We start from the raw sequence: 110,736 nt of genomic DNA, 5'->3' as shown, positions 1-110,736 counted from the left end.
TAGTAGCATGTATTTTTTATGACTATTCTTCTTCACTCACCACACTGAACACTGGGGAACTTTGATTTCTGCTTGTTTACCCCATTGAGGGTGACTTGATTTCTGCTTGTTTACCCCATTGAGGGAAACTTTTGAGTCCAGTTTGTTCACTCAGTTGAGAGTAATGTTGAATTCAACTTGTTCACCCCTTGATTTCAGCTTTTTTGCCCCATTAAGGGTGACTTTTGATATCAGCTTGTTCACCCCACTGAGGGGGACTTAAAATTTCATCTTGTTCACCCCATTGAAGGACTTTTTGAGTTCAGCATGTTCATCCAATTGAGGGGGACTTTTTACAGCTTGTTCACCCCATTGAGGGGGGCTTTTGAGTTCACCTTGTTCACCCCATTGAGGGAGACTAGGAGTTCAGCTTGTCCCCCCATTGAGGGGGACTTTTTGCCTCAGCGTTTTCACCCCAATGAGGGGGACATTGATTTCAGCTTGTTCACACCTTTGAGTGGACACACAGGGGGAACTTAAATTTCAGCTTGTCCACCTCATTGAGTGGACACAGGGGGGACTAAGATTTTAGGGTTTTCAATGCCGTTAAGTTGACACAGGCTGGGCTTCAATTTCAGCTTGTCAATGATATTCAGTGAACATTCTATTCCTTCTGTATATTTTAAAGACTTGCAGGTTCAAATTATTGATAACAGTAGATGATTATCTGTATTCAATATTTCTACAAAAAATGGATAAACTATGTATTGATGGACTGCCTACTATGAACAGGTTGAAAAATCAAAATCCACCTGGCCTGTTGTGTATCTTTTACCCAGAAGTCAGTGCTCCTCTACTGACATAAAATGATGTTGATTCGGTCATTACCTGAAAATCTACTGTTAAAAAACGTTCAAATAGTTCAATACACAAGGATTTTATGCCCCCACCGTATGGGAGGGGGCATTAAGTTTTACCCTTGTCCGTCTGTAGGTCTCAAAGTTGGTTTCCGTTCTCTAAGTTTAGTTTAAATGTTATGAAACTTATACACAATGCTTATTACCACTAAATACAGATCAGGTTTGAATTTTGGTGGCATCACTTTTACTGTTCTAGAGTTATGGACAGCCCTAATTCTTTGTTATATATATATATATATAATAAAAACTATAAAACAAATTCCCATACGTTTCGGCCATTACGGCCTTCTTCATTGGAATAAATTACATATATATATACAACTCGTCTTGTATATACATTATGTACACAGCCATGTATCACCATCATTGATGGCGATCCGATGGATACATCTGTTGTAGGGTTGTCACTGACTCAGACGTACTTATATATATAACATTTTTTTTAACAAATGTAGTATGGTTGAAAGGTGTTGTCAATATTTTTCAAAGAAAATAGATCTTAAAAATGCAATTTATTTCCATACGTGTCCTAAAAAAAGAACTAAGGAGTTGTGAGTCTGAACGTGTCTGTGCTCTCGGTCATAAAACTTTACACTTTCTTGGAGTACAAAATTTGTGTCAGGAGTCTTTGACTCCAATCTTCATTGACCAGGATTGACAGTTTTCCTGTCAAAGGGTTGGTGGTTCCAGCTTCCTCCATCAATTATAACATCCCACCATATTATAACCAAGTGTGGTCAGAGTAGCATTAAAACTAATATTCAATGGATTACTTTATTTTAGATATACTATTCTGTTATCTGACAGTCTGTTGATAGTCATGCTTGTTACAGGACAACATTGGGGGATCTAGAAGTCATCTGCACCAAAATTACCAGTCATTTGTTGGCCTCTAGAAAGTGACCACTGTTAGCCTCTAGAAGTCATCTGCACTTAAGTGATCACTGAGTTGTTAGCCTCTAGAAGTCATCTGCACCTAAGTGATCACTGTGAGTTGTTAGCCTCTAGAAAACCAAGTTTTTATCAATCCATGAGAGTTGATACCCACGAAAGTGAATGAATCCACAGTATTACTCTTCAACTTGCATTTATTACGAAAAGGATTAAAAACAAAATAACAGTTGAATTTTAAACATGGAATGTGACATTTTATATCATTACATCCACTGATTTATTCAATAATTATTCAAAAACCATGTTATACTATATATTTCATAAAAACTATATTTTGAAAAATATTGTGATATCATTTCTGGTTGGATGTGAATCAACTTGGTACCACTAGAAGAAGAATTGTCATAGTTTTATTTTTTGTGTGCAGTGCTCCTTTTCTTATGGATAGTTTTGTAAGAAAATTTGCATTTGTATTTTGGGCGCACTACGTTTGCGCGCATTTGGGGATTAAAAAGTTTTACGCGCAGCTTTTGATTACAATTGCGCGCATTCATTTTACAGGTAAACTCAGGTAAAAATATAAATAAAAATTAAATTAAATTATAAATGACTATACCTTTTTTAGCTCACCTGGCCCGAAGGGCCAAGTGAGCTTTTCTCATCACTTTGCGTCCGGCGTCTGTCGTCGTCCGTCGTCGTCGTCGTCCGTCGTCGTCGTCGTCCGTCGTCGTCCTGCGTTAACTTTTACAAAAATCTTCTCCTCTGAAACTACCAGGCCAAATTAAACCAAACTTGGCCACAATCATCATTGGGGTATCTAGTTTAAAAATTGTGTCCGGTGACCCGGTCAACCAACCAAGATGGCCGCCATGGCTAAAAATAGAACATAGGGGTAAAATGCAGTTTTTGGCTTATAACTCAAAAACAAAAGCATTTAGAGCAATTCTGACATGGGGTAAAATTGTTTATCAGGTCAAGATCTATCTGCCCTGAAAATTTCAGATGAATCGAACAACCTGTTGTTGGGTTGCTACCCCTAAATTGGTAATTTTAAGGAAATTTTGCTGTTTTTGGTTATTATCTTGAAAAATATTATAGATAGAGATAAACTGTAAACAGCAATAATGTTCAGCAAAATAAGATTTACAAATAAGTCAACATTACCGAAATGGTCAAATGACCCCTTTAGGAGTTATTGCCCTTTATAGTCAATTTTTAACCATTTTTTGTAAATCTTAATTATCTTTTACAAAAATCTTCTCCTCTGAAACTACTGCGCCATATTAAACCAAACTTGGCCACAATCATCATTGGGGTATCTAGTTTAAAAATTGTGTCTGGTGACCCGGTCAACCTACCAAGATGGCCGCCATGGCTAAAAATAGAACATAGGGGTAAAATGCATTTTTTGGCTTATAACTCAAAAACCAAAGCATTTAGAGCAATTCTGACATGGGGTAAAATTGTTTATCAGGTCAAGATCTATCTGCCCAGAAAATTTCAGATGAATCGAACAACCTGTTGTTGGGTTGCTACCCCTAAATTGGTAATTTTAAGGAAATTTTGCTGTTTTTGGTTATTATCTTGAAAAATATTATAGATAGAGATAAACTGTAAACAGCAATAATGTTCAGCAAAATAAGATTTACAAATAAGTCAGCATTACCGAAATGGTCAAATGACCCCTTTAGGAGTTATTGCCCTTTATAGTCAATTTTTAACCATTTTTCGTAAATCTTAGTTACCTTTTACAAAAATCTTCTCCTCTGAAACTACTGCGCCATATTAAACCAAACTTGGCCACAATCATCATTGGGGTATCTAGTTTAAAAATTGTGTCTGTTGACCTGGTCAACCTACCAAGATGGCTGCCATGGCTAAAAATAGAACATGGGATAAAATGCAGTTTTTGGCTTATAACTCAAAAACAAAAGCATTAAGAGAAAAACTGGCATGGGTTAAATTGTTTATCAGGTCAAGATCTATCTGCCCTGAAAATTTCAGACGAATCGATAGTCAATTTTTAACAATTTTCATAAAATTTGTAAATTTTTACTAACACTTTTAACTGAAACTACTGGGCCAATCATTATAGATGGGGATATATGTACGCAGCAAGAATGTTCAGTAAAGTTAGATCTACAAACATATCACCATCACCAAAACACAATTTTGTCACGAATCCATCTGTGTCCTTTGTTGAATATTCACATATACAAATGTACCAAGGTGAGCGACACAGGCTCTTTAGAGCCTCTAGTTTATTTTCATGATAAATGTGACTTTGAATTATTAATTTTGAAAATATTTGTTAATTTAAATAATATGTTGTTCATATAGAATTCTGAAACTAAGAATAAAGTGATCATTATAATCCTCGTTATAGCTTAAGGCATACATGTAACTTCATTCAGAAGAAGAAACACTTATTGAAAAAGACCAGAAGAGTTTGACCATGGCTTTCTACTGAAAAAGGAACAAGGAATACCCAAACTCTACCAAAGTCAAGAGATGACGTTCACAACACCATGGATGTCTTAGAATTGAAAATAAACAAAAAGGAATCATATGTTCATATTTCTAGGATTTAGTGCGTGTGCATGTGCATAATAAAACGGAGTTATACTGCTCGAAATCACACTTCCACCTCTTCGTTGGTGAACAGAGGACTTAGACTTACGAAAGGGGTACTTATACTTGTAAATAATTAAACAAATTAATAAATAGATAAGTATTATTACATGTATTTTACCTGAGTTTACCTGTCAAAAAAATGCGCGCAAATGTAATCAAAAGCTGTGCGCAAACATAATGATTTTTGTGGGCAAATGTATTTGGTAATGTGCGCAAACGTAATGCACCGTGTATTTCAACCAAATAAATCTTTTCATCTTATACAGATTATTAGTATCAGGAGAAAAAAAAGCAACTGAAGAAAAAACTATAATCAAACAAATTTCAGACAATTAAATGTGTCTCATTGCATGGTTTATTAAAATCGAACCACAAATGCTTTCCAATTAATTATTTGAAAAATGTGATATCATATGAATTATATATTTATTCATATAATTTTTCGTGCATAAATGACAGTGCATCATAAGCCTCTAAAGGCTGGTTGGTATAAATATGCATGTTAATTGACTGCTTATGTTTAAAATTGTAATATATTGTATTTCATGTATATGTACCAAGTTGTACTTTAAAATAAAAATATCCCTCTATCTATATAGCAAAATATTGTGACTGACAATTAATTATTATGATTCAGAATATTTATAAAAAAAGATTTTGACAGATTTTCACAGATTGTTGTTACTTTTACCTTGATTAACGTACATTACCTAAAAGTGAGGTATACTAGCAGTTCATATTGTATTTCCCGTGTTCACATGTCTATGACAATTAATCAAGAAAATAATGATAAAATTAGCACCATAAAATATCCGGTTGTATATAATGTAGTGAAAACTGTTGCTATGGTAATTATGCTTTTATAATAATACAAAATATTGAACAGGTTCTGAATAGGATATTGATGAAAATTAAGATATTGACGAAAAATAATTGCAGTCAATTAATGTCAACGTAGAAGAAACAATGCTTTCTCTCTGTTTTTCAGAAATGGTAGGAAATTACAGATTAGGATAAGGACATTGTACACAGATGTTGTGAAATCAGGTAAGTTGATATTAATTAAAATCTAGTGTTGTGCATATTAGTATAAGTATTGTATTTTTGTAATTTTTATTTGGGAAAAAAAGATTTTGTATCAAAAATAACTTCTTAGCTAATGTCAAATAAAAACAGTCCAAATTGTTGAGATGTTATTGAGACATATCTCCTGAAAGGCTTTGTAAATTTTTTATAGGAGAAAATCTCTACTTTTTAAATATGAAAGACAGTTGACAAATGGAAATAAAAAGGTACAACCTTTAGAAGCAAATTTCTACATTTTGTTAAGTTTAGAAAATAGAAAAGGTTTGGTATCAACAAATATTTTTTTCTCTGATAATTTATATATTACTCCAGAATTGAGATCTTGATTCTTTGAGATATTTTGTGTTGTTTTGTTTATCTCCTTATTCTCTGTAAACTTAAAGAGCTTTACAGAGGAGAGATCTCATACCATTTCTCTTTTTTGATGCCTCACCTACGATAGAAGAGGGGCATTATGTTTCCAGGTCTGTGCATTCTTTCGTCCATACGTCCATCTGTCCTGCTTCAGGTTAAAGTTTTTGGTCAAGGTAGTTTTTGATGAAGTTGAAGTCCAATGTATATATACATAGATATAGGAAGATGTGGTGTGAGTGCCAATGAGACAACTCTCCATCCAAATAACAATTTAAAAATTAAACCATTATAGGTTAAAGTACGGCCTTCAACACGCTCACACCGAACAACAAGCTATAAAGGGCCCCAAAATTACTAGTGTAAAACCATTCAAACGGGAAAACCAACGGTCTAATCTATATAAACAAAACGAGAAACGAGAAACACGTATATATTACATAAACAAACGACAACTACTGTACATCAGATTCCTGACTTAGGACAGGTGCAAACATTTGCAGCGGGATTAAACGTTTTAATGGGCCCAAACCTTCTCCCTTTTTAGCTCACCTGGCCCGAAGGGCCTAGTGAGCTTTTCTCATCACTTGGCGTCCGTCGTCTGTCGTCGTCCGTCGTCGTCGTCGTCCTGCGTTAACTTTTACAAAAATCTTCTCCTCTGAAACTACTGGGCCAAATTTAACCAAACTTGGCCACAATCATCATTGAGGTATCTAGTTTGAAAATTGTGTCCGGTGACCTTGCCAACCAACCAAGATGGCCGCCATGGCTAAAAATGGAACATAGGGGTAAAATGCAGTTTTTGGCTTATAACTCAAAAAGCAAAGCATTTAGAGCAAATCTGACATGGGGTAAAATTGTTTATCAGGTTAAGATCTATCTGCCTTGAAATTTTCAGATGAATCTGACATTCCGTTGTTAGGTTGCTGCCCCTGAATCAGTAATTTTATGGAAATTTTGCTGTTTTTGGTTATTATCTTGAATATTATTATAGATAGAGAAAAACTGTACACAGCAATAATGTTCAGCAAAGTAAGATCTACAAATAAGTCAACATGACCAAAATGGTCAGTTGACCACTGTAGGAGTTATTGCCCTTTATAGTCAATTTTTAACCATTTTACGTAAATCTTAGTTATCTTTTAGAAAAATCTTCTCCTCTGAAACTACTGGGCCAAATTAATTGAAACTTGGCCACAATCATCTTTGGGGTATCTAGTATAAAAATTGTGTCCGGTAACTTGGCCAACCAACCAAGATGGCGGCCATGGCTAAAAATAGAACATGGGAGTAAAATGCAGTTTTTGGCTTATAACCCAAAAAACAAAGCATTAAGAGCAAATCTGACAGAGTTGAAATTGTTGATCAGGTCAAGATCTATCTGCCCAGGAATTTTCAGATGAATTGGATCATCGGTTGTTAGGTTGCTGCCCCTAAATTGGTAATTTTGAGGAAATTTTGCTGTTTTTTTGTTATTATCTTGAATATTATTATAGATAGAGATAAACTGTAAACAGCAATAATGTACAGTAAAGTAAGAACTAAAAATGAGTCAACATGACCAAAATAATCAATTGACCCCCTGAGGAGTTATTGCCCTTCATAGTCATTTTTTAACAATTTTCACAAAATTTGTAGATTTTCACTAACATTTTCCACAGAAACTACTGTTATAGATAGAGATAATTGTAAGCAGCAAAAATGTTTAGTAAAGTAAGATCTTCAAACACATCACCATCACCAAAACACAATTTTGTCATGAATTCATTTGTGTACAATGTTTAATATTAACATAGACCAAGGTGAGCGACACAGGCTCTTTAGAGCCTCTAGTTCTGAAACAATAGCATGACATCACAACATAGAAAAACATACAATAAAATATCAATTGGCAGACTTAACTCAATCAAAAAACGTATGATTACACAATGAACGAATAAATTAGATCTGCGATATCTTAATACAAATGCACAGTTAATTAAATATTAGAGACAAACATTCATGACCAAAAGGCTAACAAACAAATTCAAACACACTGAGAAATATTTAACCAATCAATGTTCACTTTAGAAAAAAAACGTTTTTTTTATAATCTTGAAGTTTATACAAATGTTGTAAGAATAAGTGAAAAATTGAAGATATTACAAATAATCATAGCTGGTATACAGACAAGATCCATATAAATAAAAAATGACAAAAAAGCATTATAAACAGTATCAACAGGTCGAATTAACAAGAAAATACGATTTGAGAGTACTCGCAGTTACTGACAGCTAGTTAAAAGCCAAAACCAATTAATAGTAAAAAATCATGCATCAGAGATTAAAATCGACTAAAACACATCACAGGGATTTAGTATTCTAACGTCATTAATAGTCAAAGAAGACATGACTTGTGCAATGCCAAAAATAAATGTATCGACAGGTAGTAGTATAGTGAAGAGCGACTTCTATAGAAATAAAAGTTAACGTGGCTGTGTCCCCTATACATCTTGCCTCAAAAGATAATGAAATTTAGTTATGTTTTAATTTGCTAATGACAAAATCAATATTAGTGCCAATGTGAACTATATTCAGAGATCTAATTACAATATTGGTACGATAACCCTTACTTATAAGTTTGTTTAAAGGTTCGATGAGTTTACAAGGATCACATAGTGATTTCCTTGCTTTAAGTACAATATTACCATAAAATTTAGGATGAGAAATACCATTTTTAATAAGCTTTCTACAGGTATAGCCAAATTTACTAATCAAATCTTTGTATCTATGAAAGAATTTAGTAAAAGTTTTAAGTAATTTATGGTATCGAAATCCCTGACACAACAATTTACCAGTGATGCATTGATTACGTTCGTTAAAATCTATGACATCAGAACACACACGGGCAAACCGAACGAGTTGCGATATATAAACACCGTATGATGGAGCCAAAGGCACAATGCCGTCTAAAAAAGGAAAATTAACAATAGGAAATGAAAAATCGTCTCTTTTGTCGTACTAGGATATGATCTTTCTAATTTTAATGCCAAAATAGAGTTTTTACCCCAATTTTACGGTCCACTGAATATAGAAAAATGATAGTGGGAGTGGGGCATCCATGTACTATGGACACATTCTTGTTTATTAGATGCATTTACTGGAGTTTTGTTTTAACAATAAAAAGCAGATAATTAGTGCTATTAATGTCATATTCTTTACAATGAAAGATAGAAAATCATTTATCATTTGGGGCCTTTAAAGCAGACTGTGTGGTATGGGCTTTGTACTTGTTGAAAGCCAAACAGTGACCTATAGTTGTTAACTTCTGTTTTTTTCTCTGCTTTGGAGTCTCATTGGCAATCATACCACATGGTCTTATTTTAATATTTACATAATAAATTGATTTTATATCATAGATAAATACTAAAATTCTAAAGGCATTGAATACTACAATGGTACATAGTTAAATGATGAAAAGGCAGTGTACACTTGTCATGTTGCAAATCGTGACATGATTTTGAAAAAATACATTATTACGGTTATTTGTATTTATTCATTATCAATTTATAATGAGAGAGAACTTTTGCATGCAAAATATTTGACTTCACAAGTCAATAACATCCGGTCAAAACGGAAACCTGAATAAACCAGCCCCCAGTCCAAACAAGGCTAAATGTGAGGTTTGCTAATTAGTTTGTTTGAAAATTTCATCATCTGCTCTGTAACTTGGAACACATATATTACAACAAGATACATGGAGCAAATTTGTGATGTTATGTCAATTTTCAGATTTCATTTTTTTAACTTGAAGTTTTAAAAATTTAATCTTTTCAAACTTGTAAAAATAAGAATATTATAAGAGAGATCTAAAAAACATATTTCATTTTGTTTTTATCAGAATTGGCAGACTTGACTCTAAAATTGTAAACCAAATTTGTTATCTTGACAAAATTTTGAATGGTGATTCCTTGATTTTAGATTTTCCTTTGAATATATGAGGCAAAATATTTCAAATTTTTTATAGGAAAATGGTAAAAGAAGCTTCTCTACTGAGGTTATTTATTTGTGACAATTACAATGCAGGAGTAAGTCTCTGTTGAACATTATTGGATTTTTATTAATGCATTTATAATTGTTTGTAAAATGGGATTAATTAATAGAAGATTTCTATTATTTATGATATAATACAGCCCTGGAGATATTAGTTCATGAACAAAATCATGAATTTCATATCTGAAAGGTTTGTCAATAAATTTTTCATATAATATTTATAATGTCGCTGATTAGGATTTCATGTTGAAATATGTCCCTTAATTTGAATAAATTAATTTACCGCACGTAGAAATAATATCCACAAGTTTAAAAAAACAATTAGAATTTAAAGATATTTGCTTTTATAATTTAAAACTAAAACTTTTTTGCATATTTTACAATCAAAAACAAAAAGTGCTCTTATTAAATTTGCTTACATTTATAATATAAATTTATGAATTGTTCCCTATTGGAATTTTGAAAACAAGGATACATTTATAATGACAATAATGAAATGTTGAAACCAGTTTCAACTAAGGTAAACCTAATGTAAATTTACAGTTTCACCTTAACAATTTTGAAATCTATCTTCTCAATTTTTGTCGAGCCTGCAACTTTTGTTGCAGAAAGCTCGACATAGGGATAGTGATCCAGCGGCGGCTACGGCGGCGGCGGCGACAGCATTAGCTAACTTCTTAAAAGGTTTATATTTTAGAAGTAGAAAGACCTGGATGCTTCATACTTTGTATATAGATGCCTCATGTTACGAAGTTTCCGTCAGTCACATGTCCAATGTCCTTGACCTCATTTTCATGGTTCAGTGACCATTTGAAAAAAAAGTTCAGAATTTTTGTAATGTTGAATTCTCTCTTATTATAAGTAATAGGATAACTATATTTGGTATGTGCGTACCTTGCAAGGTCCTCATGCCCGTCAGACAGTTTTCACTTGACCTCGACCTCATTTCATGGATCAGTGAACAAGGTTAAGTTTTAGTGGTCAAGTCCATATCTCAGATACTATAAGCAATAGGGCTAGTATATTTGGTGTATGGAAGGACTGGAAGGTGTACATGTCCAACTGGCAGGTGTCATCTGACCTTGACCTCATTTTCATGGTTCAGTGGTTATAGTTAAGTTTTTGTGTTTTGGTCTGTTTTTCTCATACTTTATGCAATAGGTCTACTATATTTGTTGTATGGAATGATTGTAAGGTGTACATGTCTAGCGGGCAGATGTCATCTGACCTTGACCTCATTTTCATGGTTCAGTGGTCAAAGTTAAGTTTTTAAGTTTTGGTCTTTTTATCTAATATTATATTCCAAAGGTCAACTATATTTGGTGTATGGAAATATATTATGATCCATATGTCAGTCCCGCAGGTTTGTTTGACCATGACCTCAATTGCACGGTTCATTGCACAGTATTAAGTTTTTGTGTTTTGGTCTATTTTTCTTAAACTATAAGTAATAGGTCAACTATATTTGTTGTATGGAAGCTTTGTTAGCTGTACATGTCTGCCTGGCATGGTTCATCTGACCTTGGCCTCATTTTCATGGTTCATTGGTCTTTGTTTAGCTATCTTGGTTAATGTTAAGTTTATGTGACAGTTATAATAAAGCTTTATACTATAGGACTATCAACATAATATCAATGATTAGTAATGAAGGCGAGACATTTCAGTGTGTGCACTCTTGTATTAAAAAGCTATAGATAAAATTCATTATTACAAAACCAAATTGTTACTGTTCTGTAATGATGTATCTGTGTCTCAATGTTTTTGTGCTTATAAGTATGCATTGTGATATATCTTTGTCTCATTGGTTTTCGTGCTTTTAAGAATGCATTGTGATATATCATTGTCTCATTGGTTTTCGTGCTTTTAAGTATGCATTGTGATATATCTTGGTCTCAATGGTTTTCGTGCTTTTAAGTATGCATTGTGATATACCTTGTTCCCAATGGTTTTCGTGCTTTTAAGTATGCATTGTGATATATCTTGGTCTCAATGGTTTTTGTGCTTTTAAGTATGCATTGTGATATATCTTGGTCTCAATGGTTTTTGTGCTTTTAAGTATGCATTGTGATATATCTTGGTCTCAATGGTTTTCATGCCTTTAAGTATGCATTGTGATATATCTTGGTCTCAATGGTTTTCATGCCTTTAAGTATGCATTGTGATATATCTTGGTCTCAATGCCAATGGTTTTCGTGCTTTTTTAAGTATTCATTGATATATATCTTTGTCTCAATGGTTTTTCTGCCTTCAAGTATGCATTGTGATATATCTTGGTCTCAATGGTTTTCGTGCTTTTAAGTATGCATTGTGATATATCTTGGTCTCAATGGTTTTCATGCTTTTAAGTATGCATTGTGATATATCTTGGTCTCAATGGTTTTCGTGCTATTAAGTATGCATTGTGATATATCTTGGTCTCAATGTTCCCCGTGCTATTAAGTATGCATTGTGATATATCTTGGTCTGAAGGGTTTTTGTCGAGCCTGCAACTTTTGTTGCAGAAAGCTCGACATAGGGATAGTGATCCGGCGGCGGCGGCGACGTTAGCTGACTTTTTAAAAGCTTTAGATTTTAGAAGGTGGAAGACCTGGATGCTTCATACTTTGTATATAGATGCCTCATGTTACGAAGTTTCCGTCAGTCACATGTCAAATGTCCTTGACCTCATTTTCATGGTTCAGTGACCACTTGAAAAAAGTTAAGATTTTTTGTAATGTTGAATTCTCTCTTATTATAAGTAAAAGGATAATTATATTTGGTATGTGTGTACCTTGCAAGGTCCTCATGCCTGTCAGACAGTTTTCACTTGACCTCAACCTCATTTCATGGATCAGTGAACAAGGTTTAGTTTTGGTGGTCAAGTCCATATCTCAGATACTATAAGCAATAGGACTAGTATATTGGGTGTATGGAAGGACTGGAAGGTGTACATGTCCAACGGGCAGGTGTCATCCGACCTTGACCTCATTTTCATGGTTCAGTGGTTATAGTTTAGTTTTTGTGTTTTGGCCTGTTTTTCTCATACTTTATGCAATAGATCTACTATATTTGTTGTATGGAATGATTGTAAGGTGTACAAGTCTAGCGGGCAGATGTCAACTGACCTTGACCTCATTTTCTTGGTTGAGTGGTCAAAGTTAAGTTTTTGAGTTTTGGTCTTTCTATCTAATACTATATGTCATAGGTCAACTATATTTGGTGTATGGAAATATTTTATGATCTTTATGTCAGTTGCGCAGGTTTTATTTGACCTCGACCTCATTTTCACGGTTCATTGCTCAGTGTTAAGTTTTTGTGTTTTGGTCTATTTTTCTTAAACTATAAGTAATAGGTTAACTATATTTGTTGTATGGAAGCAGTGTTAGCTGTACATGTCTGTCTGGCATGGTTCATCTGACCTTGACCTCATTTTCATGGTTCATTGGTCTTTGTTTAGTTATTTTGGTTAATAAGTTTATGTGACAGTTTTTAATAAAGCTTTATACTTAGGACTATCAGCATAATATCAATGATTAGTAAAGAAGGCGAGACATTTCAGCGTGTGCACTCTTGTTGTGCTTTTAAGTATGCATTGTGATATATCTTGGTCTCAATGGTTTTTGTGCCTTTAAGTATGCATTGTGATATATCTTGGTCTCAATGGTTTTCTTGCTTTTAAGTATGCATTGATATATATCTTTGTCTCAATGGTTTTTCTGCCTTCAAGTATGCATTGTGATATATCTTGGTCTCAATGGTTTTCGTGCTTTAAAGTATGCATTGTGATATATCTTGGTCTCGATGGTTTTCGTGTTATTAAGTATGCATTGTGATATATCTTGGTTTTAAATGGTTTTTGTGCCTTTAAGTATAAGAGTTATATAAAACACATGTTGTGTTAGGCTCTGATCCTGTCCATAACGTTATTATTAAGTATGGTATTAGTTTTCTGTTTTGCTTTTTCCAATCATATTGTGTTGTAAAATGATGCCCTTTATGGGTTTTTGATTAGATTACTAAAATTCTTATCCTATCTTATCTTGTCTGTGCATTGTGATATATCTTGGTCTCAATGGTTTTCGTGCTTTTAAGTATGTATGCATTGATATATATCTTTGTCTCAATGGTTTTTCTGCCTTCAAGTATGCATTGTGATATATCTTTGTCTCAAATTTTTCATGCTTTTAAGTATGCATTGTGATATATCTTGGTCTCAATGGTTTTCTTGTTATTAAGTATGCATTGTTATATAGCATCGTCTCTTGGTTTTTTGTGCTATTAAGAAGCATTTTGTTTTGTCCTTGTCTTTTAGGTTCTCATGTTATTAAGTATGCATTGTGATATATCCTGGTCTCATGGGTTCTCATGTTATTAAGTATGCATTGTGATATATCCTGGTCTCATGGGTTCTCATGTTATTAAGTATGCATTGTGATATATCCTTGTCTCATCGGTTTTCTTGCTATTTTAAGTATGCATTGTGACTTCAAATTTTCCATTGAAAAAGCATGCATAGTACAAATTTATAGGACATACGAAAACAATATGATCTAACCATAATTGCCACTGGACATGAAATAAACAACAATTAACTTTACTTGACTTTAGCATACTTTATTGCAAAAAGGGGAAACCCTGACTGGTAAAAACCAATCCAGTAGATTACAGCTGAAAGAAAAATTGGTTAACACATGTTTGCATGTTTTGGTTGTAATCTTTACTTTGTATTTGTGCTTGCTGCACTATAAGTCACTTTATCCTCTATTGATGCTTTTACCTTTAAATGTGACACGGTATGTATGACACACATTTCACATCATTCATCAATATGTGTTATACTGATCTTGTCTTTGATTGACTTTGATTGACCTTAAAATTATGTGCTAATTGACCTTATGACGTTGAAGATTTAATCACTTTTCAGCTGTGACGTCAACTTTTTTCTGTTTTGATGGAGCTTTGATTTACATCTAAACCTTTTTTACCATTTAAGGTCACACAAGTCACAGTATGTTTTTCAGAGGGGCAGTTATATTTTCTAAGGCAATGGGTTTGGGTGACCTGCTACAAATACATGATTGCTTAATGTTTGTTTTTTTATAGTTTTTTTTTCAGTTTAGTCTCAGAGTTCACATCAATTTTCAAATTTTTATGCTTAAATTCAGAAGCAATTATAGTGAAAAATTATTGATAGTTTTTTTTTCACAAGAGAAGGATGTAAATAATGGGTCTTCTTTAGATAATGTAATGTACCATTCAATAAATTGAAAAGATGATGAGAAAAATTGATTAATTAATAATTATTCCATTAACGGTATTCAAAATAACCTGACATTGCATGCTAGGTTTGATCTTATAAACATAATCTGTAAGTTCGATCAAATTCCATCACCAGTTTAGTAGTGGATATTTTAGGTATTATAAAAGAGGGTCTCAATTGGGGGTCCTTCATTCCTGTAATCTTTGTTAGTTCAACCATTCTTCTCTATCATTTATAAGTTTTGCCAATTATTATATTTTTTTTTTACATTTTAGCACCAAAATATTCTTTTTATATTTTTGCCAATTTTTTTCACTTTTTTAGCCATTTATGTCACACTTTTGTCCCATTATTCTCTTTTCTGTAAACCCAATCCATATGCTCATAAAAGCAAAAGAGCAGAAATAGATGATATAATATCTTGAGTAGGAGATCAAAGTGCTAGGAAGAACTTTTAGATGTCAAATGGTCATCTTGAACAACAGAAAAAAAAATAAAAAAAGGAGTATAAAAATCTTTTTTTAACTTCAATTTGTTTTCTTATAAAAACTTAAGAGTTAAAAAAACCCACCAATTACAGCTAGCTGCAAGCTTGTTTGCCATTGAAGGATATTAAAGGTTTTGTTGTGGTCCACAACAGTTAACCTCTGTCTTGATTATTAGGTGATTCTGCTCAATATTGAGATCAGTCATTGTAATTCTGAAATTTAAAAATGGTGCATTCTGAGAGGTGTAATAGTTGCTGTTCTAGACATAAATTTTCAAGATGTTTACAAAGTGAACTGGTGTCTCATTTGCAATTATACCACATCTTCTTATTTCATTAGACACAAAAACAAAGGTTTATGAATTCAGCATGAATGACCAACATTACTAGCCATACCGAATTCTCATTTACTATAATTAGTTTGTCAATTTAGGAGATAACTGTATTGTATTTTAAGCTCCAACGGCATCAATTGGGGATTTGATGGTCGCAAATTAAGTTTACTGGCCACGTGTTAGCGGAGACAGTAAACGGGTATTTACGACCATCAAATCCCCAATTGATGCCGTGGGAGTTTAAAATACAATATTGTTATCTCCATTCTCTAATGAAACTGACAGAAAACAACGTTAAAACATGTAATTAAAATCTGTCATATGCCATCTGCGCTTGCGCGTACGTCCCATAGCATTAATTGTCCAATGATGCCATGTAAAAAAGTGACGTTATCCAATCAAAATGAACGTTACAAACTTTGTTGCATTAGAATAACGTTTGAACAGTTCTTACTTATTTTATTGTGTTATGTCTGTTGGGGCCTCTGTGGCCTATTAGTCTATGTAATTTTTCTAGTCTACTGGATCAATAGCCTGTTAGCACTCAAGTTGTAAGTTTGAGTCTTGCACATGGCAAGTGTGTTCAACTCCAATCTTGGTTGACTGTTTAACGTTATAAGTTAAATTAAAATATGTGAAAGGATATTTGTTTCCTACGACTTCAAGGTCATTTTATCTAGCTGCATTTATCTGTCACAATATAGAAGTGATTTTTATGCCCCATTTATGGGCATTATGTTTTCTGGTTTGTATGTCCGTTTGTCCATCCATTCATTCGTTTATCCCTCCATCTGTCCTGCTTCAGGTTAAAGTTTGGGGTTAAAGATTTTGATGAAGTTGAAGTCCAATCAACTTGAAACTTAGTACACATGCTTTCAATTTTAATGCCAAATTACAGTTTTTACTCCAATTTCACGGTCTACTGAACATTGAAAATAATAGTGTGGATGGGGCATTCGTGAACTTTTGTTCCTCTAGCTTCACCTTTCCAAAATTATTGGAATAAATGCCATAATTAAAAAAAATCTGATTTTTTTTCATTTCTGGTCTTTAATATTATCACGAAGCGATCTAAGAATCTGAAAGTAAGTATCAGGGTTTTGGAAGAGAACTGAGAAATGAATTTTACAACTGTTATTTGGCATTAAAATTAGAAAGATCACATAGGGAACATGTGTACTAAGTTTCAAGTTGATTGGACTTCAACTTTATCAACTAGAAACCACTTTTCTAAGGTTTCCCCAGCATTAAGATTTTATAATACAAATTTACAAATTAGATTGATAATTTCCTTTTCTTGTTGATTAATCAATTTTTAATTAAATCAACATCTAACCTTTGGGATACATTTTCAAAGTTAATGTCTCTTTTTTTCTAGGATTTACATAGTGTCATACGTAATTGAACAGGTCTATGTAGTTTGATTTAATCACACAATAACGCCCAAGTCTTTCTTTACAATCTTCATAAAATCTCAATAGTTCTAACCGGTTTGTTTAGGTTACAAAATTATTCAATTGAAAGAATCAATTTCAATCAATTTTAATAATGTTTCCAGTAAAAATGTTCAAATTACCGTACAAAGGATGTGATAATTATCGTACAGAGTCTGGTAAACAACAGACTAATTAGATATACAATAAGCATCACAAACTTAGATACAATATATACAGTGGGGACTCAGGAGAGAAGTATCATAGAACAAAAATAGACGTAAATGTGGAATTTAATACTAACTTAAGGTAGGATATTAATTTCTAATGTATATATCTTTGATTAAATATAATCAGTGGTAGCCAAATGAAATATTTTGAGGAGGGGAGGTGTGAGCTAAAATACATTACTAAGATGGAAAGAACAAATTTCCTATGGTGCTGTATCATAGAACAATAATAGACTTAAATTCGGAAATTAGTACAAATTTAAGGTAAGACAAATGTATTCAGTGGTAGACTTAATGTATTCAGTGGTAGACTAAATGTATTCAGTGGTAGACAAAATGTATTCAGCGGTAGACCAAATGTATTCAGCGGTAGACTAAATGTATTCAGCGGTAGACCAAATGTATTCAGCGGTAGACTAAATGTATTCAGTGGTAGACCAAATGTATTCAGTGGTAGACCAAATGTATTCAGCGGTAGACCAAATGTATTCAGTGGTAGACAAAATGTATTCAGCGGTAGACCAAATGTATTCAGAGGTAGGCTAAATGTATTCAGTGGTAGACCAAATGTATTCAGTGGTAGACAAAATGTATTCAGCGGTAGACCAAATGTATTCAGCGGTAGACTAATTGTATTCAGTGGTAGACTAAATGTATTCAGTGGTAGTCTAAATGTATTCAGCGGTAGACTAAATGTACTTTTTGAGGAGTAGAAAAGGAAGCTAGAAAATAATTCCTAAGATGGAAAGAAAAAGAGAGAGTAAGAAACAGTTACATGGCCAAAAAGTGAGAGAGATGTTTCAGATGTAATATATAATGATAAGGTATTGTTAAATCAGTATCAATAAAAAAATAATTTGATAAATGAAATGAAAAAAAAACTTTCTGAAATCACTCACTTGCGTCTTAGGCAAAAGTAGTTGAAACTTACTATGACCAAGATATAATGGACTTAAATTTTAAATTTTAATATTATGTTTTTTTTATCCTTAGCACTATAACCGAGCATATGGGATCCGCAGGCCTCACATTGTTTGATTTAGTCTTTATAATGAAAAAAAACACTTAATAAAGGTACCAATGTAAATAACATTTGTTCCATGATAAACTTTTCTCTTTATTCCCTTTGTATAATTAAGTGTTGAGACAATATTGAATTCAATATATTTCAAAATGAAATCCATATTTAAGGAATGGTTTGGATTAAAGAATTGATCTAATAGAGTGCAATGTTGGTGTTATAGAAAAAAAATATGATATTACATAAGTTCATAATAATTGGATTTCAATATCCTTTTAATATAGGATTAAAAGGGAATGAAAAGGGGGAAAGAAAAAGAGACAATTATTTCTTGAAGCACTATGAAAAAGCTGTGGATCAGAGGAAAAACACTTTTATTGTATCTTTTTTTAACAGATTTGCCACTTTATTTCAAGCCAATAACAATCAATATCTCAATCAATCAATATCTCAATCAATCAATCAATCAATCAATTGATCAATCAATCAATCAATATATCTATCAATCAATCTATCAATCAATCAATCAATCAGTCAAATGATAATTTATTGGCTATTAACCATCTATACAATGTGTCATCACCACAATCAGGGTTCTATATAATGTGTCATATATCTCAATCATAGTTATTTACTATGTGCCATATATCTCAATCATAGTTCTATATAATGTGTCATATATCTCAATCATAGTTCTATACTATGTGTCATATATCTCAAGCATAGTTCTATAAAATGTGTCATATATCTCAATCATGGTTCTATTCTATGTGCCATATATCTCAATCATGGTTCTATATAATGTGTCATATATCTCAAGCATGGTTCTATACAATCTGTCATCACCACAATCATGGTTCTATACAATTTTTCATCACCTAAATCATGGTTCTATATAATGTGTCATATATCTCAATCATGGTTCTATACTATGTGTCATTTATCTCAAGCATGGTTCTATATAATGTGTCATATATCTCAATCATGATTCTATACTATGTGTCATCACTTCAATCATGGTTGTTGGCATGACATGGGTTATGTTCTTCTCATATATTTCATGATGGTATAATACTAAACCCGTAACAGGAGAGATTGTGCCTGATATTCATATGATGAAGACATAATCTTTCAATCAGTTTAATTGAGGTCTGGTGCTAACATCTCAGTAACTGCTAGTAGTCTGTTGTCATTTTGTTAATTTTCTTTTGTTTCATATTCTGACATCCGACTTCTCTTAAACTGAGTTTTACTGTGCGTATTGTTGTGCATTTGTTTTTCTACATTGGCTACAGCTAGGTATGAGGGGAGGGTTGAGATTTCAAAAACATGTTTAACCCCGCCGCAATTTTGCACCTGTCCCAAGTCAGGAGCCTCTGGCCTTTGTAAGGCTTGTAGGATTTTTAATTTTAGTTTCTTGTGTATAATTCGGAGTTTAGTATGACGTCCATTATCACTGAACTAGTATACATATTTGTTTAGGGACCAGCTGAAAGACACCTCCAGGTGCTTGAGTTTCTCGCTACATTGAAGACCCATTGGTGGCCTTCGGCTGTTGTCTGCTCTATGATCGGGGTTGTTGTCGCTTTGACACATTCCCCATTTCCATTCTCAATTTTATTCTATACAATGTGTCATTTACCTCAATCATGGTTCTATACAATGTGCCATTGTGTTGCCTTATAGCCTCTAGCTGTCACTGGCAACAAAGAAGGATCACTTAGGTCATCTTGTGTCTTTGTGTTGCCTTAGAGCATCTAGCTGTCACTAGCAACAAAGAGGGATCTGATCACTTGTGCCATCTTTTGTCTTTGTCCAACTGTCAATGGCAACAAAGAGGGATCACTTATGTCATCTTGTGTCTTTGTCCAACTGTCACTTGCAACAAAGAGGGATCCGATCACTTATGCCATCTTGTGTCTTTGTCCAACTGTCTCTAGCAAGAAAGAGGGATCACTTATGTCATCTTGTGTCTTTGTCCAACTGTCACTTGCAACAAAGAGGGATCTGATCACTTATGCCATCTTGTGTCTTTGTCCAACTGTCACTTGCAACAAAGAGGAATCTGATCACTTATGCCATCTTGTGTCTTTGTCCAACTGTCACTGGCAACAAAGAAGGATCACTTATGTCATCTTGTGACTTTGTCCAACTGTCACTTGCAACAAAGAGGAATCTGATCACTTATGCCATTTTGTGTCTTTGTCCAACTGTCACTGGCAACAAAGAGGGATCTGATCACTTATGCCATCTTGTGTCTTTGTCCAACTGTCACTGGCAACAAAGAGGGATCACTTATGATATCTTGTGACTTTGTCCAACTGTCACTGGCAGCAAAAAGGGACTGATGTCATCTTGTGCCTTTGTCCAACTGTCACTGGCAACAAAGAGGGATCACTTATGCCATCTTGTGACTTTGTCCAACTGTCACTGGCAACAAAAAGGGATCACTTATGTCATCTTGTGTCTTTGTTCACAAACCCATATTTTAGACTGTAACTCCTTGATATAAGAGGACAGAATTAAACTTAACTTGTACACATTCTTCTACAGGACATGTGTGCATCTGCTTATCAGCTATTTTATTTTATTAGCTGACTAATTTATGGGGTTTTGGAACTTTTCCTTGACAAAAACATGGACTGAATTATATCAGTTTCTGAATCTGCAACTCCTTGAAAATTGATGTACATATATAGGCTAAATAATTGAGGTGAACTTTATACTATGTTTGACTGTTTGTTCATTTTAAAGATAAATTTATATATATACAGTTCTAGTCATGGCCTTTTTTATTTTTAGAAAAAATATTGATCTTTAAATAGAGATTTCTGTCTGCATCAATATTGCAATAGAGTTTTACATGCATGCATCGTTTTGTCAAAGTACAAACTTTCCAGTGTCTATTTTGTGATTTAAATTTCCAGGAATCTGTCATGGATAGCAGACATATTGCATTTTATAACATTTTAATTAAGCGTCATGTGGAAATGAGATGTAATGATCCATGTATGATGACGTGATAATTCATATAGATTAAATATGATTGAAAAATTGATTTGATAAGAGAATGAATAAGCTTGAGATTTAGTCTGTCATATGTATGTCTCACTTCTGTCATCTAGTACATCGAGCCATTATGTGCCAGTATGAACTCCTGTTATCTAGTACATCGAGCCAGTATGTGCCAGTATGAACTCCTGTTTAATATCTAGTACATCGAGCCAGTATGAGCTCCTGTTATCTAGTACAAGAAACCAGTATGAGATGCTGTTATCTAGTACAGAGAGCCAGTATGAGCATCTGTTATCTATTACATCAAGCCAGTATGAGAGCCTATTATCTAGTACATGGAGCCAGTATGAGCTTGTGTTATCTTGACATAGTGCCAGTATAAGATCCTGTTATCTAGTACATAGAGCCAGTATGAACTTGTGTTATTCAAAACATAGAGCCAGTATGAGCTTGTGTTATCCAAAACATAGAGCCAGTATGAGCACATGTTATCTAGTACTTGTGAGTCAGTATGAGCTTGTGTTATCCACAACATAGAGCCAGTATGAGCACATGTTATCTAGTACTTGTGAGTCAGTATGAGCTCCTGTTATCTAGTACATAGAGCCAGTATGATCACTTGTTATCACAAGAAGTCTGTTAGTTGTCATCATCTGTTAAAATATTCTAAAGAAAATGACAGTTTGCATCTTTTGAAGCTAACTTCTTATTTTTATTGTCCTTGATTGAACCTTTATCTAGAACTTGCCCATTGATATTCTGACATTATCAGAATAAAAAGCGAAATTAAAGTAGCACATATTCTCAAAGACTGTTAACAAGCACATATTCTCAATGACTGTAAACTAGCACACAGTTTTAATGACTATGAACTAGCACACATTCTTAATGACTATAACCTAGCACACATTCTTAATGACTGTAAACTAGCACACATTCTTAATGACTATAAACTAGCACACATTCTTAATGACTGTAACCTAGCACACATTCTTAATGACTGTAAACTAGCACACATTCTTAATGACTGTAAACTAGCACACATTCTTAATGACTGTAAACTAGCACACATTCTTAATGACTATAAACTAGCACACATTCTTAATGACTGTAACCTAGCACACATTCTTAATGACTGTAACCTAGCACACATTCTTAATGACTATAAACTAGCACACATTCTTAATGACTGTAACCTAGCACACATTCTTAATGACTGTAAACTAGCACACATTCTTAATGACTGTAACCTAGCACACATTCTTAATGACTGTAAACTAGCACACATTCTTAATGACTATAAACTAGCGCACATTCTTAATGACTAAACTAGCACAAAATCTCAATAACTGTAAACGAGCATTTATAACCAATGTGTGTACAGAAGATGCAATATACTTTCAAACAGCTTTGTAAGTTTGTAACACATTCATGCTTTTTCTCAGACCAGGCAAATGTACAAATACGGCTGTATGGACAAGACCCAATTTGAAACTCCAAAATTACATATCTTTCATTTTGTTAATCTGATTTGAATGTCATACAGAATTTACCATTTCTGTTCTGACATTATCGGAATGACATTTAAGTAAATTACTAAATTTTATCATCGGTATAAAGACATCATTCGTAAATATAGCGCAACATGCAGACTTCTTATACGTTCAGGTATTTCACATCCAATTTTTTATGGAAATATTCTTTATAAAGCACAAAGGTGTCAGTATTCACCTCAGAAACTTACAAAACCTTTGAATAGACTTATTAAGAAGGGATATAATTACGATATTGTTGTCAAGTCATTAAAGATTGCATATTTTGGCGTTAATATTGAGTCCTGATAAGGTCTTTGCGTCGGAACTAAACACATTTATTCTAAAAACAGTTGTTGGCATGACACGGGTTATGTTCTTCTCATATATGTTATGATGGTATGATACTAAACCCCTAACGGGAAGGATTGTGCCTGATGTTCATATGATGAAATCATAATCTTTCAGTCAGTTTAATTGAAGTCTGGAGCTGGCATGTCAGTTAACTGCTAGTAGTCTGTTGTTATTTATGTATTATTGTCATTTTGTTTATTTTCTTTGGTTACATCTTCTGACATCAGACTCGGACTTCTCTTGAACTGAATTTTAATGTGCGTATTGTTATGCGTTTAGTTTCATACATTGGTTAGAGGTATAGGGGGAGGGTTGAGATCTCATAAACATGTTTAACCCCGCCGCATTTTTGCGCCTGTCCCAAGTCAGGAGCCTCTGGCCTTTGTTAGTCTTGTATTATTTTAATTTTAGTTTCTTGTGTACAATTTGGAATTTAGTATGGCGTTCATTATCACTGAACTAGTATATATTTGTTTAGGGGCCAGCTGAAGGACGCCTCCGGGTGCGGGAATATCTCGCTACATTGAAGACCTGTTGGTGACCTGCTGTTGTTTTTTTGTTTTTTTTTATGTACAAATAGGGCTGTATGGATAAGACCTCATGAATAACCCCCTTTATGAATTGACATTCTATAATTTCTATCATTTCATTGAAAATTCATATTACCTCCATAAATATACAAGTTGGTGATATAGTAATTAAATGTATATGGCACATATCTACTGATGATGTCTTAATGAGACAAAACTGATTATATGCAATTTACAACTGAACAAACCAGTATATATAACACCAGAAATATTATTTTCAGGACAAACACAGTGTGATAACCAAAATCAGCAGATAATATAAACAGAGAGGTCTTTCTTGCTGTAATGTAACATATACATTATTTGGAAAATATGTGAAATGTCTATCATCTGATGTTTTCTCAAGGTAAGACCTAAATTCAGATTTGTAAATTGTATAAAAGGTCTATCATCTGATGTTTTCTCAAGGTAAGACCTAAATTCAGATTTGTAAATTGTATGAAATGTCTATCATCTGATGTTTTCTCAAGGTAAGACCTAAATTCAGATTTGTAAATTGTATAAAAGGTCTATCATCTGATGTTTTCTCAAGGTAAGACCTAAATTCAGATTTGTAAATTGTATAAAAGGTCTATCATCTGATGTTTTCTCAAGGTAAGACCTAAGTTCAGATTTGTAAATTGTATAAAAGGTCTATCATCTGATGTTTTCTCAAGGTAAGACCTAAGTTCAGATTTGTAAGTTGTATAAAAGGTCTATCATCTAATGAATTCTCATGGTAAGACCTAAGTTCAGATTTGTAAGTTGTATAAAAGGTCTATCATCTAATGAATTCTCAAGGTAAGACCTAAATTCAGATTTGTAAATTGTATAAAAGGTCTATCATCTAATGTTTTCTCAAGGTAAGACCTAAGTTCAGATTTGTAAATTGTATAAAAGGTCTATCATCTGATGTATTCTCAAGGTAAGACCTAAGTTCAGATTTGTTAATTCTATAAAATGTCTATCATCTGATGTTTTCTCAAGGTAAGACCTAAGTTCAGATTTGTAAATTGTATAAAAGGTCTATCATCTGATGTTTTCTCAAGGTAAGATCTAAATTCAGATTTGTAAATTGTATGAAATGTCTATCATCTGATGTTTTCTCAAGGTAAGACCTAAATTCAGATTTGTAAATTGTATAAAAGGTCTATCATCTGATGTTTTCTCAAGGTAAGACCTAAATTCAGATTTGTAAATTGTATAAAAGGTCTATCATCTGATGTTTTCTCAAGGTAAGACCTAAATTCAGATTTGAAATTGTATAAAAGGTCTATCATCTGATGTTTTCTCAAGGTAAGACCTAAGTTCAGATTTGTAAATTGTATAAAAGGTCTATCATCTGATGTTTTCTCAAGGTAAGACCTAAATTCAGATTTGAAATTGTATAAAAGGTCTATCATCTGATGTTTTCTCAAGGTAAGACCTAAGTTCAGATTTGTAAATTGTATAAAAGGTCTATCATCTGATGTTTTCTCAATGTAAGACATAAATTCAGATTTGTAAATTGTATAAAAGGTCTATCATCTGATGTTTTCTCAAGGTAAGACCTAAGTTCAGATTTGTAAATTGTATAAAAGGTCCATCATCTGATTTTTATACGACCGCAAAAATTGAATTTTTTTTCGTCGTATATTGGTATCACATTGGCATCGTTATCTGCGTTGTCGTACCCGTCATCGTCCGAAGACATTTGGTTTTCGCACTATAACTTTAGTATAAGTAAATAGAAATCTATGAAATTTAAACACAAGGTTTATGACCACAAAAGGAAGGTTGGGATTGATTTTGGGAGTTGAGGTCCCAACAGTTTAGGAATAAGGGGCCAAAAAAGGCCCAAATAAGCATTTTCTTGGTTTTCGCACTATAACTTTAGTATAAGTAAATAGAAATCAATGAAATTTAAACACAAGGTATATGACCACAAAAGGAAGGTTGGGATTGATTTTGGGAGTTGAGGTCCCATCAGTTAAGGAATAAGGGGCCAAAAAGGGGCCAAATAAGCATTTTTCTTGGTTTTTGCACCATAACTTTAGTATAAGTAAATAGAAATCTATGAAATTTAAACACAAGGTTTATGACCATAAAAGGAAGGTTGGGATTGATTTTGGGAGTTTTGGTCCCAACAGTTTAGGAATAAGGGGCCCAAAGGGTCAAAAATTTAACTTTGTTTGATTCATCAAACATTGAATAATTGGGGTTCTTTGATATGCCGAATCTAACTGTGTATGTAGATTCTTAATTTTTGGTCCTGTTTTCAAATTGGTCTACATTAAGGTCCAAAGGGTCCAAAATTAAACTTAGCTTGATTTTAACAAAAATTGAATCTTTGGGGTTCTTTGATATGCTGAATCTAAAAATGTACTTAGATTTTTGATTATTGGCCCAGTTTTCAAGTTGGTCCAAATCTGGGTCCAAAATTAAACTTTGTTTGATTTCATCAAAAATTGAATATTTGGGGTTCTTTGATATGCCAAATCTAACTGTGTATGAAGATTCTTAATTTTTGGTCCCGTTTTCAAATTGGTCTACATTAAGGTCCAAAGGGTCCAAAATTAAACTAAGTTTGATTTTAACAAAACTTGAATTCTTGGGCTTCTTTGATATGCTGAATCTAAACATGTACTTAGATTTTTTATTATGGGCCCAGTTTTCAAGTTGGTCCAAATCAGGATCCAAAATTATTATATTAAGTATTGTGCAATAGCAAGAAATTTTCAATTGCACAGTATTCAGCAATAGCAAGAAATTTTCAATTGCACAGTATTGTGCAATAGCAAGAAATTTTCAATTGCACAGTATTGCGCAATAGCAAGAAATCTTCAATTGCACAGTATTGTGCAATAGCAAGTATTTTCAATTGCACAGTATTTCGCAATAGCAAGAAATATCTAATTGCACAATATTGCACAAAAGCAAGAACTTTTCAATTGGAGTTATCTTTCTTTGTCTAGAATAGTAGTTGAATCAACTTAAATCATTGTTTCATACAATATACAATGTATATTTACTTTTACTACCAACTGATAAATTAAAACAATCTTTACCATTCAGTGATAACAAGCACTTATTTTACATTTTAATATTTTATGATGTATTTAAATGAGTAGTTATTGTTGCAAACTCCATTAGAAATTTGAATTGAGATCAGTTTTGGAATAAGGGAAAGGGGGATGTGAAAAAAAAATTAGGGGGGGTTCAATTTTTCTCATTTCAGATTTTAAACAAAAAAGCATGAAAATTGAGCACGTGTTTAACATGTAAATTCAGATAATAGTTTATTTTAAGGACATCCATGCGTATTGTGGTCACCGGATTTTTACGAGATGGGTTACACTGAGGTCACCTTGCATACGGAAAATATGTCGGGGGAATTGCTTGCTGGAAGGAAGCAATTCAAATAAAGTAAACTTCTTCTAAATATGAATAAATTAAAGAATTTTCTTCAGAAAAAGGTATATGTACTGATATGAATGTTTTATGCAATCCCCCTGAGGCCTTATCACCTGTTGATCTAAAGCTTTGTTTTTCTTTTGGATTAAGTGTATTATTGATAGCATGCTTATATGCCTTATTTAATAATAATTGTTATGAATTATTACCTAATTTACAAGAAACATCTGAAGAAAAGGATAATGTTTATGACTTTTCTTCAACAAAGGGTATAAAAATATGTTCACATAATGTCAACAGACTTGAACACAAGCTGGATGAAATCAAATACAATTTAATGTTTTCTGAAAATCCTCCTGACATATACTGTTGTTGTGAAACATTTTTGGACATTAACACCCAGGATAATTTTATACAAATTCCTGGGTTCATTTTAAACAGAAAAGATAGACTATTACGAGGTGGAGGTGGTTTGGTTGCTTATTTTTCAGAAAAAGTAACATTTAATAGAAAAGCTGAATTTGAAATAAGTGACATTGAAACAATGTGGTTTGAAATAAAACCAGTTCACAAAAAATCATTTTTATTATGTTCAGTATACAGACCTCCTAATTCACTAATTAATTGGATTGATGAATTTGAAAAAGAAATTACAACTGCTATTAATCATAATTCAGATATTATTTTAGTTGGTGATTTTAATATAGATTTTTTAAAACCTAATAAACAACCACAAAAATGGCTAAGTTTATTAGAAACCTACAACCTCAACCAGATAATTCAAGAGGCAACAAGAGTTACACCTGATTCTAGTACACTAATTGATCATGTTTATGTCACCAATAAAGATTTGATACTAGAATCACATGTTGCTAAATTTTCAATAAGTGATCATTATCCAGTTTGTTTAACTAGAAAAGAAAAAAATTCCACTTATATCAAAAAAGATATTCATACTACCATTTCTTACAGAAATTTTAAAAATTTCAATGAGGCTAATTTTCTAAGTGACTTAGCTATTGCACCTTTTGATAAAATTGAACATGAAAGTCACCCAAATACATGTATTCAGATGTGGTATGACATATTTAATGCAGTTCTAGATAAGCATGCACCAATTGTTACTAAACGAGTAAAAAGAGACAGACAACCTGAATGGTTCAATAATGAAATTGCATATGCCAGAAAAATGAGAGAAAAATACCATAAATTAGAAATGTGGTCAGAGTTCAAATTTTGGCGAAACAGGACAAAGCACATAATCGATGAATCAAAAAGAAATTTTTATTCAAAGATGGTAAAAGATTCAAAAGCATCTAAAGATTTGTGGAAATGTATTCACAGTCTTAACCCATCCCAACAAGAAAAGCCATATGAACTTTTAAATGAAGATGGTATTAAAACTAATAATGTCAGGGACATTTGTAATGTTTTTAATAAGTTTTTTACATCTTGTGTTGAAAACCTGAGGACTGACAGATGTATGAGCAAAAATAATGATTATGCAAAATTAAATAATTTTGTACAAAAGAAATTTACTAAGTCAGAACAAGTAAAATTTTCAATTCCACCAGTCACAATAAATGGTCTATTTAATGAGATGATCAAACTTGACATTAATAAATCCACCGGATCTGATAACATAGGACCAAAAATTATAAAATTGAGTGCTCCTTTCATAACTTCATCTTTAACTTACATTTTTAATAGAATAATAGATACAAGTACATTTCCCTGTGTTTTAAAGAATGCAAGAGTAACCCCTGTTTTTAAAGCTGGTGAAAAATTCATGGCAACAAATTATAGACCAATTTCTGTACTTCCAGTTTTATCAAAACTTTTAGAAAAGCATGTTTCAAAACATTTGTTTGACTATCTTAAAAGATTAGATCTTTTACACCCAGCACAGTCTGGGTTTCGACAAGAACACTCTTGCCAAACTGCCCTTATCAATGTCATAGATAAATGGATACAGGATATGAATGATGGTAATATCAACTTAGCAGTCCTGTTGGATTTTAAGAAAGCTTTTGATGTAGTAGATCATGATATCCTCTGTAAAAAACTTGAAATTTATGGATTTGATAATACTGCTGTTTCTTTTTTTCAATCGTATTTGAATGAAAGAACTCAACAAGTACAAATTGGTAATGCTCATTCTGAAAAACTTCATATCAAGTATGGTGTTCCCCAAGGCTCCATATTAGGCCCCCTTCTGTTTATATTATACATCAACGACCTTCCTATTTATATGAAAAATTGTTGCACTGATTTATATGCCGATGATTCAACCTTACATCTTTCTGGTAATTGTTATCAAACTCTTCAGTCAAAGGTACAAGAAGATTTACATGGTGTAGAGGCATGGTGCAATGATAACAATATGTTCATCAATAAAAATAAAACAAAATATATGATTATTGGAACGAAGCAAAGAGCAATGCCACATTACAATGAGAGTTGTTTAACTATTAACAATCAAGTGATACAATCTTCCACATGCGAAAGTCTTTTAGGCATTAAAATTGACCCTTCCCTCACATGGACAACCCAAATTGACTTGATCTGCTCAAAAATATCATCTAGACTATATCTACTATTAAAGATTAAAAAATTTCTAAATCTAGACTGCAGAAAATTATTCTATAATGGTTATATCTTGCCACTTATTGATTATTGTTGTATAGTGTGGAGTAGTTGTAGCAGTGAGGGTTTAAAAAGGATATTAAAATTACAAAAGAGGGCTGCTAGATTAATACTAGAAACAGACCCATTCGCTCCTTCTGCACCCTTATTCAAACACTTAAACTGGATGACAGTTGAACAGAGAATAAAATATCATAAGTTAGTGATGACATTTAAGTGTATTAATAATGATGCCCCATCATATCTTACTAACAAGTTTCATTATGTTTCAGACAGAAATCCGTACCCCTTGAGAAATGCTGTTCAAGGAAACCTCATACTCCCTAAACCAAAAACAGAATTATTCAAAAAATCTTTTATGTATTCTGGACCATTCTTGTGGAATAATTTGCCAATACCGTTAAGAAATATTACAAATATTAATTCTTTCAAATACAAAATAACAGATCATTTATTGAAATCAACCTAGCTGTATAAATAATATAAAAAACTGATCATGTCATCATGTTTATTTTTTTCATCACATTTTATCAAGTTGTATTGAACATTATTATCACACTTGACTTTTTATGCTAATGTATGTATGCAATGTACTAGTATATGTTTGTGTTTTGTTTGATTTTTCATTACGAGGGCCTCAGGGAAGATTAGTTATATAGCTAACTGTGTAACCCTCTTAAAATAAAGTATTGTTGTTGTTGTTGTTGTTGTTACATAAGTTTTATAATGAAAACTATCCATTGAGTTATCAAAAACATATGCATTATTTTTTTTTATTTGAGGTTTCTTATGACTTTAAAAAAATGTCATTTATGGGTAATCACTGCAAAAATTAGTCTCCTATTGATTTTAGTAAAATTTTACTTATTTGTAGATTTTGTGTTGCTTTTTAAAGTGTCTATCTATCTATTATTAGCTCACCTGACCTGAAAGGTCAAGTGAGCTTTTCTCATCACTTGGCGTCCGGCGTCTGTAAACTTTTACAAAAATCTACTCCTCTGAAACTACTGGGCCAAATTTAACCAAACTTGGCCACAATCATCGTTGGTGTATCTAGTTTAAAAAATGTGTGCGATGACCCGACCAACCAACCAAGATGGCCGCCATTTCTAAAAATAGAACATAGGGGTAAAATGTAGATTTTGGCTTATATCTCTGAAACCAAAGCATTTAGAGCAAATCTGATATGGAGTAAAATTGTTTATTAGGTCAAGATCTATCTGCCCTGAAATTTTCAGACAAATCGGACAACCTGTTGTTGGGTTGCTGCCCCCTGAATTAGTAATTTCAAGGAGATTTTGCAGTTTTTATACGACCGGAAAAATTAAAAAAAAATTTGGTCGTATATCTGGTATCACGTCGTCGGCGTCGTCCAAAGACGGATTGTTTCCGGATAATAAATTTTGAATAAATAAAAAGAAATCCATAAAATTTTAACACTATGTTTATAACCACAAAAGGAAGCTTGGGATTGATTTTGGTCCCAAAGGTTTAGAAATTGGGGGCCCAAAGGGGACAAAAACAGCATTTATCTAGTTTCAGGACAAAAAGTTGTGTATTAGTATTTCAATTGCTCTGATATTGTACCACAATGTTTAATACCATAAGGAAAAGGTTGGGAATTATTTAAAGGGGTTATTGGGCAAACAGTCTAGGAATTAAGGGCCAAAAAGGGGCCAAAAACACGCATTTTTCTAGTTCAAGACAATTAATTATGTGTAACTGTATGGATCTCTTGTACCACAAGTTTCCATATAACACAGGGAAGGCTGGGAATCAGTTTGGGGTTAATTTTTCAGAATATGTAGGAATAATAAGGGCAAAAAAAGGGCCAAAAAAGAAGCATTTTTCTAGTTTACAGACAATAACTTGTGTTTAAGTGTATGGATCTCTATAATTTTTAACAAGAAGGTTTAATACCACTAAAGGAAGGTTGGGATTGATTTTGGGGGTTATGGTCCCAATAGTTTTGGAATTTTAGGGACCAAAAAGGGGCCCCAAAATAATCATTTTGTAGTTTTCAAACAATAACTTATGTTTAAGTGTATGAATCTCTCTGAAATTAAATCACAAGTTTCCATACCATTAAGGTTAGTATTGAGATTGGGGGGTTATGGCTCAAAATGTTTCGGAATTAGGGGCAAAAAAGGGGGAAAAATAGGTATTTCTGGTCAATGGACAATTAAGACAATTTAAAAGCATTGTAAGGGATGTAATTCTAAAACATTTAACATACAATGATGGGTATGTTTGGATTTACCTCCCTTCACTACTTGTATATTATGTATAAAGAAATGTCATGTTTTGGACTTATTGCAAAAAAAAGGGGAAGTGGTAGTTGTTTTCAATTTTTTTTCTTCAAATTTCTCAAATTCTAAATTTTTGAAAAGTTAAAAGAAGAAATCTTTAATTGCCAAATATTGCGCAATAGATTTGTCAGATCTTGACATTTGTTTTGTGTCAGAAAGTCATATTTTGTCAAAAATTTGATTGCAATCCAAATTCAGAGCTGTATCAAGCTTGAATGCTGTGTCCATACTTGCCCCAACTGTTCAGGGTTCGACTTTTGCGGTCGTATAAAGCTGCGCCCTGCGGAGCACCTGGTTGGTTGTTATCTTGAATATTGCTATAGATAGAGATAAACTGTAAACAGCAATAATGTTCAGCAAAGTAAGATCTACAAATAAGTCACCATGACCAAAATTGGCATGTGACCCCTTAAAGAGTTATTGCCCTTTATAGTCAATTTTTAACCATTTTTCTAAAATTTTAGTAATCTTCTAAAAAATCTTCTTCTCTGAAACTACTGGTCCAAATTTAACCAAACTTGGCCACAATCTTCATTGGGGTATCTAGTTTAAAAAATGTGTCCGATGACCTGGCCAACCAACCAAGATAGCCGCTATGGCTAAAAATAGTACATAGGGTTGAAACGTAGATTTTGGCTTATATCTCTGAAACCAAAGCATTTAGAGCAAATATGACATGGGTAAAATTGTTAATCAGGTCAAGATCTATCTGCCCTGAAATTTTCAGATAAATCGGACAACCTGTTGTTGGGTTGCTGCCCCTGAAATTAGTAATTTTAAGAAAATTTTGCAGTTTTTGGTTATTATCTTGAATATTATTATAGTTAGAGATAAACTAAAAACAGCAATAATGTTCAGCAAAGTAAGAAATAAGTCAACTTGACCAAAATTGTCAAATGACCCCTTAAGGAGTTATTGCCCTTTATAGTCAATTTTTAACCATTTTTTTTAACTAAACTAGGCCACAATCATCATTGGGGTATCTAGTGTAAAAAATGTGTCCGATGACCCGGCCAACCAACCAAGATGGCCGCCATGGCTAAAAATAGTACATAGGGGTGAAACGTAGATTTTGGGTTATATCTCTGAAACCAAAGCATTTAGTGCAAATCTGACATGGGTAAAATTGTTTATCAGGTCAAGATCTATCTGCCCTGAAATTTAAAGACAAATCGTACAACCTGTTGTTGGGTTGCTGCCCCGAATTAGTAATTTTAAGGAAATTTTTGGTTATTATCTTGAATATATTTATAGATAGAGATAAACTGTAAACTGCAGTAATGTTCAGCAATGTAAGATCTACAAATAAGTCAACATGACCAAGACAATAACAATCAAAAATTTCGGCTATGTTTGACTAATTTGTAAATCTATGGGCCAGGTGAGCTAAAAATTGTAAGGGTACAAAAAATGTATTAAATCAACATTTTCCTGGTGAAAAAAACTTGCGTCCGGTGAATTTACTTTCATGTTCCACTTGAATTCTCAACTTTTCGTGATAAAACTAAATGTCCACAATGCATGAAAAATAACTAGCACATATATGGTTTAGGATATAGATCAGGTATGTGATAAGTGAACAACAGCAAAATGAGATACAGGAAAACTAATAAATTACGTAACTTTTTCATAGCAGTTTCAGTAACAGCCAAACAAAGAGAATTTTCTGGTTGAATTATGTCACTTTGATATGTCAAACAAAAATCCAATTAGGATAAAATCACAAAAAATATTTCCCAGTGATGTAACATATAATTTCAATTATCATCAATTCTCCTGATTTGTTCTCCTGGTTTTAGATGATTGAAAATATAAAACATCTGAATAAGATAATTCAATTTAAAAAATCTGAATAAGATAATTCAATTTAAAAAATCTGAATAAAATGATGTAATATATAAAAAAAAAACAATTGAAATATTTCATAAATTATAAAAATCTAAATAAAATGATTTCAATATAAAAAATCTTCTGAGTATTTGTTTTCTAGTACCAGTATATTGTTTTTCATACTTACAAATCACCTAAAAATGGATATACTAAACCTTTGACCAGTTAAAGTATCAGCAATACAAGATGTTGGTCCACATAGTCTCCATACAAGACAAACATTCTTGTTGCATTGTGTAAATTTTATGTTAAAATGCCAGATGAGCAATATATTTTTCTTGGAGCCTCTTGTTTTATCCTTGAGTACAAGTATAATTACAGGTCAGATAAGGTTGATTGTGAATGAAATTTTTCAATTTTACTTTGCATTTTCAGATTGAGATATCATGGCTCTACTACCCTGAACATGGGCTGTAACTCTGCTAAACATGTCAAAGTAGTTGAAGATACTAAATCAGATAAAGGTAAGACTAGTAACAGTACCTTATATCAAATGAAGATTTAATTTGAATATAAATGTTGTATTAGTTACCATTACAGAGTAATGACTGTTGGTTTGACCTCAAAATAGATATAAGAAGATGTGGTGTGAGTGCCAATGAGACAACTCTCCATCCAAATAACAATTTAAAAAGAAAACCATTATAGGTTAAAATACGGCCTTCAACACGGTCCCTTTAATCAAGTTTGGTCTGTCTGTCATACATTTAATGTCACCATGATAATAAGCATGCAAAATTTTGTTAGATCTTTTTTGAATTTCAATAATACCATATCAGTTCATGTCAGTATAACATTGTAGACAGTATAGAACTTTAGAAATAAAACAGTTTCTAAATGATTAGTTCACTTTTGAATTCCCTTCTTGTTTATTCAGTAGAAACTCCTTCATCTCAGGTTACACAAAGCTGATGATTCTTGTCCCTCTAAAACCCTTTTTGTCGAGCCTTTGACTTTAGTCGAAAAAGCGAGACTAAGTGATCCTACATTCCGTCGGTGTCGTCGTCGTCAGCAGCGTCCACAAATATTCACTCTGTGGTTAAAGTTTTTGAAATTTTAATAACTTTCTTAAACCATACTGGATTTCTACCAAACTTGGACAGAAGCTTGTTTATGATCATAAGATAGTATCCAGAAGTAAATTTTGTAAAAACAAAATTCCTTTTTTTTGGTATTTTACTTATAAATGGACTTAGTTTTTCTGCGGGGAAACATTACATTCACTCTGTGGTTAAAGTTTTTAAAATTTTATAACTTTCACAAACTATCCTGAGTTTGTACTAATCTTGGAGAGAAGCTTGTTTATGATCATAAGATAGTATCCAGAACTAAATTTTGTAAAACGATAAATCCATTTTTTCTGTTTTTTACTTTAAATGGACTTAGATTTTCTGCCAGGAAACAACACATTCACTCCATGGTTAAATTTTTAAAATTTTAATAACTTTCTTATACTATTTTTAATTTGTACCAAACTTAGACAGAAGCTTGTTTATGATCAAAAGCTAGTATCTAGAAGGAAATTATGTTAATATTTTGTACCTGTGTATCTGTATTTTACTTATAAATGGACTTAGTTTTTCTTCCAGTTAACATTACATACTGTCTGCAGTTTAAGTTTTTAAATGATTTATAAGATTCATTAACTATCCTGAATTTTTACCAGACTTGGACAGAAGCTTCTTACAATCAAGGAACCCTTACAATTTTTTGCATTACAATACATGCAATTATTCCTGGTTTTCTGTCAAATAGACTGTTCTGATATCATCCAATGTCTGTGTCTAGCTAAGCTTTGTACTTATGATATTATGTCATTGAATAACTGTTTTGTGTTTAAATTTAAGAGCTATTTGGAGAAAATAAATGTTTGTCATTATAATCAATATTGTTTGTCTTAAAAAGTTTACTATCTTGGTAGTTGATAGAAATACAGAGATAGGTAATGTATGATAGCACTATTTTGGTGATTTTATACAGGAGTTGAATCAGTATTATAACTCACCTGACCACCATATTTTAATTATTTTAGTTACATTTATTTTTGACAGGTGTTACTTTTGTTTAGACATTTATTTTTGAGATGTTATACAGAAAAACAAATATATCATTCTTCATTGTTTGATTGCTGTCTGTTAGAGTTTGTTTGTTGTGATGTAGTTGCGACTCTATACACACCTTTACAGTTGCCTGATTGTTGCCTGAAGTTTGATCAGTAAGAGAAATCCATCACTTATTGATTAATTTACAGGAAGAAAAAAAATCTTCCAAGTAGATGAAAATAAATTTATCTACACACAAAACTGCATGTGAATTTGTATTTATTCAATTACAATAATATATTTTCACTCTGTTCAATATATTTAATAACTGATTCAAACATTAAAATTTGATTTTTTAAAGGTTTACAATACATTATCTATGTCTTGGGAACATAATTTTCATTTATATATAGATATAAGAAGATGTGGTATGAGTGCCAATGAGACAACTCTCCATCCAAATAACTATTTATAAAAGTAAACCATAATAGGTAAATGTACGACCTTCAACACGGAGCCTTTGCTCACAACGAACAACAAGCTATAAAGGGCCCCAAAATAAATAGTTTAAAACCATTCAAACGGGAAAACCAACAATCTAATCTCTATAAAAAAAAAAATTAAAAAAAAAATATTATCCATTATTGTTCGAAAATGTTTCAAAAGATTTTCTAATTTTCATGTAACACATTTACCTTATTTTCTATTTTTGCAGTAATCAGGTCAGCATTATTGATACAGAAATGGTATCGTCGTTATATGGCCAGGTTAGAGGCCAGAAGGAGATGTACCTGGGAAATATTCCAGTCTATAGAGTACGCTGGGGAACAGGACCAGTTAAAAGTAAGACATTTTTATACAATTACAATTGTATGTGTTTAGTAAAACCCAATCATTCATCTTTTGTGGGTGCCATGACATGGGTATTTTTTTGGAAGGGGTTTCAAAAAGTTTTTTTTATACTTAAATCAAGGGCAAACTATTTTGTTTTCAATAAAATACAGAAGAAATTTCTTTTGAAGCTCAATGTTGAATTAATTGATGTTTTCCTTGTCTGAATGGAGACTATTTTTTTCTTCACTTCTATTCTGAAACAATATTTTTCTTTAATTAAGAAATTTAGAATCAAACAAATTATTTTAAAAAAGATCAACATGCCCTTCATATTTAAGGTGAGTGGGTAGTGCCGTAGATTTTTGCCTATTGAATTCACACCCTCACAACTCTTTTTATTCATATTTATAAGAACACTTTTTGAAGGCAATTCCTCAGTAATATTTTGCATAATAAACCACACATTTTGTTCCATGTCTAGCCTATAGTAAATCACAATCATGATTTTTTCTTTAAAATTATGCCATTTTTTTCAAATATAGATAACTGGTTGTTGTTTTCAAATGGTCCTTACAGTTAATGTCCTAATGCTTGTAGAGTAAAACTTTTGTAGGCTTGCTTGCTCTGTTTGTATAAATGTAAATACAAGCTTTGTATTTAACATCCTCCATCAATATATATAGGCATATTTCAACCTGTATATAGTATACATGTATTTAAATTTGATTGGACATTATTCTAATTACAATTGTACTACATTGTTGTTGTATATACAAACAAAGCAAGCAAGCTAACCAAAGTCTTGCTTTACATGCATTAGGAAATTAACTGTAATATGCATGAACTATTAATTATAGATATGGATAAAGGTAACAATTATAAGTCATATATCTGAACGACATAATTTGTAAAGTGTTATTTTTCATTCAGCAGAATAACTGTACATCATGTTGTTTTGTAGTTATACAACTTCTTTAATGATATGCTCCAACAAATGGAACCAGACAAATGTGGTCAGCCAAAAATACTCAGAGCTTTATCTGTGTCAAAGAGACCTGTCAGTATGGGTAAGTTCTAAAATACTCAGAGCTTTATCTGTGTCAAAGAGACCTGTCAGTATGGGTAAGTTCTAAAATACTGAGAGCTTTATCTGTGTCAAAGAGACCTGTCAGTATGGGTAAGTTCTAAAATACTGAGAGATTTATCTGTGTCAAAGAGACCTGTCAGTATAGGTAAGTTCTAGAATACTAAGAGCTTTATCTGTGTTAAAGAGACCTGTCAGTATGGGTAAGTTCTAGAATACTAAGAGCTTTATTTGTGTCTAATAGACCTGTCAGTATGGGTAAGTTCTAGAATACTCAGAGCTTTATCTGTGTCAAAGAGACCTGTCAGTATGGGTAAGTTCTAAAATACTGAGAGCTTTATCTGTGTCAAAGAGACCTGTCAGTATGGGTAAGTTCTAAAATACTGAGAGCTTTATCTGTGTCAAAGAGACCTGTCAGTATGGGTAAGTTCTAAAATACTGAGAGCTTCATCTGTGTCAAAGAGACCAGTTAGTATGGGTAAGTTCTAAAATACTGAGAGCTTTATCTGTGTCAAAGAGACCTGTCAGTAGTTTTGTGCAAAAGCCATTAACTTTCTCTCATTTCTTGATTTAACACATAATTTCTATTAAGGTGCATGATGTCCTTTTATGGTTTATAATTTGTTTATTTCCACAAAGATAAGCTGGCAGTGATGTTCATCATATTCATAAATTTCTAGAAGTTTGTTATAAGCACGCAGAATAAGCAATTACAGGACTCTCTATGAACATTAATGTTTTTGGAATAAAAAAAAATAATAAAAGATTTAAAGGTATTTTTTCTGCAAATGTAAAAGTGTTCAGTTGGAACTCAGTTAAAATCAAACCTGAGTTATTATGTTTTAATTGAGATATGTTAAATTGGAACTCAACAATGACATTTTTTCAAAATCTTTTGCAACACCCTATATAAAACTTGCCACTTACAGATATATTGGTTGATAGATACATTATCTTTGCTGTAACTTATTTGAATGTTATTTACCCTTAGTAATGGTAAACAAATATTGTGTTCTAATTTCCCTCTGGTCACATATGGACTCCTATTTGATTATTTGTCCAGACAGACTACAAGGTCTTTAATTGAAAACCAAATGACCACATGACTGTGAATGACATCTACAATCTTACCAAGTTAATAAACTTTTCCTTACTTCAATAAATAGCTGTTACTAGGAACTCGTAATCTTATTGTCAGAAATTGTTAGAGCACTTTTCACCCAGACACTTGTGATTTAATCATAGCAAAAATATTCAAGAAAGTTTTGTCAATATCACATTCTTTAGAAATTTTGTTGTATAGATGATAATTCTGCATTTTTAGTTAAAGATGTATATGACAAGCTTTCAAACACCAGAAGTTGTGTCTTGATTTAATAGTACAATAGGATTCAATGCTTTTTTAGAAGAGTCATAATTTCTGAATAAAAGGTCCTTTTCATGCTTGGTCTGTCATTTATATGTTTTTATACCCAAGTTGTCATCAAATTATATAAATGATTGTTGAAATATACAGCTAATAGCAGTACCATTGTAATGTAAAGATGTTTATGTCAAATTTCATTCATCATAATTGTTATGGACATCTCCAGTGTATTACCTGAGGACTTAAAAAATTCTTGAAACAATCCTCTTTTCTTTCTTTCTTCCAATATACTGCTTTAATATTCAGCATGTGAAATATTCTGACACAGATCCTACTGTGGATTCACTTATTTTTGTGGGTACCATTTTCGTGGATTAAGTAAAACATACATATTCATGGATATTTAATTATGTGGTTTTGCCAAAGTTTGCATACAACCCTATAGGAAATTTGTCATTCGTTGAACATTTAATTTCGTGGTTCACCTTTTCCCACGAAATTCACAAAAATTGGTATCCAGCGAATAATAATGAATCCACAGTATCAGATTTTGGCTACATTAAATTCCATGTTGAAATGATGAAATCTTGTATGGAAACAAATACTGTGGATTCATTTATTTTTGTGGGCACCAGTTTTCGTGGATTAAGGAAAACTAGCATGTTCATGGATATTTAATTTTGTGGTTTTGATGAAGTCTACATACAAGCCTATAGAAAATTCATCTTTCGTTGAACATTTAATTTTGTGGTTCAGATGTAACCTCGAAATCCACGAAAATTGGTATCCAACGAAAATTAATGAATCCACAGTAATCTTCAGATCTAGTGCTAAAAGAATATATATTCATGCCATAGAAAAAGAAAGAATCAGCTTCTGGATACTATGTCCATCATTGTACTATTTTTAGAAATAATGACACTATAATTACTTTTTTTTAGTTTTAGTTACAACTATTAATCATTATAACTGTCGGTAAATAGATTTCTGAGTTTGTATCTTTAATATTTTATTTTTGTATCCTTGAAAATGCACTTCATGTTTTGAAATAATTGGTTTCTAGTTAAGAAAACTTGTTTTGTCATTCAAAATGAAACCAAACAAAAGCAAAATGAACCCAAACAACTACAAAAATAAATAACTTGGAGAATTGAGACCTTAATGAAAGTATAAAAAGAAAAGAAGGGCATTATTAGAACTCAAGTTACAAAAAAAATCTTTTCAAAATTGGGTTAACTTTATTGATTTGTATAGTAATAGATATGATGAACAAATTAATGAATCTCTCAGTCTCTGTATATGAGTGGACACAGAAGTTGATTTATTACCAAAACTACTTTTCACTTTAAATTTTGTTTTCTAACTTCGTAAAAAAAAATCAACAATCTGCTGGAACTGCTGGGTCTAGCTTTACATATCCATGTATAACTAAATGACAGGAAATTCCAATATAATTTTAAGTTACTTGACATTTCATGATAGAAATCATTAAAAGATGCAAGCTATCTAATTACTTAAAACATTTTCCGTTACCAAAATGATATTGAATGTGCTATCATGTAGTTTGAGACTTGATGTGTTTCAATGTGCTATCAAGTAAATGTATTGTTAAGTGTAATGGACAGAGAAATATGAATGGCAAGAATAGGGTATATATATCTCAATTGACAATTAATGGTAATTTTTACCTGTGCCAAAGGTGAAAGCTGGTCTAGTTTTCTTGGATGCTATTGAAAGAATAATTTTACATTTGGTTTGCAGCTTTCTCTAAATTTATATCAAATGTTGTTTATTATTATCCTGTACATAATTTGTTGCTGACAGTAGATCTCCAGTAATCACTTGTAAATTTATTAAAACAGCTTTCAATTATATATTGTAAAATTGACATAAAAATTTATATATAAGAATTTGTGCAATCTTACTAAATTTTTAGTGCAAATGGTACAAGGCTGTATTCTAAAAACAAGTGGTACAAATGTATTATTGGCTCAAATATAAAGTTGTGGCACAAAAGGAAACATTTATGGTGCAAACAGCATTTTTCAAAATATTCAATGCAATTGCAGTAAATATAATTTAAATTTTAGAATGATACACCTTAAGCTAATGTGTTAATTCTCCAATCATTTGAAATAATACAACTTAATTGAATTCTCTAATGCCATTTAATATATCCTCAAGGTCAAATATTAGAAAAGGTTGGTCTTCAATCAAATTATGGTATTCAAAAATCAATCTCAAATTAATGAAAATCTCTTGGTATTGATGCCTTCAAGGACATTTAATTAGTAAATGATTATCATCTTTATCAGTTACCCCCTTTGAAATTAGCACTTCATCCTAGACTGTTAATTAATTATAGTGGAAATATAACCTATAATTATCACTTTAATGTTTGTCAGTGTCAAATAACAAATGTCAACACATCTTTATAATAACCAAATTTGTTACCTTTCATTTATGTTGTGTCTTCAAGTACCATTGAAAAGCTCTTTTAGATGTTCATTTTGAAACTTAAAACGCAGCAAGGTGGAATTTCCAAATCAAAGTCGTTATGTGAGCTATATGTGTATGAGGCAACAACCCAACATCACAGGACTTAGTTTTATCTGACAGAGACATATGTATATGTCTCTGGTTTTATGCACTTGTTGTGAAGCTTCTGCATGATCAAGAATTGGCATATGAAGAAAGAAAAAGTTTCATATTTTTGAATTTATATGTGCAACACTTAAATAAATGGACTTAGTTTGAGCAGTCAACATTTAACTGAATTAATTTACACTGACTGCAGCAGAACCCTTTTTATACTACCGCAAATTTTGAAAAAATTTTCGTCGTATATTGCTATCACGTTGGCGTCGTCGTTGTCGTTGTCAAAGTCGTCCGAATACTTTTAGTTTTCGCACTCTAACTTTAGTAAAAGTGAATAGAAATCTATGAAATTTTAACACAAGGTTTATGACCATAAAAGGAAGGTTGGTATTGATTTTGGGAGTTTTGGTCCTAACATTTTAGGAATTAGGGGCCAAAAAGGGCCAAAATAAGCATTTTCTTGGTTTTCGCACTATAACTTTAGTTTAAGTTAATAGAAATCTATGAAATTTTGACACAAGGTTGATGACCACAAAAGAAAGGTTGGGATTGATTTTGGGAGTTTTGGTTTCAACAGTTTAGGAATTAGGGGCCAAAAAAGGGCCCAAATAAGCATTATTCTTTGTTTTCGCACAATAACTTTAGTTTAAGTAAATAGAAATCAATGAAATTTAAACATAATGTTTATGACCACAAAAGGAAGATTAGTATTGATTTTGGGAGTTTAGGTCCCAACAGTTTAGGAATTAGGGGCCAAAAAGGGACCCAAATAAGCATTTTTCTTGGTTTTCGCACCATAACGTTAGTATAAGTAAATAGAAATCTATGAAATTTAAACACAAGGTTAATGACCATAAAAGGAAGGTTGGTATTGATTTTGGGAGTTTTGGTCCCAACAATTTAGGAAAAAGGGGCCCAAAGGGTCCAAAATTAAACTTTGTTTGGTTTCATCAAAATTGAATAATTGGGGTTCTTTGATATGCCGAATCTAACTGTGTATGTCGATTCTTAACTTTTGGTCATGTTTTCAAATTGGTCTACATTAAGGTCCAAAGGGTCCAAAATTAAACTTAGTTTGATTTTGACAAAAAATGAATCGGTTGGGTTCTTTGATATGTTGAATCTAAAAATGTACTTAGATTCTTGATTATTGGCCCAGTTTTCAAGTTGGTCCAAATCTGGGTCCAAAATTAAACTTTTTTGATTTCAACAAAAATTGAATAAATGGGGTTCTTTGATATGCCAAATCTAACTGTGTATGTAGATTCTTCATTTTTGGTCCCGTTTTCAAATTGGCCTACATTAAGGTCCAAAGGGTCCAAAATTAAACTAAGTTTGATTTTAACAAAAATTAAATTCTTGGGCCTCTTTGATATGCTGAATCTCCAAATCAGGAGTTGATTTCACAAAAAAACTTACGACTAAAGTTGATCGTAAGTCATGAACAATTCAGTATAACTTACGATCAATCTTAGTCGTAAGTTTTTTTGTGAAACTGACACCAGGATCTAAAATTATTATATTAAGTATTGTGCAATAGCAAGTCTTTTCAATTGCACAGTATTGTGCAATGGCAAGAAATATCTTATTTCACAATATTGTGAAATAGCAATTTTTTTTTTAATTAGAGTTATCTTTCTTTGTCCAAAATAGTAAGCAAGAAATATCTTATTGCAAGAATTCTTTTTAATTGGAGTTATCTTTCTTTGTCCAGAATCAACTTAAATCTTTGTTATATACAATATACAATGTATATTCACTTTTTACTACCAACTGGTAAATTTAAATAATCTTTACCATTCAGTGTTAACAAGCAGTTTTTTTACATCTTAATATTTTATGATGTATTTAAATGAGTAGTTATTGTTGCAAACTCCATTAGAATATTTTAATTGAGATTAGTTTTGGAATAAGGGAAAGGGGGATGTGATTAAAATATTGGGTTCAATTTTTCTCATTTGAAATTTCATAAATAAAAAGAAAATTTCTTCAAACATTTTTTGAGAGGATTAATATTGAACAGCATAGTGAATTGCTCTAAGGGAAAACAAAAATTTTAAGTTCATTAGAACACATTCATTCTGTGTCAGAAACCTATGCTGTGTCAACTATTTAATCACAATCCAAATTTAGAGCTGAATCCAGCTTGAGTGTTGTGTCCATACTTGCCCCAACCGTTCAGGGTTCAACCTCTGCGGTCGTATAAAGCTACGCCCTGCGAAGCATCTGGTTCAATTGGTTAAAAGTATATTTTTCTATTTCAGTACACCTCTGATAACAACCATACTAAAAAAAGAAGTAACATTTTATATTTTATGATTACAGATTCCCTTACTTTGGAAACAGAAGATGCCAACATCTACCGTCTGTCCAATCCAGATGCTATCACTGTTGATCCAATGTATTCTGGTCCCCACATTACATTTCCTATGACATACTCTCAGCTACAGAGCTTGATCCAAGCAATCAAATCTAAACAGGTATACAGTGAAATCATTTTTTGGAATCAGATTGGCATATTAGAGTTCTGAAGCCATTTGTAAAGGGGAAGGACACAAAAATGAATTATAAGTTAATTACCGGTAGATGATCAATGACTGCTTGATAAATTTTGACACAAGAAATTGTGTTGTCATAGTACGAGTTAAAAAGGTTAAAATTAATGGGAAGATGAGGATAGAAGCTCTGGATTGAATAGAAATAAGAAAAATTGTGGTATATGATTGTCAATGAGACAACTATCCCCAGAAACCTAATGATGTAGAAATTAATAACTCTAGGTCACCATACTCCCTTTAACAATGAGCAAAGTGCTTATCATAATGGAAGCTATAAAAGGTTCAGAAATGACAAATGTAAACCAACAGAAGATTTGATATATGATTGCCTATAAGACAACTATCCCCCAGAAACCAAATGACGAAGAAGTTAACAACTATAAGTAACCATTGGCTTTCAACAATGAGTAAACCCCATATTGCAATGTGAGCTATAAAAGGTAAAGAATCAATCAACAAAACAAACCATTTCAAATGATAAAACTAACTCATGTTAATGTATGTATATAAAACAGTAAACCAAAAACAAACACGATATACATCAACAAACCACAACCACTGAATACAGATTCCTGACTTGTGAGAGGCACATACAGAATGTGGCAGGGTTTAACATATATGTTTGCTGGTTCAGTGGCTGTTGAAATGTGAAAATTGAAATGTTCTGACTTAATCATGTCACAGCTTTGTTTTGATTTAGATTTGTCATTAAGAAATAAGACATACTAGCTTTAAACTGTGGTATTCTTAATTAGATTTTTTGGTCAAATGGCAGGCATCCTTACTGTTGGTTAAAGAACCCTTGCTATTACTGTGGTCCTACTGCAATACAAACAAAAATACAATGTATGAAATCATGCAATTAAATCACTACATGCATTTGATGAAATGAAAAGCAAATGAGATGCACTTTTTATCGCTGTATTTTATCTGAAAGTTGCCTTCATTATTTGAATTTGACCCTAACGATTACAGAGGTCCTGATATCACAGTGTAGATACTATTCTGTACGCTATCCGGAAGTCGCGATTTTCGAAGCGAGGATTTCAAACTGGCTAACAGAACGGTTTTGTTTTGGTGCTTTTTCTCATCATTTGTTTACTCCTATATCTATAAAGTGCTTTGCACATCTTAAATGTATGTACAACATCATAAATATGAGTAACTGTAACAAAAACATGCAGTAGAATATAAAATATACGCGTGCATCACACCAACTTCGTAGAAAAAAGTGAAATCGATTGACAATTTTGCTCTCGTAGTACAAAGCAAATAATCTTTTATTGCCAATATTTGCATCAGTTTAAAGTAAAATATATACTGTTTCAATATTCCTACCGTATTTAAGTAGAATGTCCGTATTTCAAATAAAAAATATGTTTTCCTTGAGGATCCCAAAATAAATAACTGTACGATCAGTCTAAAACTGACTGTATTCTAGTAGCGATTTCAGATTTTTTGTCTGTATGACCAGTCGTGATTTTGAAGAAATAAACAACAACAAATGGAAGTTTTTAACGACCTTGACCGAAAAACAACGGCAATTTGAAGGTATATACGTGTCTATGTGATATAATTTATGATTGTGTCCATGGAACTATACGTGTAATTTCTTTCATCAGACAATACAAATATATTTCTGATGATTTTTGTAGACAGCAAAATAATTATATTTTTGTTCCGTCAGTCTTACTTAAAATCAAATGCCTAAAAAGCAATACATGATTCGCTTGTGGACTTTGTATTAGTGTGTCATTGCAGTTATTTGTTTAACTATTACATTCTTAAGACTATTTACACCGTCTACTGTTGACCAATTGGTGATTACATACATCAAGCATGTCTCTTTTAAAATGACAAAAATAGATAGAGAAAGCTTTGTTTAAAAACTTTAGGTATTGAGGAAAGAATTAACGAAATTATACCCCGCCACTTCTATAGTCCATGTTTTGGAAAAAAATAAACCACCAGAAAAACTAAATTATAGGTGCACAGGGGCATCATTTAATAACGAATATGAGAAAGTTTAAACTTTTATTAATACTAGTATATGGTAAGTTTTTGAAAGTTGCGTATAGTAAGTGGGTACCACCCAATAAGGTAGTGGAAAAGTCCATATCATGGAAATAAAAAACTGATGATTTTTCGAAAAACCAAAATAAGAGGTACACAATTGAATTAAATGATAAGGAATCTGAAAAATATTCATTAAGTTATGACAAGTGTCTGAAGGAAGTTGTGGATATAAAATAGGTACGCCCAATATAAGGTTATGACAAAGTCCGTATTTTAGATAGAGAAACATCAAAAATATTTTTACAAAAAATTCGAAATAGAAGGTCCATAGTACATTGATAGATTAAAAATGGAGCAATTTTAGAAAAGTTAAACAATTGGTTTTGGAGGTCACTGATTGGTGCCTCCATATAATGCAATGTTCAAGTCCGTATCTTATATAAAGAAACCCCATAAAATATTTTTAATAAATAAGAAATACATTCCTTTTTTTAGCTCACCTGGCCCAAAGGGCCAAGTGAGCTTTTCTCATCACTTGGCGTCCGGCGTCCGTCGTCCGGCGTTAGCTTTTACAAAAATCTTCTCCTCTGAAACTACTGGGCCAAATCAAACCAAACTTGGCCACAATCATCATTGGGGTATCTAGTTTAAAAAATGTGTGGCGTGACCTGGTCAACCAACCAAGATGGCCGCCACGGCTAAAAATAGAACATAGGGGTAAAATGCAGTTTTTGGCTTATAACTCAAAAACCAAAGCATTTAGAGCAAATCTGACATGGGGTAAAAATGTTTATCAGGTCAAGATCTATCTGCCCTGAAATTTTCAGATGAATCGGTCAATCGGTTGTTGGGTTGCTGCCCCTGAATTGGTAATTTTGAAGAAATTTTGCTGTTTTTGGTTATTATCTTGAATATTATTATAGTTAGAGATAAACTGTAAACAGCAATAATGTTCAGCAAAGTAAGATCTACAAATAAGTCAACATGACCAAAATGGTCAGTTGACCCGTTTAGGAGTTATTGCCCTTTATAGTCAATCTTTAACCATTTTTCATAAATCTAAGTAATCTTTTACAAAAATCTTCTCCTCTGAAACTACTTGGCCAAATTAATCCAAACTTGGCCACAATCATCTTTGGGGTATCTAGTTTAAAAAATGTGTGGCGTGACCTGGTCAACCAACCAAGATGGCCGCCACGGCTAAAAATAGAACAAAGGGGTAAAATGCAGTTTTTGGCTTATAACTCAAAAACCAAAGCATTTTGAGGAAATCTGACATGGGATAAAAATGTTTATCAGGTCAAGATCTATCTGCCCTAAAATTTTCAGATGAATCGGTCAATCGGTTGTTGGGTTGCTGCCCCTGAATTGGTAATTTTGAGGAAATTTTGCTGTTTTTGGTTATTATCTTGAATATTATTATAGATAGAGATAAACTGTAAACAGCAATAATGTTCAGCAAAGTAAGATCTACAAATAAGTCAACATGACCAAAATGGTCAGTTGACCCCTTTAGGAGTTATTGCACTTTATAGTCAATCTTTAACCATTTTTCATAAATCTAAGTAATCTTTTACAAAAATCTTCTCCTCTGAAACTACTTGGCCAAATTAATTCAAACTTGGCCACAATCATCTTTGGGGTATCTAGTTTAAAAAATGTGTGGCGTGACCTGGTCAACCAACCAAGATGGCCGCCACCGCTAAAAATAGAACATAGGGGTAAAATGCAGTTTTTGGCTTATAACTCAAAAACCAAAGCATTTTGAGGAAATCTGACATGGGATAAAAATGTTTATCAGGTCAAGATCTATCTGCCCTAAAATTTTCAGATGAATCGGTCAATCGGTTGTTGGGTTGCTGCCCCTGAATTGGTAATTTTGAGGAAATTTTGCTGTTTTTGGTTATTATCTTGAATATTATTACAGATAGAGATAAACTGTAAACAGCAATAATGTTCAGCAAAGTAAGATCTACAAATAAGTCAACATGACCAAAATGGTCAGTTGACCCCTTTAGGAGTTATTGCACTTTATAGTCAATCTTTAACCATTTTTCATAAATCTAAGTAATCTTTTACAAAAATCTTCTCCTCTGAAACTACTTGGCCAAATTAATTCAAACTTGGCCACAATCATCTTTGGGGTATCTAGTTTAAAAAATGTGTGGCGTGACCTGGTCAACCAACCAAGATGGCCGCCACCGCTAAAAATAGAACATAGGGGTAAAATGCAGTTTTTGGCTTATAACTCAAAAACCAAAGCATTTTGAGGAAATCTGACATGGGATAAAAATGTTTATCAGGTCAAGATCTATCTGCCCTAAAATTTTCAGATGAATCGGTCAATCGGTTGTTGGGTTGCTGCCCCTGAATTGGTAATTTTGAGGAAATTTTGCTGTTTTTGGTTATTATCTTGAATATTATTATAGATAGAGATAAACTGTAAACAGCAATAATGTTCAGCAAAGTAAGATCTACAAATAAGTCAACATGACCAAAATGGTCAGTTGACCCCTTTAGGAGTTATTGCACTTTATAGTCAATCTTTAACCATTTTTCATAAATCTAAGTAATCTTTTACAAAAATCTTCTCCTCTGAAACTACTTGGCCAAATTAATTCAAACTTGGCCACAATCATCTTTGGGGTATCTAGTTTAAAAAATGTGTGGCGTGACCTGGTCAACCAACCAAGATGGCCGCCACCGCTAAAAATAGAACATAGGGGTAAAATGCAGTTTTTGGCTTATAACTCAAAAACCAAAGCATTTTGAGGAAATCTGACATGGGATAAAAATGTTTATCAGGTCAAGAACTATCTGCCCTGAAATTTCTAGATGAATCGATCAATCGGTTGTTGGGTTGCTGCCCCTGAATTGGTAATTTTGAGGAAATTTTGCTGTTTCTGGTTATTATCTTGAATATTATTATAGATAGAGATAAATTGTAAACAGCAATAATGTTCAGCAAAGTAAGATCTACAAATAAGTCAACATGACCAAAATGGTCAGTTGACCCCTTTAGGAGTTATTGCACTTTATAGTCAATCTTTAACCATTTTTCATAAATCTAAGTAATCTTTTACAAAATCTCCACTGAAACTACTAGACCACAATCATCTTTGGGGTATCTAGTTTGAAAAATGTGTCCGATGACCTGGCCATTCAACCAAGATGGCCGCCACGGCTAAAAATAGAACATAGGTGTAAAATGCAGTTTTTTGCTTATAACTATGAAACCAAAGCATCTAGAGCAAATCTGACAAGAAGTTAAATTGTTAATCAAGTCAATATCTATCTGCCCTGAATTTTTCAGATGAATTGGACAACTGGTTGTTGGGTTGCTGCCCTCCAATTGGTTATTTTAAAGAAATTTTGCCGTTTTTGGTTATCTTGAATACTATTATAGATAGCGATAAACTGTAAACAGCAATAATGTTCAGCAAAGTAAGATCTACAAATAAGTCAACATGACCTAAATGGTCAATTGACCCCTTAAGGAGTTATTGCCCTTTATAGTCAATTTTTAACAATTTTCATTAATTTGGTAAATTTATGTAAATTTTTACCAAATATAGTTCTCTGTTACTAATGGGCAAAGTTCATGATAGATATAATTGTAAGAAGCAAAATCGTTCAGTAAAGTAAGAACTTCAAACACATCACCATCACCAAAATACAATTTTGTCATGAATCCATTTGTGTCCTTTGTTTAATATGCACATAGACCAAGGTGAGCGACACAGGCTCTTTAGAGCCTCTAGTTTTATATAAATAAGGCCGTTAATTTTCTCGTTTGAATTGTTTTACATTGTCATTTCGGGCTTTTTATAGCCGACTTTGTGGTATTGGCTTTTCTTATTGTTGAAGGCCATACGGTGGCCTATATTTGTTAATATCTGTGTCATTTTGATCTCTTGTGGACGGTTGTCTCATTGGCAATCATACCGCATCTTCTTTTTTATATTATAATTTATGATATGGAATCTGAGTAAAAAATAATTAATAGTTATACCAGTGACGGATTCAAGAAAATTGGGATCCGGCAGTTTGAAACTCTTTTTTAACTTTCAATGCATTTGTATGGGAACATATATTTGGAATCCTCTTTTCTCCTGGATTGGACGCGCTTGCAAAACTGGCGAAACATGTTGTACTGGTCCAACAGACGAAGGAAAGACGGACATCATTATCACTATAAACCATCGCTTTACAAAGTGGTGTACAATTGAGTGTGAAAGAGACAGATCTACATCCAAAACAAAGTGAAGGAACTGTGATCAATTATAGGCTACAGTACGGCCTCGAATGTTTGTAAATTCATGCATTTTTATATAGTAACAATTAAATCTGTGTGTTTGTACAGTTTTAAGTATAACGGAGGACATTCCTGAAACTTCTATAAACAAACAAACCTCCTTCTTTTTTTCAGCCACATTCAAACATCCTTATACTTAATGTAGTAAGTCGAGTACACCCTATCAAGCTAAAACATGTTTGAAAAGTTTACAGGATGTGAATTTATTAAAATATATTTGTGTTATTTAGAAAAATGCCATCTTCTAATGTATCGTAAATAACTTTGAAATCACTACTAGAATACAGTGAAATAAAGACTGATCATACAGTTTCAAAATATACAAGCGAGACTGATCGTACAGTGAGAAATTCAAACAAGTGTAATTTTCTTTTTTCTGGCTTCAAAGATCTGGCTGAAACTTTTACCACCACTCAAAATATACTTTATTTAGTAAATTAAGTCTGGATTTTATGTTAATTTGTACAGTAAGAGTGCAAAAAGATTGTTTTTAGGTTCACCGACTGATTTTCCTTAGTGATGCACTTGAAAATCTCTTAATTAAGGCAAAGATACGAATAATGAATGTGCTAAATTTAATTATAAACCATTTGTGAATATCAATGTCAGCTGAATTAATCATCAAGCAATGAACAGATGAACATCTTACCGTTGAATATAGTATATCCGACAAATTGAAAATGTGATCCAAAAAGTTCTCGCTTCAAAAATCGCGACTTCCGGAAAGCGTACAGAATAGTATCTACACTGTGGATATATGTTCTAAAATTCTGATGTAGAATTATCGTGATCCTGAATTGTTTCAGGAGGTCCTCAAGGATTTATGGATATTCTGTATTTGATAAGAGATGAGAAAATCCAGGAATTGAACCTATAACCTACACGAATAAAAAAAAAAATCTATTCTTTTCATGTGCAGGCGTGGAACCATGTGGAGGATGGTTCCAGGGGTTGGACCCCCCCTTTTGTCCTGGGTTAGGAACCTCCTTTTAAAATGGCTGGATCCGCCCCATGCATTCTTAAATTATTTGTCATTTTTGTCGAGCCTTCGACTTTAGTCGAAAAAGCAAGACTAAGCGATCCTACATTCCGTCGTCGGCGGCGGCGTCAACAAATATTCACTCTGTGGTTAAAGTTTTTGAAATTTTAATAACTTTCTTAAACTATACTGGATTTCTACCAAACTTTGACAGAAGCTTGTTTATGATCATAAGATAGTATCCAGAAGTAAATTTTGTAAAAATAAAATTCCATTTTTTCCGTATTTTACTATAAATGGACTTAGTTTTTTCTGCAGGGAAACAAAGCATTCACTCTGTGGTTAAAGTTTTTAGAATATTAATAACTTTCTCAAACTATCCTGGGTTTTTACCAAACTTGGACAGAAGCTTGTTTGTGATCATATGATAATATCCAGAAGTAAATTTTGTAAATAAATAAATCCATTTTTTTCCATATTTTACTTTTAAATGGACTTAGTTTTTCTGCGGGGAACCATTACATTTACTCTGGGGTTAAAGTTTTTAAAATTTTAATAACTTTCTTTACTATCCTGGGTTTGTACCAAACTTGAAAAGAAGCTTATTTATGATCATACGATTGTATCCAGAAGTAAAGTTTGTAAAAAGATTGCTCTGTTTTTTCTGTTATTTACTTTTAAATGGACTTAGATTTTCTTACAATCTTAAAATAGTAACAAGAGGAATATTTTTATTGATTTTTTTTCCTCATTGTTGTTGAGCCTGCGATTTACAGCAAAAACAGCGAGACACTGGGTTCCGCGGAACCCTTACAAATTTTTCAATATATTTTTTTGTAGGTTACTACTTATAGTACTTATAGTTCTGTTTCCTTTTTCAGAGATTACATGTAAAATATCTGTTAGAGTTACTTTTGGAAACTCGGGAGGAGTTAAAGAAACTTGGAAATATAAATCAAGCAACAACATCAATCTCACATAAAATAACTGTGTGTGGAGATTTACATGGAAAACTGAATGATCTCTTTATGATATTCCACAAGGTAAAGGATTTGAGTTCTTGATAATTGTCTTTGTTGTCCCTTTATACCAATATTTACTAAACATTTCAGATAAAATGTCATTAAAATTTCAAAAATATAGAATAGTTAGCTGAACTTGGTATTGCCTATGAATTAAAGAGATGAAAAAAGAGCTATGGTATATAATTGAATGCTTTTATTGCTGTTATTTATCTCAAAGTCATAATGTGTCCTTCAAACTAAAGAAGATGTTCACACCTCACTGTAAGTTAATGATGTTTTTAAGTGAAATTAAAAAAATCAAGAATTTAACATTGATACTTTAAATTGAAAGAGATAGTGTTAGTAAAGGAAGAAATAATCTAGAAAAGTTATAGTTTATGTTGCTCCTTTTTGAGATATTTGAATTTTAAGAAATGGCGGGAAAAGGCTGACTTGAACTTTTCCCTTATATTTGCATCGGTATTATTTGGGTCTCAAATTGAAAGAAAAAAATTAAGAATCTGCTGAAATTTTGGTAAATGTCTTTTTATGTCATATAGAAGGGTTATATGGATAGAAAAAGAGGTGCTATGGGGCATAATATTGTATTGTATTGAAGGAAATAACCAAGGAGTCCGAACTTCTGACACAATTCCTAAACGGGCGCATTTCATTTGCGCCAATTTTTAAAAGATCCAATCTTTCATTTGCGCCACAAAGTTATATTTCATTTGTGCCAAATAAAAAAACTTCATTTGCGCCATTTCACAGGTAATACAGGTACCAGAAAAGTAAAATATTCATTGCTGTATAATGTGACCGTACCCAAATTGCACCTATTTTGACAGTTTTTTCACCTACGTTTTTTTATGATCAAGTAAAAAATGTCCATACTGTGTTTATTTTGTAGCTCTATCCTTCTTTATTGTATAGGTACAGCAGTTTTATTTTTAATCCATATTGAGTCATCAAAAAATGGGTTTGAACCAACCTCCAAACTGTCCATGATTCTGTAAGGAGGAGTACCCAAATTGCATCCATGCTTAAATTCACATCGTCAAAAGTCTAATAACCAAGCTTCTGTTTAGTTTTTTCAAATATTTTGAACAATTGGATATTAGTCTATGCTTACTCTTCATATTTTACGAAAAGGATACTTAAAATATATTGTATTTGCTAATTTTAAAAAGATGACGTTTTGATGACGTCGCATGGTGACGTTTTAGTACATTTTGCTTTTTCAGTAAACAGTCCAGCTGTTGATAAATACTGTGAACGTTTTGTGTATATTTAAATATGTTTACCTATGTTGAAAGACGTGCATAGTATCAAATCATAAAAATACAAATTTTTTAGTCTCTAGGAAATCTTGTAAAATTTCCGTTGCTATTTTTTCTCAATAGGTGCAATTTGGGTACTCGGTGCAATTTGGGTACCCTTACGTTAGTGAATAAGATTTGTTTCTACAGTATTTCACCTGGATGAATGTTCATACTTACAAAACTGAGGTTTGAATTATGAAATGTTTACATTTTTTAGGTGTATAGATGGACGTTGTCAGTTCATATAGACAAATAGAGGAAATAAGTCTGTATTTTTTTATGATCACACATACTGTATATAGCTTATCATATGCATCATATTAAAAATCGTTTAAGTGTATCATAAAAATTGCAAAGCCAGAATAACAACTAATATGGACAGAATTATAACCTTACTATAATGTATTATGCTTACAAATGTATTGCAATTTTTACTCTGTTTATAGAACAGAACTGTGTTTTAAAGAAGTTTTAACATACCTTGTATGGGTTTAAGATGACTGATTTCTGAGGAATATGTTTAAATATACCAACAAAAACTGTCTTTATTATTAAAAGTGTTTTATGAAAAAAAATCATTTATTTATACTATTTACCTGTATTTACTTGAATTATTGGCGCAAATGAAAGGTTTTAATTTTGGCGCAAATGAAAGATTTTTTTGGTGCAAATGAAATGCCAATTGGCGCAAAAGCAAAGCACCATTCCTAAACCTCACCTAAGTAAATCCTCAAAGACAGTCTGTAACACCATAAATTAATTAACAATATATTATAATAAACCAAAAAATAAACATGAAATTAAAAAATAGTTTAAATTTGCTCGACTACATTTTTATTGAGGAAACATTACAAAGTTGTAGAACACTGAACATAATCCAGATTCAATATATGTGAAAGGAGATAATCAATTTGAAGATCTTTTGTGAAATTTGAAATAAGAAAAATATTGAAAATTCCAAGGCAAATTCACCAAACTGATTTGGTTTATTATAATATATTGCAAAATCAAAAGCTCACACAAATCTAGCAAATGGAAAACATCTGTTATATTGTGGATTAAACCTGGTTTTATAGTTAACTCAAAGTTCTAGTTCATTTTGCTTTCATTTCTTATTTTAATGACCAAAAAATGATTAGAGACAACCTGGCAGTAGTCAACATACAATTCATTGTCACTGTTTAGAAAATGATTTATACAGGGAGTTAATTAACATCTTCCTTAAAGAATTTGTGGATTGAGAAAACAACAATAATTATAGTTTTATTTGTTACAGAATGGTCTTCCTTCAGTGGACAATCCTTACATCTTCAATGGAGATTTTGTAGACAGGGGAAGCAACTCTGTAGAAATAGTTATTATTTTATTTGCTAGTTTTCTATTGTATCCAAATGAGATGTATATAAATAGAGGAAACCATGAAGATCATATAATGAACATCAGGTATCAAATTATCATCAGGAATTTCCAAACTAATCACCTTACAAACAAAATAATCAAGTCATATAAAGTTTTCAGAATATAGTGAAAAATATAGGCAATATAGGAAAGGTGTACTGACATAAGTAGTCTCTAAACACATTAGCTCCAAATTGAGCTTTCGTTAGTAGAAGCTATAGTAACTATGTGTATCAGTGAGATCTCTATACCTTTGTAATTATACCCCGCTTTAAAAAAGGGGAGGTATACTGTTTTACCTCTGTCTGTCCGTCCGTCAGTCCATCCGTCAGTTCGTCCGTCAGTCCGTCCATCCATCAGTCCGTCCGTCAGTCAGTCCGTCCGTCAGTCAGTCCGTCCAATGAAACTTTCGTCACATTTTTCTCAGGAACTACAATACAAAGATTTCTGAAATTAGGTTTCAGGGTTTATCTAAGTCAGCTATACCGTGTGATGCGTTTTCAGATTCATCACTTGACAACTTCCTGTTTACCGAACACTTGTATGATTTTACACATGATAGCCAAGTTGAAAATTTTCGTCACATTTTTCTCAGGAACTACAATACAAGGATTTCTGAAATTTGGTTTCAGGGTTTATCTAAGTCAGCTATACCGTATGATGCGTTTTCAGATTGATCACTTGACAACTTCCTGTTTACCGAACACTCATAAGATTTTACACAAGATAGGCAAGTTGAAAATTTTCGTCACATTTTTCTCAGGAACTACAATACAAGGATTTCTGAAATTTTGTTTCAGGATTAATATAAGTCAGCTATACCGTATGATGCGTTTTCAGATTCATCACTCGACAACTTCCTGTTTACTGAACACTTTCATATTTTTACACTATTAATATTATCCACTTGTGGCAGGGGTATCATCAGTGAGCAGTAGCTCGCAGTTTACTTGTTTGGTTTGTGAGAATAAAGATATATATATTTAGAAAAATGTAAAAGTGAAAAATATAGTTTATTGAAGGGAGATGATAACTAAAATTGAGAATGGAAATGGGGAATGTGTCAAAGAGACAACAACCCGACCAAATAAAAAACAACAGCAGAAGGTCACCAACAGGTCTTCAATGTAGCGAGAAATTCCCGCACCCGGAGGCGTCCTTCAGCTGGCCCCTAAACAAATATATACTAGTTCAGTGATAATGAACGCCATACTAATTTCCAAATTGTACACAAGAAACTAATATAAAAATAATACAAGACTAACAAAGGCCAGAGGCTCCTGACTTGGGACAGGCGCAAAAATGCGGCGGGGTTAAACATGTTTGTGAGATCTCAACCCTCCCCCTATACCTCTAACCAATGTAGAAAAATACATAACAATACGCACATTAAAATTCAGTTCAAGAGAAGTCCGAGTCTGATGTCAGAAGATGTAACCAAAGAAAATAAACAAAATGACAATAATACATAAATAACAACAGACTACTAGCAGTTAACTGACATGCCAGCTCCAGACTTCAATTAAACTGACTGAAAGATTATGATTTCATCATATGAACATCAGGCACAATCCTTCCTGTTAGGGGTTTAGTATCATACCATCATAACATATATGAGAAGAACATAACCCGTGTCATGCCAACAACTGTTTTTAGAATAAATGTGTTTAGTTCCGACGCAAAGACCTTATCAGTGACTCAATATTAACGCCAAAATATGCAATCTTTAATGACTTGACAACAGTATCGTAATTATATCCCTTCTTAATCAGTCTATTTAAAGGTTTTGTAAGTTTCTGAGGTGAATACTGACACCTTTGTGCTTTATAAAGAATATTTCCATAAAAAATTGGATGTGAAATACCTGAACGTATAAAAAGTCTGCATGTTGAGCTATATTTACGAATGATGTCTTTATACCGATGATAAAATTTAGTAAAAGTTTTGACTAGTTTGTGATATCGAAAACCCTGGTGTAATAATTTTTCAGTAATACATAAATTTCTCTCGTTAAAATCTAAAACATTGTTACAAACACGAGCGAATCGTACAAGTTGAGATATATAAACACCGTAAGATGGTGACAAGGGAACGTCACCATCTAAAAACGGATAATTACAGTAAACTATAACTAATATACTAACATAAAATTTTCGAGGGAGATAAGGACCTCAACAATTCTATAATTGGATATCCTTCAATATAAATGAAGGTCCACAACTATTTCAGGACCTCCTCAAGTTGATTTTTAAGGGTCCAGAATCAGTTTCACAAAAAATCTTAAAAATAAAATTGATCATAATTATACTGAATTGTGTCAACGACTTGCAATCAATTCTAGTCTTTAGTTTTTTTTTATGACTCATTTTAGTTAAACAATAATGAGAATTGCATTCTGATATTTGATACCTATATTGTATTCAGATTTTTTCTGAAATTGCAATAATAAATATCATGTTTTTGTATGTTCTTTTTAAAAATCGCAATTATAAATGCACACAATATTTATAGTAGTTTGATAATGATAATTAAGCTGTATGCAGAAACCATGTATTCATTTTTGTAAACAATAAAATTACCCATTATACTTAGGATGTGACTATAATAAGAAATAAGTTTTTGATACATTTTGTATATTGTAGGTATGGTTTTGTGAAGGAAATCAACAGAAAATATACAGTATGTATAAATAAGATCATACTTGCATTAAATTGAACCTTAAACTTCAAGTAAAAATCTTCAATAAGATGTAAACTATTTTTATCGCTATTTTGTGCATTTTTCCTTTGATTTTTTTTGGTGATAATTTTTCATATTATACTACTCACTTTCAGAACAAGAAAATTATCGCTAGAGGCACATGGCGTTGCTAATAAAATTGACAACATCGTCATACGTAAAATAGTGATAAACAGATTATCATTGGTCATCTCAACTCGATTGCTTTTCTCGCTTTCGCCATACCGATTCAAGCGAGAAAAGCAATCGAGTTGAGATGATCAACGATAATCTATAAATATCAATTGTTCTGGTTGAATTTAAAAAACTAGATATAGAATGCTATAAAGGTATTTACTGCTTGACAATCTTGTCTTTCTCCACTTTATTCTTTTGGATGATTCTTTGGGTTTCTCGGTATGATTGGTTTTAATAGACAACTTATACAATGCTGATTATTTCATGTTTCAGTAAGAACCTATTGTTTATTGACACCATTTACATCGACTCCATGTCAACCATAGTAATAACTCATTCATGAAAAATAAAAATTTATATTTGGTGTATAGAATAAGTTTTGAAAATATTAAAGCCAAGATTTAATTCTCTATTGATAATGCAAAACTTACAACTTATATAGATGTAACTTTACCTGATGTACTATAAAAGTACATTTTAATCATTGATCTGCTACAGGCACATGCTGCTATGGTGTTAAGGCTCTTTGAAGATGTGTTCAGTTGGTTACCAATAGCAACATTAATTGACAGGAAGTTATTGGTGGTGCATGGTGGGATATCGGATACAACCAGTCTCAGCGATATTGCAAAGATTGATAGACATAAGGTTAGAACAAGAGTATGGAGTATAACAATGCATAGCAAAGTGTAATAAGAGAGATGAAAATATACCAGAAGGACATTCAAACTCGTATAAAGTTAAAAATAAACTGACTCCATGGCTTAAAAAGAAAAAGACAAACAGATAAGTAATAGTACAAAAAACACAAAATAGAAAACCAAAGACTGAGCAACATAAACCACACCAAAATTTGCAGGTGGTCTCATTCAACATAAACCACACCAAAATCTGCAGGTGGTCTCATTCAACATAAACCACACCAAAATCTGCAGGTGGTCTCATTCAACATAAACCACACCAAAATCTGCAGGTGGTCTCATTCGACAATGGCTCCACATGTGGCATCTTCCTAATATGGAACCCGTATGATTTTTAGTATTGAGTGTTTTGAGTACAGTTTATAGGATTTGTTACTGATTTAAAAAAATGAGTAAAACAAATATTGATAAATACCAAGTTGAATGAAGACAGTTTTTTTTATTATTGTTGTATAATATTGACAAGGGTTTGATCTACAACTGAAGATCAAAGGAGTCTTTCTGTCTTTCTCTATTCACCTATTTAATAGATGAAAATTAACAATAAAAACAATATATTAAAAGTATCTGCTTCAAGTTTGCGTTTAAATTAGCTGTTTGCCTGTATCTCTCTGATAAGACTTTGACAAACTTTTGACCTTATCTTAAAAACCTTTAATTGACTTTGAAATTTTAAAGAGGTCATCCTGATTGCTTAGAACCCAATTAAGGTACACCTGATAAATGTAGAGTTGTTCTTTTACAATATGTCTATGTTTACAGTTCCTGTCAATACTACATCCACCCAGAGAGGATGGAGACATAACCAAGTTAACAGAAAATGAAATCATGGAATGGAAAACGGTAAAGTCAACATTTTATATAGTATATCTGTAAATAATTAAATGATAATACAGCATCCCTCAAAATATAGACATTATTGTATTAAGGCACAAAACGAAAGGGATTTTTATATAAATTGAATGGTTCAGTTGTCAAGATATTGCTGGACAACAGTCACAGATAATATTCCAAAATAGTCACAATTAAAATGCCTGATATCTGATGAACATCACACCATTTATCATAATTATAAATTCAGATACACAATGAAGTCATGTGATTTGTTTATTTTCCAGATGTTAGATATAATGTGGAGTGATCCTCGAACACAGGTGGGCTGTACTCCTAACTCGTTTAGAGGAGGAGGGGTTTACTTTGGATGTAATGTGACCGAGGCATTCCTATCCAAACATCAGTTACAAGGTATTATCAGGTCACATGAATGTAAAGCTGATGGATACGAGTTCTGTCATAATCAAAAGGTAATACTAGTGTTTTTATTGTTTCTTTTAATCTTAATGTGCTTTCTATCTTATTGATGGCTAAGTTACCTTTTAGGACCTCCATATCTCTGGTTTTCATAGTTTGGCAGGGTACCTGTAGCTATTTCATTACCATGTATCGTTTTGAAGAATACAAATCTGCAGTCAGTCCCCTAAGTTTAAGATGCATAGTCAATTTTTACTAAAAATTACAGTAAATCTAGGTGCTTAGAATAATTTTCCAAGTACATTTTTACCACCACACATTCTGCGTTTTATTTTATTTACAGTAGATATGAGCTAAATTAGTGTTTAAGAGAGATATTTGTAATATTTGTGATCTTATTAAATGATGCATAGCACAGAAAATTATCCTATATTCTGAGCAAAACAAGTTTAGTTTACTTAATAATCTGCCTCTTATTTAGCCATGTAAACAATAGAAATGTTTAAGATTCAGATGAATTTGTGATGGAGAATTTAACTTATTTGAATTCATCACTTCACAAAGTGCAACTTGATGTCTTACTATCTTTGGTTTTGTTCTGACAATTCCTTCTTTTAACCTTGAGCTTTGAATCTTGACACATATAGTAAATTTTTATGATAATTATCCCTTTATTATCTTTAACCAGACTAAACCTCCACCTGTGCTGCAAACTGTTTGAGAACTTCTTCAAACTTGGCAAGAAAAATAACCAGAGCTGCATAATCATACATATAACATACATATAACATACATATAACATACATATAACATACATATAACATACATATAACATACATATAACATACATATAACATACATATAACAACTTAATGCCACAACAAGTAAAGTGTCAACTTGTTGTCTGGGATCAGGTGAATTAGTAAGAAATCAAAACATATTTTTGATGAACTTTTTATTTCATTCAGTTTGGAAGTTATGTTGTGGTAATATTCAAAATATCATTACTGAAAGGAAGCTGTATGTTTATAATTTGTGTGTTTTATATTACAGGTATTAACAGTATTTTCAGCCTCTAATTACTATGAGTATGGAAGTAATCGTGGTGCTTATCTCAAAATAGTGGGTAGAGATCTACAATACAACCTGGTACAGTATTCCACTACAAAGGCTTCAAGGAGAAAAATTACATTTACACAAAGGTATAGCAGTACATTAAAAGATTTACAGGACCTACAAAAAAATAATTGACTCTGCAACAAACCATACCAACCACCATTACCTGACTTTCTATAGAGTAAATTTATCAGAACAACAACACATGATCAACTTTTAACAATGCCAAACAATAAACAGGGCTAAAACATAAATAGTTTGTTGGCCTGTAACAGTCAAGATTTAAACTTGTACTTTTAGCCCTCAATCCTCCTACTAGTAATCAAATGTATTTTAAAAGGAAAATATAGTTAAATGTTTTAAGAAGTCAGCTTCTTAGTTAAAGATGAAGATAAACTTTGGTTTGATAAATAGTATATTTTTTAGAGTGAGTAATTTTGAATCATCAGCAATACAAGATTTGAGAGAGAAAATTTTGGCTTCTAGAACACAGCTTGTTCAGGAGTTTGAAAAATATGACAAGTCTGTTACAGGTTTGATTACTTATTTTATTTCAAGAATTTCATTAAAACATTTCAATCAGATTTTAAAGGTTTAATCACTTGTTGTAAATTATGCTGCATATGATCATTTATTATTTCAAATACACTAAAAGCTAAATAGATGAACAAAAATAAGAAGATGTGGTATGCTTGCAAATTTGACAACTATCCAAACTAAAGGCTCTAAAGAGCCTGTGTCGCTCACCTTGGTATATGTGAATTAAACAAAGAAAGCAGACAGTTCATGACAAAATTGTGTTAAGGTGATTGTGATGTGTTTGTACATCTTACTTTACTGAACATTCTTGCTGCTTACAATTATCTCTATCTATAATGAACTCTTCCGTGTAGTTACAGTGGAAAATGTTAGTAAAAATTTACAAATTTTATGCAAATTGTTAAAAATTGATTATAAAGGACAATAACTTCTTAGAGGGTCAATTGACCATTTTGGTCATTTTGACTTATTTTTTAGTCTCAAATTGCTGTACATTATTGCTGTTTACAGTTTATCTCTATCTATATTAATATCCAAGCAAATCTGACAATGGGTAAAATTGTTTATCTGGTCAAGATCTATCTGCCCTGTTATTTTAAGATGAATGGGACAACCTGTTGTTGGGTTGCTGCCCCTGAATTGGTAATTTTAAGGAAATTTTGCTGTTTTTGGATATTATCTTGAATATTATTATGGATAGAGATCAACTATAAACAGAAAAAATGTTCAGCAAAGTAAGATTGACAATTAAATCAACAGGACCAAAATGGTCAGTTGACCCCTATAGGAGTTATTGCCCTTTATAGTCAATTTTTAACCATTTTTTAACAAAAAAACAACCATAGCATACAGCATACAACAGCCACAGATATGTATTGTAAAATATTCCTCATTTCCCCCATAACTTTACATGTCATTGTATTATAAAGGAAAAGTAACTGTAAAAGAATGGTGTGAAGTAATGGAAAATGTTATGAGGATGGATTTACCCTGGAGGTCATTGAGGTCAAAACTTGTCAAGGATGATCCCGGTACTGACAAAATGGTGCTGTATCATACAATGTTTGATCAATATCATCTTTATCATAGATATACTGGGGTAAATATCATCTTTATTGTAGATATACTGGGGTGAATATCATAGATATACTGGGGTAGATATACTGGAAACAGGCTATTATTTGAACTTGTAATTATTTTTGATTATGAAATTTGCTTGATTTCTTGTTATTGAAATTTTTAATAAATTCCATGTTTATTCTGTACTGAAATGTTCTGTGCTGCGCACAACACTTTCTATTACAAAGAAAATAGTATATTTTCAATAGAATGTACTGTGCCGTGCACAACACTATCTAACCAAAATATATTGTATGGAAAGTGTTATTAACCGCTCAAAAGATTATAATACCAAATAAACATGGAATTTATTAAAAATTTAAACACAAGAAATTATGCAAATTCCGTAATTAAAAATAATTCCAAGTTCAAATAATAGCCTGTTTGGAGTAAATATCATCTTCATCATAGATATACTGGGGTAAATATCATCCTTATGGTAGATATACTGGGGTAAATATAGATATACTGGGATAAATATAATCTTTATAGTAGATATACTGTGATAAATATCATCTTATCATAGATATACTGGGGTAAATATCATCTGTGTTATAGATATACTGGAATAATTATCTTCTGTATTTTTGGGCTTTTTGAATGCTGTAGAAACATTAATTTTTCGTTGGGTTAAAATTTCTTGGTTATGTCTCTCATAGGGGATTTAATTTCATGGTTTCCTTAAATGTAAGTGGTATTATATGTGGTTAAATTGTGTGGGTTTTTTAATTTTGTGGATATATTTTCTCGGTGAATTAAACGAAATTAAATCCTCCATGAAAAATTCTGCTTTTACAGTAGATGCCAAATGACAGATTTACATGTTTTTATAATCCGCTAATATTGGGTTCTATTTTAAACGAAATTGGACTTTTGTTTTGTCGACCTTCATACTGCCAAGTAGCTTTTAAATGAAAAGAAATAAAAACAGTAGCACCACAGCCTCTAAAGAGTGTCTACAATGATGGTAAAATACTCTGGTCCAATCGGCCATGAAAGGTTGACTGTCAAATGAGAGTCAGAAAAAAAAGTAACAGTCGTGCACCTGCTGACAACTGTCAAAGTCTCGATTTCAGGTTGTTTCACAACTATTCTATTCACAACTCATAAATAAATGTACATACACTACTTCTGTACATGTTAAACGACTTTCATGACCTGGGTACATGTTAAACGACTTTCATGACCTGAGGTTAAGTTTTCTACATGTTTCAACTGGAAATGAAACTTAACTGTGATTTGTTTTGATTCCACCATTTTGTTTTTCACAAGTTTTCTCTCTCTCTACAATTGTTGAAAAAACATTTTTTGACAACGTCTTTACGCCTGATAATAATATATCGAATGCATTTGGTGTTTATCATTATATTTGTGGACGCACATATGACCAAGAAACATATCAAAAACATGATTTTTTTTCTGTTTGCACTGTGGTCATCTAAAAAAATCAAAAAAAATCAGCAGCTACACAGGTGTGTGAAAGGATACATTCAGCATGCACATCAGGGTGACAAATGGATACATTTGGCATGAAAGGGTTTAGAAACATTTTGTCTAAGCTGTTCATTTGAGTCTTTAATCCATATTTACAACATTCACTCTAATTGTTACAGAATTACAGGACTTAACATGTTAAAAATAGAATGGCAATTAAGAATTGGAAGTGACTCTTATGTCTCATGATTCTAAAAGGTTGTGGATGGGTTTATCATGTTCTGTTAGAACTTTGTTTATAGTAATGACTATTCCTTTATATTTTGTTTCAGAATGGTCCTACCCTTACAGAGATGTTATACAGAAATAAGGACAACTTAGAAACTATATTTAGAATTTTAGATAGAGACAATTCTGGTTAGTTATCATTTCAATTTTTCATGGAAACTTGTTATTCAACAAATTTTCACTCAATTGCCTAAATAATGAACAAAACTTCTTCTAATGCATTATTGAACAAGTTTAATAGAAGAATCTACTGTATAATACTGTGAAAGTACTGTGATTTGTGGGGTACCAATTTTCGTGGATTTCGTGGCCGACTTTATCCACGAATTTAAGTGTCCAACTAAATAAAACAACCCTTGTTCATTGAATCAAGACATGGAAAGATCCAGCGATAGGTTTAGAGAATATATTGAATAACGCCAAATCAGAGAATACTTTTATAACAGTCACAGAACTACAACTGCATGCTAGATTATACCCATAACCTAAACTTTACAACTATTGATCTTTTTATTCTCTTAACAAGTATTTTTGATCGATGAAAGTCAGATTTCCGGTATTGATATTGCTAGTATGATAAAGTGGTCATTTTATATCCTCATAGTTCTCGAACATAATGGAAATTATAATTTCATACTGGGCTTGATTTTGATAAGAATTATTTGACAATTCAAGATATGTTCATAGCATTTGTTACTGTTTTTTTTAGTTGACAGGTTTATGGCCTAATAAACACCTTTGATGGTCTTTAATCTGTTGATCACTCTGTCATGGGTTAATAAGTGTTATCACTACGATTTACACATGTCAATGTTTACTTTGCAAATTCCGAAATCCAGAATATTTGTAGCCTTTTTTTTCTAAAGTCTTTAATTTTTAATTATATTTTTTAGAAAACTAAAATCCACCAATTTAAAATCCCACGAACATGTAAATATTGCTCAAACAAAGAAAATTGATACCCACGAATTAAAGTACTTTCACAGTATATTGTTTTCCTAAAAATACCACTAATATTTCACTAATGAGACAATTATTCACCAAAGTTAAAAAGAAAACCTCATATTGATAGTTGGCTATGAAAGGCCCTGACAGGAAAAGGGAAACAAATCAAAAGAGATCACTTATGGTCATTTATAACCAAACAATTTACAAACAAGAATGTGTCCATAGTACACGGATGCCCCACTTGCACTATCATTTTCTATGTTCAGTGAACCATGAAATTGGGGTCAAAACACTAATTTGGCATTAAAATTAGACAGATCATATCATAGGACACATGTGTACTGAGTTTTAAGTTGATAGGACTTCAACTTCATCAAAAACTAACTTGACCAAAAACTTTAACCTGAAGCGGGACGAACAGACGCACAGACCAGAAAACATAATGCCCCTCTTCTATCATAGGTGGGGCATAAAAAAGAAATAGGACAGACATGAACCATGTCTTTTGGGGCACCAAACAATATAATAATACAAAGGATACTGGCTATTCATCTATGATACAAAATCAGGACATGTAAAGCAAAAAACACACTAAAAAGCAAAGGAACCTTGCTTTCATCTGAAAGCCACAGTGGTGCATTTGAATAGGTTGACATAAACTCACCTTACTGCAATTTTAGACAGCCCTTAGCATCATTTTGAGCTGAATTTGTAAGATGTTATACATTTGTACCACCAAATCAGGCATGGTAAAAAATAACATCCTGTAAAGTAGTACATATAGTACATTTTACATATTTTGACCAAGTATTTGTAGTAATGGTTGAAAATTAATATGGTAGATAAAAAGTACTGTATGATGAGGTAACAAGCAACAAATGATGAAAATAGTTCTTCACTAATGAAATTAAAAGTTTAGTTCTCTTTAAATATATTCTGAAATGTAATTACATTTGTAAAGAAGCAAAAAAAAATGAAATGGCATTTAAAAACAAAGCAATAAGATTGCTGACAAACTACATGTTTTTTTTCTGCAGGTCAAATTTCTATGGAAGAATTTGAAGAGACAATCAAGATGTTAATCAAACATCAAGGACTTAAGGTTCCAGAGAGAGACATTCTAGACATTGCCCACAGCATTGATATCAACAAAGATGGATCTATTGACTTCAATGAATTTCTGGAAGCTTTTCGTATTGTGGACCATTTTGGTATAAATCGAACAAGAAGACGTATGGATTCAAATGAGTCAGTAGATTTTCATTCAGTAAATGGGAGTATTAGATCAGTCAATGTGTCTCCTACGGACATGACAAGAAAAGTTTCTCGCAAAGTTTCAAGACGAACAAGTTTAAATGAGATTGTTGAAATTTCTGCTAGTAATAGAGACAATCACATATTAAATGACAATTCAGTAAAGGAACTTTCAGAATGTGACTAAAACATTTAAATGAAAATTTACAGAAATCAGCATACCTAGAATATTAAAAAGAATTAAGTGAAAAAAATGGAAAACATCCTTGTAAGGACTCATGATGCATTAGATGGTTTATACCATTTCTTGTAGAACTTGTACATCTAATCAGTTTTTAAGTCGTATGAGGAGTATAATCTAGTACACATTGTTGTTAAGGGGCCAGTTGAAGCCCCCCTTCGGATGTGAAATTTAATTGCTGTGGTGAAGACCTTTTGGTGGACTTCTGCTGTTTTATTTCTCTTTGACACATTCCCTATTTTATTTCACTTTTTTTTGTTATCTTTGCTAGCCAGGGGTTACAATCCACTGACTGTCCTTCTTATCAACTCTTGGCAGATTAAGTAAAACCTTGTGATTATAATGCTGTGCTATCTATCGGTAGTAAGGGACCGGTCAAAATTTATCGTCACATAGGACCTTGCAAAAAATAAAAACATTTAATAAAAGTTACAACCCTATGGCTTTCTGACTGAACAAAAAATGATGTCCTATGCCAACTTAGTAATAAAAAAGTTGGTGTCCTATCCTACTTTTCCAATGTATTGTAAATAAAAGTATACTTAATAGAGGCATTTAACATATGTTGTCCATATAATATGATCAAAAGCAACAGTTTCATGTTTAATTTTGTTGATTCACATACAATTACAGGCATGGCATTATCATACATTATGCTATGAATAAAGCATTGAAAAAAACAAAGACATTGCAAAATGCAATCAAACCACAAATAGGTGTTTGTTAAACTGAAAAATTAATGAAGCTGCATGTATCTTTAATGTCACACCCATTTGGACTACTTCATTCTTGACCAATGACAGCACTTGAACTCTCCTCAATGTTGACGTGTACAAATGATAAAGTGTGTAGTGTTTACAAATTTTGTGAAGCAGAAACTGAAAATATACTCTGACATTCCAAAATTTGCACTAGTAATATACCAAGGAGTCCCAACAATTTGATTAAGAAGTTTTGACATTAAATATTGTAATATGTTTTGGGAGTAAAGACTTGTTGCACAACCAGCATGTGTTTATTTACATTTTCTAAATTTATACATAAAAGTGCTTTTTGATTGGATGCAGCCAATAACAACTGTAACCAATGAATGTCCTTACCTTGTGGATCCAAAAGGACACAGATATTCAGTTTCTCATTATAAATATATAATACTTTAATGAACTATTTTTCTAAAAATCAATCTTTTAAGTTTGAGCATTATATTGAGATTTAAGCATATGATAAGTAGATATAGGAAGATGTGGTGTACTTTCTTTGATTATATTCATTACACCTTGTCAACACTCTTTTTAATAAAACATACCCTTTTCATTTAATCAGAGGTTTATTCAGGTATTAATCTATACAATGAAAACTAAAGGATTAAAAGTTAAAACAGCCAATGACACACTTATTCAAATGTTAAAAAAGCCATTGACACTTGAAGTCAAAAGTTAAAACATTCAATGACACGTACAGTCAAGAGTTAAAACAGCCAATGGTACTTACAGTAAAAAGTGGAAACAGCCAATGACACTTACATCAAGATTTAAAATATCCAATGGCACTTAGAGTCAAAAGTTAAAACAACCAATGACATTTACAGTTAAGAGTTAAAACAGCCAATGACACTTAAAGTCAAAAGTTAAAACATTCAATGACACGTACAGTCAAGAGTTAAAACAGCCAATGGCACTTACAGTAAAAAGTGGAAACAGCCAATGACACTTACGTCAAGATTTAAAATATCCAATGGCACTTAGAGTCAAAAGTTAAAACAACCAATGACATTTACAGTTAAGAGTTAAAACAGCCAATGACACTTAAAGTCAAAAGTTAAAACATTCAATGACACATACAGTCAAGAGTTAAAACAGCCAATGACACTTACAGTAAAAAGTTAAAACAGTCAATGACACTAAAAGTCAAAAGTTAAAACAGCCAATAACACTTACAGTCAAAATTGTAAACAGCCAATGACACTTAAAGTGTAAAGTTAAAACAGCAGATGACAATTAAAGTCAGAAGTTAAAACAGCCTATGACACTTACAATCAAAATTTTAAACAGCCAATGACACAGTCAAAAGTGTATACAGCCAATGAATGACACTTAAAGTGAAAAGTTAAAACAGCAGAAGACAATCAAAGTCAAAAGTTAAAATAGCCAATGACACTTACAGTCAAAAGTGTAAACAGCCAATGACACTTAAAGTCAAAAGTTAAAACTGCCAATGACACTTTAAGTCAAAAGGTTAAACAGCCAATGACACTTAGAGTCAAAAGATAAAACAGCCAATGCCACTTACAGTTAAGAGTTAAAACAGCCATTGACACTTAAAGTCAAAAGTTAAAACTGCCAATGACACTTTAAGTCAAAAGGTTAAAACAGCCGATGACACTTTAAGTCAAAAGGTTAAAACAGCCAATGACACTTTAAGTCAAAAGGTTAAAACAGCCAATGACACTTTAAGTCAAAAGGTTAAAACAGCCAATGACACTTTAAGTCAAAAGGTTAAAACAGCCAATGACACTTTAAGTCAAAAGATTAAAACAGCCAATGACACTTTAAGTCAAAAGGTTAAAACAGCCAATGACACTTTAAGTCAAAAGATTAAAACAGCCAATGACACTTTAAGTCAAAAGGTTAAAACAGCCAATGACACTTTAATTCAAAAGGTTAAAACAGCCAATGACACTTTAAGTCAAAAGGTTAAAACAGCCATTGACATATAGTCAAGAGTTGAATCACCCAATGACACTAAATGTCAAAAGGTAAAACAGCCAATGATGCTTAACGATGATCATAATTGTTACATTTCTCTTCTGTAAAATATTAAGGGTTAATTTATGTTCATGTGCACATGTTTTGCCTCCAAAGTTTTTAAGTTATATCTTTTAATTTTTGAAATACACATTTAAATCTCATAATGCATGAATTATCTGTTATGCTGTAATTCATAAGAAAATTAATTGACCTTATTTTATCTTTTATATAATATTGCTCGAAGTCAGCAAAAATAAAGCATACAAAATCTTTTTAAAAAAAACATTAGATTTTTATTATGGATACTAATTAATTAGATTTTAATTATGGATACTAATTAATTAGATTTTTATTATTGATAATAATTAATAAGACAATTAAAATCAACATTTTAGGTACAATAAAGGTTAAACCATTTTGAAATGTGTGATTTTATCATTTATATATTTAATGCACAAGGTTGTAAATTATGGATATGCATGTAAGGCCATTTGGTTCATGTATTATTTAAATATATTGCTTAAAATATGTGTTGATGTAAAAGTTAATATGTAAATCTAAAACATCATTAATGAATTTGGTAAATCGATTTTCATCAAAAGATAGTATTGCTCAGTGGTTAAAGTTTTTGTGTTTTGGTCTGTTTTTCTTATACTGTATGCAATAGGTATAGTATATATGGTATATGGTGTATGGAAGCACTGTAAGGTGTACATGTGCAACTGGCAGGTGTCATCTGACCTTGACCTCATTTTCATGGTTCAGTGGTTGTAGTTAACTTTTTTTGTCTTTTTTTTTATTACTATATGAAAAAGGTCAACTATATTTGGTGTATGGAAATATTATATGATCTTTGTCAGTCGTGCAGGTTTAATTTGACCTTGATCTCATTTTCACGGTTCATTGCTCAGTGTTAAGCTTTTGTTTTTTGGTCTGTTTTTCTTAAACTATAAACAATAGGTCAACTATATTTTTTGTATGGATGAATTGTTAGCTGTACATGCCTGCCTGGCATGGTTCATCTGACCTTGATGGTTGACCCTATTTTCATGGTTCATTGGTCAATGTATAGTTTTCCTAGTTAATGTTAAGTTTATGTGACAGTTGTAATAATGCCTTATATTTAGGACTATCAACATAATATCAATGATAAGTATTTCAGTGTGTGCACCCTTATGTTATATTACTCCATATTTCTTGTTGGTTTTATTTTATACCAGTATGCCAAATATGGTGTTGTTTATAAGGTATTGTTTAATTTATGTAATAAAATTTATGAAGCATGACATCAGTTTCTTTTTTAAGAAAGAGTTAACATGATAGAGTTACAGAGTATTGTTTTCTTTTACAGAGTTGAAATGTTCGTACAGATTGTAAATTATTTAATAAGTACTTTGTTCACAAATACTGCTTTATATCATAAAAGGACAATTTTTCTTAGTGGTCGAGAGGTGTTAACAAAGTAAATTTATGACACCAAGGCATATAAGAAAGTTGGTATTAATGTATGTCATGATATGTCTGGTGTCTGTAGTCTTTTTCTAGGTATGTAAAAAGTAAAATCCCAAAATTGAAACATTAAAAAATACTGAACACTGATGAAAATACAAAACGGAAAGTCCATAATCAAAAGCTCAAATACATCAAACGAATGGATATCAACTGTCATATTCCTGACTTGGTACAGGCATTTTCTTATTGTATCGCATTTATCAGTGACTTGAATTAGTCCACTCCGCCCCAAAGGGGGGCATAGGGCAGCTTCAGTTTCTCTCCATTTCTTCCTGCCCATGGCTGTTTCTTTTGTTTCTTTCCATGTCTTCCCAATTTTGCTCAGCTCAGTTGTCAAACGTTTGGATTTATTTGATACATGCAGCTGTTTCTCTTCAGGTTTCTGATCCGTATAAGAGTACTAGTACATATTTGACATTGGTTGTAACTGAGACTACAATGTGTTAAAGTAGTCTCAGGTTGTAGATATCCTTAACTTTGTGCTAGCACTCCTCTAAACATGAAAATATCATGTATTTGAAGTTGGTTGTTTACCACTTTTAAATGCTTTATAAGTTGCATAGGATGTTGATGTCTCCCTTGCTACAGACGGCTTTGGCTTCGTTGGCTAGTTCATCTACATCTACATCTACATCTACGACATAGCGGAGCTATGTCGTCACTTGAAAAGGGTACTTTGACCCATCACTCAAGTATAGTTTAACTTTTGACGTCCTCCAACATGACAATAAACTTTCTATATTTACAACCAATGGTTCCAAAATTGTGCTAAAAATTTATATACAGGTGCAGGTTAAAAACGTTTTCTACCAGTATCGACTGTCTGTGTTGCTAGCCACTACAGAGGAGCTTGGTGAGTTTGGTCTTGAATTCCTCACTGCTCTCGATCTCTAATAGTTCATCTGGTAGTTTATTCCAGTCTCTGGTCCTAGGGAAAAAGCTGTATTTGTAGATATCTTTGTTTGGCCTGATTTGTACATATCTTTTAATGTTCGGTTGATGGAGTCTCGACGTTCTTCTTGGTTTTATAATGTGCGTTGGAATAGGTATAGCAACTCTTTCATGGATGGCTTTATGAAAGAGTGTTATACGAGCTACTTTTCTTCTTATTTCTAGTGGTGTTAGATTTAATTCTTCTAGAAGAGTTGTTACTGTTCCAGGCTCTCTTGAGTAATTACTTTTGAAAAAGCGTGCTGCACGGCGTTGGACCATCTCAATCTGATAAATATGTTTTTGTAGGTGAGGGTCCCATGCGCTGCAAGCGTATTCAAGGTGGGGTCGGACAAGTGCAAGATAGGCTTGTTTTTTAACTTCCTCTGGACATGATCCAACATTTCTTCGTATGAAGCCTAGTGCTTTATTTCCTTTTGTGACAACTTCGTCAACTTGTTTGTCCCATGACATGGTGTTGGTGAGTTCAGCCCCTAGGTATGGGTTTGATGCAACTGATTCCAGGATATGACCATTGATGTTGTAGTTGAAGTTGATGGTTTTCCTTTTTTTGGTTATTGTAAGGACATAGCATTTTGAAGGATTGAATATCATTTGCCAAATTTTTGTCCATTTTACCATTTTGTCGAGATCTTCTTGTAGATGTTTGCAGTCATCCTTTGACGAGATTGCTAGGTAGAGTAGGATATCATCTGCAAACAGTCGAATTTTTGATGTTATGTCATTCCCGATGTCGTTTATGTATATGAGAAACAGCAATGGTCCTAAAACTGTTCCCTGTGGTACGCCAGATGTTACTTTAGCAGTACTTGATCTTTCTCCTTCCAGTGTGACTTGTTGTTCTCTTTGTGTCAGCCAATTGCAAGCTTCTAACCATGCAAGTATGTTTCCATCGATACCATATGATGCTAGTTTCTTCAACAATCGCTGGTGTGGTACTGTGTCGAATGCTTTACTAAAGTCTAATATGAGCATATCTACCTGTTGGTTATTGTCCAGATTTCTAGTTATATCCTCTGCTGTTATGACTAGTTGTGACTCACACGATCTTTTGCTTCTGAAGCCATGCTGGAAGTCCACAAGTATAGTATACTTCTCAGATGGTTCATTATGTGTTTAAATATAATATGTTCCATTATTTTACATGGAACTGATGTCAAGGATACTGGTCGATAGTTGACTGGTTGACTCTTATCCCCTTTCTTGAATAGTGCGATGACATTTGCAATAAGCCAGTCTTGTTGTACACTTTGATCTTTTAGTGTTTTGGTGAAGATTAACTGTAAATATGGTGATATTGACTCTGCACACTCTTTCAATATTCTACACGATATATTGTCTGGACCATTTGCCTTGCTTGGGTTCACTCCCTTTAATAGTTTGATTAACCCTTCTGTACTAATGTGTAGACTTGGTATTTTTGATGTTTCATTTTCAGTTATCTTAGGGAAGCTTTGAAAGTCTTCAATCGTGAATACTGATTGAAATTGTGCATTAAGTGCTTCTGCTTTTCCTTTGCTGTTGTCTAATATTCCTCCATTAACTTTGAGTGTTGATACTCCCACTGTTTCTCTCTTTTTAGATTTGATGTATTTCCAGTACTTTTTCCCTATTCTGTATTGGTCTTGTGTGTTTGTTGAAGCTTCTGATGTTGATGGACTTACTTCTAACATATCAAATATATACTTCTTATGTGATATATCAAGTTCTGTCTTTACTGCTTTTCTATATTGCTTGAATTTATCCCAGTGCTCTTTAGTTTGGTATTTCTTTGCAACTTTATATAGTCGTTCTTCTTTACGTATCATCTTCTTGATGTGTTGATTCACCCAAGGTAAGTTAAATCTCGATGTCAGATTTTTGGATGGTATATGTAGGTCCATTGCTTGAAAAAGGTGAGTTTTAAATAGAGTCCAGTACTCTTCGATGTTCATTTCTGTTAACTTCTCCTTGAAGTTTTCATATTTGCTGTTCAAATATTCTTGAACTTTTTCCATATTTCCCTTCTTATATTGATAGACTTTTCTGTGCTTGTTCTTAATTACCTTTGGTCTTGCATTGGCAGTTCTAATTATCATCTGATGATCACTCATTCCATCAGTAATGCTCATTTTCTGTACTAGATTTTCATTAGTTGTGAGAACAAGATCTAGAATTTTCTTTTCCCTGGTTGGTTCTGTGACACGTTGTTGCAAGCAGTGTTCCTCAACAATGTCTAATGCTAGTTTATTTATTTCGATGGAATAGTTATGGCTTGATTTGATGGCGTATCCTCCATTTGAGTCTTCTGGTAAATTGAAGTCTCTAGTAAGTATTATGTTAGGCAGAGTATTATAATGCGTTAATCTACTAATTGAAGTATTCAAGTTCTGTAATGGTGTAGGTTCATTATCTGGTTTACGATAATAACAGCCAGTGTAGAGGGCTTTACAGCCTTTCAGTTGTATCTTTGTCCATCCTATTTCACAGTTAGTGTCTAGTGTGTCTTCTCCGTTGCATACAATGTTCTTACGTACAGCATTAATTATGCCGCCGCCTTCATGACCTTTTTCAGTTATTCGGTCTTTACGAACTATCTCATATTGTTCTGGGTCTAATATTTCTGCTGTTGATATGGTTTTGTCAAGATGTGTTTCTTGCAGATGAACTATGTGTGGTTCATGTGTTTCAATTATTGTCTGGAGCATGTTTCGTTTAGCTTCACTTCGCAAACTACGACAATTCATTGTAAGTATGGTAAGTAATCCTTTATCATTTTCATTATTCATCTCTGATCTATCACTTCCGGTTGATGTACTGGAGGTGTTTAAGCTGTTGTTTTTGCTGTTTACTATTGGTTCTGTATGCTTATTTTGTTCGATTGTTGTACCAGTTAAAATTATTTTACATTTTGGACATGACCATGTTATGTTCTCACATTTACTCAATTTGTTATAATCTTCTGGACTAATGTTACCACATTTGATGTGAACCCATAGTTGACAATTGTCACATGACACAGCTCTATGGTTGCTGTTGACTGATTTATCACAGATTGTGCATGGATATTTTATGGGTCCTGGATTTTGATGAATGGCATTTGATAATATAAGTGTAAGTAGCAAAAATGTTTTCAGGATTCTTGGCAGTTTGTTCTTATTAATTGGATTTTATAGTCTTTGTGTTTGAAGACAAAGGCTTGGGGTGATGTCTTTCCATGACATAGCTTTAATATAGAAAGTAGTAGTAGTTGTTCTACAAAGTTCCTTTTATCTTGTTTGCAGCTTTTCTTCACCTCTTTATCTTTATTGCTATATTGTTCATGTGTCTGTTTTTTTCTGCTGTCTAGTTATAGCAGTTAGAACTTTTGCTTTCGCATGTCGTCTTTCGTTAACTGTTTTCCATGTATTTTCTGATATCAATTGCTTGTAGTTTTTGTTGGAGATAACCGACAGTTTCTTCACATGATTGAGTTAACAATAGAATCTCTGGTCATTTTCCATGTTCTGTTGATGTTAGTTTCGCCATCATGCAGGTTTTCAAGTAGAATAAATTTGTTGTGGAGCAGAATTTGATAGTCTTAAACTACTTTAGGGTCTTTGAATTAATCATCATTAAATTTCTTTCTTCTAGACTGTTTTTTATTTGTTGGAAGAAGTTTTAGTTGTATCTTTGCAATGATTAGGTTTCGCACATCTTATAGAGATGACCTCCGTCTTTGCGTTATAGCGATATGGTCTATTTGATTTTCTGTCACTCCATTCGTCGAAACCCAAGTAACTTTGTGACAGTTTTTATGGGAGGTAATGTACTACCAGACTATTTATAGCACAAAGATCAGCAAAGATTTCACTGTTCGCATTCATTTCGCCGATTCCATTTGGTCCCATTTCTATTTCTCTCCCTGTCATGTCCGTACTCACTTTTGCATCGAGGTCTCCTTTTATCATGAGGATGTCTCGTTTTGGTACAGAACTTTACAATCGTTTGCTGTCTTGTGTAGACGAAACGCACGTATGGTGTATTAAATCATAAGCCTGGTACCCTTGATAACTATCACTAGCATGTCGAAATGTCCTATTGTAATTTTTATTTGTGTATTTCTCTGTTCTGAATGTTCTTTCGTTTTTTTATACTGTATTCCTGTCATGTAATGTTGTCATTAAATGTTATACTTAACATTGCCATAAAAGCGCAAGGTTTGGCTAACCGCAAACCCGGGTTCAAACACAATTTAAATCTTGATATGTCTTGTACCATGCAAGTCAGGAAAATGGCAGTTGTTATATTATCTCTGTATGTTGCATTGTTGGTTTTTTTTTGTTGAACTTCAGTGTTTCTGTTGTTTCGTCGTTTTCCTCTGATATGTACTTACCTCAGTTTAAGTTTGTACCCCGGATTGTTTTCTCTCTATCGATTTATGACTTTCGAACAACGCCGGGTATACTACTGCTGCCTTTATTTGCAGAGAGTTGTAAAAGTAATCTTTCTCTTCTTCATCTGCATTATTTGTTGGTGAGTAAACCTGGAATTATGGTCGTTTTCTGAAATTATGTGTCAAACCTGGTGATTATTCAAGATGACACATGGTTCTATTCTAAGAGAGACTCACCGTCACTGCTTTGCCTTTTTAGTAAGCACGAGTCCACCCCTTTATCATGAGCATCAGTGGCGTTTGCGTTACCCGAGTATATGGTTCAATGTTATCATGCCAGACGTATTCCATCTTACTTCTTTGAGTACTTTCAATACTGTATCTGTCCATTTCTTTGGCTGTCTGTAAGCTCTTTCCACTTTGATACAGTGTTCGTACATTCCAAGTCTCAATTTTGGTTGGATACTTAGGTGAGAACAACTTCATCGGCCTTCGCGTCATATGTTGTCCTCGTGGTTTAGTTTTTGTGTTTACCTCTATCTCAAGTCGTTGACGGGTTTTCTTTTGTAGTCGTTTCTGTAACGTAATTTGTTTTATAAGTTACATGTGTTGGGTTGGCCCTAAGCTTAACCAGTTAACCTACGGTAAGGGTCGGGTTTTTCCATCCCTTTAGACGATTGCTGATGCTAACGAGTTCCATCTAACAGGATTTCAGATGAACTTTGATCGGGTTCAACATTTAAATTTATCTCTCGTATACTAGACCTGTAGTTACGTAAATGAATAAATGAGGTAGAACTTTAATGTTGACGATGCCGACGAAGAGTAGACATGTGGGATAGCTTTAAAAGATGTGACAAAAAAAAGAAGATTAATGAAACATGAAAATGAGGTTCATGTCACTTTGAACTATGGCAAACTGACATGTTACTAGTATTCTAGCTGCGTACCAATCATAGATATATAAACGGCGTTCTGGTGGAGAAATTAAATATTAAGTACGATCCCTCATTGTTTAATAAATGAACCACGAAATAGGAATCAAGGTCAGATTCACCACGTCAGAAAAAATTACCAACCAAATAATTGTCAATTATAACTCGAAGTCTTTAGCCCAAAAACTAAACGTTGATAACCCAAAACGTTATACTGATTTTATAATGCTGATTTGTGCATGATTTTTCATGTTCGTTCATAAATACTATCAGTATTCCCATTGGAATCAACTGTGCTCCTCTTCATAATAATGAAAAGAAGCTAGCATGATCCTTCTACTTCACATTCTGCTATATAAACGATTTCATCTCACTAAATAATCAGTTAAAGTTTGGCGATTATTGAACGCATCTATCCCATAGCATTTGAAATAAAACATATATTAGACTACAGTTAAATCTGTCTCATATCATGATTGTCATCTAGAAATTCACTATGAGGGTCGTTTGAGAACAAAAACTTAACCAGAGATGATTTTAGCTTCCCTATTGTGAACTTTTGATTTCTATGTAGCAACATTCCAACAGCGCCTGCATGTGGAGTTTATATCTCCTGGTTGATACGACTTTCCAGTGCTTGTGTTTCCCTATCATGATTTCTTTGATAGAGGGCTGCTGGTTTGTGTTACTCAATCTTTAGTTTTCTATGTTTTAATGTGCATACTGTTTTTAGTCTTCTGATCTTTTTTGTTGCCAAGGCATTGTCAGTTTAATTTTGGAGTTTGAATGTCTCTTTGTTATTTTTGTCTCTCTTTCTGTGTTTCAAATCTATGTACAGATATAGATGTTCATGTAGCTGGTACGAATGGATATATCCCATCAGACCCATTTCCCATCAGACGAACTAGGTATACGTAAAACGTATGAAAGGTCGAATTAACCTAGATATTTATGTAGTTCATACAATTCCCCAAGTTTTTTTATTTACCTTGTATTTTCAGTAGATTTATTTGATTTGAACATCGGTACACACTTTAATATTGCCGTTTGCATGATTGTTATAATCAAGGGCCAATGATGATCATATAGCAACTCAGTACTGAAAATAACTAAAACATATTTTTTTTCTATTGGTTTATGGCGTTGATGGTAAAGGTCCACACTCATAGTTTTTTATTCTATATGTTTCAGACCTTCATCAATGATTCAAATACAAAATAAACAACATCAGTAACTTGGGAGGAGTTGGCTAATACTTCTGTTAACTTGGGAGGAGTTAGCTAATACTTCTGTTAACTAAGGAGGAGTTAGCTAATACTTCTGTTAACTTGGGAGGAGTTAGCTAATACTTCTGTTAACTTGGGAGGAGTTAGCTAATACTTCTGTTAACTTGGGAGGAGTTAGCTAATACTTCTGTTAACTTGGGAGGAGTTAGCTAATACTTCTGTTAACTTAGGAGTAGTTAGCTAATACTTCTGTTAACTTGGGAGGAGTTAGATAATACTTCTGTTAACTTGGGAGGAGTTAGCTAATACTTCTGTTAACTTGGGAGGAGTTAGCTAATACTTCTGTTAACTTGGGAGGAGTTAGCTAATACTTCTGTTAACTTGGGAGGCGCTAGCTAATACTTCTGTTAACTTAGGAGGAGTTAGCTAATACTTCTGTTAACTTGGGAGGAGTTAGCTAATACTTCTGTCTCCATTTCCTCCGGCTGATTTTTGACATCCTGACACATCTCTCATTATTAGGAATATTGAAAATTAATGTTCTATTTTGCCTCAATTAGACACAGATCCTTCAACTACATTGTGTACCCATGCATGGTTAAGATAAAATTGATGTGAACAACATTTGTCTTTATTTAACACAAGTTTATTTCATCACAATAAAATATCATGAAAGCAAAACACAAACATACAATATTAATAAATAAAAATAAAAAAAAAATATTCCAGATATAGTATGTTAACTTTAAAAACAGCGACATTCAACACCTAACATAAATTATTGAGATCAAGATAAAGTGTAACTTGGTAAAAACATGGAAGTATTATTAAAATATACAATTCCTTGGTAAAAGAAAATACTAGTGTATAAACAAATAAATTAGCAGATTATTGTCATTTGGCGATTAACTGAAGATTTGTTTAAATAAATTTAATATGTCGTATACACTTTGAACTCTATCCTCTCTGGATAAAATTTACGAGTGCATTTGTGAACGTGCTAATGAAATTAAATTGCCATAAATTATGGTTTGCTTTTCACATAGTCCAGTTTAGTATCTGTGTTTTTGGAAGAAAACAAACCAAAAGTTATATCTTAAAACAAAGTACAAATAGGATCATGGATGTAAATGTATAAACGAAAAGATGTGATATTGTTTCACATAATTTCAAATTGAAGATGAAATAAAAATTAATTATTGAAATCAAGGTTTTTATAACTCGGGCAAGTCTATATACAATTTTTAAAATTTTTTTTTAATTGTTGGGTATTCATGGGAAAAAAACTAAAGTTAATCAGAACTGTGTTGATATTGTTAAAATTCAGCCAATAAAATGATAACTGATTGATACTGACAAATAAAACACAAAGGATATGTGCTATTATTCAAGGTTAATATGGAGAATATGACTGTAATCACCGTTTACGTCCATGACTGTAACAATATTTTAGTGATTAATTTAAATGTAGTGTTTCGACATAAGTTCGAACGTGTATCATGAAGAAATTATAAATTGTCATCAATTGCACAAAATATCTCCAAATAAACTTGCATGGCGAAAATACACACTACGTATGGCTATGCTAACAAACAGTAATTAATATAAATAACCCCAACTAATCATAGAAAGACATTATGTACCCAAACACAAGCAACAAAATTCATCAATTTACATAAATTATTCAGAGACACGATTTGTCAAACACACACACCAAAGTAACAACAATCATGGGCATGTTAGATATTTAACAACAGGAAAAATACTCAGTACTGTCACAGTCTATACATATTTAAAACCAAAAAAAAACTTAAAATAAATTATATCACAATGAAAACTAAAATGCATGGGAATAAAATAAATAATCATAATTTAAATTCAATCAATTCAAAATGACCAGCATATAATTATCCGTATAATTTTAAAATTACAAAATCATAAAATTATTTTAATTTAATTTAATTTAAAATGACCAGCATACAATTTTGTTTATCTTGCATATGATTTTAAAATAATTTATATCACAGATTGAAACAAATATAAAAATAGTCTGGTTATATTGTTAGTCCTTTCAACTATTGCATTATGAATATTCAAAATCACAGTTCAGTTTTTGTATATATTTGATAATTTCATATCACATAATGTATTACAAAGAGTTTAATATGAAGCATCTCTTTGACATGATCAACACTTCCATACGGGACAAATTTTGAACTCAGTAAGAGCAATAATGGAGTCGAGAATGGAGTTTATAAAGTCTAGGAAAAAATCAGAAATAAAAAAAGGACTGATATCCTCTCGTTGTAAGTTTTAAAATTGACCAACTTAAAATTCATTAATGCATGTTAATTATCTGTGAAACACATGCAACTGAAAGCTATGGTTCTGGTTACAAAAACAAATGTAGCTTTACGTCATACATTATTTTTGTACTAGTATTTAGATTGACCTTTTCGTTAATGAAATGTACATGTGCATATGTACGTTTCCAAATGGTTCGTTAGTTGCTTTTTAAATCCAGGTATGCCTTGACGGATGGTGGTAATGGAAGTTTCTCGATTGCTGACGGTAATGTTGACGAGTTCTTAGAAAGAGTTGTTCTTATAGAACAGCGACAAACGTGCTGCAAGCTCCTCACTCCCATGTAATGTTTATAGTCAAACATATCTGATAATTTTGGGTTAAGTCCATACGACTTCTGTTCGTCTAGTTTCTTGTCACTATCATCTCCGTTTTCGAGTGTGTTAATATGAGTGCTTGCATCAAAGGAAACACTAGAAACGCCTCGCATAAAAGTATCTAGACATATAAGTCCTCTCCTACCTTCTTCTGTCAGTGCATCCTTTGTTTCAGAGTTGAAATTTGAATTGTTAAAGATAAAGATACTATTCAACCCTTTTATCAAACTCTCGAAGGGATCGAATCTGTTTTCCTCCCCAAGTCTGAAGAAAGGATTTGCACCATACCTCAGCAAAACCTCAACCATTTCTGGGTCTCGACATACGGTTGCCGCAGAGAGAGGGTTGTGTAATTCAGTTATTTCAAACGGACGGTCAATTATATCACATTCTCCATTTGTTAATTTTTCTCTAGTCTCACAAATTTGTCTTAAATAAAAATGAAACGACTCAACTATTTTTTTCCTCATCGTTTTGGACATGAAGCCAGGATAAAGCAAGTTGGTATAGCGTTTGACAGATGATAATGTTTTGATCACATGACCAGGAAGCAGTATGCTAAAAATAGTATCGAGGGTTCCCTCACAAATAAACATTTCTAGCAAGAGATTTTGAGCCAGTTCTTTTTCATTAATTTCATATTCAAAACACAATCTGAGTGACATATAAAGTGAATCATGTTCGATGCATTTACCCTTCAATCTTCTTCGATATTTGTGAATATTTGCAACTTCCCTGATTTTAGAAACAATGTCCGATTTGTGGTTGTGCATGACGTCAGACAAGGTATTCCCCAGCTGTTGTCGATACAAAAATTTTTCAGCTGGGCATTGCACATCTTTCTTGTTGGTAAATGAATATTTGTTTCCTTCAAAAATCTTCATATTTACCTCTTAAGACAATTTTCTGCAAATAAAGTTTCCAGAAAAGACCAAAACTATTTGTTGTTTTGGTTACACAGATCGGCAAACGGTTACCCAGTGACAGCTGTCATAAAGTCGATTTAACTTTTTTGCGATCTATTTCATGTCGAATAATTTAAGACTTGATATTTTAATTGTTGTAGATCTCTTTTTCGCCACAAGTACCTGTTCAAACTGTGACATGTAACTTCCGAATCAGATAATAATAGCTTGAGATAATGACGTAGTAGTTTTGGGGTGCGCTTTATTTACATCGACCAGAGTATGCCTCAACAGAGACATATAGATTCTTACACTGCAACAACAAGTGTATTACGATATTTCTCCACTCTCGACAGTTAAATTTTATTATTTAAAGCGCGAGGCTTGCCGAGCCCTTAAATAATAAAATTTAACTGTCGAGAGTGGAGAAATATCGTAATACACGAGTTATAGTGTTGGAATCTGTTTCTCTAATGCATTTTTATCGAATTATCGATTTTCAGAAAATTGTATACTATAACACTATAACTCGTGTATTACGATATTTCTCCACTCTCGACAGTTAAATTTTATTATTTAAAGGGCTCGGCAAGCCTCACGCTTTGAATAATAAAATTTAACTGTCTCGAGTGGAGAAATATCGTAATACACTTGTTGCAGTGTAAGAATCTGTTTCTCTAATGCTTTTTATCGTTCTTTTTCAAAGATTTTCAGGAAATTGTGCTCTTTATATGCGACGTCATCAGGCAAGGTCGCCTTTTTTCATGGCGTCACAATATGAAAATTGAGAAGAAAACAAAACATTTTGACGTCATAATCAAATTTCGACTAATCATTTGCCGAGAACAGATTTTTCACTAGTGAGGAGAAATATTTTTCTCACACCGGTCAGGAAATGTGAAAATAGCACAAAAATTTTAGAAATATAGATTCTTACATTGATACCAGTGGATTATCGGATTTATCCAATCGAGATAGTTAAATTATCAATTTTAAAGTTCGAGCCGCCTCGGCGAGTACTTTAAAATTTATAATTTAACTATCGAGATTGGATAAATCCGATAATCCACGAGTAACTATGTAAGAATCTGTTTCTCTAATGATTAAAAAGACAGTTTCTTTTTTTGTTTACCGAAAATCCCCTTCGAGTGCCTTTCACATTGCACGAAGTTGTCAATTTCATTAACACCTGTTATCATATTTTGGTTCATCCAGTCAGCCAAAAAGGTCATGACCCTTAAAATCATCCAATGATCTTCTGAGATCACCAGCAACCACACGTTGATTAATTTTTTTTATACAATGGGTTCTAAAAGGGATAAATTTCCATAGAATTAGAGAAATTGTATTATATGTCTCTGCTTGAAGTGATAAAAAATTACGTGCAACGTTTTCAGTTGGTTTATTTACCACTTTTTACGTGTTGCGACGTTTTATTTCTGGTTTTCTCGTGTGTGGTATAAGATGTGCATGCTGTGTGGCATGAAACATGGAAAAGAGTACCTATACGGCATGAAACATGGAAAATAAATAAGGGATTGCTCGTTCTTGCCTCGGCGCATTCTACTTTTGCCATAGTGTATTGCGAAATATCTACGAAATTCTGTAAAATCTGAACTTCAAAAAAGCAAACGTATATTGTATGTAGAAGGACATGTTTGTAATAAATCCAGTTCATCAAAGTATTATGAATAAAATTTATTTTTCAAATCAGATGCAACATGCATTAGTAATGACTGCTTGATCCCCAAGAACGGCTTAGTAATAACTTTTAGTACTTGTCCCTTAATATTTACGATTGTAAATATTGTGCTTCGTGTTTTTTCGATTTTCATTTCACGTATTTCCGTGTTCAGATCCTGTGACCCTTTTTTCTGAAAGCACGCAATAAGAGCGATCTCTTTATAATTCGTTTAGAAATTCTGTCGTTCAATCTTATTTTTAATTAGTTCTTGTCTCAAACTATGTTTGAAGTTCAAAAGACAATAACCATTTGCAATACTAAATTGGTTGATGCCTATTATGGAGAGGCATTATTCTCTATCATGCATGTAAACCTCATCCACAACCTCATATATCTGATGCCTATAATGGAGAGGCATTATTCTCTTTCATGCATGTAAACCTCATCCACAACCTCATATATCTGATGCCTATTATGGAGTGGCATTATTCTCTATCATGCATGTAAGCCTCATCCACAACCTCATATATCTGATGCCTATTATGGAGAGGCATTATTCTCTATCATGCATGTAAACCTCATCCACAACCTCATATATCTGATGTCTATTATGGAGAGGCATTATTATCTATCATGCATGTAAACCTCATCCACAACTTCATATATCTTGGGGTTTTTCAAATGAATATCTGATATTCGAGCGCATATTAGCGGGGTAGGATGCAGAATACCATATGAATATCTTTACAAGGAGATGTTTGGTTCAAGATTCAAACTGGTTTTATTATCCTCAGACACAACAGTGTGCAAGAGGTCAATATATATTCATACATACATAGACAAAGTATCTATACAGTAATTACAATACAATTATGATAAGCATTTATTATCCTCAGACACAACAGTGTGCAAGAGGTCAATATATATTCATACATACATAGACAAAGTATCTATACAGTAATTACAATACAATTATGATAAGCATGTATATATATATATATATATACAACTCGTCTAAACATCAACCCAACAATGTTATATATACGACAACAGGAGCTAACACACAATAAACAATCATGCACGTGATTCTCGTGACACATTCATGTGTATATACAGTCAGTCTCTATCATTTGGGAGGGCCCTCATGGGTTTTTTGATTATGTGATTACTTGGCCGTTTTTTTAATGATTATTTGATTATTAAGCCAAATATTTCATGATTATTTGATTACCTAGGACTGTATTTTTAGTTTATGATTATTTGATTACTAAAGATAAGCAAATATTTAATGATTATGTGATTATATTGGCAAAAAAATGGTGATTATGTGATTACTAGGACCCCCCATGAGGGGCCTCATTTGGATTTAACACAATGTCATGAATATGTGAGTTTTTACATAAGTATTAAAAAGTGAATAATTATTGATATTTGATAATGTTTTTTAAGAATCTACAAATATTACGATATAATTTTACATTGCAATTTGACACGCTGCTGGATAACTCGGACTAAAACAAAGTCGGACTATAACAAAATCGGACTATAACTAACTCGGACAATAACAAACTCGGCCTACCATTATTTATATAGCATTCCAATCATTTTGATCTCTGATGAATTTGTATTGTAATAATGTGGGATAAATTTTTTGCGCAGGTCCACAATTTATGGATATGTACAAGTAAACATATAATTTTATTCGTTACCAATATTAAAGTTACATAAATGACAAATTCTATTTTGTTTAGGGATCTTTGCCCATCTTCCTGTCTCTATAGGAAATTTTAAATTTGAGCATCTAAACTTACACATATATAATCTATCAGTTACAGCCAATCTAAGTAAATATGGTTCCAGCTTAAATTCATGTTTAAAAAGTCCATAAAATTCCCCCCGGGATGAGCTATTAATTTGCGAGAACCAATTTTGGATAAATTGATCAGTCAAATTCTGTTTTAGAATATACTTGAGAATATTGTTATCCATATACATTTGATCATTCCATATAAAACCAAGCCCTGTTACATCAAAAATAGATTTAACATAAGAAATCCATTTAAAATGTCTCGTGAAGTTTAAACGTAAGAGGGGGGCAAGGGGGGTCCCAATAACAGCAAAATTTGGCTCATAACAGATATCAAGGAATTAAAATGGACAAAAACAGTAAATGAAATATTAAAATAATTCGGTCTTTGACAAATCAGTATTTCAGTCTTATTACGGATATAATCCTTTGTAAAGAACATTCCATTTTCTATGACTATGTGGTTCAGTTGTATTAACTTATTTATCTAGAATGTGTTTAAATTACTACTCAATATATGAGGGGGGATATGAGAGGTCCTGATCCCGAAATCCCGGACTTAAAAAAACGAAATCCCGAGGTCCCGAATTTAAATAAAGTAAATCCCGACGTCCCGAAATCCGAAAAAAAGGATTCCCGGATCCCGAAAGGGTCAATCCCGAAATCCCGAACTTAAAAACACCCGATCCCGGAGTCCCGATAAAGGTCCTATCCCCCCTCATATATTACAAGATTTTTTTATACGTTCGTTTACGGAACGTATTATGATGTACTGTTGTCCGTCTGTTGTCAACATGTCGGACATTAACTCCAAAATTCTTTAACCAATTTGCATTAAACTTTTGGAAATTGTTTATATCTATTGACGTGAGCTCCCTTTTTTTCTTCTTTTTTCTTATATAAATTTTCGAATTTAAGTTTCTGGGTGAATGAGTTTTTATTCAATAAAAATGTGGGGTTTTTTTCTTCAGTTTTCTGATAATATCTCAAAAATGCTTTCACAAAGCAAGGAATTTGGGCGAATTGTTTATATCTATTAACATGAGGTCACTTTTTTTTTATAATAATTTTTAGATTTTATGTTTCCGAGTTAACAGGTTTTATTAATTAAAAAGGGGGGATTTTCCAGTTTTCAGACATTAACACAAAAATGTTTTCAGCAGTTCTCATGAAACTTTGCTGAACTGTTTATATCTATTGTTGTAAACCCCCTTTCGATTTTTATCAATTTTCGATTTTATGTTATTGAGTTAAGGGATTTTATCCATTAGAAAAAGGTGGTATTTTCTAATTTTCAAAAATAACTCAAAAATGCTTTCAGCAGTTCTCATGAAACGTTGGTGTATTGTTTATATATATTGACTGAAGCTCTCTTTGTTGCTAATAACAAGAAATGACCTAAAAGAGTTTGAATATTCTGACTTTTTCTAAATGACCATTTAATGAGTTGTGTGAATTTTTCTTAACAAGACTATGAGGCAAAGTGGTATATAGGGTAGAAAAATCAAAAGCACTAATTATAAGCATGCAATTTATCAAGTACTTCGAACCAATTTTGACACTCTAAAAGCAATTTATTCCACTATTTTAAAAGGCCTTATTTGAACAATTTTTTATCAGCTGAGGTTTTTGATTGTACCAAGTGTACTAGTAAGTAGAATACATAGTTTAGTAGGGAAACAATGGCTTGAAACGAAATAAATCATTGTAATGAGTTATGTGCAGCTTCGGACCCAAGTACATGGTTGGAACTTTCTTTGTACATGCATTTGGTTCTGCTTTGAAAAGAATCACAGAGCTGAGTCTATGTACCATATTATATAAAAGGTTAAGTAGTTGTTAGGACCTAGTCCTTAATTGTGATCCTTGTCAGAAATTCCTGGCCATATGTTTTCCTTTTTGTCATATTAAGAATTGTTTTAATTTAATATGTTCGTACGGAAAACAAGGAACATTATTCTCATACAAAAAATTAAAATAATTCTAAATACACATTTATAAAAAATGGAATTTATTACAAAGGATAATCATAAGATATACTTGAATTGTCCTGGACCTCACTTCTGTGATGGGTATATGTAAATGGAATCTTTCTCTGAATACGGGACAAACATACTAGTAGTGGTAGACCCCAAAGTCCAATGATCTTCAATTTATACCGAATATTGTCTGTCAAAAAAAAATGCTAACATTCCAATTTTCAATAACATTTAGAGCAAATACATTATCACAATAACAGATAACAAAAAAAAACCTAAAAGCCCAATAACAGCTAACAAAGAATGAAACAATAACAGCTAACAGCAAATATATTTTCAAAATAACAGATAACAAAGAATGACATAACAGTTAAACCCCTTGCCCCCTCACACAAGTCTATACAAAAAACTAGATATTTTGTTACTACTGGATAAAAGGTTGTTCCAAAAAAACGCCATTCTCAATTTAATGACAATTTCGATTCTCCATATACCATATAGCTAGGAGTATTGTTTCTTAAATTGAGAATTCTCTTACAAAACTGTAAGTGTATTTTTTCTATACCCTGTTTATTTTCAAATCCCCATACTTCACTTGAGTAAACAAGAATTGGAGTAATAAGTGAATCAAACAATTTTAATTGCAAATCTAATGGAATTGAAAAATTTCTTATTTTCTGCATGCAGTAAAGCATACAATGCTTTATTTGTCTGATCCAATAATTTCTTTTTAGCAGGACAAAAACTACCATTATAATTGAACATAACACCAAGATATGAATATGAATCTTGTACATCAATATTTTCACCATAAATATTAAATACAATTTTTCGTTTAAATTTTCTCTTGCTGAATATTACAATTTTTCTCTTGTTTGTATTAATACGAAGTTTCCATAAATTACAATATTGCTCAAACGCTAACAAGGCCTGTTGAAGACCTTCTTCTGTTTCAGACAGTAGTACAGTATCGTCTGCATACAGAATAAGTAGGAGTTTAAGTAGACAAGACAATTCTTCTTCACATTTTGCATAAACTTTTGTAAACAATCGACATTGTTGTCTAACAAGAAACTTTCAAGGTCATTTAAGAATAATGAGAAGAGGAAAGGAGACAAATTCTCTCCCTGTTTTACTCCTACATCACAACTGAAAAACGCTGAGACTTCGTCTCTTTTCCTTATACAAGTTTTAATATTTTGATACATATCATATATAACTTTAAAAACTTTACCCCGAATATTCGATTTTTGCGTTTTTTTGCCACAATCCCATTCGCCAGACTGTGTCAAAGGCACTTTTAAAATCTACAAACGAACAAAACAGTTTTTTCCTGCAGAAAAATATATAGCCTGGGGTCCTGGCTAATGCTAGATATCGGACATCTAAAACATCTAGATTTTCAAGTTTGCTTTCTACAAATATTGAAATATCATAGTTTAGTATATTATCTGTAAATTCTTTAAATTTCAACTTAGATTTTAAACCACACACATTCAAGTAAAATATATTAAGATCATTTTTCACATATTTATTGTTTTTATTAATATCTTAGTTGTCAATGTCACTACTCTGTCCTCTTGTTCATCTGTCTTATTCACCATTTTGGTCCATTGCAGCAGAAGGTGAGGATGTTGTCTGGTTGTCCTAGGATAGTAGCGTTTGTTATCTATATAGTCGATCTTCCTTTAGAACTGCCGTGTGTGCATGGTCGCTTAAAAGTCGGTGCGTTGGATTAATATGCTACAACCAATTAACAAAACGGGTTATCTAATAGGAATACAAAAGCTATAGAATATGTAAGACATGAATCAGTGCAAATAATATTGAATCTACTGAGCATAATGTCGAAAGTACTCAGTGAACACAATATAACGTGAGAAGTTCCGAACATAATTTAAACACCACTGCATATAATAATGAAGCTACTGAACATAATAACTAAATCGCCGAATATATCTATACTATTAAACGAGAAGACCTCATTTTGGGTGTCGCTTCTCTTCTTTCTACAATTAAATGACCAACACGCCTCTGTGTCCTATGGGTACAGGGCATAGTGCCATTTGTCATCCATTCATATGATTATTTAGATTGAGTTATTTTTGGAGAAAAACGAGAAAAAAGGCATCCGGATATTGTCCCGTCATTGGACGAAATTTTAAGTCAGATTAGACTTCCTGTTTGCGTTTTTCTGTATACTTTGAACATACATATACAAAGAATAAGTGTATTTTCAGAATTCTATCTGCTATCATTATCAAGTTTACTGTCCACGGCAATCACAGAGTTTATTAAATAGAGAGGGTCTGTATACTATATCAATGACCACTATTGATCGATTAGTAAACTTAGAATTGAAAGTAAATACACTATAATTATATATTCAATTCAATTCAATTCAAAGTTTTATTGCCATATTATAGTTTATAATATAAACTTTACAGTTTGTGACAACAACAACAAAAACAAATAAAGACAATAACTAAGTAACTCAATATATATACACCAATTCAGGTAAATATTAAAGGGTCCCCTGTCCTCAGTTCCATTGACTTTTTTTTTATAAAGGATCCTAGTTTATTCACTTGTGTTGGTGTTGATGGGTTAAGTATATATATAACTTTGTCATTGTCAGTGAGATTAGCAAATAAATTACTTTCTCTATTAATGCAATCAAAATATGTTAATCTAATATTTGAATTATGAGAACAATTTATTAAGAAATGTTTCTCATCATCTAGTACTTTGCATTTTTTGCAAAGTCTCTCTTCGCGAGGAATTTTAAAGTGCCTCCCTTTTTCAATTAATAATGAATGGTCACTGATTCAAAGTTTTGTAATTAATTTTCTAAATTCAAAGTTTGGGTTAGAGAGGTAAGGTTTGATCAATAGATTTGGCTCAAGTGCTTCTTAAAAATTTAATTTACTTTTATCATCAAAAGATGTTAACTTATTTATCAACAGGTTGTTGTAGTATGAGTTTATTTGGGGTTTAATATAGCTTTTAATATTTTTTTAATTGTTTTAAATTATCACAGGTTTTTAGTCTATCTGTATCAATGTTAGATTCAGAAAGAATATCTTTTGCAAAAGTGAACCATGAAAAGGTGCCACTAGAATCCAAAGTTTCAGTTATTATGTGCATTATGTTACATGATGCACCGAACATATTAAACAATCAACATTAGAAGACAGTCATGGCGTTCCATAAGAATACAATTACTAATAATAAAAGATCTACGAAATTCTGTAAAATCTGAACTTCAAAAAAGCAAACATAACGGATCCAATTAAAGGTTAGGAAAAATCTTAAAATCAATTCGTCTTGAACACACATGCAATAGTTGCCACTAGACGTTAAGCAACCAAAAAAATAATTGTATGACATTTGTCCATGCCCTCATTTTCATAAATGACTTTAAGCATAATTATTCCCAATAAAAATTCATTGAAAACATTTGGACATGGACTGAAACTCATACATATAGTGTGTGAATATGTAGTTTAGTTCAGATGATTTTTTTTTTTTGGAATCCACGTGCTTTGAACCACTTGTATACAGTAAGACAGAAACCCTTTCTTCACAACCAGAAAAAAAATGGGTTAAAAACTGTCCAGAGTCGCCTGTAATTCAGTGGTAGTCGTTTAATTTTGTTGCTGTGTTACATATTTATTTTTAGTACATTTTTTGGTACATTAACAAGGTCGTTATTTTTCTCGTTTGAATTGCTTTATACGTTTGTAATGTCGGGTCTTTATAGTTGACTGCTGTATGGGCTCTGCTTATTGTTGAGGCCGTACGGTGACCTATAGTTGATGATTTCTGTGTTATTTGGTCTCATGTGGAGAATTGTCAGATGGCAATCATATCACATTTCATTTTATAAGCTAACATGGTTAACCCCGCCACATTCTCTATGTATGTGTCTGTCTAGGTCAGGAGCCTGGAAATCGGTGGTTGTCGTTTGTTTCTGTGTTACATATAATTTTTCGTTCATTGTTTGTTCATAAATAAGCCCTTAGTTTTCACGTTTGAATTGTTTTACCTCTGTCATTTCGGGGTCTTTTATAGTTGACATTGCGGTATGGACTTTGCTCATGTTGAAGGCCGTACGCTATAGTTGTTAATTTTGGTGTCATACTGTCTCTTGTAAATAGTTGTCTCTTTGGCAATCACTCCACATCTCCATTTTTTATAAACAACCGTACGTATACGTGATGGTCCTTATATGCCAGTTGCATTTTAAAAGACAAATGTATCTGCTAGCGTTTGAGGATCATTTTATGTACATTTCTGCATTCAGACAACTCAAGTGTCTGATCGGTTGTCAGATGGATGATTTTTGAAAGTTTTTAAAGCAAATTCTAATGATAACTATCATAGATATAGGAAGATGTGGTGTGAGTGCCAATGAGACAACTCTCCATCCAAATAACAATTTAAAAATTAAACCATTATAGGTTAAAGTACGGCCTTCAATCATGCTCATTGTTAAAGGCCGTACGGTGATCTATAGTTGTTAACTTTTGTGTTATTTGGTTTCTTGTGAAGAGTTGTCTCATTGGCAATCATACCACATCTTCTTTTTTGTATACATTTTTAACCTAGCAGGGGCGAGAAAACAATTAGAATATGGACTCAAGACATCGAAAGTATGAGGGCCAGAAGAAAAAGCCATAGAATGTCTAAAAAATGTAAAATGAATTAGCAACTATTATATCATTATTTACGCATGATATTTTTATCTTAAAAACAAAGTCTCGTTATCTCCTGCTAATTACTTCAATACTTTATGCTTTAAAATCTTTTATTTTAAATGGATAATTCCTCTGTTTCTATCCCTTGTGAACATGTGTTACACTATATAAAGCATGTCTATGTAGATACACTTACTTAACAGAAACGATTTTGATTCTCGCGGTTTCCGTTTCCGTTCCGTATTCTGTTTCCACCGTTAAACAACAACCACCACAGGGGTGATATCAGGTGCTCCGGACGGGTATCCAGATCCTGTTCCACATGTGGCACCCGTCATGTTGCTTATGTGATAACAAATCCGGTAAATATTTTAATTCGGTAGGTTACACTGGGGGTAAACAAGTTATTACAATTTTTTTGAAAATATAATCACATAATCATTAAAAAAAAATTAACAAGATAATCAAATAATAATAAAAACCCGTCCTAGATTATCAAATAATCATGAAATATTTGGTTTGGTAATCAAATAATCACTAGTTATGTAATCAGTTATAAAAACGAGTAAGTAATCATATACAAAGTATTCTAACATGACGTCCTTCAAACGCTTTGAGTACACACCCGTGGTAAAATATGAATATATTGCATTGGCTGTTCCGATCGTACTCCCACGTCATATGTTTTTTTATGAATGAAGTACCGGACGTCATAGAATGATGACGTTATAATTTAAGCATTTTACGGGAAAATACACGCTTTTGATACCGAAAATCATCACAACAAGAAAACGTAAACAAACGATGCTAAAATGAGTTATAAGCCCACTTTTTATATACATAGAAGACATATAAGTAAATAATCATTAAAATTCATCCAAATCTGTCTAATTAAGTTTTGTGAATAGTTTTAGCATGTCACTTATTCTATTTGCTCCGTTCTGTTACGCCAATCTAAAAGTGCGTTAATTTATGGGAACGGCAAATAATGGCCATCACCTAGAGCGCTTCGATCCAAAACAATTGCCGTATTTGTCCTATTAGAATCGAAATAATTCATGGGGGCTTGAATATATCTAGATTTTACCACGGGTTGTCCCTTTAAGCCGATATTTTACCCCTCGCTATCGCTCAGGGTAAAATATTTGTCATAAAGGGCCAACCCGTGGTAAAATAACGATATATTCAAGCCCCCATGAATTATTTCTTAATTCTAACATGACGTCCTTCAAACGCTTTCAGTACACACCCGTGGTAAAATATGAATTTCAAGTTATTGATAGGGCTGTTCCTATTGTACTCCCACGTCATATGTATTTTAATGAATGAGCTACCCGACGTCATAGAACAACGACGTCAGAATATAAGCATTTTACGGGAAAATACACGCTTGTGAAACCGAAAATCATCACAACTAGAACACGCAAACAAACGATGCTAAAATGTGATATAAGCCAATTTAAAAAAAAATATATATACGACATATAAGTAAATTATCATTAAATTCACCCAAAACTATCTAAAAACATAATGGTAAATAGTTTAGCATGTCACTAATTCAGTTTGGTCCGTTCTTTTACGCCAACTGAATGGTGCGTTTATTTATGGCAACGGCAAATATCAGCCTCTACCTAGAGCGCTTCGACCCAAACAAATTGCCGTATTTGTCCTATTAGAATCGAAATAATTCATGGGGGCTTGAATATATCTAGATTTTACCACGGGTTGTCCCTTTATGCCGATATTTTACCCCTCGCTATCGCTCAGGGTAAAATATTTGTCATAAAGGGCCAGTATTCATACGAGAACACATATTTTTAAATTTGCTTTCGACAATTTTAAATAAAACGTACCTATTCACATTTATTTAGTTGCTCAATTAAGCAGAGGAAGTTCCCTTAGAAATTGTGAATCTTTTATGATATCGGAAATTCCATGAATTCGTTACCGGCTGAATCAGCTGTTGGGATATATTTTATTTTAAATCTCCCGATCATACGAGAACATTACGGTCAATACCTTAGTAGTTCAACGCTCCCATTCGCTGTAGCAGGGACTTTATATACTAAGTATACCAGAGTTCGCGAAATCAGGCTTTAGTTTCCTTGGTGGTCATTGAAAAAAATCTGCTGGTCCTCACTATCATATTGAAAAATACTAAAATTGTGTCAGTCCTATGCCAAATGTGGGTGGTAAAATCCTGAAGACTGTCACTTTTCGCGAACTCTGAGTATATACTGGTATAGAAAGTCCCTGGTTGTAGTTATATACATGTCTGTATAGCTTTCAACACTATTGAAATTCAAGGTCCTCGATAAAAATAATATCTTGCATTCTATGATCTTGCTTTAAATGTGTTTTTTTTTTAACTTAAATTACCAGTTTTATTTGTAACAAAAATATCTTTAAATACAGATAATAATTGTTTGCATAAAAATTGCTTCCAGGATCCAGCAACACTCATGTTTCTTAAAGTAAGGAAATCGAAGGAAAACGGGTCATGATTAGTCATTTTACTGAGGGAATAGAAAATCGGTGGGGGCTGTGACCAGAAATCTGGGATTTAAATTTTAATGGATTGATACTTAAAACAAGGAATAATATATAGCAGCCTTAATCAATGTATGATGATTCTGAATGAAATGTAGACATGATAGAAACAGGTCTGTAAAACTATTAAATTTCTTTACCTTTAAGAACTGTACAAAGGCTCCTTCCTCTAATGTACGGTACTGATAACCAACAAATAGATTTGGAAAACATCTTGTTTATAGACGGCTCAAGCACCTAACAAAGTTTCATTGTCCGTTTACTAATCCTTGGAAATAGTATCAGACATAAGAGCACTGACAGAAAAGGAAAGTAACTGCTCCTGGTTTAACATATATAACCTTGATATAAGACCCACCTTTAATCAAGATTTACGATTTTATTGTACACTCTGACAGTTTACACTGTTACAAGAGGCAGCTATACATAATATACAACTTGACAGAAGTGGTATAAGATTTGTATAATAACAGAACAAAATTGAAATAAACATATATACAGGTCAATTGAATATAAGTCATCAAACACACCGTAACATACGATTGTTTGACACGTGATTTAAACGATCAAAACAAATACACATATCATGACATGCATATATATATATAATATGATCAATTGGATTATAACACACAACTTGAATTAGGTAAGTACTAGACAGTTTCTTTTATCAAAAATACTTCATGATTTTTTGCAAAAATAATGCAACATTATTGAGTACTTTTATATTACAATAGTATAGCAAACCAAATAGCTTGTCCTCTGTTGGATTAAAAAAATAATATCTTGGTATATGTATTTTTCTAATTCTTTCAATATTAGGGTTACAATATACTAGCAGATAATGAAATTCATTTCCTATTACCCCCATGTCACATAATGTGCATATTCTGTGCATATTCTGTCCTCACGAGGTATATTTAACCATCTACCGGCTTCTATAGGGAATTTTAACTTTGAACATCGCAGTTTACTCAATTGTACTCTGCGTTGTTTATTTAGTTTTACCAAGTAGCCTTCAAGACAAAAATCCCTTTTAAATGATAAATAAAGTTCCCCTCTTGAGGCACTTTCAGCCATACTGTGCCATTTTTGTACAAATTGGTCTTGTATTTGTTTAACATAATATTTTATACTTTTTTTTACTAAGAATTTCTTGGCTATCCCATACAAACGATAAGCCAACATCATTCAGTATAGTTTTCACATTTAATAACCATTTTGATTGCATATTTCCTGAACAATTCATTTCATACAATAACTTATACATAATTCTAGACAGTTTAGAATCATTCGAAAGTAGTTTTACCCAAAAATTAAGTATACGTAATTTTACATGTATGTCTAGTGGATATCTACCTGTTTCGCCGTACACCATGAAGTTTGGCGTTGATCTACGGACAGAGAGCACCTTTTTTTTAGAAATTGCAAGTGCACAGTTTCCAATATGTCTAATTTTTCATATCCCCAAATTTCACTCCCGTATAAAAGTAGGCATGCCATAAAAGTATAGGATCAATTAAAGAATCAAATAGCTTAAGCTGTAGATCTACTGGAATAGATATATTCCTAATCTTTCTATATAGAGCATAAAGTGCTGTCTGTCCTTGTTCTGCTAACTTCTTTTTTGTTATAACAAATTTCCCGTTTTGGTTTAAAAGCAAACCAAGATTAAATTATTTTGTACACAGCGCTAGTGTGAAGTGAGTAGATGTGTGTGAACAGATTAAATACTTATATGATCATGTGATCAAAAGGTTAGAATTTGACTCAAAAATTAGTTTGACCTTTACATGGACAATAAATACATGCATTTTATAATAAGAGTTTTATGAGGAGATAAAGGTATTAACAATATGATATATATAATGAGTGGCTTCAAGTTGAACTGTTTACGATTTAAAACTGTTTAGTTTAAAAAAAATGCTTTTGAAGAATTAAAATATTTTCATTTTTTTTTCATGGAGAATTATTAAATCTTAACTTATAGTTCGATGTGAAACTGAATGATGTCTTTTTTCTGTTCTTCACAATGGTTTATATGTAAAACATCTTCCAAATATCTGTAAATGTGTCCTTAAGTTAAAAAGTTTTTCAAAAGCAGAGGTGGGGGAGAGGGGATTGCCTTGCCTCCCCCTTATGATGCTACATTTATGTTTAATGTTAACGTTTTAACAGTTCCACAAAAAATGTTACTTGTTTATGTACTAGTTAAGAACAACCTTAGTCCTATTGAAAAAAATTCATTTACCTAATTTTTTAATATTAAACATTTCTCTCACTTCTTGCAGTACTACAGACTGACTTAGTTATCTAAATTAGTATTCAGATGCATTTAGGACAGCCAGACAGTGTAACTTCAACAATGATAGACCAAATATTTACAGGTATGTTTTCCATTAAGATCCCTTTGTGTATATCATGTGTTCCTCCCTTTCCTCTAGGGCGCGTCGCTGAATGGATTCCCCAGGTATGTTTTCTGTTAGCATTTTTGTGTATGACATGTGTTCCTCACTACCTCTAGGGCGTGTCGCTGATTGGATTCCCCAGGTATGTTTTCTGTTAGCATTTTTGTGTATGACATGTGTTCCTCCCTTTCCTGTAGGGCGCGTCGCTGATTGGATTCCCCAGGTATGTTTTCTGTTAGCATTTTTGTGTATGACATGTGTTCCTCCCTTTCCTCTAGGGCGCGTTGCTGATTGGATTCCCCAGGTATGTTTTCTGTTAGCATTTTTGTGTATGACATGTGTTCCTCCCTTTCCTCTAGGGCGCGTCGCTGATTGGATTCCCCAGGTATGTTTTCTGTTAGCATTTTTGTGTATGACATGTGTTCCTCCCTTTCCTGTAGGGCGCGTCACTGATTGGATTCCCCAGGTATGTTTTCTGTTAGCATTTTTGTGTATGACATGTGTTCTTCCCTTTCCTGTAGGGCGCGTCAATGATTGGATTCCCCAGGTATGTTTTCTGTTAGCATTTTTGTGTATGACATGTGTTCCTCCCTTTCCTCTAGGGCGTGTGGCTGATTGGATTCCCCAGGTATGTTTTCTGTTAGCATTTTTGTGTATGACATCTGTTCCTCCCTTTCCTGTAGGGCGCGTCACTGATTGGATTCCCCAGGTATGTTTTCTGTTAGCATTTTTGTGTATGACATGTGTTCCTCCCTTTCCTCTAGGGTGCGTTGCTGATTGGATTCCCCAGGTATGTTTTCTGTTAGCATTTTTGTGTATGACATGTGTTCCTCCCTTTCCTCTAGGGCGCGTCGCTGATTGGATTCCCCAGGTATGTTTTCGGTTAGCATTTTTGTGTATGACATGTGTTCCTCCCTTTCCTCTAGGGCGCGTCGCTGATTGGATTCCCCAGGTATGTTTTCTGTTAGCATTTTTGTGTATGACATGTGTTCCTCCCTTTCCTGTAGGGCGCGTCGCTGATTGGATTCCCCAGGTATGTTTTCTGTTAGCATTTTTGTGTATGACATGTGTTCCTCCCTTTCCTGTAGGGCGCGTCGCTGATTGGATTCCCCAGGTATGTTTTCTGTTAGCATTTTTGTGTATGACATGTGTTCCTCCCTTTCCTCTAGGGCCTGTGTCTGATTGGATTCCCCAGGTATGTTTTCTGTTAGCATTTTTGTGTATGACATGTGTTCCTCCCTTTCCTGTAGGGCGCGTCGCTGATTGGATTCCCCAGGTATGTTTTCTGTTAGCATTTTTGTGTATGACATGTGTTCCTCCCTTTCCTCTAGGGCGTGTGGCTGATTGGATTCCCCAGGTATATTTTCTGTTAGCATTTTTGTGTATGACATGTGTTCCTCCCTTTCCTGTAGGGCGCGTCGCTGATTGGATTCCCCAGGTATGTTTTCTGTTAGCATTTTTGTGTATGACATGTGTTCCTCCCTTTCCTCTAGGGCGCGTCACTGATTGGACTCCCCAGGTATGTTTTCTGTTAGCATTTTTGTGTATGACATGTGTTCCTCCCTTTCCTCTAGGGCGCGTCGCTGATTGGACTCCCCAGGTATGTTTTCTGTTAGCATTTTTGTGTATGACATGTGTTCCTCCCTTTCCTGTAGGGCGCGTCGCTGATTGGATTCCCCAGGTATGTTTTCTGTTAGCATTTTTGTGTATGACATGTGTTCCTCCCTTTCCTCTAGGGCCTGTGGCTGATTGGATTCCCCAGGTATGTTTTCTGTTAGCATTTTTGTGTATGACATGTGTTCCTCCTTTTCCTCTAGGGCGCGTTGCTGATTGGATTCCCCAGGTATGTTTTCTGTTAGCATTTTTGTGTATGACATGTGTTCCTCCCTTTCCTGTAGGGCGCGTCGTTGATTGGATTCCCCAGGTATGTTTTCTGTTAGCATTTTTGTGTATGACATGTGTTCCTCCCTTTCCTCTAGGGCGTGTGGCTGATTGGATTCCACAGGTATGTTTTCTGTTAGCATTTTTGTGTATGACATGTGTTCCTCCCTTTCCTCTAGGGCGCGTTGCTGATTGGATTCCCCAGGTATGTTTTCTGTTAGCATTTTTGTGTATGACATGTGTTCCTCCCTTTCCTCTAGGGCGCATGCTGATTGGATTCCCCAGGTATGTTTTCTGTTAGCATTTTTGTGTATGACATGTGTTCCTCCCTTTCCTGTAGGGCGCGTCACTGATTGGATTCCCCAGGTATGTTTTCTGTTAGCATTTTTGAGTATGACATGTGTTCCTCCCTTTCCTCTAGGGCGCGTCGCTGATTGGATTCCCCAGGTATGTTTTCTGTTAGCATTTTTGTGTATGACATGTGTTCCTCCCTTTCCTCTAGGGCGCGTTGCCGATTGGATTCCCCAGGTATGTTTTCTGTTAGCATTTTTGTGTATGACATGTGTTCCTCCCTTTCCTCTAGGGCGCGTCGCTGATTGGATTCCCCAGGTATGTTTTCTGTTAGCATTTTTGTGTATGACATGTGTTCCTCCCTTTCCTCTAGGGCGCGTCGCTGATTGGATTCCCCAGGTATGTTTTCTGTTAGCATTTTTGTGTATGACATGTGTTCCTCCCTTTCCTGTAGGGCGCGTCACTGATTGGATTCCCCAGGTATGTTTTCTGTTAGCATTTTTGTGTATGACATGTGTTACTCCCTTTCCTCTAGGGCGCGTCGCTGATTGGATTCCCCAGGTATGTTTTCTGTTAGCATTTTTAGCTCACCTGGCCTAAAAGGCCATGTGAGCTTTTCTTATCACTTGGCGTCCGTCGTCGTTGTCGTCTGTCGTCGTTATCAATTTTTCAAACATCTTCTCCTCTGAAACTACTGAATGAATTTGAATGAAACTTAGCATGATTGTTCCTTAGAGTATCCTGCACAAAGTGTGCGCTTTGATTTTTGATCCGTTAAAAAACATGGCCACCATTTCTTAAAATAGAACATAGGGGTCAAATGCAGTTTTTGGCTTATATCTCAAAAACGAAAGCATTTAGAGCAAATCTGACATGGGGTTAAAATGTTCATTAGGTCAAGATCTATCAGCCCTGAAATTTTCAGATGAATCAAACAAACCATTGTTGGGTTGCTGCCACTTAATTGGTAATTTTAAGGAATTTTGCAGTTTTTGGTCATTATCTTGAATATTATTATAGATAAAGATAAACTGTAAACAGCAAAAATGATCAGCAAAGTAAGATCTACAAATAAGTTCATATGACCAAAATTGTCAATTGACCCCTTAAGGGGTTATTGTCCTTTAATGACAATTTTTCACAATTTGTTCATCATATTTGCTAACTTTAAAAAATCTTCTTCTCTGAAACTACTGAATGGATTTGGATGAAACTTAGCATGATTGTTCCTTAGATTATCCTGCACAAAGTGTGTGCTTAGATTTTTGATCTGTCAAAAAACATGGCCGCCATTACTTAAAATAGAACATAGGGGTCAAATGCAGTTTTTGGCTTATATCTCAAAAACGAAAGCATTTAGAGCAAAATTGATATGAAGTTAAAATGTTCATTAGGTCAAGATCTATCAGCCCTGAAATTTTCAGATGAATCAAACAATTCTTTGTTGGGTTGCTGCCACTTAATTGGTAATTTTAAGGAAATTTTGCAGTTTTTGGTCATTATCTTGAATATTATTATAGATAAAGATAAACAGTAAACAGCAAAAATGATCAGCAAAGTAAGATCTACAAATAAGTCAATTTGACCAAAATTGTCAATTGACCTCTTAAGGAGTTATTGCCCTTTAAAGACTTTTTTTCACAATTTGTTCATCATGTTGACTTACTTTAAAAAATCTTCTCCTTTAAAACTGCTGTATCAATTTCAGCCAAACTTAAGCTAAATGAGTTTCAGAGTTTCAGAGTATCTAATATAAATTTTATATTTCATTTCCTTGTATGTCAAGAAACATAGCTCCTATGGCTAAAATAGAACATAGGAGAAAATGATTTTTTTTTGGCTTTTGAAGAGAATAGGACGATTTAAAGAACATTTAAATAAATTGAAAAGCCAAAATAATCATTGATGAGAGATTAAACCAAAAAATTTCAGGTGAGCGATTCAGGCTCTTGAGAGCCTCTTGTTGTGTATGACTTGTGTTCCTCCCTTTCCTCTAGGGCGCGTCGCTGATTGGATTCCCCAGGTATGTTTTCTGTTAGCATTTTTGTGTATGACATGTGTTCCTCCCTTTCCTCTAGGGCGCGTCGCTGATTGGATTCCCCAGGTTTGTTTTCTGTTAGCATTTTTGTGTATGACATGTGTTCCTCCCTTTCCTCTAGGGCACGTGGCTGATTGGATTCCCCAGGTATGTTTTCTGTTAGCATTTTTGTGTATGACATGTGTTCCTCCCTTTCCTCTAGGGCGAGTCGCTGATTGGATTCCCCAGGTATGTTTTCTGTTAGCATTTTTGTGTATGACATGTGTTCCTCCCTTTCCTCTAGGGCGCGTCGCTGATTGGATTCCCCAGGTATGTTTTCTGTTAGCATTTTTGTGTATGACATGTGTTCCTCTCTTTCCTCTAGGGCGTGTGGCTGATTGGATTCCACAGGTATGTTTTCTGTTAGCATTTTTGTGTATGACATGTGTTCCTCCCTTTCCTGTAGGGCGCGTCGCTGATTGGATTCCCCAGGTATGTTTTCTGTTAGCATTTTTGTGTATGACATGTGTTCCTCCCTTTCCTCTAGGGCGCGTCGCTGATTGGACTCCCCAGGTATGTTTTCTGTTAGCATTTTTGTGTATGACATGTGTTCCTCCCTTTCCTCTAGGGCGCGTCGCTGATTGGACTCCCCAGGTATGTTTTCTGTTAGCATTTTTGTGTATGACATGTGTTACTCCCTTTCCTGTAGGGCGCGTCGCTGATTGGATTCCCCAGGTATGTTTTCTGTTAGCATTTTTCTGTATGACATGTGTTCCTCCCTTTCCTCTAGGGCGCGTCGCTGATTGGACTCCCCAGGTATGTTTTCTGTTAGCATTTTTGTGTATGACATGTGTTCCTCCCTTTCCTCTAGGGCGCGTCGCTGATTGGATTCCCCAGGTATGTTTTCTGTTAGCATTTTTGTGTATGACATGTGTTCCTCCCTTTCCCCTAGGGCGCGTCGCTGATTGGATTCCCCAGGTATGTTTTCTGTTAGCATTTTTGTGTATGACATGTGTTCCTCCTTTTCCTCTAGGGCGCGTTGCTGATTGGATTCCCCAGGTATGTTTTCTGTTAGCATTTTTGTGTATGACATGTGTTCCTCCCTTTCCTGTAGGGCGCGTCGTTGATTGGATTCCCCAGGTATGTTTTCTGTTAGCATTTTTGTGTATGACATGTGTTCCTCCCTTTCCTCTAGGGCGTGTGGCTGATTGGACTCCACAGGTATGTTTTCTGTTAGCATTTTTGTGTATGACATGTGTTCCTCCCTTTCCTCTAGGGCGCGTCGCTGATTGGACTCCCCAGGTATGTTTTCTGTTAGCATTTTTGTGTATGACATGTGTTCCTCCCTTTCCTCTAGGGCGCGTCGCTGATTGGACTCCCCAGGTATGTTTTCTGTTAGCATTTTTGTGTATGACATGTGTTACTCCCTTTCCTGTTGGGCGCGTCGCTGATTGGATTCCCCAGGTATGTTTTCTGTTAGCATTTTTGTGTATGACATGTGTTCCTCCCTTTCCTCTAGGGCGCGTCGCTGATTGGACTCCCCAGGTATGTTTTCTGTTAGCATTTTTGTGTATGACATGTGTTACTCCCTTTCCTCTAGGGCGCGTCGCTGATTGGATTCCCCAGGTATGTTTTCTGTTAGCATTTTTAGCTCACCTGGCCTAAAATGCCATGTGAGCTTTTCTTATCACTTGGCGTCTGTCGTCGTCGTCGTCTGTCATTTGTTATCAATTTTTCAAACATCTTCTCCTCTGAAACTACTGAATGGATTTGAATGAAACTTAGTATGATTGTTCCTTAGAGTATCCTGCACAAAGTGTGCGCTTTGATTTTTGATCCGTTAAAAAACATGGCCACCGTTAGTTAAAATAGAACATAGGGGTCAAATGCAGTTTTTGGCTTATATCTCAAAAACGAAAGCATTAAGAGCAAATCTGACATGGGGGTTAAAATGTTCATTAGGTCAAGATCTATCAGCCCTGAAATTTTCAGATGAATCAAACAAACCATTGTTGGGTTGCTGCCACTTAATTGGTAATTTTAAGGAAATTTTGCAGTTTTTGGTCATTATCTTGAATATTATTATAGATAAAGATAAACTGTAAACAGCAAAAATGATCAGCAAAGTAAGATCTACAAATAAGTTAATATGACCAAAATTGTCAATTGACCCCTTAAGGGGTTATTGTCCTTTAATGACAATTTTTCACAATTTGTTCATCATATTTGCTAACTTTAAAAAATCTTCTTCTCTGAAACTACTGAATGGATTTGGATGAAACTTAGCATGATTGTTCCTTAGATTATCCTGCACAAAGTGTGTGCTTAGATTTTTGATCTGTCAAAAAACATGGCCGCCATTACTTAAAATAGAACATAGGGGTCAAATGCAGTTTTTGGCTTATATCTCAAAAACGAAAGCATTTAGAGCAAAATTGATATGAAGTTAAAATGTTCATTAGGTCAAGATCTATCAGCCCTGAAATTTTCAGATGAATCAAACAATTCTTTGTTGGGTTGCTGCCACTTAATTGGTAATTTTAAGGAAATTTTGCAGTTTTTTGTCATTATCTTGAATATTATTATAGATAAAGATAAACAGTAAACAGCAAAAATGATCAGCAAAGTAAGATCTACAAATAAGTCAATTTGACCAAAATTGTCAATTGACCTCTTAAGGAGTTATTGCCCTTTAAAGACTTTTTTTCACAATTTGTTCATCATGTTGACTTACTTTAAAAAATCTTCTCCTTTAAAACTGCTGTATCAATTTCAGCCAAACTTAAGCTAAATGAGTTTCAGAGTTTCAGAGTATCTAATATAAATTTTATATTTCATTTCCTTGTATGTCAAGAAACATAGCTCCTATGGCTAAAATAGAACATAGGAGAAAATGATTTTTTTTTGGCTTTTGAAGAGAATAGGACGATTTAAAGAACATTTAAATAAATTGAAAAGCCAAAATAATCATTGATGAGAGATTAAACCAAAAAATTTCAGGTGAGCGATTCAGGCTCTTGAGAGCCTCTTGTTGTGTATGACTTGTGTTCCTCCCTTTCCTCTAGGGCGCGTCGCTGATTGGATTCCCCAGGTATGTTTTCTGTTAGCATTTTTGTGTATGACATGTGTTCCTCCCTTTCCTCTAGGGCGCGTCGCTGATTGGATTCCCCAGGTTTGTTTTCTGTTAGCATTTTTGTGTATGACATGTGTTCCTCCCTTTCCTCTAGGGCACGTGGCTGATTGGATTCCCCAGGTATGTTTTCTGTTAGCATTTTTGTGTATGACATGTGTTCCTCCCTTTCCTCTAGGGCGCGTCGCTGATTGGATTCCCCAGGTATGTTTTCTGTTAGCATTTTTGTGTATGACATGTGTTCCTCCCTTTCCTGTAGGGCGCGTTGCTGATTGGATTCCCCAGGTATGTTTTCTGTTAGCATTTTTGTGTATGACATGTGTTCCTCCCTTTCCTCTAGGGCGCGTCGCTGATTGGACTCCCCAGGTATGTTTTCTGTTAGCATTTTTGTGTATGACATGTGTTCCTCCCTTTCCTCTAGGGCGCGTCGCTGATTGGACTCCCCAGGTATGTTTTCTGTTAGCATTTTTGTGTATGACATGTGTTACTCCCTTTCCTGTAGGGCGCGTCGCTGATTGGATTCCCCAGGTATGTTTTCTGTTAGCATTTTTCTGTATGACATGTGTTCCTCCCTTTCCTCTAGGGCGCGTCGCTGATTGGACTCCCCAGGTATGTTTTCTGTTAGCATTTTTGTGTATGACATGTGTTCCTCCCTTTCCTCTAGGGCGCGTTGCTGATTGGATTCCCCAGGTATGTTTTCTGTTAGCATTTTTGTGTATGACATGTGTTCCTCCCTTTCCTCTAGGGCGCATGCTGATTGGATTCCCCAGGTATGTTTTCTGTTAGCATTTTTGTGTATGACATGTGTTCCTCCCTTTCCTGTAGGGCGCGTCACTGATTGGATTCCCCAGGTATGTTTTCTGTTAGCATTTTTGAGTATGACATGTGTTCCTCCCTTTCCTCTAGGGCGCGTCGCTGATTGGATTCCCCAGGTATGTTTTCTGTTAGCATTTTTGTGTATGACATGTGTTCCTCCCTTTCCTCTAGGGCGCGTTGCCGATTGGATTCCCCAGGTATGTTTTCTGTTAGCATTTTTGTGTATGACATGTGTTCCTCCCTTTCCTCTAGGGCGCGTCGCTGATTGGATTCCCCAGGTATGTTTTCTGTTAGCATTTTTGTGTATGACATGTGTTCCTCCCTTTCCTCTAGGGCGCGTCGCTGATTGGATTCCCCAGGTATGTTTTCTGTTAGCATTTTTGTGTATGACATGTGTTCCTCCCTTTCCTCTAGGGCGCATTGCTGATTGGATTCCCCAGGTATGTTTTCTGTTAGCATTTTTGTGTATGACATATATTCCTCCCTTTCCTGTAGGGCGCGTCACTGATTGGATTCCCCAGGTATGTTTTCTGTTAGCATTTTTGTGTATGACATGTGTTCCTCCCTTTCCTCTAGGGCGCGTCGCTGATTGGATTCCCCAGGTATGTTTTCTGTTAGCATTTTTGTGTATGACATGTGTTCCTCCCTTTCCTGTAGGGCGCGTCACTGATTGGATTCCCCAGGTATGTTTTCTGTTAGCATTTTTGTGTATGACATGTGTTACTCCCTTTCCTCTAGGGCGCGTCGCTGATTGGATTCCCCAGGTATGTTTTCTGTTAGCATTTTTAGCTCACCTGGCCTAAAAGGCCATGTGAGCTTTTCTTATCACTTGGCGTCCGTCGTCGTTGTCGTCTGTCGTCGTTATCAATTTTTCAAACATCTTCTCCTCTGAAACTACTGAATGAATTTGAATGAAACTTAGCATGATTGTTCCTTAGAGTATCCTGCACAAAGTGTGCGCTTTGATTTTTGATCCGTTAAAAAACATGGCCACCATTTCTTAAAATAGAACATAGGGGTCAAATGCAGTTTTTGGCTTATATCTCAAAAACGAAAGCATTTAGAGCAAATCTGACATGGGGTTAAAATGTTCATTAGGTCAAGATCTATCAGCCCTGAAATTTTCAGATGAATCAAACAAACCATTGTTGGGTTGCTGCCACTTAATTGGTAATTTTAAGGAATTTTGCAGTTTTTGGTCATTATCTTGAATATTATTATAGATAAAGATAAACTGTAAACAGCAAAAATGATCAGCAAAGTAAGATCTACAAATAAGTTCATATGACCAAAATTGTCAATTGACCCCTTAAGGGGTTATTGTCCTTTAATGACAATTTTTCACAATTTGTTCATCATATTTGCTAACTTTAAAAAATCTTCTTCTCTGAAACTACTGAATGGATTTGGATGAAACTTAGCATGATTGTTCCTTAGATTATCCTGCACAAAGTGTGTGCTTAGATTTTTGATCTGTCAAAAAACATGGCCGCCATTACTTAAAATAGAACATAGGGGTCAAATGCAGTTTTTGGCTTATATCTCAAAAACGAAAGCATTTAGAGCAAAATTGATATGAAGTTAAAATGTTCATTAGGTCAAGATCTATCAGCCCTGAAATTTTCAGATGAATCAAACAATTCTTTGTTGGGTTGCTGCCACTTAATTGGTAATTTTAAGGAAATTTTGCAGTTTTTGGTCATTATCTTGAATATTATTATAGATAAAGATAAACAGTAAACAGCAAAAATGATCAGCAAAGTAAGATCTACAAATAAGTCAATTTGACCAAAATTGTCAATTGACCTCTTAAGGAGTTATTGCCCTTTAAAGACTTTTTTTCACAATTTGTTCATCATGTTGACTTACTTTAAAAAATCTTCTCCTTTAAAACTGCTGTATCAATTTCAGCCAAACTTAAGCTAAATGAGTTTCAGAGTTTCAGAGTATCTAATATAAATTTTATATTTCATTTCCTTGTATGTCAAGAAACATAGCTCCTATGGCTAAAATAGAACATAGGAGAAAATGATTTTTTTTTGGCTTTTGAAGAGAATAGGACGATTTAAAGAACATTTAAATAAATTGAAAAGCCAAAATAATCATTGATGAGAGATTAAACCAAAAAATTTCAGGTGAGCGATTCAGGCTCTTGAGAGCCTCTTGTTGTGTATGACTTGTGTTCCTCCCTTTCCTCTAGGGCGCGTCGCTGATTGGATTCCCCAGGTATGTTTTCTGTTAGCATTTTTGTGTATGACATGTGTTCCTCCCTTTCCTCTAGGGCGCGTCGCTGATTGGATTCCCCAGGTTTGTTTTCTGTTAGCATTTTTGTGTATGACATGTGTTCCTCCCTTTCCTCTAGGGCACGTGGCTGATTGGATTCCCCAGGTATGTTTTCTGTTAGCATTTTTGTGTATGACATGTGTTCCTCCCTTTCCTCTAGGGCGAGTCGCTGATTGGATTCCCCAGGTATGTTTTCTGTTAGCATTTTTGTGTATGACATGTGTTCCTCCCTTTCCTCTAGGGCGCGTCGCTGATTGGATTCCCCAGGTATGTTTTCTGTTAGAATTTTTGTGTATGACATGTGTTCCTCTCTTTCCTCTAGGGCGTGTGGCTGATTGGATTCCACAGGTATGTTTTCTGTTAGCATTTTTGTGTATGACATGTGTTCCTCCCTTTCCTGTAGGGCGCGTCGCTGATTGGATTCCCCAGGTATGTTTTCTGTTAGCATTTTTGTGTATGACATGTGTTCCTCCCTTTCCTCTAGGGCGCGTCGCTGATTGGACTCCCCAGGTATGTTTTCTGTTAGCATTTTTGTGTATGACATGTGTTCCTCCCTTTCCTCTAGGGCGCGTCGCTGATTGGACTCCCCAGGTATGTTTTCTGTTAGCATTTTTGTGTATGACATGTGTTACTCCCTTTCCTGTAGGGCGCGTCGCTGATTGGATTCCCCAGGTATGTTTTCTGTTAGCATTTTTCTGTATGACATGTGTTCCTCCCTTTCCTCTAGGGCGCGTCGCTGATTGGACTCCCCAGGTATGTTTTCTGTTAGCATTTTTGTGTATGACATGTGTTCCTCCCTTTCCTCTAGGGCGCGTCGCTGATTGGATTCCCCAGGTATGTTTTCTGTTAGCATTTTTGTGTATGACATGTGTTCCTCCCTTTCCCCTAGGGCGCGTCGCTGATTGGATTCCCCAGGTATGTTTTCTGTTAGCATTTTTGTGTATGACATGTGTTCCTCCTTTTCCTCTAGGGCGCGTTGCTGATTGGATTCCCCAGGTATGTTTTCTGTTAGCATTTTTGTGTATGACATGTGTTCCTCCCTTTCCTGTAGGGCCCGTCGTTGATTGGATTCCCCAGGTATGTTTTCTGTTAGCATTTTTGTGTATGACATGTGTTCCTCCCTTTCCTCTAGGGCGCGTCGCTGATTGGATTCCCCAGGTATGTTTTCTGTTAGCATTTTTGTGTATGACATGTGTTCCTCCCTTTCCTCTAGGGCGCGTCGCTGATTGGACTCCCCAGGTATGTTTTCTGTTAGCATTTTTGTGTATGACATGTGTTACTCCCTTTCCTCTAGGGCGCGTCGCTGATTGGATTCCCCAGGTATGTTTTCTGTTAGCATTTTTGTGTATGACATGTGTTCCTCCCTTTCCTCTAGGGCGCGTCGCTGATTGGATTCCCCAGGTTTGTTTTCTGTTAGCATTTTTGTGTATGACATGTGTTCCTCCCTTTCCTCTAGGGCACGTGGCTGATTGGATTCCCCAGGTATGTTTTCTGTTAGCATTTTTGTGTATGACATGTGTTCCTCCCTTTCCTCTAGGGCGAGTCGCTGATTGGATTCCCCAGGTATGTTTTCTGTTAGCATTTTTGTGTATGACATGTGTTCCTCCCTTTCCTCTAGGGCGCGTCGCTGATTGGATTCCCCAGGTATGTTTTCTGTTAGCATTTTTGTGTATGACATGTGTTCCTCTCTTTCCTCTAGGGCGTGTGGCTGATTGGATTCCACAGGTATGTTTTCTGTTAGCATTTTTGTGTATGACATGTGTTCCTCCCTTTCCTGTAGGGCGCGTCGCTGATTGGATTCCCCAGGTATGTTTTCTGTTAGCATTTTTGTGTATGACATGTGTTCCTCCCTTTCCTCTAGGGCGCGTCGCTGATTGGACTCCCCAGGTATGTTTTCTGTTAGCATTTTTGTGTATGACATGTGTTCCTCCCTTTCCTCTAGGGCGCGTCGCTGATTGGACTCCCCAGGTATGTTTTCTGTTAGCATTTTTGTGTATGACATGTGTTACTCCCTTTCCTGTAGGGCGCGTCGCTGATTGGATTCCCCAGGTATGTTTTCTGTTAGCATTTTTCTGTATGACATGTGTTCCTCCCTTTCCTCTAGGGCGCGTCGCTGATTGGACTCCCCAGGTATGTTTTCTGTTAGCATTTTTGTGTATGACATGTGTTCCTCCCTTTCCTCTAGGGCGCGTCGCTGATTGGATTCC

The 110,736-nt window shown here is 33.4% G+C and overlaps 2 protein-coding genes across 8 annotated transcripts; one reads left to right on the top strand and one right to left on the bottom strand.

Moving 5' to 3' along the window:
• Positions 1 to 1,704: 1,704 nt before the first annotated feature.
• On the top strand, positions 1,705 to 70,239 carry LOC134696993 (serine/threonine-protein phosphatase with EF-hands 2-like). 7 transcript variants are annotated; one of them, XM_063558988.1, is made up of 18 exons: positions 1,705 to 1,888; positions 5,416 to 5,474; positions 24,353 to 24,477; positions 34,724 to 34,812; positions 37,106 to 37,233; positions 38,186 to 38,291; positions 44,598 to 44,752; positions 53,022 to 53,183; positions 55,743 to 55,909; positions 58,507 to 58,543; positions 59,279 to 59,428; positions 60,244 to 60,324; positions 60,600 to 60,785; positions 61,786 to 61,934; positions 62,275 to 62,381; positions 63,318 to 63,487; positions 65,274 to 65,358; positions 67,215 to 70,239. In XM_063558988.1, exons 4-18 carry the CDS (start codon positions 34,755 to 34,757, stop codon positions 67,616 to 67,618), a joined length of 2,145 nt encoding a protein of 714 aa, XP_063415058.1. In that variant the 5' UTR covers positions 1,705 to 1,888; positions 5,416 to 5,474; positions 24,353 to 24,477; positions 34,724 to 34,754; the 3' UTR covers positions 67,619 to 70,239. The 7 variants fall into 7 exon arrangements, 6 of the variants coding, with proteins under 6 accessions (XP_063415058.1, XP_063415060.1, XP_063415057.1 ...); XM_063558990.1 differs by lacking the exon at positions 1,705 to 1,888 and adding an exon at positions 2,410 to 5,275; XR_010103044.1 differs by lacking the exon at positions 1,705 to 1,888 and having other exon boundaries at positions 5,306 to 5,474; positions 67,215 to 69,457; positions 70,068 to 70,239.
• A 3,671-nt stretch (positions 70,240 to 73,910) lies between these two features.
• On the bottom strand, positions 73,911 to 75,650 carry LOC134697993 (uncharacterized). Its single transcript, XM_063560280.1, has one exon. The coding sequence runs from the start codon at positions 75,648 to 75,650 to the stop codon at positions 73,911 to 73,913; it is 1,740 nt and encodes a 579-aa protein (XP_063416350.1).
• Between the last annotated feature and the right edge of the window lie 35,086 nt (positions 75,651 to 110,736).

Source organism: Mytilus trossulus, chromosome 14, assembly GCF_036588685.1.
Source record: "Mytilus trossulus isolate FHL-02 chromosome 14, PNRI_Mtr1.1.1.hap1, whole genome shotgun sequence".
NCBI lineage: Eukaryota > Metazoa > Mollusca > Bivalvia > Mytilida > Mytilidae > Mytilus > Mytilus trossulus.
The sequence above is the reverse complement of the archived record's forward strand: the minus strand, read 5'-3'. Positions and strand labels throughout refer to the sequence as shown.

Coding starts and splice junctions, on each gene's coding strand:
- LOC134696993 (XM_063558988.1), top strand. CDS start 34,755: ATGGGCTGTAACTCTGCTAAACATGTCAAAGTAGTTGAAGATACTAAA. Junction 53,184..55,742: donor TCTTTATGATATTCCACAAG/GTAAAGGATTTG, acceptor TATTTGTTACAG/AATGGTCTTCCTTCAGTGGA. Junction 58,544..59,278: donor AAATCAACAGAAAATATACA/GTATGTATAAAT, acceptor GATCTGCTACAG/GCACATGCTGCTATGGTGTT.
- LOC134697993 (XM_063560280.1), bottom strand. CDS start 75,650: ATGAATAATGAAAATGATAAAGGATTACTTACCATACTTACAATGAAT.